This window comes from Sus scrofa, chromosome 1 (genome assembly GCF_000003025.6).
Source record: "Sus scrofa isolate TJ Tabasco breed Duroc chromosome 1, Sscrofa11.1, whole genome shotgun sequence".
Classification (NCBI taxonomy): domain Eukaryota; kingdom Metazoa; phylum Chordata; class Mammalia; order Artiodactyla; family Suidae; genus Sus; species Sus scrofa.
In genome coordinates, this window is record NC_010443.5 from 29,833,420 (window position 1) to 29,977,598 (window position 144,179).

At 41.9% G+C, this 144,179-nt stretch overlaps 3 protein-coding genes across 6 annotated transcripts in view; 1 reads left to right on the plus strand and 2 right to left on the minus strand.

The window, feature by feature from the left end:
• On the plus strand, positions 2,545–68,577 carry SLC2A12 (solute carrier family 2 member 12). Of its 4 annotated transcripts, none has more exons than XM_005652670.3 (5): positions 2,545–2,855; positions 22,523–23,863; positions 45,417–45,539; positions 50,067–50,199; positions 61,568–61,853. In XM_005652670.3, the coding sequence occupies exons 1-5, from the start codon at positions 2,741–2,743 to the stop codon at positions 61,644–61,646; spliced, it is 1,791 nt and encodes a 596-aa protein (XP_005652727.1). In that variant the 5' UTR covers positions 2,545–2,740; the 3' UTR covers positions 61,647–61,853. The 4 variants fall into 4 exon arrangements, with proteins under 4 accessions (XP_005652727.1, XP_003121239.3, XP_020943313.1 ...); XM_003121191.6 differs by lacking the exon at positions 61,568–61,853 and adding an exon at positions 64,439–68,577 and having other exon boundaries at positions 2,582–2,855; XM_021087654.1 differs by lacking the exon at positions 2,545–2,855 and adding an exon at positions 8,374–9,061.
• TBPL1 (TATA-box binding protein like 1) lies at positions 66,537–103,354 on the minus strand. The gene is made up of 7 exons (XM_003121192.5): positions 103,063–103,354; positions 79,097–79,275; positions 74,128–74,210; positions 73,889–73,952; positions 71,867–71,970; positions 71,679–71,773; positions 66,537–68,746 (listed from the first exon to the last, which is right to left on the minus strand). The coding sequence occupies exons 2-7, from the start codon at positions 79,229–79,231 to the stop codon at positions 68,667–68,669; spliced, it is 561 nt and encodes a 186-aa protein (XP_003121240.1). The 5' UTR covers positions 79,232–79,275; positions 103,063–103,354; the 3' UTR covers positions 66,537–68,666.
• TCF21 (transcription factor 21) overlaps positions 141,861–144,179 on the minus strand; it is a 2,994-nt gene continuing 675 nt past the window's right edge. Inside the window, exons 1-2 of the mRNA XM_021087668.1 lie at positions 144,116–144,179; positions 141,861–142,416 (exon numbers count right to left, since the gene is read on the minus strand). The exon at positions 144,116–144,179 is cut by the window's right edge and continues 675 nt beyond it. Of these exons, the coding sequence (XP_020943327.1) occupies positions 142,327–142,416; positions 144,116–144,179 (154 nt within the window). The 3' untranslated portion in view covers positions 141,861–142,326. The remainder of the gene's footprint in view (positions 142,417–144,115) is intronic.

Consider the following 144,179-nt stretch of genomic DNA (forward strand, 5'->3'; position numbering starts at 1 on the left):
GCAGCTTGCTATCTAGTAGAAAAGGCAAATTTAAACAAATCACTGAGTGTAAATATAATAAAACTGCAACATTATATGTGTGCAAATACTGTGAAGAAGTATGGGGTTTTCCAGGAAATTCAGGCGGAGAATATCTCCCTCTACCCTGGACAAAAAGAATTTTTCTCCTTAACTGTTCTACGAGTTAAGAGAGTAAAGGAGCACAGAACAGAGACTGGGAGAGCCAGTGGCCTACATCAGATCAACAATGGACTGAGGGCAGAATGAGGTGAACCAGGAGCCATGTAGGCAATCACGTTGTGTGCTTATTCCTTCAGATTTCTCATTGGTTTATGCCCTAGGAGTTTCTGTGTGGTTCACTACAGAAAGCAATGTGCAAATAGCTGAATGGGTCTTCACCATAGTAAGGAATTCTGGAATTAGGTTTATCTTGTCTGGTCAAAGACTACAAGCAAATACCCCAACATGTCCGTGGTGCCAAGAAGCTGCTGGAGACACAGAGCCTGAGATCATCAAACAAAGCACTGATACAGCAGATCCATGGCAAGAACATGGCCCCCCATGAGGTGCGGATTTTGAGCCAAAAGAAGCCAAGAGAATACAGAGAGCCCGAGAGAAATGAGTGTGTCTCAGGGATAAAACTGTTGCTCCTACAATGATAACACATTCTGAGAACAAAGAAAAACCAAAGCATCATTGTAGCCCACATGCTTTAGTGGGAACAAGCTGATCTGTAGGATTTCATTCACCTTGTATGTAATCAGAAAGGGGCTGGGCGATGCTTAAAGAACGTCCATTTCCCAGAGCTCCTGTTGTGGCTCAGCAGAAACAAACCCAACTAGAATCCATGAGGACTCGCTCAGTTGGTTAAGGATCCAGCGTTGCCGTGAGCTGTGATGTAGGTCACAGACGAGGCTTGAATCTGGCATTGCTGTGGCTGTAGTGTAAGCGGGCGGCTGCAGCTCACCTTCCACCCCTAGCCTGGAAACTTCCATTATGTCAAAAAAAAGAGAGAGAGAGAACTTCTATTTTCCAGCACAAGCTGTAAACATGTGGCAGGTGCATCATAAATACTAGTTGAAATGTTCAGGTTTGTTTCCGTTTGCTATTTTATTATCTGAGGGATAAGAAAGGTACAGAAACATCTAATGATGAGCAAAGGAAATGTACAAATGATGAGTTAACTGAGAGCCGTGTTAGGATCCAGCACGAAATGCAGGAAGTGAGTTCTGCCTGGTTCACCTTCTGCCCATACTAGCACAAGCTCGTTTCTCTGTCCAGAGGAATGACTAGAACGCAAAGCTGTATCTCATGGCATCTTCTTTAGGTCAAGAACGGGTGGCAGGGAAGGAAACAGAGAAAATCAGAGAAGGACAAGGCTGGGAGAGTTAGGCTATGGGAGAATTACTGCATTAGACCACGTGGCTTCGTGGTCTCAGCTCCCTGCCTGACTAGTTGTGATGTTAGAGATAAGTCACTTAGCCTCTATTTTCTGCTCTGTAACATGGGTACCTGCCTCACAAGTTGTCGTTTTGTTTTGTTTTAGGTTTTTTTTTCAAAAGAATCATTTGAGTTAATGCCCTTAGCATAATTTCTGGCACATAATTAGTGCTCCATAAATTTTGGTTTTCACTCTTTAAGCTTTTCTAAAAGGATCCCAATTTCTCTTCTTTTTTCAATAAATATGATTTGCTAAATATATAACTGAAGGTAAAATGTCATAACGCTATAAGGACTTTTCTATAAATATAGTCACAAATCAGGGGGGAAGATATATTCTTCTTCTCCAGCCCTGATTTTGTTTCCGATTGGATGACGATGGGATGATGCCACACCCACACAAAGACCCATTTAGTCTGGTCTCTCTGAGTTGGACATACCCTCCTCCTCCTACTAGAAGGCTATCACACAAGCAACAGAAGACTCTGGGATAGTTCCTCCCTTAAAGACAACTATGCATAAATAAACTGGATTACTTTGCTGTAACAGCAGGCTACAAAAAAGTCCCAACAATCTGTACATTCTGAGTTTCCATACTCTCCGTCTCAGGCCTTGATTTGTTTGACAGGTCTTGGAGAGAGAGAGTGAAGGAGGCATTCACCTAGGGCAAAATCAGGTTGAAACAAAGATACTGTTTCGTGCTTTGTTGAAGCTGTGAAGTGTCAGACGTGCCACGACTCTCTGGGCATAACACTCTTGGCTGAAAATTTGACACACTCTCCCTTCTGGAATGTCTTTGCAGAAACTGTTCCTGCCTCTGCAAGATTAACTAACACCATCTGGGAGTCTCCTGGGCCCTCGCACTGAGCCTGCCGTTTGCATCTGCCTGTTTCTTTTCTCTGCCTCTTTTCAAAGGTGCAGGAATACAAGAGCTAACTACCCCCCAGCTAGTGGCCAAACGCTGTCAGTTCCCAAGCCTGGAAACCCTCGGCTTCCAACTCTGCATCTGAAGGCAAAAACAATCCTCTGAGGTTCGGCCCTCCCACTGCCTGTGATAGGCTGCTTGGAATAGCAACAGCCTGTGTCACCGAAAAGGGCAAAGCTTTCGGAAATAGAAACAAAGTTGGTCACAAATCACATTGGCTTTGCCCGAAGTTTTTTTTTTTTTTTTTTTTTTTTTTTTTTTTTTTTCCTTTCACCTTTCTTTAGCATGCGACCATGGGGAAAGTGACTGCTTCTGTCAGTGGGGGAAGTCGGGGTGGTTTGGTGCCGAGGGAACGGCTGTAACTTCTACGTGACCATGGTACCTGTTGAAAACGCAGAGGGCCCCAGTCTGCTGAAACCGAAGGGGCGAGCAGCCGAGACTGATGGCAGCGACAGAGCCAGCGGCGGCCGGCATCCTCCCTGGGCGAGAGGTAAAGCGAGGCAGCCAGGCGCGGGGAACCGCGAGAGGAGCCAGCTGGATGCGTGTCTCACTGTGTGTGTGTGTGTGTGTGTATGCGTGCGTGTGCGTGTGTGTGTACACGTGAGCTTGCTAGGTGCCTGCAGAAGAGGGGACAGGATCTGGTGGGAGGAATGACAAGGAGCTCTAACGTGAAGATTGAAGTCTCGCTACTCATCAGCCGGGTCTCATCCTCCGTTTTGACCACATGATGTATAAATCTTTTTCATTTGGGGAAATTGTTTGGCAAGAGAATTACACGTGCAAACGCACCCATGTACACATACACACACTTTTCCAGTTATTGTCCCAAACAGATAATCCATAACAACTGGGCTTTACAACCACCATTTTTAAAAAAACATTTTAAGGAGGCTTCATAAAATTATTAGTTACATAATCATCAAACACAACTTTCTTTTTAAGTTCCCAGCATCTGTTTGTAATGAATGTGAGCATTATTTACACCCTAAAATCTCTGCTTCCTTGTGCCTGCTTTCTTTAAAACTGGACTTTCGGATTGAGGTTTATGTCATACTCTTCCTTCCAGAGGTGAAATTTGGAAAAGTTTTAATTCATTTGTTCTCTTTGTTAAATCCACTGCCTTTCTTGGCTTCCACATTTACAATTTTCACAGACACCTGGCACACTTTTAGTCGCCTCTCCCTAGTCGGTTCGTTTGTAATCAAAGCAATAGAAACTCATCATAACACGAAATGAAATCAAACACAAATAAGGTCTCCTTCCCACTGCTTCCCTCCGCTCTGCTCCCTGTAATCAGTAATACTGTCCCAGGCCATATATTGGAATTTCATGAATGGTCCAAAACACTAAACGATACAAAAGGGATTTACCTTTCACCTTGGGAAGGATCTGTATATTTATGTTTGCATCGTGGGTTTGTCTGATCTTGGAATTGACTCCACGACCCCTGTCAGAGAGGCACGAGCTGCCCCCCCCCCCACTCAGCCTGCCTCCGCTTCCGACCTTCTAATCAAGAATCAATATCTAGGGTCACCTTTCTGTGGGCCCAGGCCTCTCTTCTTTGCCTTTCTCTCTAAGTGCGATCTTTGGTTCCTAAGTCTAAGAGCAGACAAAGGCAACTGGCACTGGAGGTAAAGAGAAAGAGCGGCCAAGTTCTTCTCTCTGAATTCCGACAAGATTGAGTTGTAGGGCGAGCTGAGATGGTGATATCAACAAATGGGTTAGGGAGTTCCTGTTGTGGCTCAGTGGGTTAAAAATCCAACTATATCCCTGAGGATGCAGCCTCGCTCAGAGGGTTAAGGATCTGGTGTTGCCATAAGCAGTGGCATAGTTTGCAGAGGCAGCTCAGATCTGGCGTCGCGGTGGCTGTGGTGTAGGCCAATGGATGCAGCTCCGAATCAACCCCTAGCTTGGGAACTTCCATATGCTGCAGGGGCAGCCTAAAAAGAAAAAAAAAGGGGGGTAACTATATAGTCAACGATAAATATCACAAAGAAGATGAAAGAAACTTTGTCCTGTAGAGGCCTCGACAATAACAATTACAAATGGACTATGCAGTCTTGATATGGCTTTGAAAGTACAATACTCTCAATAGGTTAAATTGCCCAAGTTCACAAAGATCCCAAAGGAAGGGAAGATGTATGTGTGCTTGTACAGTTTGAATATACACACGAAATTCAATTTAAAGTGCAACTGTTTATGTTGTTGGAAATAAATGAATAAATACCATAATTTTCTTTTACATGTCATTTTTATTTTTATGGCCGCACCTGTGGCATTTGGAAATTCCCAGGCCAGGGATCAAATGGGCACAGCAGCAGTGACTAGAGCCACTGCAGTGACAACACTGGATCCCTGACCCATGGTGTCACAAGAGAAATCCAAATTTTTAATTTTTTAATTAACTTTTATTATGTAGACGAGGTAACCTAAATCCTTTTCTTAAATCCTAAGTGAATACGGCTTTGATATAGGCTACATGTAGTATATATTTAAACAAATACAAATGTTTTCTTATTACGTTCATAAACTTTCCCAAATTGTCTTAAACATTCTTGACACCCAAACACAATTATACAGACAAATTATAATGAAAGCATAGTTCAGACTTGCTCTATTGTTTTGACGCGTTCCTTCACCTCTCCTCTTGGGATTTTGTTTTAGTCTCACTTACAAAGTTGCTGGAGGTTTAATGAAATATTCGACAAATATTCCTACCAAGTTTTTTATATTTTAAACTTCCATAGTTGCATCCAGGAAATTCCAAGTATGTAAAATATGCTCAACAATTATCCTACTACTCCTGCATTTGAAAGTAGCAAATTGTTCTAGATTCCTAGATGAAAAAACTTAAGTACAAAGAGGAATGAATTATACAACCCAGGAAAAGGTAATTATGTCCTTTGAGATACTGAAAAATGAGACAAAACAAAACCCCTAAGCCTGTAATTGCACCCCCTTGATGCTATTGTGTGTCATGAAAAGTGCTGGCCGTCCTCCTCAGCCAACCCTCTAAACGGAAGGAATGCTTTGTAAATCCAATGGCGAGGAGCTAATGAATTCAGATTTATTTTCAAGAAGTTATAACTCAAAGTGGATACATTTTTAGTCTACCTTTCAGTGTTCACAAACACATTATAACTGCCTTTACAGGGCAGGGTTGAGTTCAGAACTCCTGGTACCTAGAACCAACAACACAGAGAGGTGAGGTGAGAAACAGGGGCAGCTGGGGCACCTTCACACAAGGAGTCCAGAAGATGTGTTTGGCCCAGGCTCACGCAGTGGCGGATCAAAGCTGACTCTTGTGATCTCTGGCCAGGCGGCTCTTCCATCTCAGGAGCTGGGTTTCCCAGGGTCTTCTTCTTCTTCTCTTTTTTAAAAATCTTTTTAGGGCCACACCCTCGCCTATGGAAGTTCCCAGACTAGGGGTCGAATCGGAGCTTCAGCCGCCAGCCTATGCCACAGCCACAGCAATACCAGATTCGAGCCTCGCCTGCAGCCTACGCCACAGCTCATAGCAATGCCAGATCCCCGACCCACTGAGGGAGGCCAGGGATCAAACCCTCATCCTCTGGATACTAATCTGGTTTGTTAGCGCTGAGCCATGATAGAACTCCCTTCCAGGCTCTTCTAATTCATGGTTCAAACAACTGGCTAGGAGCAGGGCTTCCTTAAGCCCCTCATTACCCCACCAGAGCTGCTTTTTCCTCTCATGTCTCTTCAAGAGGTCAGACGCCAAGAACAACATTCATTGTATGAGTGCAGGTTCTCTGCACTGTAGATCCAGCTGCCAAATACACCAGCACACAGATCACTGGAAATGGACTCACTGACCCAGCTGAAAGGGCTGCACTATATCCCCTCTAAGACCCTGCTAAACCCAAAATGCCACAGTCTGGCAATTAAGAAATTCACATCTGACAAGTTCTCAATGTGGCTCAGTGGATTAAGAATCTGACTAATATCCGTGAGGATGCAGTTCAATCCCTGGCCTCACTCACCGGCTTAAGGATCTAGCATTGCCTCAAGCTGCGTCATAGGTTGCAGAGGCAGCTCTGATCTGATGTGGCTGTGGCTGTGGCTGTGGCGTAGGCCCGCAGTGGCAGCTCCGATTCAACCCCTAGCCTGGAAACGTCCATATGCCACAGGAGTGGCCAAAAAAAAAAAAAAAAGAAAAAAAGAAAAAAGAAATGCATACTTAGGCCATCAGGAGAATACCCTAAGGCAGTTCTTCTCAAATGCATTGAAAGATGTGAACTCCTTTTTGTGAGTGGAAGCTGAGTAGGTGCTTGCTAGGCTTGCTGAAGGAGGAACTCGAGGCCAAATCGGTATAGCAAGAAATTTGCTGAGGCATCTGAGAGAGATGGGCTGAGCTCAAGATAGCCTCAGCCCCGACTTGGAGAAGTTAGTTTTATATAGGGTCCAAGGAGGGAACTTGTGGCGAGGACAATGACAGGAAGGTTATACAATTTGGGGGAGGGGGTCGAGTCCCACACCTCGTGATTGTGATGGGGGTAGTTATGGGGGAAGGGCAAAATTACACCACGTGGGAAGGTTGTTGGGGTTGGCGTCTCATGACCAGGTTGTGCCGAAACAGGAATTGACGTACAGAGGGCAGTTAATCTTTACAGGTGGTTAATCTTTGCAGGCAGTTGTTTCCCGTAGGACATTGTTTCTTGCTGTCCAACTCGAAGGGCCACATTCCAAGGGAGAGGGGCTTCTTCCATTCTCCTGGGAACCTGTCAGTGGTCAGTACCTAGAACAGGCAAACATGGTGCCGCTTTAGTGGAAGGAAGGGAGGTGGAAAAAGAAGACCTTCCACCTGGCTTCTTCCTTGCTCCTTCCCGTCCTTTGTGGCCTGGAGCCGGCTCCTGGGTTGGGAGCCCATCACTACTTTGGTTAGGCAGGCTGCTTTTGAGGTTAGGGCATATTACTGTGCTCCTACTATGAGCCTTGGGCTCTCAGGTTTGGGCTAAACTGGGCCTCTTGAATTCAGTCAGGCCTGGCCTTTTTTTTTTTTTTTTTTTTAGGGCCCTACCGTGGCATATGGAAGTTCCCAGGGTGGGGGGGGTGTTGAATCAGAGTTGCAGCTGCAGGCCTTTGCCACAGCCACAGCAATGCCAGATCTGAGCCTCATCTGCGACCCACACCATAGCTCAGAGCAGTGCTGGATCCTTCACCCACTGAGCAAGGTCAGGGATTGAACCTGTATCCTCATGGATACTAGTTAGGTTCTTAACCTCCTGAGTCATGACAGGAACCAGCCACATGCAGAACTTGTTCATTAGCCACTCAGACCCTGTGTTTAGCAACCTCCTTTCTGGAGGCAGGAACTCCAGCCCTGGCCTTCTCAGACTTTCTCAGGCAGACCAAGGGGAAATGTACTTGTAAGACAGACTGAGGAGACTTTGGGGGACAAACTTCTCACCAGGGGAGAGAAGGTCAGGGGACCGGCTTGACCTGACACCAGAGCTTTAGCTGTGAGACCAACCTAGCAGTCATTGTGGGAAGACCCAGGCCTTGGCCATTCCCATTTCCCAGGCTTTCCAATCACTAAAAAGCGACATCTGAAACTAATATGATATTGTAAATCCACTATACTTCAACAGAAAAAGCAGAGAAAAAAATTTTAACAAAATATAAACAGTATGTAAGTATCAAAAGAAAGTGAGAAGACCCTTGACAAAAACTGTGTTTGTAAAAACATGTGTACTTAGGAGTTCCTGTCATGGCGCAGTGGTTAGCGAATCCGACTAGGAACCATGAGGTTGAGGGTTCAGTCCCTGCCCTTGCTCAGTGGGTGAACGATCCGGCGTTGCCGTGAGCTGTGGTGTAGGTTGCAGACACGGCTCGGATCCCGCATTGCTGTGGCTCTGGCGTAGGCCAGTGCTACAGCTCCGATCGGACCCCTAGCTTGGGAACCTCCATATGCCGCGGGAGCGGCCCAAGAAATAGCTAAAAAGACAAAAAAAAAAAAAAAAAAAAAATGTGTACTTAACAAATGAAGGTCAATTACAACGGCAAAAACACAAAACAAACCAAACAAACAAAAAAACGGTGTGAAGATTGATGTTCTCAAGGAAATGACAGAGGAATTTATAGATATTTGAATTTGTAAAGGATTTTAGACTTTTTTGTCTGGAAATAAGACCAGATTTAAAGATAACATCTCCCCTTGTTCTTCAATCAGCTTATCTATCTCTGGAAAGGCATAACAAGAGTCTAAGTTTGAGGCATTTTGTGACACTGGGGCCTGGACAAATGGCTTTTCTGGAAGGGAGAAGGCCCCAAACAAACATGGAGCGGGCTGTTTCTCCACCATCTCTAGGTGGTGTTTGGCTTATATAGCAAGGCTCTTTCCCCTTCTAAGATCACATCATCTAGGGAGGGCTTTTGCACAAACAAATTTATCCAGGCTGCTGCAGCAGTAGCAAAAATGCATCGGTGAGAGCCTGACAAATAAGGCGAAGGCCAAAGGAGCCACCGCTGACCCTGAGGGCCTGAAATTAGCCAGCAAACACCAGCATGCCTGAACAGGTTTTGTAGCCAAGTGCTCTGATAGGTCAGTGCCTCTGTCCAGTCGCTAAATACTTGCAACATTACTCCTCTGGCTGGTGAGATTACCAGCAAGACCCGAGGTGGTGGCATTCATGGCAACAAGACTGGTGGCAGCTGATAGGACCTGTGGGCCCTCAGGTATGTTCTTTATGTATTCTCAAGGGGGTACTTTTGAGTGGTCAAGACCTCGTAATAGCTGGTGAAAACAGAACTGGAAATGCAACGAGTCCATCCCGAGCTACCTGTGGAAAGCTCCACTTGACAAGTATGTATCAGAGTTGAATCAGCCCACTTTAAAGTGCAGCTTTTAACTGCTGTAGATGTGTGGGATGATATTTTTCAGTCAAGAAGAGTGAGATCTTGGAATCCCCTGGCAGCTCAGCAGGTTAAGGATCTAGCGTTGTTGTTACTACTGTGTCAAAAGTTCAGTCCTTGGCCAGGGTACTTATATATGTTGTGTGTGCTGCCAAAAAAAAAAAAAAAAAAAAGAATAGTTAGTTCTTGAATCTGGTTTTATAGGTAGCATCTTCTCACCAGATGGAACTGAAATACTATTTATCCTTAGAGTTCAAAAAGTTCTGTGAGCTCCAAACAGGCCTCCATTGGTGTGGCATTAGCTTCGGTTTTTAAGAATTTGAAGCAGCTATTTATTCAGATTACATGAGCAAGAACTGGTTTTCTGCATTTTTTTTTTTTTTTTTTTTTTTTTTTTTTTCTTTTTGGAGCTGCACCTGGTATGTGGAAATTCCCAGGCTAGGGGTCAAATTGAAGCTGCAGCTGCCTGCCTATGTCACAGCCACAGCAATGCCAGATCCAAGCTGCATCTGCCACCTATACCACCGCTCAGGCCATGCCAGATCCTTTGACCCACTGAGTGAGACCAGGGATAGAATCCACATCCTCCTGGATACCAGTTGGGTTCTCAACCCACTGAGCTGTGACAGGAACCTCCATGGCAGGGTTTTCTTCAATTCTTAAACTGAATGGAGTTGGGACTCCCTAATTCAATTTTTTACTCATGAACAGTCTTCCCCAAGAGGATGAGCTAGTGAATAAAACAGGCGATGAAAGCCACGTAACAGTACACCAAGTCATGGTGGTGAGAAAGGGGAAAAGTTGGAATGAGCTTCTTCCCAAGGGGCTATGGATCAAATACCAATGAGGATAACTGCCCTTCCCATCTTTCCTCAAAAAGTACCCCATCTCAGTTAGAGGCAAGAACCTGAAATTCCCTCTAAGTATTTCCCAGCTGAAACACCAAACCAGATATATTCCCTTTATAGTAAATCATAAAATCACATCTGTTTTCTCCTATTTTGAGGTGGTTTTGTTTGTGTGTTTGTTTGTTTGGCTCTTTGCTATTACTTCTCTTCCCGTGTCATAGCACATTTATTCATGCATTTGCTAAATGGCCATGTCTCGAGGACATACTAATTTTTCTATACAATTTACATAGAGGTAATAAGACTAAAAATAATTTATCACATTTTCTCATTTTCAGAGCTTTCATTCTTTTTGAACAATGACTCACTTGATACTGTTCTTCCAAAATACCAGGGAGAAAAATGAAGTCCTTTGTTTGACTTATAGGAGTATTTTTTTTCCTTAAGTAAATCAAGTGTTATTTACCTTGAAATTGTTAAATTGTGCTTCTCTTGGAAGTAATTGTTTCTCAAAAACATTCATGACTCAGATCTGCCTGGCATTGTCAGGCTCTAGGGCTGTTAGCTACATCCATATCATTTTATTTTTACTATTTATTTTTTAAATGCGCTGCTCCTGCATGCACTTGTTTCCATGCTTTGTGGAAGCTGGAATCAGAAGTCACATGCAATGCTCATTTAGAAATGGCATCTCAGCCTCAGAGGTGCCAGGCTTTTTAAGAATAGGGGGGAAAATGTAATTAGAATCAATTTATTTATTTATTTATTTTTGGTCTTTTTGCCTTTTTTAGGGCCGCTTCTGAGGCACATGGAGTTTCCCAGGCTAGGGGACTAATCGAGCCATAGCCACCGGCCTACACCACAGCCACAGCAATGCGGGATCCGAGCCGCATCTGCAACCTGCACTACAGCTCACAGTAATGCCGGATCCTTAACCCACTGAGCAAGGCCAGGGATCAAACCCTCGACCTCATGGTTCCTAGTCGGATTCGTTAGCCACTGCGCCTCGATGGGAACTCCTAGAATCAATTTATATCAGAGAAACATCCCAAAGCTAATGAATGGTTCATTTCTATTGGGGAAAAAAAAAAAACCAAAACAACAACAACAACAACAAAAAACACTGGGAAAGCTCAAGACAAGATCACAGGGAGAATTTTTCATGTAAGCCCAATTACGTAGGTATTGCCAGAAATAAAGGAATTCAAGAATTTATGAAAAGTCGTAGTTGTTATGCTAGAAACAAGGTATCATTTCACTTCCTTTGCTATCAGTAAGAAACTGTTTCAAAATTTTACTTCCTGGAGTTCCCATTGTGGCTCAGTAGGTTAAGAATCATACTAGTATCCATAAGGACGTGGGTTGAACCCTGGCCTCACTCAGTGGTTAAGGATCGGGCTTTGCTACAAGCTATGGTGTAGGTCGTAGATGAGGCTCAGATCTGGCCTTGCTGTAGCTGTGGCTTAGGCATGCCGCTGAAGCTCTGATTCCACTCCTAGCCAGGAACATCTAGATGCTACAAGTGTGGCCATAAAAAGAAAAAACATTTTGTTAAAGTTTCTGAAGGCAATGATAATGGTGACAGAAGTAGGGAGTCTTAGAAAACCCCAACTGCATGGCTCTAAATGCACTAGCTCTTTGGAATCACCCTTATTTTAATATTTAAACAAAAATAGCTCCAGCTATGTCTTCCTTTGATTGGTGGAAGTCTCTCATTAGGGTATATATAACTGGGTCACTTTGCTATACAGTAGAAGTTGGCACAGCACTGTAAATCAACTGTATTTTAATATATATATATATTTAATGTGTGTGTGTGTATATAGATGTATATAAACGTATTAAAAAAAAAAAAAGAAAATTCTCTCATTAGGGATGCACACACCCCTCAGAGCTACTTTTTTGGAGGGTCAGAAGCTTTTACTCAGTAATCCAATTCTTCCCACCCTATCCTGTCACCATGACTCCTCTCTATCTCTTAGGGATTATAGTTTCCAAAATCTTAGCAACTCTGGGCTAGAAAGGAAAGAGAGTGACTTGTTGCATTCTAGAATATGAAATCAGTGTTAAGAAGAGACAAAGCACAGATGGGCCACTGGAATGGTACATTCTAGAACCAACTTCTAGAAGTTGCATTTTGGCATGTACTGTTTTCGACAAGCAAAAAACCTACAGACTGCTTTAAACAATGCAGGAATGACATCACTTGTTCACAGTCAGGGAACCAAAAAGTGGAAGCAAAAAAAAAAAAAAAATTCCTTTTTCAGTCCAGTGGGGCCACACCAAAAAATAACTTCCAGACATCAGAAATTTGGCCAGCTGTGCACGTCGACTGCTCCTCCAGGTCTAATGAAAAGAGCTTCCAACTGCAGCTGGGTGGCTAGAATAAGGTGTGTCAGGCACTGGAAACCCAATAGCTGTTCCAACTCCTTTCTGATTTTTTTTGCCTTTCCTGTCTGGGGAGCTAGAAGATTCCCATACTCACTTCTCAGTTATCTCTTGCAGCCAAGTCTAACGATGGAACTCACTGGTTCTGGTCAATGAGACGTTAGGGTAGGTCTTTGGAAGGAGGAAAAGAGTTTTCCTCAACCTTTTTAGGGTCTCTGGATGAGTCTGAAAATTAACTGACAAAGACAGATGACCAAAAAAGCATCCGTATTTATTTAAGTATTCTGTGACATGGAAACCTCCGTAAGGAAATAAAGACCTGAAGAAATGACTAAGCTTGAATATTTGTGCTAGATTTGATGAAGAGTGTGTACAGGCATGTAAAATGTGATAAGTCGAGAAGTCTGAGGTCAAGTTCCGCTTGTGGCTCAGTGGTTAATGAACCCGACTAGCATCCATGAGGCCTGGGGTTCGATCCCTGGCCTCGCTCAGTGGGTTAAGGAGCCATGGTGGAGGTCACAGATGCGGCTCGGATCTGGTATTGCTGTGGCTCTGGTGTAAGCCAGCGGCTACAGCTCTGATTTGAACTGGGAACCTCCATATGCTGCAGGTGCAGCCCTAAAGAGACAAAAAAAAAAAAAAGTCTGAGGTGAGTGTGATAAACTAGGGGGAAACTTAACAAGACTGTTCAAATTCTTCTTGGTGTCCCTTTGTCTTCCGAGATAAGGATGTTGCTTTCCTCTGGGCAGAGCAGACAGCGCCTCCCCTCACACGTGGGGGTGTTATGACCTGCCTGCTTTAGGGGGACAGGGCAGCGGAAAGGCTGGAGGGAACTTCCTGCGTGGGCCTTTTCTCAAATTCCTTCAACTTAAAATATTCACTATGCCAAGGTGCCTTGGGGTAGTGTGTTCCCAATCCAATCATTTTCCAAGGTGCTTCTGGAAAGTTGCCTCTGTGATAGAAGGAGAGAGTCATCTGGGGAATAAACACTTGCCCTAGGCCTTCTTCCATTGTCTCCTACCTTTGAGGCTGGTTGTGAAAGCATCGAATGCCTGGAGCTGTGACAGCCACGTTGCACTTGGTGACAAACTGGGAACAAAAGCCAGCCCTCTGAGGAGGCAGGAACAGAAGGATGGACAGAGTGTGAATCCTCAGAGACACTTAACTCAGCTTGGTCGGCTCACGAATTAAAGAGTAAATGCTCTTGTTTTCCAAGTTTTTGGTTTCTTGCAGTCAAACATATAACTGATTTGGGGGCTAGGTAAAGAGAAGGTGACAGTCTGGTTATTGTCAAGTACATTTAAAATGCAAAGGCAAAGCATGCATTTTAAGATTTCTCTTGGAGTTCTCTAGTGGCGCAGAGGGTTAAGGATCTGGCATTGTTACTGCAGCAGTTTAGGTCGCTGCTGTGGCATGGGTTCGATACCTGGCCTGGGGAGTTCCACATGCTATGGGCACAGCCAAAAAAAAAAAAAAAAAAATCTCTTTACAGGAAACAAATACATTTTGGATGGCATCTGATTTCTGTTCTCTGTAATTTTTCTTTTTAATGGACTCTGAAAAAAGCCATGCAGAGTACCTGGTGATAAGAATGAACTGTGGTGAGGATGAAACTAGCTGAGATCAGGATGCAAATAGTCCTTCTGTGAGACATGTACAGTTTGAGAGTCTAAAACTGTAAGAGCAGAATTATTATCTGAAATGTGTGATGTGGAGAATAAGAGTAACTATTCCGCAATGTGCATAAGGACAAGAATATAGAGATGAGAGAGGAAATGAATATAAAAAACTAACACACCAATAATCATTCCAAAACAAATGGAGAGGGGGAAATAAACCAAAATACTAGAGGACATCTTTTCTTTTTTTTTTTTTTAATGTTTATTTTTTTATTTTTTAGGGCCACTTCTGTGGCATGTGAAGGAAGTTCCCAGGCTAGGGGTTGAATCAGAGCTGCAGCTGCCACTCTACGCCACAGCCACAGCAATGTCGGATTGAGCCACATCTGTGCCCAACACTGCAGCCCATGGCAACACCAATCCTTAACCCACTGAGCAGGGTCAGGGATCGAACCCACATCCTCACGGATACTAGTCGGGTTCATCACCCCACTGAGCCACAGTGGGATCTCCTAGAGGACACCTTTTCTGGGTAGAACTCAACCAGTAGGGGAAGAAAAAAAAAAAAAATCTAGAAGAATCAAGTACTCAGACTTGTCCTGGTAAAAATTTCTAACTGAAGGAAAGATGAAAGAAAGGAAAGAATGAGTGAAATTCCTACAAGTGATGGGGCAGAAAAGGAGAGTTAACAGAGTAAAATGTGGGGGGGTGCTCTTATGTGGGCTTAACTGATACCCCCTCTTTACACCTTCCCAGTCAAGAGAATTTGGAGAAGGTTAGTTTCAGGTTAGTTTCTGGTTTTGGAAATATCAAAAGGAGAGAAGGCAAAGTCCCTTATCTTTTGTCCTAGAAAGTTCAAACAATGGAAAGTGGAGGGAGGCCAGGTTTTCTGTTGGTCTGAGTCTCATTGCCTGTTAAAGAGAGGATTGGGGTGCAGGGTAGCAGGGGAGAGGTGGTGGGGGAAGAGGGGAGAATGGTTACATAAAGTCGAGTGCCCAATAATATCTACCATCACAAGGAGCATCACACGTGGTCCAGAGGCAAGAGGCAGCATCCAGGACCTTTGACAGCTGTTGGAAACACCACACACCACATCCTCGGTGCAAGGAAGTTTTCTGATTCATCCAGCCCTCTCCTTCCTGGGCATCCAGTACTCTCTGCTGAGTTCTGGCGTCAGGCCCCGAGAGGGCCCCACAGTAAAGATACCCCTGCTCTCAAGGGCTCCCAAAATAAGGCAGGAGACACACTAATCCAGGATGTTGTGAGGCCCTGGACACAAAGGCAGGAGAGAGAAGAGATTGATTCTAACCACAAATAGAGAGTCTGGAAGGTTGTGGAGAAGCAGGGATATTTGAGCTGTATTTTCCAAGATGAATGAGGTTTTCTTAAGCAGTGAAGGAAAGAGGTGCCTTGAGGGAGAAGAGCATGAAGAGAAGCACAAGTCTGGGAAAATGCAGGCATTTTGCAGAAAGAGTCAGTGGTGGGAGTTCCCATTGTGGCTGTACGAATGTGGGTTTGAACCCTGGCCTCCTCAGTGAGTTAAGGATCCAGCGTTGCCCCAAGCTATGGCTTAGGTCACAGATTGGCTCAGATCCCTAGTTGCTATGGCTGCGATGTAGGCCTGCAGCTGCAGTTCCAATTCAACTCCCAGCCTGGGAACTTCCATATGACACATGTGTGGCCCTGAAAGGAAAAAAAAAAAAGCCAGTGGTGCCGAAGAGCTGGAGTAGTGGCACCTGAAGACCGTTGTTGGGATCTGAAAACCTAGTCCCCAGAAAGGAGATCGCAGGACATGGGGGCTGAGTGGCCAGTGAACAAGTCTGTGTACTTGGCTGGCACCAAAAAAAATATATAAATACACGGAGTTTCCGTTGTGGCTCAGCAGGTTAAGAACCCAACTAGTATCTATGAGGACATGGGTTCAATCCCTGGCCTCGCTCAGTGGGTTAAGGATCAGGCATTGCTGTGAGCTGTGGCGTAGGTCACAGATGTGGCTTGGATCCAGAGTTGCTGTAGGTTGGCAGCTGAAGCTCCAATTGACCCCTAGCCTGGGAACTTCCACATTCTGCAGGTGCTGCCCTAAAATTAAAACATAAATAAAATGAAATGAAATGAAATGAAATAATAAAGTAAATAAAATGAAGTAAAATAAAATAAATAAAATGAAATAAAATATGGCAATGAAACACTTGAGAGTGTCTGCAAAGGTGCTATATTAACTCACTACTACCAGTACTGAAAGTGCTATAGAAATGCTAATATTGTGTGTTCACATGCTAAGCATTTATGCAAATATAAAGTCCCAGGTGTTAATCTCAAAGGAATACTAGGTATTAACCTTAAGCCTGTTGACCAACTGTGGGGAAGAGAGGATGAGGAAGGGCATTTGCAGCACCAATGTTATTCATTCATTTATTCATTCGCTCAGCAAACATTTATTGAGTACTGACCTTGTGCCAAAACTAGAGGTGAGAACACAGATATAGGGAAAGCAGAGTTCTTGCTTTCAAAGTTTTCCTGTGTAAGAGGAGAACAAAGAGGTAAATAAATGAGTGAGTAGTATTGCCATCAAAGATCAGAAAACATGCATTCTGTACTCGCAGAAGCACAGAGGGCCTGGGGGTGGGGGAGCAGAAGGTGGCAAAGCAGGGTGGCCATCCTGGAGGAGGTGATACTTGAGATGACTCTTGAATGATAGGTCGGGATGAAATGTCTTCAAGAAGAAGGCACAGAGAGAGGGAAGAGCACAAATGCAAGGCCATTGGGGCCACTGCAAGTTTTCCTTGAGCAAAACATGAAGGAGGGGGTCTTTCAAGTGTGTGAAGCCTTCGCAGTCAAGCTGTGTGTGCACACACTTCCCAGTCTATTGTAGGAGTCAGTTGGCTGGCAAATGTTTATTGTGTGTCCATTATGTACCCGCACCGTGTAACAGGCATATGAGGAAGAACAAAAGAAGAGAGTGGCAGAAACTCAAATATTGTGAAAAAAGGAGTGTTTCCTGTGCAGGCCAGTTAGTGTTGTGGGAGCACCAGCTGCAGACAATGCAGCTATTGTTGTGGGAGCGACTGCAGCCTCCTAGCCTGAGGCAGGGCGGGGGTGAGGCGGGTGTGCCCTTGTCTCAGTGCTCATTTGCATAAAGCCTCTGGGTTGTGATCACATTTTCAATGGGAACAGTTTTACTCTATTGTCTTATTAAGGAATCGTGGCTGCATCAAAAGGAAGCCTGCTGGCCTAACAAAGCAGCAAGACCCAGAGGGCAGGGGTGACCCAACAGCCTGTGGGTACCAGATGCAACTTTCCGGGTAGTTTCTCCTTCTGTGCTGTCCACAAAAGACTGAGAATTCCCTGTGGCACCTTTGGAGAACGCTGAGATGGAAAGGAAGGGGCCCTGTGAAGCAAAGCCAGGAGTAAAATGGCCCGGAATGCTAAACTTCATCGCAAATCTTAAGTGCAGACTGACTTCAGGACTGGTTTTTTCCTGTGGTTTTTTTGTTTGTTTGTTTTTTGTTTTTTGCTTTTTAGGTCTGCACCCATGCATGGCATATGGAGGTTCCCAGGCTAGGGGTCGAATCAGAGCTACAGCTGCCGGCCTAACGCCACAGCCACATCAACGCTAGATGTGAGTCGTGTCTGTGACCCACACCATAGCTCAGGGCAATGCTGATCCTTAACCCACTGATCAAGGCCCAAGATGGAATTTGCATCCTCATGGATACCAGTCGGGTTAGTTACTGCTGAGCTGCAAAGGGAACTCCCTGGATGTTTGTTTTTCTTTATGAAAAGGCTCTAATTATGATTCCTCACTCTCATCTCTCCTTTAGCACAGGGCTGGCTGCTTCTCCTTGGTTCACCCGGCTGCCCCAGACTCTGCCCTTTGTTTTTAGGCAAACGTCCTCTCTCTTTCCTCCTGCTCTGTCAGGTTTCTTAGGAAAGTCGACTCTACGTTCTGGCATCCATGAGATTACATCTTGCTTCTATCATCATCGGTCAAAAAATAGACACAGAAGAAAGACTCCACTCGACTCCACTCTTTATGTCTTTATTTTTTTTTCTTTATGGCAAAGTAGCACCAGGAAAATTTCCCATGGAGGAAGTCCCAAGGTATCTCAGGATGCAGTCTTAGAAGCCTTAGGGACTCGCCTTCCACATTGAATTAGAATTCTAAATCCTGCATGGCTGGCTTGAGGACCATAATGGGACCTCAACACAATAAGCAACAGTCATGAGATGAATGGAGAAGCTAGTTTGGGGCAGTAGTAGCCCTTAAAGCCTGGGAAAGATACATGCTTCAAATAAACTTTAGATATTCAAGAACTTAACTTAATTCTATAGCACATAATCCATGTTGTTATCTTCCTTCTCCCCATGGAAGCATATGGAAATTCCTGGGCCAGGGATTGAAGGTGAGCCGAAGCTGCAACCTACACCACAGCTGCAGCAACCCTGGATCCTTAACCCACTGTGTCACAGCGGGAACTCCATAGTGCAACTTTTTAAGCTTTTGAAGGCAAAATGCTATGCAGATAAACAAGAGAGGAGGGAGAGGATGTGATACAATTTTTTAAAAATGTGTAATTTTGGGAAAAGAATTTTGAAAATCAATCATATGAAGACAATTTTACTATATCTCAAAAGAATTATTCTCTGCGCTAGCTTTTGGATCTCAAGAGGGACCTTGACACACCGGGATGGTTTCCAGAACTTTTGCACACATCCCAGTCTGTCAGTGTTCATGAATCCTGAATAAAAGAATTAGACATTGGAAGCTAAGTCCAGAAAGCAGAAGGCAAAGCTAGACCTCTCTTCTGTCAGGACATATTTCCCCCTGACCCCAAGAAGCTGGCTTTGGGACTTGTACTGCCCCTTACTCCCTGTCCTCCTTAACCCATGGCCTTGACTTTCTCTAAGACAGGATCATAAAGCATCAAAGGAAGGAAGCCTTGTATCTCAAGGGGTCTTTCTTTTTTGTAGGGAAGCACTATTTCCCATATAACAAAAGGGGGAAAGTAGGAAATGGAAGAAGAAGGATGAGGTGGCAAAGACCATCTTCTGCCACTCACACTCCTCTGGCCTCTCTTCCCCAACTCAGTTATCCCCATGCTGCCTTGTGTCCCTCTAAATGTCCTTCTAGGTGCCTCATGCTACCTCCCAAGCATGTCACTTATTTCTCCAAGCTGAGTATTGGAGACCACTTGCCAAACACACACTCTAATCAACACATCAAGCGTAAATGAAACAAATGACGACAAGAAGAGATACACAGCAATGCAATATTCTTATCCCCATGTGAGAATTTGATCCAGTTCTCTTGGTGGTAGAAGAATTTGTTGTTGAGGATTTTTAAGATCATTTGGGGGAAAAAGAATATGTGGACATGGAGGGCATGTGAGTACTTTAAAATCATTTTGCATGTGAAAATTAAAACTGTAACTAATAAATAATAGAAAATAGAGACATCACCAGAATGTTAAGTTTCTGGGGGGGAAAGAGCCATTATTTGTTTTGTTTCATTATGGCGTATATATAGAGAGAGAGATCTGCATGTGTATATAGACATCTCCCAGTACTTAGGGAAATGCCTGCTGCCATATAGTATTAAAGATTTCTTTTCTGACTAGCTGGATAAATTGCTGATTTAATTTCAGTTTAATGTTTTTCATTTGCAATGCTTATATTTTATTGTGGATTATTGCATTATTTTATTGTGGATTATTGCATTTGTATTTGTTCCTCCATCTAAATATTTGATGCTTTTTTAGTGAAATTTTTTTTGAGTCTTTCATTTCCCATATGCCGCCAGGATCCCAGAGATGTAAAATACCTTGGGTGCTTGTGGTGGGAAGAGATTGCAGATCACCTTCATTTGACCTGCTCCGTTCACCAAAGCAAAACAGCGTTTTTAAACCCCATCTCCTACCCCTGCAGGGGCACAGCTGAGCAGTCTTATCTCAGCTTGTGATAATTGTGCATCCAAGCACACATTTCTAGTCCTTTTCATACACATCTCATTCGGCTTCTGCATCTCCTTTCCTGTGGTCTCCTCCTCTAAATACTGGTGTTCCCTAGGTCCCCGGACTCATCCTGCTTCTCTTTTCTCTCTATTCCATCTGCCTAAGTGATCTCATGCATCCCATGGCTTTCCTTTTTTTGGGGGGGGGGCTCACCCTTGGCATATGGAAGTTCCCAGGCTAAGCATCAAATCGGAGCTACAGCTCCCAGCCTATACCCCAGCCACAGTAATGCCAGATTCAAGCCATGTCTGCAACCTACACCACAGCTCACAGCAATGCCGGATCCTTAACCCACTGAGCAAGGCCAGGGGACCAACCCGCATACTCAGGGATACTAGGCAGGTTCGATTCCGCTGCACTATGACGGGAACTCCCCATCCCAAACACACACTGCCCAATCCCAAATATGAATCTCCAGCCTTGACCTGCCTCCTAAGCTCCAAATCTGTATACTCAATCTCCTACTTGACATTTTTACCTGAACATCTTCCAGGTAAAACTAGTAAAAACATTTATTCTAATGTGGATTTTTTTTCTTTTTTTAAAGTTTTATTGAAGTATAGTTGATTTATAATGCTTTGATAATCCCCATTGCACAACAAGTGATTCAGTTATACACATGCACATATCCACAGGCATGTGCACACAATTGTATATGGAATGGGTGGTCAGTGGGGACCTGCTGTTTAGGGAACTCTACCCAATATTCTGTAACATGGAGTTCCCATTGTGGATCAGCAGGTTAAGAACCCAACTAGTATCTATGAGGATGCAGGTTCAATCCCAAGGCTCGTGAGCTATGATGTAGGTTGCAGATGTGGCTTGGATCCTGAGTGGCTGTGGCTATGGTGTAGGCCTGCAGCTGCAACTCTGATTCGACCCCTAGCCTGGGAACTTACATATGCCATGGGTACCGCCCTAAAAAGAAAAAAAAGAACCATATTACGTAACGTAGACTTGCCGATTTCCACTTCTCCTTTTACCGCTACCCACGGCCAGGTCCCTTCCCCTTCCTCTCTAGGTTAGTCTGTTGCTTTATGTAGTACATAGCCTTGCATACAGGGCACTGAATATCATAAAACTCTCCTGACTGCTCAAACCAGACGGCCGTCATGGGTTCTGACGCACTTCCTGACCCTCCAACGCCAATTCTTGAACAAGGGTCATCGTTTCTGCTTCCAAATGAACTCTTGCATCTGTCTGCTTGTCTTCAGTTCCACTCCCACACCCAAATCTAAGCTGGCACCATCCCCTGTCAAGACGAAGGCGACAAACTCCCCACCTGCTACCAGAACTGCCCCTTGAAGAACTAGGCTTAGACTAGATGGCAGCAAGAAACTCAAAGTGTCCTCCCTTTTACTGGTTAGTGGGCATCCACCCCTGTACAGAGAGTAGAAAAAAAAAAAGTTGTCACTGTGACCTGCCAGGCCCTGTATGAAGTGTGTCCTCTGTACCTACCCATATTCAGGGCTGCCCTGTCCCACCTCCTTCTCAAAGTCACGCTGTGCCACTCCCCCCACCCCGTGACACCATGCTCAGGTCTTGGCAACTAATGCTTCCTCTGCCTGTGATACTCTTCCCTTGGCGTTGTGTTTTGTTTCGTTTCTGTTTTGACACGTTACAAACGTATAACACACACCTACCTACCTACCTACCACTGAAAATGAATGTTCACATTTTGCTCTTTTCCTTCAGATTTTCATGTTAAAAAAATGGAACACTATAAAGTCACTTTGGTTCTTCTTCCCCCAGGTCCCAGGCCCCTTCCTGCTTCCTCGGAGTGAGTGATGGGTGCGTGCGGTTGGCTCCCTGCCCTGCCCCACTTCTCCCTCTTTCTTTCTGAACTCAATCCTGGCTCTGTGAAGGCCCTCTTCACACCCCAGCCTCCCCAACATCCACAAGTGCTTCTGCAAAAGCCAGTGGTGGTGCATTGCAGCCCAGGAGACAGGAGGGCCCTAGAGGCTGTGCTCCGTTTTCCCCCAGGATACACAGTAGGGAGGGACCCGCAGGCCACTTCCCTCTCTGTCCTGCCCTCAAGGGTTTGCCTTAGACAGCGGGACCCAAGAAGCCAGGCTCTCAAATTTCTGACCCAATGCCAAGGCAGGAATTAACTGCATTCTTGTTTGTTCAGTCCTCCTCCTCTGTCATCTGCTCATCTCCCGTATCTGTCTGCTCCAAACAAAAACCAACACCAGCTCACAAATAACAGGAAATAACTTTCTAAATGTCTCCACCTGTCTCCTCCCCAAAAGTGAAAGAAAAAGGATTTTTCCTTTTTATCTAATTGTTTGGGCGAATGTACTATTTGACTCCGATTGTATGTGCCTATACTCAGTGCTGTGCAAAAGACACCCAGGCAAGCTTAAGTCTCCACCAGACACGATTCAGACCTGACCCTTTTCTCCACTCTGCTCGTAGGTTGCGGCATGTTTACTCTCCTATCATCTGTCACGGCTGCTGTCAGCGGCTTCCTGGTGGGATATGAACTTGGGCTCATCTCTGGGGCTCTCCTGCAGATAAGAACCTTGTTGGCCCTGACCTGCCACGAGCAGGAGATGGTGGTGAGCTCCCTCCTCATCGGGGCCTTACTGGCCTCTCTTGTCGGAGGGGTCGTGATTGACAGGTACGGAAGAAGGGCTGCCATCATCCTGTCGTCCTGCCTGCTTGGAGTTGGAAGCCTGGTCTTGATCGTCACTTTGTCTTATGCGGCTCTCATAGTGGGACGCATTGCCATAGGGGTTTCCATTTCACTCTCTTCCATCGCTACCTGCGTCTACATCGCAGAGATTGCTCCCCAACACCGACGAGGGCTTCTCGTGTCACTGAACGAGCTGATGATTGTCATTGGCATTCTTTTCGCCTATGTTTCGAATTACACATTTGCCAACATTTCCCACGGCTGGAAGTACATGTTCGGTCTCGTTATCCCCTTGGGAGTTTTGCAAGCCATTGCCATGTACTTTCTTCCTCCAAGTCCTCGGTTTCTGGTGATGAAGGGACAGGAGGAAGCTGCTAGCAAGGTTCTCGGAAAGTTGAGGGCCGTCTCCGATCCAACGGAAGAGCTCACGGCGATAAAATCTTCCCTGAAAGATGAATATCAGTACAGTTTTTGGGATCTCTTCCGGTCAAAGGACAACATGAGGACTCGAATCATGATAGGCTTGACACTGGTGTTTTTTGTACAAATCACGGGCCAGCCAAACATATTATTTTATGCATCCACTGTTTTAAAGTCTGTTGGCTTCCAGAGCAATGAGGCAGCTAGCCTCGCCTCCACGGGGGTTGGGGTGGTCAAGGTCATTGGCACCATCCCTGCCACCCTTCTTGTAGACCACGTGGGGAGCAAAACCTTCCTCTGTGTTGGCTCCTCTGTGATGGCAGTTTCCTTGGTGACCATGGGCATCGTGAACCTCAACATCCACATGAATGTCACCAATATCTGCAGAAACTATGGTCCTATCAACCAGTCCCTGGATGAGTCTGTGTTTTATGGACCAGGTAACCTGTCAGCCAGCAATGACACTCTTAGAGAATCCTTTAAAGGAATGACTTCCCATGGCAGAAGCTCAGTAATGCCCGTAAGAAACGACATGGATAAGAGAAGAGAAATGACCTCGGCATCCTTACCAAAGGCTGGACCAAGCCAAACTGAATACCAGGTGGTCACAGACCCTGAGGACGTGCCAGCTTTTTTGAAATGGCTGTCCTTGGCCAGCTTGCTTGTTTATGTTGCCGCATTTTCAATCAGCCTAGGACCAAGTAAGTATTTTATTTTTTATTCCTTCCCTCTCTCCCCCAATGAATGTTTCTGCATTGCTTTTGACCAGTCAGAGCACCCTACTGTTATAATACCTCATATGTGGAACTACTAGAAACATGATGGAGATAATATTGGCCATCCGATGTTTCTGCTCATGAGGAGATTATGCTTGCTTATGTTTGCTTTGTGAAATGTGCAGGGCTAGTATTCAACCAAGGATTAATTTCCCATTATCTGTCACATGAGGATACTTTAGCACCAGCTGATTGATTGGGAATGAATCAGACTTTGAAAGGTATTTTCTTCCCAAGAGAATATATTGTTTTATGAAAGCAAAGTTTACTGGGACAATATTTTCCTCTACATCATTCCTGAGTTTCTTCACTGGTAGAAGGAAAAAAAAAAAAATCCCATATTTACATTTTTTTTAAGGACACAGTTGTGGATGCATTGCAGAAATAATGAAGAAGAAGGGAATGGAGAAGGAATGACTATGGGAAGGAAGGTGTATTATTGAAGTGTCTTTGACCCCTGGAGTAACCGCTCAGGGCACTTTCCTCTGTCTGTTAAACAGGAGGATGGAAGTCAAGGTCTTCCCGTTGAACGCAGTGTAGACAGTTGACAGGGAGGTAGTTACAAGGTTGTTTTATTTGACAGCCAGTCTATTCCAATGACAAAATTTCATCACTTCTCTTGAGCAAATTCTCTAGAGTTTGCTAGAATAAGCTGTTGCAGTTCTTTAATCTTTTACCCTCACATCCAAAGTCTAAACCTCTCTGTAGGGAAGATGTGAAGCTTTCTTTTTACATCTCACTAGGAAATAATGTTCTTCAACGTCAAGGGTCGTCTTCCTACCACCCTCCACTCCCCTCTGTCACCTCTGTCTCCCTCCTTCTCATTCGGCTCCATCCCTCTCCCTCTCTTGCTTCTTAGTTCTTCTCTTACAGAGTTGAGGTTGAAACCTCTGTTTACAGTGATCAAGGAGCAGACACATTTGCCCCAATAAAAGGAAGTGATGGAGGTTCAGGGACAACAAAAAGGCATAGGAGGAGAAGGACTCTCATGGACATGTGCATGTTTCTGTTGCCAGGCACTGGACCGTGTTTCTGGAGAGGGCTCGCTCTACTGAGCCACTGTTAACCGTGCATTCAAATGCTACGTACCGAGTGGCTACATTTTTTTTTTTTAATACCCAGAACTATGCGCAATGCTAGGGACATAGTAATGAACAAGACAGGTACTGTCCCTGTCTTCAAGGAGGTTATAGTTGAATGGATTGAGCTATGCTCCCTGTGTCTGCTCCTTGCTGGTCAGTGACCAGCTGGTTCAGCCTGCTTAACCTTAGTTAATTACTAACTGGACATGTACCTGGCTGATGCAGCTTCTCCTCCAACTCCACTTCCTCATCTTTCAGTTTCTATTCCCACCTCTAAATGAGATCAGTCCCTAGATGTTGATTCATTCAAATTCCAGAGGGGGAATCTGATCGGCATCACTCTGTGCTGTGCCAAGTCCTAAGTGGTTGCTGTAGTCTAAGCAGCTGCGGTAAGATTGGACCACATGATCTAAGGCATGGATGCTTGGAAGCTGGCCCTTCCTTTGGCCCTATGGGTAGAGAGATTTCCCCATAAGGGACTGTGCATGGCCAGATAGAGGAAACGCTTCAATACCCTCAGTCTCCGATCTCGATGACTTGTTCCTGGAACCTGACCCTGCTTCCAAGACTGAAAATGATAAATATCTTTACTGAACAGTTTCTTGGAAATAGGTTTCTACCATTATTTCAGGATTCAGTTATTTTGGGTGTGGACCTGTGAGACACTTGTCTTAATCAGTTTAGTTTGCTATGACTTAGAGAATAAGTATCTATTTCTCATAGTCGGAAGCTGGGAAGTTCAAACTCGAGGTCCCAGGAGATTCAGTTCTTGGTGGGGCCGTCTTCCTGGCTTGGCAGACTTTTTGCTGTATAGGAGAGAGAAAGACAAAGGGAGAGAGAGGAAGAGAGTGAGGCAGAGACAGAGAGAGAGGAAGTAACTAGGTCTTTTGTGTCTCTTCTCATGAGGGCACTAATTCCATCAGGGAGGCTTCACCCTCAGGATCTAATTACTCCCAAAGGACCCATGTCTAAATCTTGAGGATTTAGAGATGGGAATCAGGGTTTAGGGTTTACACTGGGGATTAGAGTTTCAACATAGAAATTTTGGAGAAGCCATAAAAATGCAGTCAATAACAGTACTTATGTGGCCACTCATAAATAACGCTAATGAAATATGAGTAAGCACCTCTTAAAAACATTACTGGAATATAGTTGCTTTACAATGTGCTAATTTCACGTGTGTGGCAAGGCGATTCAATTATACATACATTCATTCTTTTTTAGATTCTTTTCCTATATAGGTTATTACAGAATATTGAGTATCATTCCCCGTGTTATCTGTTTTATATAGAGTAATGTATGTGTGTTAATCTCAAGCTCCTAATTTATCCCTCCCCGAGCAAGCACCTTTTTTACATTGCTCTTTTTTCTTTTTTTCTTTTTTTTTTTTTTCATCTTCAGCCACTCTGTGGCATATGGAGCTCCTGGGCCAGGAATCAGGTCAGAGCTACAGTCTCGACCTAAGCCACAGCTGCGGCAATGCCGGATCTTTAACCTACTGTTCTGGGCCGGGAATGAACCCGTGTCCCAGTGCTCCCAAGATGCTGCTGATCCTGATCCCATTGCACCACAGCGGGAGCTCCTACATTATTATTTTGAGCAATTCTTTCTTTCTTTACTTTTTTTGGCCGCACCCATGGCATGCGGAAGTTTGTGGCCCAGGGATCAAACCCTAGCCACAGTTGCAACAACAGCTACAGCAACACCAGATCCTTAGCCCTCTGCGCCACAAGGACACTCCCCAGAAACTCTTTGAAGTCTATTAGAAGAGCAAGATATAAGTGCTAGCTTGTACCAAGGAACAACTTAAACTTATCTGTGAATCTTTCTGTATCAAAAATACAATAAGCTTTGCTCATGTGATAAACTTCAGGTGGTTATTTATAGTTCCATTGATTTTTTTTCTTTCTTTTTTTTTTTTTTTTTGCCTTTTCCAGGGCTACACCTGCAGCATATGTAGGTTCCCAGGCTAGGGGTCTACTCAGAGCTATAGCCGCCAGCCTACGCCAGAACCACAGCAATGTGGGCTCTGAGCCACGTCTGTGACCTGCACCACAGCTCACAGCAATGCCGGATCCTTAACCCACTGAGTGAGGCCAGGGATTGAACCCACAACCTCATGGTTCCTAGTCGGATTCATTAACCACTGCGTGGGAACACCCCCATTGATTTTTTTTTTTTGCCAGTCCCCCCATATATTCATCATAAAACTAAAAATATTTCCTTTTTGCATAAATTTCCTTGAGCCAATCTTCTGAAATATGGAGAATCAATTAAGAATCTAAGAAAAGAATCCCCCCTTTTTTTTTCCTTTTTTTTTTTTTTTTTTTTTTTTTTGGCTGCAGTGTGCAGCTGCCTGATGTGAGAATCTCAGCTCCCAGACCAGACCAGAGATTGAATCTGGGCCACAGTAGTGAAAGCACTGAGTCTTAACCACTAGACCACCAGGGAACTCCCTGTCCTTTTTGTTTTCATTCCGAGAACCTCTCAGGTTGGCAGCTGTTAGGACAGAGCACACATGTGACATAGCCTTAAACTTCAAAGACCAACCTCCCTATGATAAGATTCCTCCCGAGCTCATCCTACTCTCCTCTTTGGTTTTTGGGTAACTTTGAAAAGTGCAATAAATCCTCAGTCACCCACCTATCTTTTAATACATTATTGTATTAGAGTAAGAGTTCCCGTTTTCAGGAAGCTCAATCTGATTTTGAAAAAAAAATTATTAGAAGCTGTTTGTGATTTACCTTTTAGAATTCCTCAAATATTATTCTACACTAATTTTTTAAAAATTATAATTTAAGCTTCAGAGTCAACTAATACTTACTGACATCTATTACGTCAAACACTATGCTTGGCAGTTTTTACATACACACTTTGGAGGACTTCATTTTAACTTCACAACAAGCCTGGGAAGAAAGAGTATTCCGATTTTATCAGTGAAGACATTGCATGTCAAAGAAGTAAAGCGACTTGCTCAAATGAACACAGCTCTTGTCTGCTGAGCTTACCAAGACAAGAATAGGCAGTCCTGTGCTGGTCTTAATTAGTAAAGGCTAATTATTGTTAGTTCAATCCTCTCCTTGAAGATATATTAGAAATGGAATGAATGAAAGCAGTGTATCTTTGTCCATGGCATGAGGCTGTTAAATGGGCTGCTGCCTTTTATACAAGATAGAGACAGTCTCTCTTTTTCTGAAGTTCTCCTGGGACAGCAAGCATGTACATTTATAAGGCTGAACTTCGGGATAAAAGAGAAGGAAAATAATGATAAGAATGCAGCTGTTAATATGCATTGACTTAAATCACTAAACTTGTTTAAGATAATGTTTAATGGGTCAGCTGGTTAGAATGCAAGCTCAGCTAAGACCAAAATAATGGTGGTTTACACAAGATAGGAGTTTCTTTCTCCTCAGTTAACAGGCAGAGCTGGGTAGTTCTGGGTGCTGTGGAGGCTTCCAGACCAGGCATCAGAAGCCTATAAAGAGTGTCCCCAGATCTCACTGTAGCCTGTACTTTAATATTGGTTCTCAGTCTATTATGATGGCTATTTAGAAATATGAAGATGTATTTTAAAATTTCCTCTCCGATTTCTGGGATCTCATGATGCCTTGAGAATAAGGGACCTGCACAAAGTACAGTCATTTAAAAGGCGGCTGGATATAAAAAGGCCTGGATCAGAAGACAGTGTGAGCAATTCTATCAGAAAAGCAGGGAGTTTCCATTGAGGCTCAGTGGAAATGAACCCGACTAGGATCCATGAGGATGCAGGTTCAATCCCTGGCCTCGCTCAGTGGGTTAAAGGATCCAGCGTTGCTGTGAGCTGTGGTGTAGGTCACAGACATGGCTTGGATCTGGCGTGGCTGTGGCTGTGGCGTAGGCTGGCAGCTATAGCTCCAGTTTGACCCCCTAGGCTGAGAACTTCCATTTGCCGAACATGTGGCCCTAAAGAGCAAAAAAAAAAAACCCCAAAACAAAAAACAAAACAAAGGCAGAACCTCTGAGAGTGATATGAGAGAAGGAACTTTCTACAGGGATTAAACATCACATAATTGTGGGAGCTGCTGAGAAAGCAAAGGTCTAAGAGGGGGTGTTTGGGGGAAAGGAGAAAGTCCCTAATCAGGACTACAAAGAAAAGCTGGTGGAGTCCATGAGGCCTGTGGCCTCTGTGTGTGCCTTCAGCCTGAAGCTGGGAGGAAAAGCTGGACTCAGAGCAGGGGGTGCAAAGACAAAAGACCCTGGGAGGACTAACTGGAATCTGTGAGGAGAAACTGGGACCCACATCTGCCTCCCACTGTGTCAACTCCAATGACGCAGGCCACCTACAGATAAACTGGTATCCTCCCCAGAGCCCTGCCCCTGTGTCTGGCCTGGTACCTGAAGAGGTTGGAAGAGGAAGTCTGGGTACACCATCTGCTCTCCCAAGCCAACCAGGAAAGACCACTGATCACAGCCACATGTACAAGCTGCACTAATGTTCAGGGCACCAACCCCACAAGCACAGGGTTGGTGTCACTGCGGCCTTGCGAGTCACATGCAAATTTCTTATCCCACCAACCCTCAGGAATTCTGGGAAAGGTAGTTCCAGCTTAGCTAAATTGACACAGTACAAAAGGGCCCGAGTGATAAACTCTGGACTAAGAGAATCAATGTGAATCTGGAAAGAAATATTTCAGAAGGTCCAAGGCCCTGTATTCTGTTTTCAATTTCTGAAATAGACATTTATTTCTTTTAATTAAAACGTAACCTGTTAAAATATATGACTAGCTTCTATTCCATCCAGTTCTGCAAAGGGGTGAGGTCATTTCAGTACTGTCTCTTGGCTTTTGTTTCTTCAGCTATAAAACTGAAAAATACTCTTTTGCTAATGCGTTGTAAAAGCTTTCATATTTATTTTCTGAGGGATGTTAATTGTCTCCCTTGAGCTGATGACTGTCCCTTATCTCCAATTCCATTGCCTCACATGACTTCTTGTTCCTTTTTTCCCAATGAGTGCTGGACTTTTCCATTTTGATGCTTCCATGTCAGCCAGACACCAAGACGCAGATGCAGAATTGTTATTCCCCTCACCCCAAGGGACTTGCTTTTCTTTTCCATGGCACTTTTCACTCGGGTCTGATGCTCTGGGACTGTTCCCTAATCCAGTCAATGACCAAATGCTCTTGGATTTTCCCCTCACTAAGGGCTCCTGTGTTAATCTTTTCCTTCCTATTTGTGGCATCCTAGTCCACCCCTTACAATCTTACTCTTAGACTCTCGGGAGACCCTTCTTGTGGTTCTCTCCCTTTCCAGGCTTTTCTCACGCCCATCCATCTGTCATACCAGTATTCTTTAAATACTATATTCTTCATGACCCCACAGCTCACGAATCTTCCATGGCTTCCTGCTTTTTTCCATATCAGAGAGGTCAAATGCCTTTCCAGATAAAAAGAAGATTAGAAATTATCTAGTCCAACATTTGCCTTTTATGGAAAAGAAACAAGAAGCTCTGAGAGATCGAGATCACACAAATTTAGGACTTGAACTCTAGGGCATCGGAAGCCTAATTCCATGCTCTTTCTGCTACTATATCACCCATCCTGGAGGGAAAAGCAGTGTGATTTTCAGGGTCCTCCATCATCCCACCCCACACCTCCCAGCTCCATCAGGGCTTCTGCACAGCTCCAGGGGGCACCATTTACACTGTGGTCTATGGAGTTTTCTTCCAGGGTTACTATTCACCTAGAGGTACATACAGATTCCATAGGGGATACAACGAGTAAGGCCACCTGGCATTGTGCAATGAGGCAATACTTGCCTCGCTCTCATTTTTATTTCCTACTGCTCCATACTCAGGTCAAGAGACAGAAAATACATGTGGCCTCTTTTCCTTCTCCCTCTACTCTCTCCAAATCCCTCCTATCTCTGAAAACTCAAAGTCTTATCTTCTCCATGAATTCACTCCATTTCTTCAAGGTCTTTATTTGTAGGAACCACCAGTTATTTCTAGGGTAGAGTAGTTCAGCTCTGTGCTACAAAGATTTTAAACAAAAACCTGGGTTCTAATCTCAGTTCTTCTGCCTACTGGTTATGTGATCTTTACGTCACTTATCTTCTCTCAAGCTTCTCTGAAGCTGAGCGTAATAATACCTAGCCTATCTCAGAGTATGGAGAAGCATCAAAGGAACTAAGGCATGTCCAAATATTTTAGATGCTAGGGAGTATGATGTCAATGGAAGTTATCATGAGATGATACAACTTAGTCCTTGATGATACAGTGTATTGCGTTTATATGTTTACTTTGTTAACCGAAATGTGGCTACTAGATTGTAAGCTCTTTGAGGGAAGACTGGACATCTCATATTTTTTTCCTTCTATTCCTTTAAGTGAGCACAGTATAAATCTGTTTGAAAACCATGCAGGGACATAGGTATGTTTCTAAGGAGGGGAGGGAGAGAAGAATTTTAAAACTAAAATGAAGATACAGGAAAGATCTCAAAGTGTGCTTCTTGAACTGGGTCAAGCTGTCTTCTTGGTAGGCTAAGTACCATGAAAGCTAGGAATGCTAGGCCACCACAGAAACTCCTGTTCCTGAAACCATTGTGTTTTTACAGAACAATCTATCACCTGGGCATGTGTTCTAAAAAAAAATCTCTTTCTATTTTTGCCTTTAAGAAAAGATGCAGGACAGTTAGTTAGCAGTGCTCAGAAACAAATAGCTTGAGACATTTAGGGCATTTCTTTGTCAGGTCATAAAGAGTTATTTGGGAATTTCAGACAGAATTTTTAAAAGCAATCCCCAATGTTTTTTGCACTCCTCTACTTTTTGTTTTCACATGGAGAAGAGAGCCTTTTTGAGCATTTCTTAGAATGAAAGCAACACTAATGAGATGGAGAATCTCAGGTTTGAAGGAGGTTTGGTTTGGGGAAAGGGGAATAACACCTCACTTGCTTTCTTTGAGTAATTGCTATTGCAATGACTGAGCTGGATATTCACACCTGAGACCAAACTCCAAACACTCCCTTTAAGGAAAACAAGAAGTTAATTCATATCCAGGGCTTGGGGCTATTAATTCTAGAGTTTTTAGAAGGGATCTGAATAATTGCCTTTTGGGGGGGTGTCTTTTTTAGGGCCAGACCCGCTACATATGGAGGTTCCCAGGCCAGGGTTCAAATCAGAGCTGTAGCCACTGGCCTACGCCAGAGCCACAGCAACACCAGATCCGAGCCCCATCTGTGACCTACACCACAGCTCACTGCAACACCGCATCCTTAACTCACTGATGGAGGCCAGGGATCGAACTCACCTCCTCATGGATGCTAGTCAGGTTCGTTAATCGATGAGCCATGATGGGAACTCCAATTGTCCTTTTTTTTTTCTTGTTTAAAGTTAGTCATTTATGACCGTATTCATATTATAGTTTACTTCTTTTCTAAAGAAAACATACCATAAGAATTCCAGCTCAATCACCAAAGAGCATTGGCATGAACCAATTTGGAATTTTAAAAGATTTTTATTGAGTGAATTTTCATCCCAGATCTTGAAAGCATTATAAAACTTATTAACCTGATGTAATTATAGCTCAGGTATTTCATTTAGAGAGTTTATTGCTTGTAATAGAGGCAAATACTTTGTGTCAACAGAGACATAAAGGGAAAAGTACTTGCTGTTCCAAAGCTAAATTAAAAGCAAGATTAAATCCTTTATTAAATCTTTAAAAATCTGGGTTGGCTTAGAACAACATTCCATCATTATATTAGATCACAACATAGTTTCTCTTGTCAAGAAGTATTTCTATTTTTAGGTTAAAGTGTATGCCCTACATCATTTCACTTTCTGGTCCTCTTTTTCCTTGACTCTAGAATCCAGAAGGGGACATATATTTGCTACCAAGTCTTCTTCTTCTTCTTCTTCTTCTTCTTCTTCTTTCGTCTTTTTGCCTTTTCTAGGGCTGCACCTGCAGCACATGGAGATTCCCAGGCTGGGGTCTAATCGGAGCTGTAGCCACCGGCCTATACGCCACAGCCACAGCAACACCAGATCCAAGACACGTCTGCGGCCCACACCACAGCTCACGGCAACGCCAGACCCTTAACCCACTGAGCGAGGCCAGGGATCAAAGCCACAACCTCATGGTTCCTAGTCGGATTCTTTAACCATTGAGCCATGATGGGATCTCCTACCAAGTAATCTTATATATTGATTTTATACATTTAAAATATTCTGGAAGTTCCCATGTGACATGGCAGGTTAAGGATCCTGCATTCCCACAGCTGTGGCACAGGCTGCATGTGCAGCATGGGTTCGATCCCCGGCCTGGGAACTTGCACAGGCCACAGGTACAGCCAAAAATAAAATAATAAAATAAAATGAAATATTATTCTATGAAGGAATCTGTAGGCTTCACCAGCCTGCTGAAGGGGTTCCTGAGCCAAAGAGAGTAAGAGCCTCTGCCCTCCATTATTCTGTAACTAATACTAAAACTCTTCCATCGAATAAAATCAGAGTATATACCCTATTGATCTTATTGGAGACTTTTATGACACATGCTGTTTTCCACACTTCATCTTTCATCTTAAAATATATTCAAAATCTCAATTCTACTCTCCAGTCTTTCTGGGAAGATCCTGATCATTTTAGCTCCTTTTAATAACTCAACACTTTTCTATTGTGATTCAAGCTTCAAGGTCAAACCAGAGATTCCTGACATTGTGAGGACACAGAGCCACACAAAGATTTCTCTTCTTCTCAGGCTTCAAAAGCAGACATGAGCCCAAACCAAGGCGTACAGTGATTATTTCATGAGTTCATTTGAGATAATGTCTTGTGTAGCTACCCTCCTTAAAACAGCCTCTGTAACTCAGAAAAATGTGTGCGACTGTTCTTTTCGAAATGATTATTAGGACTTTTTTTAAAATCCAAAAATTCCTGTGTTCCTAAATTAATTAATCCACCTCCTCTTCCATACCATGACTAATATCTTTTCATTGGAGTAGATGGAAGGCATTTGTCCACGGTCACGTATTAAGTTCAGTGATGAGGTTAATGACTGTCATCCCTTAACTGCCTTTGTAGTCACACATTCCAGTGGACCTTTACACTGAAGACCGAATGACAGGTGACACCAAATCACCTCCCCCAATGACCTATACCAAATAAGCAGAGGTTCCAGCAAGAAATCATCTTGGAGAGACCAGGAAAAGAGGAGAGATGGAGAAAATGGTTGAGATTCATCAGTTTACTCACTCATGCAACACGTGAGGATGGCTCACTGATGACCCAACAGCATGTTGCCCCATGCTGGAGACTCAGAGAAGGAGGAGTGAGAGCTACACCATGCACCCTGCCCATGTGGAGCTAGTGGTGGGACAGTCAGTAAGGCAGCAAATGAATGCATGTATAACAACTTCAGCAAGAGAGAAGTGTTAACATTTGGGTGGAGGTAAGAGTGATGAAGAAAAAAAAAAAGACGGATCAGGGGAGTTTCCATAGTGGCTTAAGTGGAAACAAACCCAACTAGTATCCATGAAGATTCAGGTTCAATCCCTGGCCTCGCTCATGGGTTAAGATTACAGCATTGCCTTGAGCCGTGGTGTAATCTCAGATATGGCTTGGATTCTGCATTGCTCTGGCTGTGGCTTAGGCCAGCATCTGCAGTTCCAATTCAAGCCACAGCCTGAGAACCTCCATATGTTGCAGGTGCAGCCCTAAAAAGCAAAAGGAAAAAAAGAAGAAGAAGGATCAGGGCTAACATCAAATGGCCTTAAGGGGTACATGAGTTGATGTTTTAAGAGAAGAGCAGGAAATCCTGTGGAAGCTGCACAGCAGAATGTGTGAATTCAGACCAGGATTTGTGACCTGTGTGACCTTGAATCACAGGTCTACAGTGTAGGACTCTGGGACAATCAATGCATCTCTTTGTGTAACTGCATAAGGTATACCTAGAACAGTGCCTTGTGTGTAACATGGACTCCATACACTCAGTTATTAGTGCTGTGAAATATCTAGCTGTGGTCTAGACATGAGGTGAAAAGTTCTTGTAATGCCAGTGCTGACTTCAGCCATGCCAGGAGACATAGCAAGTGCTCCCTGGCCCCATTCTGAATTATGATGCCACGGTCCTCCTCTTCTCCTGTCCATGCACATTCCAGTTAGGTCAAGACCAAAGAGAACAGATATGTTGCTTGAAGTATGGCTCAATGATGCTTAACCTACAGTCAAGAGTGCTTTCTGGGATATCAGACAGGTTTTATAGGAAATTATGAGGCTTCGGTGAAAGATGATGTGAATTAGGTTGATAAAACTCAACTGTCCACTCTGCTAAGTGGGGGCGACTAATTTGGACTATATGTTCTGTGTGCACACAAATTTTGTCTTCTTCATTGTTGTTTCTTTAAACCTAATCCAGGACCTGGCCTACCGTATTGTCTCAAGAAATATGGTAGATGAGTCAAAAAAAACAAAACAAAAAAAATCTAGAATTCTCTCAGCTTCTGTGATTAAGGGGAGCTCTTTCTCTAGTCTGGGGTTGAAGTATCCTGATCTCCTCTGGTATGAGTCTGTGCCAGTTTGTAGGGAATCTGAAATATAAGTGGTTTGTGAGGAAGCCCATGCACATTTGACCAAAAACTATATCTGAGTAAACTACTCAGTTGAGGATTCAATGCTATTTCTAATTCATTTGATGACTAAAGTTGCATGTTTTAAATTTACTAAAATTAATGCCATATAAAAAAAATTGTACGGTGTTAGACAAAATATCCATTTCCAAATTTCCATTATTTTCTCCAAATACAAGATTGAACCTTTCCCCTGGAGTGGGGAAAAAAAAAATAAAAAAAGATTGAGATTATCCATGTCATGGGTTAATAATTCCTACTTTGGTTTAATAATTGAATGTTTTAAAACCTGACTCTTTCCAAAAAAGATGTGAGGCAATTCCTTCATGCTTTTCCTAAGGGAGATATGTAAATGTCTGAACCTGGAAAACCTGGAATGTGGGAGGTTTTTTTTGCTTATTTAATTAGCATTAGAGTTTATAAAAATATTTCAATGGATTAATCTCAGGCTTAAGAATCACATTAAATCTCTCAGATGTTAGCAGGCATTCCAAAGTTAATAATAGTAATAAAAGATCTTTTTATAAAAATCATACCATAGCCACAAGTATTCAAACCCTCAAGAAGTATAAACTGGGTGATTTTGTGTGTGTGTGTGTGCACATGTTTCCTTTTCTTTTCTTTTTCTTTCTTACTTTTTTTTTAAGGGCTGCACCCATGGCATATGGACGTTCCCAGGCTGGGGGTCGAATTGGAGCTACAGATGCCACCTATGCCACAGCCACAGCAACACCAGATCCAAGCACGTTTTCAACCCACACCAAAGCTCACAGCAATGCCAGATCCTTAACTCTCTTAGCGAGGCCAGGGACTGAAATTTCATCTCAAGGATACTAGTTGGGTTTGTTATCACTGAGCCATGATGGGAACCCCCTAAACTGGCTGATATTTGAGCCCACCTGAAAGCTTACAAGTTATCCTGTCTCAGTTTCAGATTTTGGCAAAAGACATAAGTCTCCTTGGTCAAGAGACAAAGGACAATGTATTATTCATAGGAGAAGAAATAGCCAGAATATCAGCATTTGCACCAGTTCCCCAAACCCCAATACCCACAAGGCACCTGTGTCACCCACAGGTGACACCTACACATAGAATGAGTTATGTTAGAGGAGAGGAACTCCAAGCTTAGGGAACCCGAATCTTTTATAATAGACATAAGCCAACCTGATTTTTCCCCTGGAGTGAGACATTATCTTTAATTTTCTGCATAGTAGATAAACCTTTGTTCCAGGGGAGACACTCCCTCTGTCTTCCAAGGCTGTTTGCTATATGACCATCCTCAGTGTGGAAAAAAGCCAGTGCCTTTCTTACAAGACCGTGCAGACATGCAAGACCCATGAAAAATTGTCTTTAAACTCAGATTTCTAAAAAGGCCACTTTTCTGTTTAAAATAAGAAACTGGAAATTTTGAAGGTATAAAGATTGCAGAGCCTAGTTTTTTATTTGGTTTTATTTGATGGAGTTTAATCAGCCTTTTGGAGGATAGGTATTAGTGGGAAGCATATGACTCATCTGTCGTAACACTTAAATTTGGATTTTACACCTAAATAACTCTAACTCTTCCAAGAGAAGAGTTCATGTGATGTTTGCAAAGCTAAAGATTATGAAAATTCCAGGGATGCAGAACAGCAGGTTCTAATTTGGAAGTTTACTTAATTCTTTCACTCCAAGATATACAGGTTTAGAACAAAGAGGCTTACAGACTAGAAGTACATTAAATGTTTCTAAAGAGTCTTTGATATTTTTCATTTTCCTCCTACACTCCCAGCCTCTAATATTCAGAACCAACACAGTCAAAGGCTTTTTTAACACTCATTTTCTTTTTCTATTATTCTTATGGGACAATCACATATTTTTAGAGAAAAAGCATATTATTCTTTAAACAGGAGAATTTTATTTTCAAATGTAGCTGTTACACAATCATATTCGCATAATGGGTTTTTGTTAGGTGCGTCTACCAAGATCTTTCAAATCTTCCCCCCCCCTTTTAAATCCTAGGTTTCAGCTATCACCAATATTCACACCAATACTGTTCCTTTTTTCCAATTAATTGTGCTAAAAGTTATTTTGATTGAGCAAAGTGGTGATTTATTTGGTTCTTTGGTGTTAGTCCTTGCAATAATGAAAAGTAAACAAAGGATAGTATCTGAATGGTTTACACTACATTTGCATCCAAGAAAAAGGAAAAACTTAAATTTGTGCCCTTAGCTAATTAAATCTCACTTTGGAGTTAGATATTGCATGGTAGTACCTAACAGAACCAAAAAGAGTCTGAAATTAATTTTTCTAGCCTGGGTACGGCTAAATAGAGAGAAACAACACCATTTATTGCATTGACATCAGCAATTCTTCACATAATACATCAGCATTTAAGTTTCCTCACTGTCCTGCATACAATCACAGTGCCATACCCTTGAAAATTATGAATATTGGACAGTTAAGACATTAAAAAAAAAAAAGACTAAGGTTTTAACACTATCTAAATAAGCATAGCATTCAGTTGTTACTTTATTGTTTTTTCAGAACACAATGTTAAGAATTTTCAGAGGAACACTTGTAACATTAAAAACTATGATACTTTTCTGATTGAAGTCCAAAGCATCATTCATGAAAAAAGCACAACATAAAATGTTACATCTGAAGCGTGACATTCAAGTTAGAGTTTAAACCAGAAAAGACTAACTTCTTGTAGCTCCTTCCCTTTTTTGTTTTGCAATTTTGAACTCTAGTTCAGCAATCTGCAAATTGGGATAAGCATACTCCTGGGGGTAAATTTCTGTAGTATTCCTTCAATGATACATGAAAGGAAATTAATTTCTTTTTTTTTTCTTTTTGTCTTTTTGTCTTTTCTAGGGCCGCTCCCAAGGCATATGGAGGTTCCCAGGCTAGGGGTCTAATGGGAGCTGTAGCCACTGGCCTACACCAGAGCCACAGCAATGTCAGATCCGAGCTATGTCTTCGACCTACACCGCAGCTCACGGCAACACCAGATCCTTACCCCACTGAGCAAGGCCAGGGATGGAACCCACAACCTCATGGTTCCTAGTCGGATTTGTTAACCACTGAACCACAGCAGGAACTCCAGGAAATTAATTTCTTGATTTATTTTTTATTTTTATTTTTTTATTTTTGGCCACGCTCGTGGCATGCAGAAGTTCCCAGGCCAGGAATGGAACCCAAGCCACAACAGTGACCCTAGCCAGATCTTTAACCTGCTGTGCCACCAGGGGAACTCCAATTTCTTGATTTTTACGAAGAATCTGTTTCCTTAGACTTCTTCTTCCTAATCTTCCCAGTAATAACTGTTCTTCCACGTTAAAGAAAGCACAGCTATTATCCACTAGAAATCTTATTATGATATATTTACCAAATTATTAAAGCCTTAGGAACATTAATGAAAAGGACAGTTGGAAATGTTGGTATAGGTGTGGTATCGAAAGGTGACTCTAATTATTGGAAATATTTAGGCTTTCTTTCATAAGCCTAAATATTTCCAGTAATTTGCTTTCAACAAAGCTATAGGTTGATCTAATCAAGTTATCAGCTGATATAGCATTACAACAAACTTTTATTGTTAATTTAAAGAATGTAGTGACACTGCCATTATAAAATTTATTCAATTCCCCATCTATTTTTATTATTCTTGAGAACAATGCATTTCATCTATTTAAAAACAATGTGGAGTTTGTCCTATTGTGGCTCAACAGGTAAGGACTTAACATTGTCTCTGTGAGGATGTGGGTTCTATCCCTGGCTTTCCTCAGTAGATTAAGGATCAGGTGTTGCTGCAAGCTGCAGCCTGGGTAGCAGATGCAGCTTGAACCTGGTATTGCCATGGCTGTGGCATAGGTCTGCAGCTGCAGTTCCTCTGGCCGAGGAACTTCCGTAGGACACAGGTGCAGCCATATAAAAACCAAACCAAACCAAACAAAAAACCCATAAAAACAATAAAAACTTCATATTAGTTTCTTTTGGCTGTATTTTTTAAATGGCTAGAGATAAATATCAAATAGGTATGGTATGTAAATACCACTGGAAATATTTGTTATATTAATTTTCTTTATTTTAAATATAGAGTTTAAAATACCATAGAAATTGCATCATTTGCTGTCATTTAAATTTATGGTAAACCTCCATATGCCACGGGAGCGGCCCTAGAAAAGGCAAAAAGACATACATAAATAAACAAATTTATGGTTAAAAAAATGTTAGCTGTTGACTTATAAATGAAGGAATATACTTAATTTTTAAAATTATTTTAGGAGCTCCTGTCGTGGCGCAGCAGAAATGAATCTGACTGGGAGCCATGAGGTTTCGGGTTCGATCCCTGGCCTTGCTCAGTGGGTTAAGGATCCGGCGTTGCGGTGAGCTGTGCTGCAGGTCACAGAAGCAGCTTGAATCCCATGTTGTTGTGGCTGTGGTGTAGGCCAGCATCTACAGCTCTGATTAGACCCCTAGACTTGGAACCTCCATATGCCGTGGGTGCAGCCCCAAAAAAGAAAAAAAAAATTATTTTAAAGGCTACACAAGCAAGAAAATTTGGAGATCACTGCCACAGTTCTTATTCCCAAAATATCTGCCCACAAAAGGATTCCTTTTTTTAACTCTGGCTTTAATTTTTTTTTTAATTGAGTTACTCCATTTAATCCAATTTTCCCTAGAATAGTTTTTAAAAATCCTTTCAATTGGTTTTGACTAGAAATCATTTAGATAGAAAGATTGGGGAACACTGAGACTTCATTGCATAGCTTTTCTTAGTTTGTTATTTAAGTAATCCAAGATAATATTCTTGAATATTTATTTCAAAGAGACCAGGAGTGAACAAAACTCAGAGAGACTGAGTGAAGGGAGAATTTAGAAAATAAAAATAAATGAAAGCTATAATATCACTGCTAATGTTGGAGAAGGTGGCCTAGGGTGGAGTATATTTTTTGTTTTTGTTTTGTTTTGTTTTTGGCTATGGCATGTGGAAGTTCCCAGGCCAGGGATCGAACCCGTGCCACAGCAGTGACCGAAGCTGCCACAGTGACAACACTGGATCCCGAACCCACTGTGGCACAGTGGGAACTCCGTGGTGGAGGATGTTTTTAAAGAACCAGATTTTCCCACTCACAGAACTTATAAGGCTATAATTTGAACATCCAGTTGAAAGGAAATGGGCACATTCCCTTTCGAATTCACATTCTTAAGTACCCCTTGGCAGCCAGAGGAGAGCTAGGTCTGCTGCATGCAAAGTCAATAAAAACCAATAAAAGTCAATAAAAGCCATCGGATTTGGCTTCACTCCTACCAAGGATAGGACACCAGCTCAATCAGGATGTTGAGAACTCTGCAGCCTGAGTGTAGCGCTTTCTCCAAAGTTGCTAGGAGTTCCCTGGTGAGAGTTTCAGGACTTCCTTGAGGCTTTCAAACCCGAGGCTGGCGTGTCAGGTGGTTCAGGAAATGCTCAAGCCAAATGGAACCATGGCCAAAGAGCTGCAGGGTTTAAATCTGAAAGCACAGGGAGTGAAATGACAGCTCCAGGGAAAAAAAATGTCAGCAGTGGCAGAAACATGCAGGACGGAGGAGATGAGCATGGCTGTTCCCATGTAACAAAGCTCAGCCATTTCCACGCATCGCCCCTGTGGATCCAAATTCATGTTCTCCGTAGCACACAGAGACACTGCAACGTATTTGTCCTTCATGGCCTTTTTAATGACACTCCGTGCAGCGTAAACACTGTCTGCAGATTTCATCTGGATCAGACAAGTTCTGACAGGAAGCCTTGGTGGCTTAATACCACGTAAAATATGAGCTTCCATGTCTGTGGACAATTATCTCCCAGCAAGGCCAAAATTCCCTCAATTCTGCAACCTAGAGAAGTCCTTAAATACACGTGCAGACTCTTGACATTTGTAGAAGCCCATATTGCTGAGGTCGTCCTGGGGTGATGAGGGTCAAAGTGAAATAATAGGTGTCAAGGAGAATTGCAGCAGAGCCTGCAAAACTGCAGTGAGTTGCGGGCACTTGCTGCAGGAGCGTTCCCATATCTCTTAGTGCTCCGTGGATTCCTCACAAGCAGATGGCACCAAGCACTTGCTTTGGGCCTATCGTCAGGGTAGGGGATCATGAGGACAAGCACAGAGAGATACCACTTTACTGTGGCATGTGACAATAGCTTGATTTTCAGTTGAGAGAAATTAGGCCATCTTATTGAAAAACATTAGAGATTAAAAAAAAAAAAACCTTCTACTTGTTATTATAAATATCAACATATTAAATCCCCATATGATGGGTTATATCCCTGTGTTCTTTACCTGGGAACTGAAACAGCTTTTCTATTCCTTCTTGGACTTGGGTACACACAGCCCTTTTCCAGGGAACTTGGAGATAGATAAGATTATGACACCACCTTGCTCCTAAGTCTGCAAGGAAATACTTTACCCTTGTAGTAAGTTCTATCTTTTTGGGGGAGGGGGTCCTCTTTTTAGGGCTGCACCCTCGGCATATGGAAATTCCTAGGCTAGGGGTTGAATCAGAGCTACAGGAGCTGGCCTATGCCACAGCCACAGCAACGCCAGATCCGAGCCGAGTCTTCGACCTACGCCACAGCTCACAGCAACACTAGATCCTTAACCCATTGAATGAGGCCATGGATCAAACCTGCATCCTCATGAATACTAGTCGGGTTCATTACCACTAAACCACCATGGGAACTCCCAGTAAGTTCTATCTTGCTGCAAGTACCACCTTCAGATTTTTTTTTTCTTTTGTGGTTGCTCCTCAACATGTGGAATTCTGAGCCAGGGATCAGATCCGAGCTGCAGTTGCAACCTACACCAAAGCTGCTACAATGCCAGATTCTTAACTTCTGTGCCAGCTGGGGATTAAGCCTTTGTCCCAGCGTTCCAGAGATGCTGCCGATCTCATTGCACCACAGTGGGAACTCCACCACTTTCAGATTTCGCTCTCTCTCTCTGTGGATCTGAAAAACTATGGTTTTATGGCTCTGAGATCATTGATAAAGTGATATCCTCCTTATTTTTGACCTGATAGGTTCCATATTGGGGGCGTTGACCCATTTTTTGTCAAAACCTTTGTCAATAGCTGCACCATCCAGTTTATCAATATTACATGAACCAAGGCATCAATTCTTGAATTCTTTCCACTAAATCAAAAAAGAAGTAGATGCTTTGAGTAATCATAGGTTACTTTTGGAAACATCAGGTATAAGTTTTGCCCAATAGCAAGGGACCATCAGAGACCCTGATGGAAGTCTCTTTTTCAATATTCAGTTCATTGCCCAAGAATTGGCTCAGCTGAGGCACTGAACACATGCCTGAGACAGGCATCATTGTGGATATTGGATTTTTTTAGGTGCGCTCTTGACAGTTCAGACTGAGCACTTAACCTAGTGCTTTGTGCAGCTGTGCCATCTTCTTCTTGGCAAGATCTACCACCCTCTGTAACAGCGGGATCAGCTCATTCTCATCTGAAGACAACGTGGAAATAATTTTCCCCAAGTCCCACCAAATCATTCCAAGAGGCCATCATAAGGATGCCAGGTGGGGAGGGGAAGAAAGGGGTTTCAGAGGTGATGAAGTGGAGATGGAAGCAGATCAAGAAGGCCGCTGCTAAGGCATACCCTCAAAGACAATGAACGTGTCCCTTCTCCCACCTCCTCCTCACGGCTGCTAGAGCAAAAGACCATAAGGAACCCTGGGCTTCACCCCTGCCCACATCAAACATCCAGAGCAGGAAGGGTCCTGGGAATTGGCCTGCAGCACAGGTTATTTATCTTCAGCAGAGTAGACGTACCCACTTTTATCTTGTATTTGCCCAAGGGCAGGTCATTACAAAGGCTGCACCAGAATTATGCAGCTGTCATTCTACTCAGAGCCAGATACCCCGTCTTGCAAAGCCCAAGGCATGGTTATCTGAGCTTTGCCCTGGTCTCCAAGGATATAATCTTTAAGAACCTGAAGGTCTTTGGAGGCACAGAGTGAAAGGGAGGGACCTGGAATATTACTTTAGAATTCCCTGTTAGTTAGAACAATAATAACCATGTTCCTTGGTTATAGTTACTTCCACGCCCTAAAGTAACCCTGGAGAAAGTAATTAAGAAAAAAAAATGTGTTTCTAGCCTTCTCCTATCATTTAATTATTTTTCTTACTTTGCAAATGTACTCTGAGCAGGTGATTTCTCCACAGAGCGTGATCTTATCCTGAGAGGTACCTTTTCAGAGACACAGATGACTGCTCTGTGATTCTGGCACAGGCAGCCCACGGGGTTGCTGCCCCCCTATCCCCCTCCCCCAGGCCTCCTCTGGGGTGGGGTGAGGCAGCTGGTCTGTATCTAAACACTGGTTTTGCAACACAAAAGTAGCAGCTAGCAGTGCACCAGGGCTGGAGCAGCCCCTAAGCCCTTCCCCCAGAATCACAGGTGCTTATACTCTACAGAGACATTCATTCATTAACAAATATTTATTGAGCCACCACCAAGAGAGCGCCGACATGAAAAAGCATGAGTTCCTGAGGCTGCCTGGGCTCAGTGCCACCTCCGCTGCCACTTAGGAAATTTGGGATCTTGGCAGATCATGAAAGCCTTAAGTCTCAGTTTCCTCTTCTATAAAAGAGGGAGAGCGGAGTTCCTATTGTGGCTCAGTGGGTAAAGAGCCCAGCAAGTATCTGTGAGGATGCAGGTTTGATCCCTGGCCTCAGTGGGCTAAGGATCTGGCGTTGCCAAGAGCTGCAGTGTAGGGCGGGGATGCGGCTTGGATCTAGCATTGCTGTGGCTGTGGTGTAGGCCAGCAGCTGCAGCTCCAATTCAACCCCTAGCCTGGGAACCTCCCTATGCCATGGGTACGGCCCTAAAAAGACAAAAATAATCATAATAATAGAAATAAAAGAGGGAGAGTGATATTAGTTCCTATCTGGTAGGAATTTAGTGCGGATCAATTGAGATAAGGTTTGTAAAGGGCTCAGCCGCTTTTGAGAACTCGGAGCTATGAGGCAAACTGGACTTGATAGGCTGTGAGCAGGAGAGACGTTAATTGACTTCTCTCCTGCCCTTTCTCATCCCATCAGGCAGGTCCTATGATGTTCTGTGTCACTCTTGGATAATAAATGGCTCTCTGATCAGTTGTGCCAAGAAGAGTCTCCTCTCAGAAAGTCAAAGGTTTGGTCTGGTATAATAATCAAATCTGGAGCTCCATTTAATTTAGAGCTTTTCTTTGCTCAGCTTGCCGCAGGCCAGGGAGTCTGAGTGGGAAGGGGGGGGAGCCAGCCTCCTTCCTCCCTTCTCCTCCCCACCCCCCCGCTTGGTAGCCTGCTGCTCAGTAGCTCTGATGTTGGATTTCTACAAGGTCAGGAGCAAAGGCAATTGCAGGAAAGGAACCCAGAGGGAAGCAGGTAGAGCCAGGCTCCGGCACTAAGGTTCTGTGTTTGGCAGAGCCCCAAAGCTGCCTCTCTTGTTCTGGGCAGCTGGTCCCAGCCACTGCTCCTCCCGTATGTATTTCTCAGGCCAGTGTCACCTGCTGGCCCTCAAGGTCCCTCCCCCTACTTCCTCGGACCACTGGCAAGCTCTCTCCGTGTTTCTCCCGAATCTGAATCTTTTGTCACTTGGTTGGAGGTGAGGAGAAACACAGCCCTCTTCCCTCCTCGGGTAAGAAGACGAGACCCTGCTCTCCAGCCCCCAGTCATGCAGAGGGCAGTGAGCTGGGCCTCAGCTTCACCGGGGGTGTGTGTGTGTGTGTGTGTGTGTGTGTGTGTGTGTGTGTGATCATTTTGCTGCCCCCCACCCACTCTTCCCTTTCTTCCAGTGCCCTGGCTGGTGTTGAGCGAGATCTTTCCCGCTGGAATTCGAGGACGAGCCATGGCTCTAACTTCCAGCATGAACTGGGCTATCAATCTCCTCATCTCTCTGACGTTTTTGACCGTGACTGGTAAGAACTTGTTTTCCTCTAACACCTTTTGTGCTCTTAGGACAAATGCTAGGGAAGCCTTCACACTCCCCTGAAAAACATATTTGGTATTTCCTTTTTTTTTTTTTTCTGCAGCATGTGGAGGTTCCCAGGCTAGGGGTCGAATCGGAGCTGCAGCCACCGGCCTATGCCAGAGCCACAGCAATGTGGGATTCGAGCCACGTCTGCGACCTACACCACAGCTCAGGGCAACGCCAGATCCTTAACCCACTGAGCAAGGCCAGGGATCGAACCCAAAACCTCATGGTTCCTAGTCAGATTCATCAACCACTGAGCCACGACGAGAACTCCCATATTTGGGATTTTCAAACACACTCGAAAGTAAAGAGAATGGCCATGAACCTGATGGACTGACCCCCCAGTTTAAGCAGTTATCAGTCCTAATTTACGTATGACCCCCACCTGCCCTGCCCCCCAAATTATTTTGAGTTATATCCCAGACATGTCATTTTATTTTTCAAATTTTGTCACTGACCACTAAAAGATAAGACATTTAAACATGTAAGAACAATATAGTTGTCACACTTAAAAACACTGAATAATAATCCTGTCACTTTTTTTTTCTTTAAAATTTCATCAGTGACCACTAAAAGATAAGACATTTAAACACTATAATGACAGTATCACTGTCACACCTAAAAACACTGAGTGATAATCCCACGGTATCAAGTATCTGGTCTGTGTCCACATCTTTCCCATTGTCTTACAATTAGTTTTTACTTCATTTGAATCACAATCCAAATACCTAATGTACAATTGATTGATATGTCCTGTAATTTGTAGGTTTCATCCTCATTACTCCTCTCCTCACACTTGATATATTTTTTTTATTTTAGGCTTTTTTTTTTTCTCTTTTTTTTGGCCGGCCTGCGGCCTATGGAATTCCAGGGCCAGATCTGAGCCACAGCTGCGACCTACAGTGCCACCAAATCCTTAACCTTAACTTAAGGCAATGGTGCCAGACCAGGGATAGAACCTGCATCCCAGCGCTCCAGAGACGCCGCCAATCCCGTTGCGCCACAGCAGGAACTCCCACACTTTATATTTTTAATGAAGAAACTCAGTCATTTGTCTCATAGAGTTTTCCCTGGGGTGGATTTGCCGATTGTAGTCACTTCGTATGACCCTCTATCCTTTATGTTTTCTATAAACTGCTGGTTAGATGTAGAAGCTGGAAAAGATGAAGATGTTCTTGTTTGTTTGGTTGCAAACTCCTTCCCAGTTGGACGTGTGTCCTGCCACTCAGAGGGTGGGGCTAGGGGTGTTCTGTCTGTCTGGCTCCCACTTCATCAAGCCTGCATCCTTTGAGGATCAGAGCCCCAATCCATTATTTTCATGTCATCATTTCTGCTAAATTTTTATCAGCAATACTTCTCTAAGGAGAAATTTGTTCTCAGTTATTTGCCTGCCCTGAAGTAGGAATCATATAGGAAACCAAGATTGATATTTGAAACTTTCTCTTTATTTTTTAGTTTTCAAACTAGTGAAGCGGTTCCCTAGCATCCTCCAAAACTGACCATTGAGTTTTCTTCCATAAATATATATATATATAAGTATATATATATATGGAAGTTTATATAATGTAAAGATAAGATACACATTTTCAGAAGTGGATGTATACTCAAAAAACTATCTATCTATCTATAGTACTTCTGAATCTTGTTGACCACTTTTTTTTGAGTACATACTTTGGAAATTAACTTTTAGAGTTATTAAGCATGGTTTGGGCTTCTACATAAAATTTTCAAATGTTTATGTACCATATTTTGGAAATAGCCCAAGATGAAAGGAAACAAAGAAACTGGTCATTTGCACCAACCACACCTCTCTCAGATCATACTTACAGACCTATTCTCTTCACTTTTACACACACACACACACACACACACATGCGTGCGTGTGCGCACACACATACACGCCCTTACCTGCTATTTGTGTAGAGAAAGAGAAAGATAAAAGAGAGAATGGAAAAGATGAGGGAAGAATAAAGATGGCAAAAATCTCTAGGAACGGAGTTCCCATTGTGGTTTAGTGGTAATGAACTCGACTAGTATCCATGAGGATTCAGGTTCCATCCCTGGCCTTGCCCAGTGGGTTAAGGATCTGGCGTTGCTGTGAGCTGTGGTGTGGGTTGCAGACATGGCTCATATCCCTCATTGTTTTGGCTGTGGTGTAGGCTGGCTGCTACAACTCCAATTTGACACCTTGCCTGGAAACTTCCATATGCTGCAGGTATGGCCCTTAAAAAAAAAAAAAAAAAAAAAAAAAAAAACAAAAAAACTCCAGGAAGCATAGCCCATATAGCAGCTGAGCTGATAATTCAGAAGTGCTGCATGAGCTTTTACAGCAAATGGGGGGAACGTCTATGCAATAAAACAAATCCTGAGTGATCTAAAACCTTTAGCTGATATTTCCTTGGACTGTGTTTGAACTTCTCTGCTTTTTTTCAAAAATCAATTTTCCAAGTAAAAGATATAAGGATTCTGCTTGGCAATAAGCCCTTGGACACCAACTTTTAGCACAGTCTCAGCCGTGTCCATAAAAGCAGAGTATTCTGGAGATACAGACATACTCTGCCATGGTCATAATAGAGCTGCAGTCCTGCGCTCAGCTCTGAGTGAAGTGTGTTAAGAGGGTTGCAGTGTGTCCACCGACGGAGAACAACCTGGATGACGCGGGCATGTGACCTCCCATCTCTGAAGCATTGTTTCGGGAGCTGGGGGTGCTTGACTTGGACAAGACGATGCTCAGGAAGGGATGGAGGAGGCTTCATATGTTTGTGCGGCTGTTGTGAAGGGAGGGGGAGGACTGATCCAGAGGACAAAGATGAACCTCTGAACCCAAGCTCCCAGAAGGTAGACGTGGGCTTAGGAACAAGTGAGGACTACATCTTAGACAGGGCTGGCTCACAGAGCAGTAGCCATCTTTGTTTTTGGGGGTTTGGGGTGGGGGGTTTAGGGCCACACCCACAGCATATGGAAGTTCCCAGGCTAGCAGTCGAATTGGAGCTGCAGCTGACAGCCTACACCACAGACAGCCACAGCAACACCAGATAGAACCACATCAGTGACCTACGCCATAGCTCTTGGCCGTACTGGATCCTTAACCCACTGAACGAGTCCAGGGATCAAGCCTGCATCCTCAGGCTAGTGCAGTGCTAGTTGGGTTCTAAACCCACTGTGCCGCAACGGGAACTCCCACAGTGCCTGTCTTTGAAAAGTCATGAGCTCCCTGTTACTGAAAATGCTCAAAGAGCACAGGGGATGAGTACAATAAGATGATGTTTTGATTCTCTTCATTTTTGTTTTCTGGTTGTATGTCCTAGAGAGGGAAGACGACCAATTTTATAAACACTTTAGTAAGCACTCACTTGGGCAAAACCCCGTGCCAGCAGCAAGAGTGGCACAGAGTGAGCTGACTTTAATTAAAATTGCCAGAAAGACTGCAGGGCTGTTCCTTCTTCCTGCTTCTCCCCACTTCAGCACAGCTGACCTACGAATGGTTAATATGCATGGATCCTTCCACTCTGCCTGACTGCCTAACTGCTCCATGCGTGTTCCCAACAGATCAGTCGTGATGTGTGGCTGCTACTGGCTATTTGCACTGTTTTTGTCTGTGGCTGGTCTGACCCTGTGTTTAAAAAAGGCCTCCTCACTGTTCCAGGCCATTCTGGACTTTCTGATGGGCCCAGGGTAGCACATTACAAGGGCAGACGCAAGTGCCCTGGGGGCCACCTCTCACCAGCTAGCATACCTTGACCTTGGTCAGTAACTACAAAGGGGCTGGACCTCTGACCTGAAACTGAGCTGGCAGATGAGATCCACCAAAACCTGGAGGATCCTGCTTCTTGCCGATGCCTCTTAGCAAGTTAATGCCTTTTATTCAAACCACTATCACTGTTTTTTCCCTCTGAATCTAAGAAACAGCATTACAGATACAATGCCAGCTACTAAAATGATGAAAAACTGCCAACATGAAATGATTTATTCAAATCTGAGTAGAGAAGGGGAAGCTCATTCCAGGAAGAGTCCATCTGTATAAAGATGTCTTTAAAAATATCTACCAAATAGAAACCAAATGACTACAGCCGTGATTCCCAAGAGAGGAACGTGGAGCGTGAGGAGAGAGAAGGTGGTTGACCTTCCGATTTCTGAGTTTCTGTATTGTGTGAGGTTCTTAACTCCCACCCCAACCAATGAGCATGTCAGTTACCATTTTGAACACAAAAAGCATGTCCATCAAGAAGAGAGCTTGGTGTTTAAATGGTGATACTTATAAGACCGTTATTTATTTTGCCAGAGGAAGCTAGGGTAGTTTGGGAAAATCACACTTTCAGGGCTGGCTATATTTTTAATTTGTGATTGTAATTTCAAAATTAACATGTTTGAAAATGTGTATAGCTTCATATATGCTCTAAGAAGAAGCTGTCCATAAATGGAATCAAAGTAACACGAAACATCTCTAACCAATTTCCTTTGTCCTCTCTAGATCTCATTGGCCTGCCATGGGTGTGCTTTATTTATACAATCATGAGTCTAGCAGCTCTGGTTTTTGTGCTCGTGTTTATTCCCGAGACAAAGGGATGCTCTTTGGAACAAATATCAATGGAACTAGCAAAAGAGTGAGTATTTTCTTCATTGCTCTCTGAGCAGTACTCTTGGGTCAAAAATTCAGCTTCTATCTACAATGAAATAATAGTAATATCTGAAATTATTTTAAGATATTCCCTTTGGTAGGGAACCATGTCTCCAAGCATAATTCCAGTTTCTCTGCTGTGGGTTAATAAGTGGGACAAGATGATGGAGTAGAAGGACTTAAGCTCACCCTCTCTTATGAAAACACCAAATTACAACCGACAAACAACCATCAGTAAAACAGCCTGGAAACTACCAGGTTCTTTGCTGTGCATTTAAGTTGGGTGACTCAGCGAAGGAATTAGAATAACCAGTGCTTTCCAACAAGGGAACCCTTCAGAGATCTTTTCAGTGATGATTGAAGAACCCCTCCCATCTCCCTGGCTCTCTTACACAGAAAGAATTTTTTTTTATATATAATTTATTTTTTTTTCCCACTGTACAGCAAGGGGATCAAGTTATCCTTACATGTATACATTTCCCCCCCCCCTTTGTTCTGTTGCAATATGAGTATCTAGACATAGTTCTCAATGCTACTCAGTAGGATCTCCTTGTAAATCTATTCTAAGTTGTGTCTGATAAGCCCAAGCTCCTGATCCCTCCCACTCCCTCCCTCTCCCATCCTGGCAGCCACAGTCTATTTTCCAAGTCCATGATTTTCTTTTCTGTGGAGATGTTCATTTGGGCTGGACATTAGATTCCAGTTACAAGTGATATCATATGGTATTTGTCTTTGTCTTTCTGACTCATTTCAAATTTTTATTTGGGGTTTCAGGTTGGGCCTGGCCCACCATGCTTGCCCTATGCTAGAGCCATGGGCTTCAGCCTTCCACCTCTTCTACATTTTGTAGGTCTTTTTAAGCCCCAAACATATAAGGTTCAGATAATCCGGATAACTCTTGGGCTTACATGTCTACAATTCTTCCAAATACGGCACAAAGTACATTAAGATGGAGCGTTTCTTATGTGAATAGCTAATTAAAATAATGGTTAAATAAAATTCACATGGAGGTGTTCCCATTGTGGCTCAGTGGTAATGAACCCCACTAGTATCCAGAAGGGTGAGGGTTCAACCCCTGGCCCCGATCAGTGGGTTAAGGATCCAGTGTTGCCGAGAGCTGTGGTGTAGGTCACTGATGTGGTTCTATCTGGCATGGCTGTAGCTGTGGTGTAGGCTGGCGGCTGCAGCTTCAATTAGACCCCTAGCCTGGGATCTTCCATATGCCATGGGAGCGGCCCTAAAAGGCCAAAAAAAAAAACAAAAAAACAAAAAAAAAAAAACCCCAAAAAACAAAAAACAAAACAAAACAAAAAATTCACATGGAGAGATGGCTACAACAGTTTAACTTAGCAGTAAGTGGGTTACAGAAAACTCCCCTTTTCCTTTAGTAGCAGAACTCGCAGCTCTGACTTGAAACTGGCTGGGGGAGGAGACCAGGTATGTGGCCAGGAATGAATTTATTACTCTGCCTAGGATTAAAGCATCCCACTAGACAATGTAGAGATAACTTGTTCTTGGGTTTTAATATAAGGGACAGAAACAACATATTTACAGTTTGTGACTTTCTTCTAAAAATACTTTCACTAGAGGAGTTCCTATCATGGCAGAGAAGAAACCAATCCGACCAGGAACCATGAGGTTGCAGGTTTGATCCCTGGCCTTGCTCACTGGGTTGAGGATCTGGTGTTGCTGTGAGCTGTGGTGTAGATCGCAGACACCACTTGGATCCTGCATTGCCGTGGCTGTGGCGTAGGCCAGTGGCTACAGCTCCGATTCGACCCCTAGCCTGGGAACCTCCTTATGCCACGGGTGCGGCCCTCAAAAGACAAAAAGACAAAAAAATTAAAAAAAAAAATACTTTCCTAGAGAGAAACGTATGAGGTCACAGAAATAGTGGGCACAGTGATTCTTCAGCTTTTGATTGAAGGAAGAAGAAACTTGACAGGTAAATTGATGGTAGGTATATGTGCACAAATACACAGACGGCGCTGTTAATCCTGGTTTTATCAGGGTATAGAGTACGCAGGAGTGTGGAAAAGTTTTACTTTGTCCCTTATATACTTTAAAATGGTTTGCATTGTAAAGATATTTCACGTTAGCAGAAAACACTTTTCTCTTAATTCAAGGTAAGTATCACCCAGAGGGCTAATTTTTGACACAGATGAGGCCCTATTTTTAAAACCTTCAATGAAAATGAATATTATGTATTTACAAAGAAAAATATAATCCTCATGAAAGCTGGCTCCCTCCCTTTGGCCCGCACAAGTTGAAGTCAAATAATAGGATTTCTTGGCGAGCACAGAATCTAAACAAGACAATTAATTGCACACGCACGATTCAAATAACGGATAGCCTCAGACCTTGATAACTCAGCGCCATTCAAATAGCGGATAGCCTCAGACCTTGATAATTCATCTTTAACTAGAAACCTGTCTGACCAACTCATGCTTCTTCCAGATTTGAGATGCCAGGACATGAGGGTGCCACATCTGTGGGTGACCCTTCATTTCTCATCCTTCCCTAGAGCTTGTTTCACATCAGTGGTCTATTTAGGTATAAAACAGGCTCCCCCAGAGTAGTGGCTTGGAATACACTGTTTACTATTTTCTGTGATTCTTTGGTTTGGTTGGCTGGTGCCTCTGCTCCTTTCACCTGGGCTCACTCATGTGCCTACAACATCAGCGTGAGATGTAGCAGGACCGGAAGCTCCAAGGGAGCCTCACAGAGATGGATGACAGTAGGTGATACAGCGGGGAACTTCAGTTCCCTTCAGGTGGCCTCTTCCTCCAGGAGGCCATGGTGGCTTCACCCCCTGTCAGACCTGGTAGCGGAGGCTGACACTGCATTCAGCTCTTTGAGAGGTTTCCACACTGGAAGTCACACGTCCACATCGTTTCCATCCCTTTCTATCGTCGGTACAAGTCCTAAGGCCAGCCCAGATTCAAGGAGTTTAGAGATTGACCTAATGCCTTTATTTGATTTTATTTTTTGTCTTTTTTTTTAAAGGGCCACACCTGCAGCACATGAAAGTTCAGAGCCATAGCCACCGGCCTATGCCACCGCCACAGCAACACAAAATCTGAGCCGCATTTGCAACCTACACCACCACTTGTGGCAACACCAAATCCTTAACCCACTGAGCAAGGTCAGAGATAGAACCCACATCCTCATGGATACTAGTCAGGTTTGTAACCCACTGAGCCACAGCCAGAACTCCCAAAGGTTTTTTTAAACCCATTTAATCTACCATACTTACTCTTTCTTGAAATTCTTTTACCTCCTAAGGAACGTTTTTTCCCCTGGGTTTTCTCCTACCTCTTACTTCCTTATTTCTCCTTCTCTTCCTACATGATAGTTATCTCTGCAGATTTAGTTCTACCTCCTTATGCCCAAGGATCTTCAAAGCCTTGAGTCACCCTAGCTCCAGATAGTGTTCCTTTCTCCTAAATCTTTAATAATTTCTAGTCCCATTTTTTTCTTTTCTATTGCCTCAGCTAAAACTCTTGCAGTTTCACTTCCTTAAGGAGGTTATAGAGTTTTAGTTTCCAGGAATGGTCTCTGCCCATTCTCCTTCTTATGTAATCTCTACAGTGCCTAGCCTTAAAACTGATTCCTAGCAGAAGATTAAAAAATATTCACCGTTCAGTTGCGGTCAGTCCAGTGCTGAATTCATTGTGTGTGGGGATTAGATCATGAATAACCGTATAAATCACAATAGGTTTTGATCTTTATGGATCATAGGATGTGATTTAATCTGTGATCTAACAATCTGTGCAATGGGAGGAGGAAGGGGTATGTGTTCAGAAAAGGGAGACATGTTGGCTCTACCATCATACCACTCCCTTTTCCCCCCTCTCACTTCACGAATTATTCATTCCACTCTTTGTTGACCATCTACTGTGGACCAGACACTGTACTGGGGAGGAACCGAAGATACAAGGAACAGAGGACCCATACTTTCTTTGCTTTAAGAGGCAGGAGAGAAAACAGAGCATTGCAATGCACTGTGTTGGCAAGTACAAAGGAAGGTCACATGTGTTAGAGGAGTTCATCTATGAAATTTTCCTGAAGGAGGTTATCTCCAAGCTGAATTTTGAAGCAGTTATCTAGGCAAAGAGAACTGCATGGGGGTCAGAAGAGGAATCACACAGCAGAGGTCAGTTGCCTAAATAGTGTGGTATGAAGAGGACAGGTTCTGGGTCGGGGATCAAGAGATCAAAGGGAGGGAGAGAGTAGTCAAGAGGAGTTTTGTCCATCCTGGCCCTTAAGGCAGTAGGGCATTTTTTTTTTTAATCAAAAAAAAATTTTTTTTTTCCTTTTTATGGATGCACCTGCAGCATATGGAAGTTCCCGAGCCAGGGGTCAAATAGGAGCTGCAACTGCAAGCCTACACCACAGCCACAGCTACACGGGAGCTGCATCTGTGCTGTCCCTTGCAGCCACATCTATGAGGGAGCATGTGGCAACACTGGATCCTTAACCCACTGAACAGGGCCAGGGACGAAACCCACATCCTTATGGATACTACCTGGGTTCTTAATCCACTGAGCCACAACAGGAACTCCAGTAGGTCATGTTTAAAACAACAGAGTGGGGTGGGGTCGGGGGGGGGGAAGTGACCAGATTTTTGAAGGAGGAGCTGGCAAAATATGGCAAATGGAGAGCGTAGACACAGAGTTATAGAAACCTAGGAAGAGCCTGTGGGGGAATTGGATGGGAAACCTGGGGCTGGTGGGGTGTAGGGATGCAACCTGCACAACTGGGAGCTAAGACTGGAAGAAACAGTTCTCTAGCTTGGAGAACTAATCCAGTAGACAATGGGGACAGTCAATGAAGTAAGACCTGGAGGAGGGGAAAGTGCAGGTTTGGGAAGCGGGAGTCTGGTGGAAGGTTGGATTGGGACAACACTGAGTTCACTGAGTTAGTTTGTACAGATGGAATGTGAGGCACCTGTGGAGCGTGCAAATGAAGAAGAAAGGAGGCAAATGTACATTGGAAGCTGGGGTTAAGGGGAAATATCTATATTGGGGATAATTTGGTCCTCAACGTGGAGGTACATAAGCAGATCCATCTTGCAGAGCCTAAGCTTTTTGAAAGTCCTGCTTAAGAAAAATAATACAAACCATGAATGCAAGGTGAGGCATGCGTATATGGGTCTTGGAAGGGGCTGTGCAGGTGAGGGGCCCTGGGTCTTAAGTTTCACTGGCTTTTTGGAAATCCACCTTCGGTATATGCACTTTTGAGCTGCCCATATCCTAGCTGTGGGAAAGAATTCCTTTAAAAATAAAGGTTTGTTAAAAATTTTGTGAGTTGTACTAACTAAGAAATTGAAGCAGGGAAAAAGAGTCATGAATTAATTGAACAAAACTAAGGGCCTCTCCTATTATCACTCCTTTTGCACTTTTTCAAAAAAGTCTAACCTGAAAGCAGAATGTTCTCAATGAGTTAAGGTTAAGAAAATTTTTGATTTTTTTTTTTTTTCATATGGAGCTGTCAGGATGCATTAAATTTCAGGGCAAATGAAAATCTGAAGACAAAACTTACGAAAAGCCTATCTTCCCATCTGGTGGACCTCCAGAATAAGACATTTTCTAAGAGCGTAATTATTCGGAGGGGGAGTATGTAAAACTCCTTATAGTATGTATTCATTCAGAATTCAAGGAGTTCCCGTCGTGGCTCAGTGGTTAACGAATCCGACTAGGAACCATGAGGTTTCGGGTTCGATCCCTGGCCTTGCTCAGTGGATTAAGGATCCAGCGTTGCCATGAGCTGTGGTGTAGGTTGAAGACGCAGCTTGGATCGTGCGTTGCTGTGGCTCTGGAGTAGGCTGGCAGCTACAGCTCCAATTAGACCCCAGCCTGGGAATCTCCATATGCTGCGGGAGCGGCCCAAGAAATGGCAAAAAGACAAAAAAAAAAAAAAAAAAAAAAAAAAAAAGAATTCAAGGTGGGGAAGGAATCTGTCTAAATTAGCAAACTCTGAATTATGAAATGTTTTCGAAAGAATCACATTCCTGTTACTTTTGAGTCATACAATTACTTAAACTTAAATCTAGACCCGTTCCAAGTTTTTTTTTTTAAGTTTTATTGAAGTATAGTTGATTTTCAATGTTGTGGTAATTTCTGCTATACAACAAAGAGATGCAGTTATACATATACCCACATCCATTCTTTTTCAGATTCTCCAAGGAAGTTTTAAATTGCAAATTAGGAGAGAGCCACAAACCAAATACTACTCACCCCTAGATAGACTCCACAAGTCAACACGAGGCTGGTGGAGGAGAATAAGTATAGATAAGGGCATTGGTGCAAATTATGAAAGATGAGATGGCAAAACAATTCTGCATTTTAAATTTATTTGTAGTAGCAGCAGCAGCAGTATGGGCTAAGGATACATTCTTGCCAGGAAGCCCAGTACCTGAGGGCAGAAAGGAAACAGTTGCCTTCAGAAATCTTGGCTCCCTCTGATTTCTGAAACACCAAAGAGCCAGGGACATGTCTTAGCTTGAAGCGGCAGGTTGGTGAATGCTTTTCAAATGAAAATGTAAGCAGCCCGAAGTGTGTACGTTGATCAAAGTGAGTATGAAGTATGTGTGTTAAACAAGTTTCCCTGGAGGGAAATGTCAAAGACAAGAACAGAAATCAAATCCATCAAGGCACTGAAAACTTACAGAATTGGCTAAGTGAACCCGGGATGGTCGAAAGCCCCAGGGAACAAAAGTGAGGAAACGAAAGTGAGGTGAGCTTTAAGACGCAGAAAGGCTATTGCTGAGTTAAGGGAGTCTTCCTGGATTTAGGAGTTAATGAAACAATGAATCAACTTTTGTCACCAGAGGAACAGAGAGTCCAGATGTGTATGTCCTCGTGATTTTCTAAGAAAGGAAACTATTTATAATATCAAATTAACTTCACATTTGATACTCCACACCTCCTAGCATTTTCCCTTCTCACACTTGGAGTTGGCTTCTTTTTCTCCTATTTCTAGGAGGCTGAGAAAACAAATATTCTTCCAAAGTTGTTAAGTTTCTTGTAAGATAAACAATGACTCAGTGGGGAGGTCAGAAAAGAGTGCAGCAATAATGTAATTTGAAAGGATTTCATTTTGAACTTCTGCCCTGCCAGCTACAAACACAAAATGGGACATTTGCCATATTTGCTATTTCAGCTGTGACTTTCATTCTTTTCCCCAGTTTAAGTGGAGACAATTAATGAAACCCAACCAGTTAATGTTTGGTAAATATTTCAGTTCAGAGGCTTAGATTATTTTTCACTTTTAGCAGTTAATCTTACATGGTCATTCCTTCTTTCATTCACCCAAATTCATTTATTCAATAAATATTTACTGAGTACCTGTTACGTGCCAGGCACTGTTCTAGGTGCTATAACATATTCACCAGCAGGCAAAAACGCATCAGAATTAAAATGTGCTGATAAGATACTAAGTGTGTGCAGGGGGAGGGGGTTACCTTTGATTGGTGATCTGAGAAGATTATCCTGAGAGGTGACATGAAAGATAAAATCTGAGTGGTAATAAAGAGCCAACTCTGCAAAGATAGGGTGGAAAGAGAACTCAGGTAGAGAGAATAGCTAGTGCAAAGGGTGAATCAGAAACACACTTGCCCTGTTCCATGATTCAAAAGAAGCCCAGGAGGATTCGATCTTTGAGATCCAGTGAGAAGGCTGGTGGAGACTGATGTGTGGGGCTTTACAGACTGGATTTGGATTTCATTCTAAGTGCAATGGGAACCTACTAAAGTATTTTAAGCAGAGGCGTGACGGGATCTGGTTTACCTTAAGGTGTGACAAACAAGTGTCTACAGGCTCATAGCTGAACATGGCTTAGAAAGCACAGGAGCCCAGGGCTGGGTCTCATTTTATTTTTTAATTTAATTTAATTAATTAAAAATTTTTTTTTTTTTGGTCTTTTTGTCTTTTCTAGGGCTGCACCCATGGCATATGGAGGGTCCCAGGCTAGGGGTCTAATCGGAGCTGTCGCTGACGGCGTATGCCAAAGCCACAGCAATGCAGGATCTGGGCTGCATCTGCGACCTACACCACAGCTTACGGCAATGCTGGATCCTTAACCCAATGAGCAAGGCCAGGGATTGAACCCCCAATCTTATGGTTCCTAGTAGGATTCGATACCCACTGAGCCATGGTGGGAACTCCCAGGTCTCATTTTAAATCATCCCCACTGACTCCAAGTGGCCCTCCGTGCTGCCTGGCAGTCATCTGTCTCTCGTCCATGAACTGCCTCTCTCCTAGACAACTGCTCAATACCAACTTCTCTCTCTGGAAACCTCTCTCCTCATTTGCCCTCCTCACTTGCTTATCCAGAACATTCCCCCACAGCCCTCCCTGCTCACACCTGCAATCATCTAGCTCATACCTCTCTCCTGGATCTCTCTTCCCATTAGCACAGAAACCTTGCATGATTTTTTTCTCCATTGTTTTGTTTTATTTTATTGTTATTATTATCATTTTAGGGCTGCACCTGCAGCATATGGAGTTTCCAGGCTATGGGGTGGAGTCAGAGCTGCAGCTGCTGTCCTAGGCCACAGCCACAGCCATGCCAGATCGAGCCTCTGTGACCTACACCACAGCTCACGGCAACGCTGGATCCTTAACCCACTGAGCGAGGCCAGGAATCGAACCTGAATCCTCATGGATACTAGTCAGGTTTGTTACCACTAAGCCACAACGGGATCTCCTTTTCTCCATCTTAAAAAAAAAAAAAAAAAAAGAAAGTCTTTTGGCCCCACTTTCCTTCCTAGGTTTTACTCTCTCATTTCTTTTCACTTGTTTTCTTTGCCATCATGATAGCCTAGTTCTTCCAGAGTTGTCTGTCTTCATTGTCCTCAATTCCTCTCTTCCTAGTCTCTCGTGAACCTGCTCCAATAAGACTTGCATGGCCACCACTCTACTGCAAGTGTTCTTTTCAACATCCTGGTAATCTCCCAGTCACAAAACCCAGGGGTCAGTTCTCACCTGTCACTTAGTGGCAGCACAGCGACTACCCCGAGCACTGACTGCGGATGCTCGCCCTCTTCCCCGAAACACTTGCCTCTCTGCCTTCAGGGACCAACCTCCTGGTTATCCCCTACCAGTCTTTCCTCAACATCCATCCTCTGCTGGTTCCAGCTCATCTTACCTTTTTTTTTTTTTTTTTTTTTTTTTTTCTTTTTAGGACCTCACCCGAGGCACATGGAAGTTCCCAGGCTAGAGGTCGAATCAGAGCTGCAGCTGCTGGCCTGTGCCACAGCCACAGCCACACCAGATCAGGTCACATCAGTGACCTGCACCACAACTCACAGCAATGCTGGATCCTTCACCCACTGAGCAAGGCCAGGGATCCAACCCACATCTTCATGGATGTTCATGTTCCTAACCTGCTGAGCCACAGTGGGAACTCCTTTATCTTAAAGTTGACGTGTCCTAGGGCTTCATCCTCTCTGGCTGGTTGATCTCAGATAAAGCTAATGCCTTTATACCATCCATATGCTGCTGAATCCAAAATTTACCTCTCCAGCCTCAATATCTCTCCTGAATTCAGGGCTTATCTATTCAACAGTTTGTTGTACATCGCTTTTCAAATGTCTACAAATATTTCTAAATTGAACTCTGATGTCCCCCAGACTTATTCCACTCTCAGACTTACCCACCTTAGTTGATGGCAAACTTATCCTACTTGCTCTGGCCACAAACTTTGGACTGAGTGTTCCCTGACTCTCTTGCCCTCCCACCCCATGTTCAGTCATTCAGAAGATAATATTGGCTTTTATTTCAAAATAGATCCAGAGCCTGGCCCCCTTCCCTGCTCCTCCCTGACCCGAGTGGCCAAGCTCTCTCTGGTGCTGCTGTAGTAGCCACCAGCCTGGTCCTGTTTTCAGCCTTCATCCCCTCCAGCCTGTTCTCAACCCAGCATCCAGTGATCCCTTTATTTTTATTTTTGTCTTTTTGCCATTTTCTTGGGCCGCTTCCGTGGCATGTGGAGGTTCCCAGGTCAAATCGGAGCTGTAGCCGCCAGCCTACGCCAGAGCCACAGCAACGCGGGATCTGAGCTGCGTCTGCAACCTACACCACAGCTCACGGCAATGCCAGATCCTTAACCCACTGAGCAAGGCCAGGGATCGAACCCGCAACCTCATGGTTTCTAGTTGGATTCGTTAACCACTGCACCACAACGGGAATTCCCAGTGATCCCTTTAAATGTGACCAAGCCTTTGCTCAAATCCACCAGTTTTGATGGCTCACACAGCCCCACGTACCACACTACTCTCCCCCTCTTCTATTCTAATTGGCTTCACTGGCCTTTTTGCTGCACCCTAAGCACACCAGGCATGCTCACATGTCAGAGCTTCTGCCCCGGTTTCCTCTGTTAAGAATTCCCTTCCCCTAGATATCTGTCCGTTTCACTGCTTGATCGCCTTCCAAATTTTCCTATCACTCTATTTAAAATCACAACCATGTCACAACTCTGCATCCACTCTCCTCTTTCAGTTTTTTTTCCCAAAGCTGGAACCCTCTATACTTTTCTTAGTTTCTTGTCTATCTGCTCTCACTGCATGAAGTTCCTTGAGGGTAGGTACTTTCATATGCTCTGTTCACTGTTGTTTCCTGGCACCTGGAACAGTTTCTTAATATATAACTGAAGCTCGTTATTGAAAATGAAGAAATGAAAAAAATGAATGCATGAACTGATTATAGGCGTAGGGCAGTGAAGCAGTCAGGGTGACACCTAAATGGCAAAATAGGGAGCCTGGAAGAGGAGTAGGTTTCAGGGCTGGAAGGATTACAGAAACGTGCATTCGAGATCAGCTGGCTATAGAATTCACTGGCAGCTGGATGTGTAAATAGGAAATTCTGGAGACATTCAGGGTCAGGGTCAGATTTGGGAGTCAGATTTCCGTATTTAGGTTACGGAACCAGATGAGGTCACCCAGGAAAAGAGCAGAGAGAAGAGAATGAAGTCGAGGACCAAGCCCTGGATCAGGCCAATATTTAGAGAGTAGGTGGAAGAGAGTATCAGGACTGAAGAGGAGACAACTGTGAGCTTGGAGAGGAGCCAGAGAATATGGTCTCAGTGAAGCCGAGGGGAGTGTTATAACAAGGCGGGACTGGATGATGCTGAGTGCTGTTGAGCAGTCAGGCGCAAGGTGGAGGGTGACCGCAGGTTGTCAGGCACAGTCTCAGCAGAGTGCGAGGACAGAGGTGACTGAGGAGGCTGGAGGAGAGAGCGATACTCATGAAGTGAAGACGACTACAGTCCAGTTTGGCTGGGAAGAGGACTGTCTTTCCCCATCACTGCTCCTTTCACAAACAGCCCACTCACCCATGGACCACTCTGTGTTTCAGCTCACTCTCAAGCACCTGCATTTCAACCGCATCAGGAGGCACTAGGACCCGGAATCCACAGAAGACTCATCACCCGTGACCACACTTACTTTCTTACCTGCTTAGATCCTGTGCATCGCCCCCCAACCCCGCGACCCCCCGCCTTTACCTTGCCTCTTTCCCGCCATCATTCAGGCAAACCTTAATTCTGATTAAGCCGGTTTTTAGCTTGCTTTTTCCCTGCATCCGAGGAACTACCCCATGGCTGGAGAAAATAAACAGTGATGCTGATGAGCCCAGTTTTAAACTGCTGTACATAAATCTCAAGTAGGTCTTCAGGAATGTCCTCCAACTTCCTTTGTTGATTTTCCTACTGTCCACAATTGTTACCTCACACCCTGTCCTCGCTCCTCAAGCCTCCAGCACTTCTTCCCCCTTCCTCACCTTTTGCTGATCTTTCAGATCCGAGCTGCAGTTGCGACCTACACAGCAGCTACAGCAACGCCAGATCCTTTAACCCCTTGTGCAAGGCGAGGGATTGAACCTGCATCCTGGTGCTGCAGAGACACCATCAATCCTGTTGCATCACAGTGGGAACTCCTCCCATTCCTTCTTGAACTTTCTCCACTTAGGCTTTCTTTCCTGCTTCCTTATTCCTCAGGCTACCTATGACTTCTGCTGAGTTATCAAACTGTCCCACCCCCGTGTTAAGGGGACGTCCCAATAGCACATGCCCTGTTCCTCCAACACCCTTTTTTTTTGTTTTCGGTTTTTTTTTTGTTTTTTTTTTTTTTTTTTTTTGCTTTTTAGGGCCACACCTGTGGCATATGGAGGTTCCCAGGCTAGGGGTCGAATCGGAGCCATAGCCACCGGCCTATGCCAGAGCCACAGCAACGCGGGATCCGAGCTGCGTCTGCAACCTACACCACAGCTCACGGCAACGCTGGATCCGTTAACCCACTGAGCAAGGGCAGGGACCGAACCAGCAACCTCATGGTTCCTAGTCGGATTCGTTAACCACTGCACCACGACGGGAACTCCTAGTGCCCTATCTTTAAACACTTTCTTCCCCCCACATATATTCCGGAATATTACACTTTCCTGGTTTTCCTTCTGCCTCACTAATCACTCCTTGGTCTCCTTTGCTTTCTCTTCTTTTAAATGCAGTAGTGCCCCAGGCTCAATCCTTACCTCTCTATCTATATTCACCTCTTCTGTGTATTCCCCTGGCTTTATAAGCCATCCATAAATTGATGACTCCAAAACGTGGATCTCTAGGCTCTGGCCTTTTGCCTGATTTTTTTTTTTTTTTTCTTCTTAGGGCTGCACCCCAGCATATGGAGGTTCCCAGGCTAGGGGTCTAATTGGAGCTGTAGCCACCAGCCTAAGCCAGAGCTACAGCAACACAGAATCCGAGCCGAGTCTGCGACCTACACCACAGCTCAAGGCAACGCCAGATCCTCAACCCACTATGCAAGGCCAGGGATCAAACCTGCAATCTCATGGTTCCTAGTCAGATTCATTTCCACTGCGCCGATGGGAGCTTTTTTTTTTTTTTTTTTTTTTGATTTTCAAATCTCCACTTAAGATTTTTGGTTGAAATGTCCAATAGGCATCTCTAGCTTTTAACGTGGCCTACATGGAACTCCTGGCTTCCAGTCCCATTGACTCCCTATCCCACTCCCACCCTATTCCTCCACAAGCCTTTTTGCTTGAGGGAATGGGGCAGGGGTGCTCCTCAGGCCAGAAGTTTAGGATTCACCCCTGCTATTCCTTACACCCCACAGCTACACTATCAGTAAGTCTTGTCAGCTCCTAAAACATACGAATATATATTTTCTGCTCTTACTCTTCTAAATCTAAGCCACCATCCTTCATCTGGACTTATTAACCTCCAAACTAGTCTTCCTCTTTCAACTCCTGCCCTCTACAGTCTATTAGCCATGCAACAGTCGACATTTCAAATAAAAGTCAAGCTTCTAAACTATGGCTGCTACTCACCCCTTCACCCTCATCTCTGTCACTCATGTACTTGCCAAGCTCTAGCCATACTGGATTTTTCGTAACACAGCACTTGGTTGCAATTCTTCGCATGGTTCTCTAACTTCACTCGAGTTTCTGATCAGATGTCACCTAGCCTTTAGAGAAGCCAACAGTATGATACAGTCTGCCACCCTCCCCAAGTCATTCTTTTTCTCTTTCCTGGTTTACTTTTCTCCCTAGCACTCTTACTACTTGCAATTATATACCTGTGTCCTTGTTCCCTCTGTTAAAATGTAAGCTCCTTGAAAGCAAGTCTTTGTTCCATCCATGGCACCTACTATATATAGCACCTGGCACATCGTGGCCACTTGATGAATTGGTTAAATTAAAGGGAAAGGTATTTGGAAGGTGAAAGAGAGGTTCGAAGGTCTTTTAAAAAATGGACATAAAATACTAGACCATGTTTTTATGCTGTTGGGAATAATCCTTTAGAAATGGATTTGTTAATGGCAGGAGCAAGGGGATAATGCAGAAAGAATCTGCAGCTATAAATATAGGCATATTGATAGTGTTTGAGAAAAGGGAAAAATCAGAGAGGATCTGGGATGGAATCTCCATTAGTTTTAGGTAAGTCTGTCCTTGGAGTCCTTTGCTCCCTGCAGACGGGAATGTTGCGATTTTGCCCTGAGAAGACACCCCACCCTGCCCTTTGCGTGAGATTGACCAAAGGTCTGGTGTGCTGAATTTCATGACACATCGAGGTTTTGCAGTGTGCTTTGGTCTTTTTTTGCACAGCCAATACATTAAAGCCCCATGGTGATTTAAAAAATAATAGCCTGCATTTTTTTTTCTTTCAAAATACTGTAAACTCTGGAATGACATTTTCATTAGTGCCTCTTTCTCTTTCAGGAACTATGTGAAAAACAACATTTGTTTTATGAGTCATCACCAAGAGGAATTAGTGCCAAAACAGCTTCAAAAAAGAAAACCCCAAGAACAGTTCTTGGAGTCTAAGAAGCTGCGGGGTAGGGGACAACCAAGGCAGCTTTCTCCGGAGACCTAGCAGCTGCAAAACCTCACAGATGTTGATACAGTGTACGAACACTTAGAGTGTCTTCCCACCATACACAGTTGCCACTCGTTCTACCCCCCAAAAGGTAGATGAGGTACAAGGTCCCAAGTGATCTCTTTCCTACTGAGCAGAATACCAGGTTAAAAATATTAGCTGGTTCACCATCTACCACCTTTTTCACAGAGGAGCCTTTGAAAGACCATGAACTAGTGATGCCATCAACTTTTACCTTAAGGCATGTATGCACAGAGGCCAGTGGCGGCTTTGTTTTTCAGACACAGAAGTGGTCTGATCACAGGCTTACAGTTTTTGGCCTACTGAGACACACCTTGCACTGGGTCATGTGCAAAAAAGAACCCAAGACATAATGTGGATGACTGCACACATATTCTAGGTTAGGACAGGGTTCTGGTTAGGATTCTAGTGATAATTTCTAACTACAAACAAGTATAAAGATTATATGACGTATTTTATGAATTATAAACTACAATGTAATGCAAAAGATCCTTTTTGATGTTAGTATTATAAAATAAACAATTATGCAATAGGAGAAAAGTAAGCATTTTTTCCATCCATTTTTAAGTATGAACAGAGAGGACAATTTGAAAATCCTGGGACCATATTTGTTTAGAAATAGCTGTTAGGCAAACATGAGCAAAGGAGTCAGGCCATTAGGGTATTATTTAGCCAAATCTGTATGTAATTAGGTTCAAGTTACTAAGCTTATACAATTCTCTCTTTGTAAGGTTTTCATGATAACCTCACAGTGGTCCATAGTTTCTTACAATTCTTTGCAGTCCTCAGGGATATCACTACCTCAGGTTAAGGCATACAGGCTATATATAATCTATGCTGACCTTCAGATGCCTGCAGACATAATAAATGACATCCAGACATCGGGCCAGTTCCCTCACTATGCTCTTCTCTATGATGAAACACAGATCACCAACTGCGCCAGACATTTGGGTTTCACCTACACAATGGATTGCTCTCTTCTGCATTTCTCCAGTTGAGTTTTGAGACTTGGGGAGGCATTTTACCAGTAGAATTTGGATGCAATGATAGAAAATCTACAATAAAGGATCTCAAACCACTTATGTAGTAACCCATTAAATTACAGTATTATTAGCTATGGGAGACACACACAAAAAAAGGATTGAGCAACCGAACTTTAAAAAGAATACAAAAATGATTACCTTAAAGAAGAGAATCCTAAGAGTCAAAAACTTTTTGTTTGACTTGAAATCTTTCTATTGGCCTTTAACAGTGTCCTAGTTTGATATGATCTACTGCATTCCCTGAAAATGAAGAGGTTTCAAGACTACAGTCTATGTAAGTGATAGTAAAACTGTATTATCAGAAACTCAGGAGACTAGACGACCAGGTTCTGAGACATACTATCTAAATTAAAATTGGCAGGGCAAGTTTTAAGGAGCTTTGTCATCTGCACTCTGTATGATTCATTTCAGATGCAAGTCAGAGCACGCACTGCTTTGTTCATGTGTTTTAGAGGGAGTAGGCAAAGTATGCTCTGTAGAGGATCAATTTAAGAAATTTATTATACCACTTTCAGTGGAATTATATGCTGAGATTTTAAAAAGGCAGGACAGGTAATCATATGAATTTTCTTCTTTGTCAAGCATCACGGATTGAGAGATGTTTAACAAAACTGTTACATGTTTCGCTGTGTGGTTCAAACACAGTATATACTTTAGTTATTTCTTGGTTTAGTCATGCATGTGAATGAGCAGGAAATTGTTTAGGAACCTGGTAGGTTTATCACTAAGTGATTTCAACTTCGGTATCTTAAACGCTCTCATGATTTTCTTATTATCCAGCCTTTAATGAAACAAATATATTTTCAAGCTAATTTTTACCCGACACGCCCAATTAGAGCTTTTTGACTTTCAAAAATAAGAAAGGGGGAATACATAGTTTGTATGTACATATTCACAGTTTTTATTTGTTAAAAAATGTACAGCACTTGGGAAAAGCCAGAAGACATCAGACACGCTCATTTCTTACCAGCTTTGTTAAATGTAAAAGGTCACCCAAGACACTGTGCCAGGCGATACTTGAGCAGCAGCCCTGAAACCAGACCTGCTCTGATTGTCTTTCTTCCTCTTTTCTGAGAAAGCATTTTGATGAGCTACTGACCTACCTAGTATTCAAGTCACTCAATACTGAAAAATGTTACAATACCTGGATCTGCACCTTGGCTATATAATCATGTTTTTTTCCTCCCTTTTTCAACTTCTTTTTTTTGTGTGTGAATATTGCAAATCAGGAGATCAGTTATCACTGTTAATTAAATCTAAGTGGAAAACCTCAAGTTTTTGAAAAACGCCTGCCCAGAACCGTAACTTTCATCAAATTTTATTCTGTATATTTTAGGAGGGTGCCTAGCCTACTGGATCTTAAAATGAAACAAATAAACAACAATGTAAAAAATGAGAACGGAAGTCTGAAAATCACAATTAAGTCTTTCCCAAGAAATAATATAAAAGTTAGCCTTTGCCCCCCACTTATGAAAGCAGGGGAAGGCATCGAGAAGAAAAAAGATAAAATAAACATAAAATAATTTTTACTGTTCAGTGCAGTTTTCAGGATTTTAGAATAGGGTAAGGAAAATGTACTGGAATATGGGAAGTTAAGATGTTCCAATTGTTCACAACGGTTTCAAAACACTTTGGAAGTTCAAAGTTTTAGTGGAAGATTATGTTGTAGTATTACCTCTATTAATTTTAACTGAAGCTAATATGATTCCACTCAGCCTTAGTTCTAGGTAAAATCCTTGTTAGTTATACTAAACTCCTAAAGGCAAATGGCAGAGCGCTAATGCAGCTTGAGCCTGTGTTACTACTCCTGGGCTCATGGGTGAGCCAGAGAGCCACTTTTTCAATAATGCATATTTATTACAGCTTTAAGAGTAGCCATTCCATATACTGAGTAGTTGCTCTTTAGCTTCATTAAATAAGACACAACAAGGGGAAAGACTTTTATCTCACAAAATGGCTTTCAAGTTCAAGTTGAACTACAGGATAATTATACTGTGGCACAGGGGCAGCTTTTGGGCACTTCTTGCTACAACAGCACAATGCTTCAACTTCTGACAAGACTCTTAGCATAGCCTTGAGTACCAACCGAAGATGTTGACTTTCCTGCAACCAGCGTTGTCTTTCCAGAATAACAAAGGTACAAATGAGGTACAACCCATCACAGCTTCCTTCTCATATTCATCTTGTAAGTAAGAGGATTCTCTTTTAAAAACTACAATTCTGCAACTTTTAAAAGATTGTTAACGTCTTCTATCATGTTAAATTAGCAACATAAAACATTACACTTAAACTATAAAGTTCTACTCTGGTTCTCTAGGATTTATATACATGTTTTTACTTCTAATCTGCAAGAAAAAAAATTCCTATTTGATATTTGGTAACAGAGAATTAAAAGATACTTTACACATGTGGCATATATATATTTACAAAATACACTTCAAAAAGAAGCCAACACACTTTAGCAAAAGTCTAAGCTTGCATAGATTAAAAAAAAATTATGAATACAATTTTTGTTAAAATAGAAAATGGGGAATAAAAGTTATAGAATGGATATGAAGAGAGATCTTTTCCAAACTTTTATTTGTGCACATTCAATTGAAAAAGATAACTTTTACAGGTTCTTTGGTGCCCATATTAGCATACAAAAATGTAAAAGACTATTCACAAATAAAACACGTTAGCTCAAACTGGAAAAAAAATAATGACAACAAAACAATTTAAGGTAGTGCACACTGTGACAGCTCTGCTTATGGGGACATGAAAATTACTGCGAAAATAAATAGAATGTCCTTTTGTAAAAGCAGCAATGTCATGTCTTGTAAACTTCCTCTTTATATTACAGCAAGGTTTGAAATAAAATCCGAAGGGACTGGAGCTTACTGTAGCCGTGAATGAATAAAAGAGTCTATTTCCTCGATTACTGTTGGTCCAGTTTTCCTTTTGAGTCCAATGTGCAGCAGGTTTTAAAAGGTGCTCAGTTAGGGATTCTAACCAATTAAGCGATGAATTATAAAATTTCTTTCCTGCTTTCAAACACAAATGGGTAAATCTGTTCCACAGCAGTAGCAACAGCCTTTACATTGGGCCCTGTAATGAGCACAAAGGAGGAAGGAGTGAGAAGAGGCCAAAGACAACACTAGGAAAAACTGATTTCCCACAATTAAAAATATCCAAACACTTCAAAATATTAGCTGCCTCTTTTTTTAAATCTATGCGTGAAATTCTTTTGTGGCTCAGCAGGTTAAAAAAGTGGCTTGGGTCGCTGCTGTCATGCAGGTTCAGTCCCTGGCCCAGGCACTTCTACATGATGTGGGCATGGCCAAAAAAGGGAAAAACAAAACGAAACAAAACCCCACTACACTTACATAATTACACACATAGTCATAGTAAGGATCAAGAGAATAAAATTTTTTTTATGGCCCATTAAAGACAATTGAACATAAAAGGATGATATTCCTCATTTTAGGGTACCACTGTGAAAAGAGAATATATTAAAAAAAAAAAACACACAGATATCAAGAAGGAGATTACAAAGTGCTATACTACGCTTTTTAAAGGAAAGAATAACAAGTGGGACTAGATAACTATTATCCTTTTGGTCACTGCAGACTGGCTTTTGTTTAGGCTACAACTGAAGCTCACCGGCGTATTGAGGAACCCAGCAGGGCTACACAGTGCTGCGACCAGAGTGCTGGGAAACCAGAGCGCTGTTATAAACTGCAAGGTCTAAACATCCTCACAAATTTACTAATCTGGCCTTTAAAGCTTACTCTGTTAATTGAAAAAAAAAAAAAAAAAAAAAGGCAAGGGATGGTTGACAATATATACATGTAATGCTAGAAGCTAGAAGTAACTTTTAAAACTTACTTTGAAAAAAAAAAAAAAGAAAGTTTTTTCACAGATGTACGCTTACCTTGTGAAAGATCCTAGAAGTGGACATGCACACCCACTGTGAACCCTTGGAAGGTACTGACTACGTTTTATCCGGGTCCGCTCCTCCCCAACCCACCTCAGCCCGTCCACAGAGTCTAGAGCTTTGCCCACAGGAACCACTCAGTATGTGTCCACTGAATTGTTAACACTTCACAGGATATACTGGATGCTAATATATAATAATGTGTACTAACTAACCAGGTCAATGCTCTTCAGTTTGCTATTGTTAATTCTCTACTAAGTTAATCTATATTGTACACAGGCACTATTGTATTCCATCCTTTGTAGGGATGTATCAACAGCTTTGGGGGCCTCTGTGAAGTCTGAGCTCCAAAGTACAGAGACAGTGAGTTGAAAGAAGAGAACAAATAGACTTGCTCCTCATCACTCCATGTTTAAGATTCAGGCATGACTCCGCAAGAGCCTTTAAAAACCTCTGGGAAGATGTGAAAATCCATGGGTAAATCAAAACTTAAGATTTTTGTTTCAGGTTAACAGGTGTCAGTTAATCATTTTAATTTTCCTCTAAGGGTTGCATGGGTAAAAAGAACACTCAAGGACACTAAAGAAATCTTCCTTAACTCAATTTTGCCAAAGGTTGGGCCTCACTCCCAAGTAATGTCTCTGTAAAATTTATAACTACGATAATATTAAAAAATTCAGCCTGTGTGCTAATGCTACCCGTTGACATCTATGCTTCGTTTTCTGAAACTATCCCTTCCAAATAATTAAAAAGACTCAACAGAGACAACAAAATACACATAAAACATAACAGGTACCAATTATAGTTGCTCATGTAAAACTTCCATGAAGTTCATAAAATGGGTTTCTCTCAAGTTTTTTTTGTTGTTGTTGTTTTTAGGTTTTTTTGGCTGCACCTGAGGCATACAGGAGTTCTCAGACCAGGGACTGAACCATAGCAATTACAATGCTGAATCCTCAACCTGCTGAGCCATGAGGGATTCTCCTTGAGTATTTTATGTATTTATTTATTTTTTGCCTTTTGTCTTTCTAGGCCTGCACCCATGGCATATGGAGGTTCCCAGGCTAGGGGTCTAATTGGAGCTGTAGCTGATGGCCTACACCACAGCCACAGCAATGCCAGATCCGAGCCTCGTCTGTGACCTACACCACAGCTCACGGCAACAATGGATCCTTAACCCACTGAGCAAGGCCAAGGACTGAACCCACAACCTCATGGTTCTTAGTCGGATTCACTTCTGCTGTGCCATGACGGGAATTCCTCCTTGAGTATTTTAAACACAAAATATCATAAACTTATACCAAATATGAAAATATATACTTGAATAGGCTTTATTTTTTGGCTGTGCTCACAACATGTGAAAGTTCTGGTGACAGGGATCAAACTTGTGCCACAGCAGTGACCAGAGCCACAGCAGTGACAATGCCAGATTCTTAACCTGCTGAGCTACCATGGAACACCAATATTAGAATATTCTTAATTCCGAACTGGAAACTACTATCTAAATGCTCATAGACAATATAGCCATGTACTGGGTACTATATGGCAGTAAGAATAACTAAGCTAGGAGTTCCCATCGTGGCTCAATGGAAACGAATCTGACTAGTATCCATGAGGACGCAGGTTTGATCCCTGGCCTTGCTCAGTGGGTTAAGGATCCGGCAATGCCGTGAACTGTGGTGTAGGTTGCAGACACGGCTCAGATCCCGAGTTGCAGTGTTTGTGGTGTAGGCCAGTGGCTACAGCTCTTACTCAACCTCTAGCCAGGGAACCTCCATATGCCACAGGTGCAGCCTTGAAAAAGACAAAAAAAAAAAAACCAAAAAAAACACAACTAATCTACAGCTACATGGAACAATACAGATGAATCTCGCTAAGGTAATGATGAAGATAAAGAGGAGAGACATAAAATATTATACGTAAGATTTCAAAATTGTATAGAAAAGCAGGGAAACCTAAGCTACATGTTCAAAGTGAGGAGACTGGTTCTCCCAGAAGGGCAGAAATGACTACAAGGGACAACGCAGACATTATTTTGGAATGAACACCTCTTATCTCATTCGATCCATAATTGACAAGCTTAGTTTCAATATCATAAAATACCTGTTACTGTGATACTTCCTGTTGAAAAAATCTGTAATGTAGCTCTTAGAGATTTTATCCGATAGCACACAGCAGGATGAAGCTCAGGTTCATAACTATAACAAAAAAAGTCACAATTAATATAAATACTTATAGCCTGATAGGTAATTTCAAATTTGATAAGTTATCTTAATTCTTCAAAGACCTACCTGGCATGAGGTCTATTGTTCTTTGTGAATTCCGGCAAACGGATTTCAAACGGCATGTTACAAACTGCCAAAACGTTAACAACCTTAAAATCTGTAAATATTACCTTTAGGAGAGGAGTAAAACCAATAAATTACTACAAAACAAACAAAAAATCTGCTCGTCAGAGTATTCTTAATCATTAAATTTCAATCCTTAAAAATAAGAGCAAATGAGATATACATTTAAAGCATGGATTCAGGATTTTAAGTAATCAAGGACTCTTTAATGTTGTAATTAAAAGGGGAAAAAAAAGCTCAAAAAGTCATTAAAAAATAAATTAAATAAAGCTGGAGATAATTACACTAGTAAAACAGTACATCTGGGGTCTTCCGAATTTTATTTCAGTTTAATTTTTTAATACTTTATTTTTTAATTTATTATCATTATTATTTTTTAACGGCTGCACTTGCAGCACATGGAGGGTCTCAAGCTAGGGGTTGAATCAAAGCTACAGCTGCTGGCCTATGCCACAGCCACGTGGAATCCAAGCCACATCTGCAACCTACACCACAGCTCATGGCAACACCAGATCCTGACCCACTGAGCAAGGCCAGGGATCGAACCTGCATCCTTATGGATACCAGTCGGATTCGTTTCTGCTGCATCACAACGGGAACTCCCTAATTTCTTAATACTTTAAATGGGATTATTAATCTCCTGGGATAGGAGGGAGAACAGTAAGGAAAAGATTAAAGCAGAGAGTAAGGAAAAGATTAAAGCAGAGTCCTCCTTGAAGAGTCAAAATGGAAAAGCTGTCATTCAATATTAAGTGAAAATAGTAAACACTGAACTCCAAAAGCCAGGATTTTTTTTTTTTTTTCTTTCTTTTCTTTCCTGATAGGTGAGAAGCAGATGTCTTGAGAAACAAACACACTTCACAGAAAAAGAGTGGGCCATCTAAGAGGGTGGGAGAGGCCCAGACTTTTTCCTATATGCAATAAGGTAAAATGACATTTCTTGAGTTTAGTCAGATGTTTGTTTCTCTTGGGACATACCGTGGGGAAAAGAGTGATAAAACTGTGTTTTTAACTCTGAGATTTCCCTCAACATTTCTAATATTATGCCCAGAAAAGAGGCTCCAAGGTTGAAAATAATGTTCTCTCAATATTAACACCTTCGGCTACTTGTACTAATATTTTAATGGTTTTACCTTGTTAACGTTTCAACTGTTCTTAGTACAACCACAAATCTGGATGAACTGACCATCCTCCAGCTCAGTACTGGTACAAGGCAGTGGGACAAAGTCAGAAAGCCTGCAAAGCAGCCCACCGTCTCCTGCAGGTCTTGACCCTGCACTCCCGTCCAGTACCAACACCCCTGCTCCCCACTGGCACCCAGTGCTCTCCTAGCACCTTTCACCTCAAAGGAGACTGAAGTCATCGGAGAGGAACTCAACCTCGCACTCAAACCCCAAACAGCCCCGGCCCACTTCTCCAGGAACCACAGCTCATCTTTTTCATTTCCTCATCATTTCCAAGTACTGGGCAAGTCCACGATATGGACTCATTTTATTCAGATGCATGCCTCTATAAAATTACACTTCATAAGGCTGACCTGCTAGCACAGTCACTTTCTAAGTGTGAGGGCCTGTCAACCAGGGTGTACAAGTCAACAGGCCCCTGCAGCTCTCTACTCGTCATCCTGACACAGCATTCTTGTGACGATCAAAAACATGACTTTTTCTTTTTTTGGTGAGAAGTGAAAAACTTAAAGGGTTGAAAAGGCAGCTAATTTTTAAGGAAACACGTCTCTCTCTACAGGAAAGGGATTGGAGGAAAAGCTAGGATCCCTTACAAATACCCACACAACCAGTTCTGCTACTAAATTTTTGTGCTGAAGGACAGTATAATAAAATGTAGAAAAGGGTCAATCAAAGGAGGACTTTCTGTGGGGATTTCTTTAGTCCACTAAATGAAAAATATTAACTGTACAAAAATAAATCCTTGAATATTTACAGTTTGGGTATCTTTTGAGAACATTACCTGAAATCCTAGTTTCTGGAGACTGCGGGCTAAACGTCTGGCACCAAATTTAGCTTCTTCTTCACTATGGTTTGAAGAAAAGAAAAAGATTTTCATTTACACGGGAAATAAATTTTACACTGAGCAACACGAAAAACTGTACATGTGATTTCATTTTTAAGTCTAGAAAAATGCCCCTTCCATGAGGAGAAAGTTAAAAAATAAAAATTAAAAATAAAAATTGAAGCCCAGACATTTACCTTGTTGCTCCAGTGCAAATAATTTTTCCTGAGGACCAAATTGTAGCTGTAATTCTAGGTTTTCTAAGCTTCATTAATACTTTCTGCAAAAAAAGAAAAAACAAACTAAAATCCCAACAAACTGATTACATAATAAGTGTTAATTTGTACACATAGTTCTACTCTGTGTGGCCATTTTAATGTTGAAATACCCCCTCAAGCTTACCCAAGACTGAAATAACTGTTCACTACATCACCCATTCTGAAATCAAGGACCACACTGAACACAACATAATAATCCAAAAGGCACTTAATTAGTTAAAAATTCAAGGTCTGTGTAAATCTCTTACTATATACTTGAAATCAATGTATTACAAATAGGTACACATTCCAACTCTCATACCACCGTTCCCATAACTGGAATCTACAATTTGCATGGATCCTCAAATATGCAAACTTGTTCACACCTCAGGAGATTTGCGTAGCTGTTACTTTTTTTTGTCTTTTTACCTTTTCTAGGGCCATTCCCACAGCATATGGAGGTTCCCAGGCTAGGGGTCGAATCGGAGCTGTAGCTACGGGCCTACGCCAGAGCTACAGCAACTCAGGATCCGAGCCGCGTCTGTGAGCTACACCACAGCTCACGGCAACACCGGATCCTTAACCCACTGAGCAAGGCCAGGGATCCACCCCGTAACCTCATGATTCCTAGTGGGATTTGTTAACCACTGAGCCACTTCAGGAACTCCGAGTAGCTGTTATTTTGTCTGGAATATTCTTCTCTTGATATTCTCACTTAAGGTCTCTCAGCAGATGTCACCTCCACAGAGAGGCCCTCCCTGACCTTTCCCGCGAAAAACCCAGCCCTTCATCCCTCTTTGACGTCTAACCCTGCTTTACTCTGTTTCATGGTGCCCATCACTCCTTCAGACCATGTCTTAGAGCTGAGGTGCCTGTTACATAGTCAAGGTCAATGTGCAAATATTCAATGTGGGAGGAATGTTGGAGCTGGAGATGTAATTTTAGATGCCTTAGAAATGAAAGGCACTTAAAGCTACTGGTTTGAATAAAATTACCCACAGCATGAGTATAAACAGGTCAAAGACTAAGGTCCAAGATAACATTTAAATTTTCATTGTGACTTTTCATTATGTGGCCATTTTGTATAAGAGGGAGAAATGTTTACTGAATACATAACAGATAAATGAATCAGACGTTTCTCTGTAAAACTCGTTACGTTTTGAGTTCCTCCCTTTTCCTGTCATATGCCATATTATCAAACTAGAAAGCTATCAAATCTAGGGAGACAAAATTTATCACACATCCAAAATAAAATCTGAGCTAAAACACATTACAAAATGTCATATATAAGTGGCTAAGAAACTATGAGTTTATTCTATGTTTAACTGTCTTCACTACTGGCCTGTCTATCAACTCAGATTTCTGAGTTAACCTTCCTAGGAAAAAATGACTTCTCTCCCACATGGCACGCCAAAGTTCCAAAGCAACATTACGCTCTTCCTTCTTTTTAGCAGATGCATCTACTCTTTTTCTAAAGTGATGATGACATTATTGATGAACCTGACAATCTTTAATTGTGACTCACTGAAATTTTTTTTTTTTTTTTTTTTTGGTCTTTTTAGGGCTGCACCTGCAGCATATGGGTGTTCCCAGGCTAGGGGCTGAATTGGAGCTGTAGCTACAGGCCTACACCACAGCCACAGCAACACCGGATCTGAGCCTTGTCTGCAACCTACACCACAGCTCACAATAATGCCGAACCCTTAACCCACTGAACGAGGGGCCAGGGATCAAACCTGCGTCCTCAGGGATACTAGTCAGATTTGTTTCCGCTGAACCACAATGGGAACTCCTTTTTTTAAAAATTAAAAAAAATTTTTTTAAAATTTTTTAATTTTTTGAAATTTTTAATTGAATTTAATTCATCTTAGTTTCCAGCACTAAGAACTGGTGAAAATTTACTAAAATTTACTGGAATCTAATTTTTAGAGCTAAAATAGAGCTTTCAACCCACAGCAAATATAATACTCAATGGAGAAAAGCTGAAAGCCTTCCCAGTAAAATATGGAATAAGACAAGGATGCCCACTCTCACCACTTCTATTCAACATAGTATTGGAAGTCCTAGCCACAGCAAACAGAAAAACAAAAGAAATAAAAGGTATCTAAACTGGAAGAGAAAAGGTAAAATTGTCACTGTATGCAGATGATATGATACTATACATAGAAGACCCTAAGAACTCAACCCCAAAACTACTTGAACTGATCAACAAATTCAGCAAAGTAGTAGGATATAAGATTAACATTCAGAAATCAGTCACATTTCTGTATACTAACAATGAAGTATTAGAAAAGGAATACAAAAATATAATACCTTTGAAAATTGCACCCCAAAAAATCAAATACCTGGGAATAAACCTGACCAAGGAGGTGAAAGAGTTACATGCTGAGAACTACAGAACATTCATCAAGGAAATTAAGGAAGGTGTAAAGAAATGGAAAGATATCCCATGTTCCTGGGTTGGAAAAATTAATATTGTAAAAATGGCCATCCTACCCAAAGGAATCTACAGATTCAATGCAATCCCCATCAAATTACCCCTGACATTTTTCACAGAACTAGAACAAACAATCCAAAAATCTATATGGAACCACAAAAGACCCAGAATTGCCAAAGCAATCCTGAGGAACAAAAACCAAGCAGGAGGTATAACTCTCCCAGACTTCAGGCAATATTACAAAGCCACAGTCATCAAGACAGAGTGGTACTGGTACCAAAACAGACATACGGATCAAAGGAACAGAATAGAGAACCCACCAGAAATAAACCCAGACACCTACAGTCAATTAATCTTTGACAAAGGAAGCAAGAATATAAAATGGGAAAAAGTCTTTTCAGCAAGAGGTGCTGCGAAAACTGGACAGCCGCATGTAAATCAATCAAACTGGAAGATACCCTCATACCATGCACATAAATAAACTCAAAATGGCTTAAAGACTTAAATGTAAGACAAGACACCATCAAACTCCTGGAAGAGAACATAGGCAAAACATTCTCTGACATTAACCTTATAAATGCTTTCTCAGGTCTCCCAAGGTTAACAGAAATAAAAGCAAAAATAAACCAATGGGACCTAATCAAACTAACAAACTTTTGCACAGCAAAGGAAACCACTAAAAAAAAAACCCAAAAAAGACAATTTACATAGTGGGAGAAAATAGTTTCAAACAATGCAACTGACAAGGGCTTAATATCTAAAATATACAAACAACTTAGACAACGCAATAGCAAAAATAGCAATTGAAAAATGGGCAAAAGACCTGAATAGACATTTCTCCAAAGAAGATATACAGATGGCCAACAAGCACATGAAAAAATGCTCAACATCACTAATTATAAGAGAAATGCAAATGAAAACTATTATGAGGTACCATCTCACACCAGTCAGAATGGCCATCATTAATAAGTTCACAAATAATAAATGCTGGAGAAGGTGTGGAGAAAAGGGAACCCTCCTACACTGTTGGTGGGAATGTAAATTGGTACAACCCCTATGGAAAACAGTATGGCGGTACCTCAGAAAACTATATACAGAACTACCATGACCCAGCAATCCCACTCTTGGGCATATACCCGGACAAAACTTTCTTTGAAAAAGATATATGCGCCGTTGAGTTCACTGCAGCACTATTCACAATAGCTAAAACATGGAAACAGCCTAAATGTCCACTGACAGATGAATGGATTAAGAAGATGTGATATATATACACAATGAAATACTACTCAGCCATAAAAAGGAACAAAATGATGCCATTTGCAGCAACATGGATGGGACCAGAGACTCTCGTACTAAGTGAAGTAAGTCAGAAAGAGAACAACAAATACCATGTGATATCACTTATATCTGGAATATAATATATGGCACACATGAACCTTTCCACAGAAAAGAAAATCATGGACATGGAGAACAGACTTGTGTTTGCGAAGGGGGAGGAGGAAGGAGTGGGATGGACTGGGAATTTGGGGGTAACAGATGCAAACTATTGCCTTTGGAATGGATAAGCAATGAGATCCTGCTATATAGCAGTGGGAACTATATCTAGTCACTTATGATGGACCATGATAATGTGAGAAAACAGAATGTATATATACATATATGTATATATGTGTACATATGTGTGTGACTGAGCCACCTTGCTGTACAGTAGAAAACTGATAGAACACTGTAAACCAGCTATAATGGAAAAAATAAAAATCATTATAAATGACAAAAACAAAAATAAAAATAAAATAAAGCCTTCATAGGCATTCTTTTTAAATATTTTTTTTAAGAAACATTAATTTATTTTTTAATTTTTTGGGGTCCATGTCTGCAGCATGAGGAAGTTCCTATACCAGGCACTGAACCTGTGCCACTGCAGCGACCTGAGCCACTGCAGTGACCAGATCCTTAAGCCACTGCACCACAAGAGAACTTCCATATACATTCTTAATTTTTATAATAAACGTTTAAAACACTGTCATCATTCCTTAGTTTATAAAAGCCAAATGAACAGCCACTATATTTTATAATGTTATTCTCAAAACGCTAAGGTCAAAAGCAAGTTAACAGCTTTTATTTCAAATATTATAGATTTAACAAAAACTAAAATTTAAAATGTACAGGTTAGGATATGAACCATACTGTCTTCTGCAATTTGTTAGTAAAGAATTACGACTACCTTGGTTAATTAAAGAGGGACAGGACAACACACTACCAAATTAATATACATTGATTCTACATTAAAATTAAGTATATTAATAAATTTAATAAACATATTAAAATTAGTATATACAAACACATATCAGGGCATCATTCAAATGTAAGGTGTTCATAAACTGTAGTAGAAAGAACACATTTTAGTGTATCATTCACTGCACTATAAAATTAGGCTGCATATAGCACAAATACCAAAATTTAGATACTTACTCCAACATCACGCTTATAAATGACATTTGCTCCCTCCAAAGCAATCTTCCTTAAGTTCAAATGGCATCTTGTTCTAAAAACACAGACTACATTTGTAATTAGAATGTCCAATGCAACATCACTGTCTGCATCCATTGGGGTAGTTTAAAAACTTAGCTTCCCACCACGAAGATCACATCCTGAGAAATGAAACAAAATAAGATAGTTAAACTCCAATGTTTCGTAAATATATTGTTCTCAAGTAATCTTGAAAACTAAAATGTAAGAAGTGAATCTCTATTATTTATTTTCAAATGTTACTCAAGTCAAACCATGTCTTTTCTTTTCCCTGTATAAAACGTCAGTTTTTAAAAGATAACATGTCATGAAACCCTTCAAAATCTGGACCTTTCTTTTTTTTTTTTTTTTTTTTTTGCCTTTTCTTGGGCCACTCCTTTGGCATATGGAGGTTCCCAGGCTAGGGGTCGAATTGGAGCTGTAGCCACCGGCCTACGCCAGAGCCACAGCAACGCGGGATCCGAGCCGTGTCTGCAACCTACACCGCAGTTCACGGCAACGCCGGATCCTTAACCCACTGAGCAAGGCCAGGGATCGAACCCGCAACCTCGTGGTTCCTAGTTGGATTCGTTAACCACTGCGCCACGACGGGAACTCCTGGACCTAACTTTCATTCCTTAAAATTAATTGGTAACTTGTACATGCCAGGAGCTTGCTAACCTTCTCTCCTGTGACTCGCCTTTACAGCCACCATATTCCAGCTGTATCGCAGTTACGATGATTCTCTAAACAAACCATGTTCAAGGCTAGACTTTGTGATCCCAATGTCCAACCATTAATGATACTATGACCCACTTCATACAACTTGCAAGGGCTATAAAAAGAATGACCTACTTTTCCTCTATTTCAGGTAGAGCCACTGACTTAAGTTTAAAGAGGCAGCAATGTTAATTATAACATTTATTAACAGACTTTTCTCATTTACTAGTCATTCACTCACTACCTGCTTACTGAACGCCTCTATACGCTGAGGACACTGGAGGAGAAAAGGACTATGGCAAAGTCTTTTGTCCTGAAGGAGTTCACAAACGTGTGTACATGGGGGAGAACTAACAAATAGTTACTGAGCACAATGCTATCAAGACTCCAAACTTCCGAAATGTATCTTTTCAAAACTATGACAGAAGTATTTCTATAAACAAACAAAAACAAGTCCTTGTTTTTTTTTTGTCTTTTGTCTTTTTAGGGCCACACCTGCAGCACATGGAGGTTCCCAGGCCAGGGGTTGAATAGGAGCTGTTGCTGCCAGCCTATGCCACAGCCACAGCAATGCAGGGTCCGAGCCACGTCTGTGACCTACACCACAGCTCACGGCAATGCCGGATCCTTAACCCACTGAGCGAGGCCAGGGCTTGAACCTGCAACCTCATGGTTCCTAGTCGGATTCGTTCCCGCTGGGCCACAGTGGGAACTCCACAAGTCCTTGTTTTTACTAAGCACACAATCCATGTCCTGCTAAAAATATTCTCTTTGACTGGGTTTCCACATCTTAAAAATAATTAATGGTAATTCAGCTTACCTACAGCATGAAGAGAAAATCAGAAAACGGTAACAATATTATAATTATCTTTATGATTCCCTGAAGCCACAATATGAAAAAGAACTGGTATTCTTTATATGGATTCAAATTATTATATGCCTAACAAATGAAGATGAATCCAAATAAAACAATTCAAACTTGTTCTCCAGCCTTTTAGTTTCTGATAGGATACAATGAGAAGTCAGACCAAGACTTTTAGCACCTCTATAGCATCATACAGCGTTTGACTCTGTATCAATAGAACTTCATTATATTTTCTCACTTTTTTTTTTTTTTTTTTGCTCTTTAGGGCCACACTTGCAGCATACGGAGGTTCCCAGGCTAGGGGTCTAAGCTGCAGCTGCTGGCCTATACCACAGCCACAGCAATGCCAGATCTGAGCCATGTCTGCGACCTACACCACAGCTCATGGTAACAGGATCCTTAATCCACTGAGTGAGGCCACAGATCGAACCTGCATCCTCATGTGTTCAAGTCAGGTTCACCACCACTGAGCCACGATGGGAACTTCATATTTTCTCACTCTTATATTCCCTTCAATCTGTTTATCTTTTTGTTTTTCTGTTCTTTATGTATGTGTGAGCAACCTCGGGTGATCTTTACGTATAAGAGATGGGACAGGAGTGGCAGTGGGTCAGAGGGAGAGATATACAGGCAGGCAGATTAATAAGCAGAGGACAGAAGCAGTTATCAAGGCTGATCTTAAGCAGCGGATGCAATGTCTGCCTCCCCACCTACTAGCTCAGAGGACTTAGGCAAGTTGTGCAATCTATCTGTGTCTCGGTTTCCTCATCTGTGACAGGTAATGGACAGTGCCTACCAGTTAGTGTTATGGGAATTATGTAAAATGTATGAAAAATACTTAGCACATATACCTGGAAAATAATAACACAATAATGACAGTGATAAACATAAGTTTAAGTCAACAGGCAGAGCAGAGGTTTCTTAGCATCACTTCCCAGGATTATATCATAAACCAAATATTGAGCCATCTGCTATTTTCCTAATAAAATTGGGAAAAACTGTGAGATAGAGGTTCCTACGTGCTCACCCCAACATCCAATCCACCCTTCCTTCACAATGAATAGAACTCAGATGTCTAGCTGGGGACACTATGACAGAAAGAAAACACCTTACATTTTAGCTTCCCTGGCAACAGATACCGTCAAGAGGACACATGACTCTGTCCTGGTCAAGAGATGTCAAATGAAATGGTTTTGGATCTTTTAGGAAGTCTGCTTAGAGGGACTAAGCCAGCGAAAACTCTTTTGCCGTCCTGTTCTTCATTCTTGCTGCCTGGAGTCTGGACATGAGAGCTGGAGCTCCGGAAGCCACTTGGGATCACGCGATTATGAGACAAGTATGGGAAGATCAGCAAGACAAAAGCTGCCCGAATCCCTGATGTTGTGAAACCCCTGCCCCTTCTAATTCTTGACTTCATGAATGTGAGAGAAAAATCAATTTCTACCTGAAGCCCCATAGTGGACTTTTGTTATATGTGTATATTGTGTATACTCTACATATTTATCACAACAGTTTATACATTAGAACTTTTAAACCCATTTGTACAGTTCCAAGGGAAATGTTTTTAACCAACTCCACACAAAACAATAGTATTTTAAAGTGGCATTTGAGCTTACAAAGCTTGCTAACACTATAGCATGAAATATTTGAGATAGATAAAATAGCAAAAACAAACATCTATGTACCCAACACCCAGCTTAAAAAATAAAATTTACACTACAACTGATGCCTTCCCAAGTACTTCTCCCAAGTTACATCCTCACCCCTTCCCTCTGGAGAAAACCTTCACCTCTCTGAATTGGTGCTTTATCATTCCCATACATTCCCCTTAAAATTATAACATATATATCATATCCCTGAACCCAGGAAGTCCTGATTTAAAAAAATACATTGATGGATTTGGTTTGCTAATATTTCATTTAGGATCGCTACATCTATGCTTGTTGGCAGAATCAGCCTATAATATTTCTTTTTTTGAATTGTCCTTATCTGGTTTGAGTATCACGATTATACTAGTAGACTTAGACAAGTTAGGCTGGTTTCCTTTAAAAAAAAAAAATTCTTGGTTTTTTTTTAGAGTTTTTCCCCCCAGCTTTTTAAAATTGAGGTATAGTTTGATTTACAATATTGTATTAATTTTAGGTGTACACACAGTGATTCACAGTTTTGGAACGTTATACTCCATGTATAGTAGCTGTAAAATACTGGCTACATTCTCTGTGCTATATACTATTTATATACTTGTAGCTTATTTACCTTACACATAGTAGTCTGGACCTCCTAATCCCCTACTCCTATCTTGTCCCCCTCTTTCTCCCCACTAGTAGGTAACCACTACTTTGTTCTCTGTATCTCTGAGTTTGTTTCTTTTTTGTTATATTCACTATTTTATCTTATCTTCCATATATGTGATATCACACAGTACTGCCTTTCTTTGTCTGACTCATTCACTAAGGATAATATTTTCCAAGTCCATCCATGTTGTAGCAAATGGCAAAATTCCATTCTTTTGTATGACTGAGTAGTATTCCATGGTGCAGTGTAGTGTGGTGTGGTGTGTGTGTGTTAAGTCATCAGAGTGACTTCTGAAAACAACTATTCTTCTGTTATTTTGTAGAATCTAGATTTTTTAAAACAAATACATATCAGTAATTTCCCCAGTGCCCAAGGCCTAAAATTAAGACCTGGATTAATAAGATGTTTTGTTCTTTTTCTCAAATAAATGCCTGATGAGTCTGCCAAATACTTTCTTCTAATAAAAGGCAAGGTTGAAAACTGAAGCTGTCCTACTTCAGGAAATAACATATTTCTAGTAATTTGCATTAAAATACATTCTAGAATTTGAAGCGGCTTCTTCCTTGCTCAATGATTTTTATGGGCAAGTTAGGTCTTTTTTTTTTTTAATAACAGCTTTATTGAGATATAAATCACATACCACACAGTTTATTCATTTAAAGTATATATTCAGTGTTTTACATATATTCAGAGTTGTACAACCGGCACTGTTAATTCTAGAACATTTTCATTGCTCCCAAAAGAACTCTATGCCCTTTAGCTATCATCCTCCCTATTTTCCCCACCCGCTGCCCCGTGTCAGGCAACCAACCACAATCTTTCAGTCTCTATAAGTGTTCCTGTTCTGAATATTCCACATACATGGAATCATAAAATAAGTAATATTTTGTGACGACTTCTTTCACTTAGCATGTTTTCAAGGCGCCCCTATGGTGTAGCATGACACACATATGGTAGTTCTTTCCTTTTTATGGGCAAATAACATTCTATCACATAGATATGCCACATTTTGGTTGTACATTCATCGTTTGAAAGTAGGGTCCTTCAAGAACTTGAAATTCCCTACCCGAGAACTTTCTTAGTATTAAGTATGGATATGGGAAGATTTGTCCATAATCATCCTTCAAAAGAGATAATCAGTGAATAGAAAGAGTGTCCTGACCCTTTTCTAAAACTCTTCTTGGAACAGAGGGTGCAGGGCAAAAATTAAATCCATTCAGAATCAACCCCAAACAGAATCCCCCTTGGGCCATCAGGATGGTGGGAAGGGGAGCAGGGAACATGGGGCTTTATCATAGGATACTCAACCAGGTGTAAGCACCATAGATCTTAAGTAAAGATGTAGGATCTCAACCAGGTGTAAGCACCATAGATCTTGAGTAAAGATGTAGGATCACCACCTAGATCTTTAAGTAAAGATGTAAGTCACCACCCATGACTTACATGAATGAAAAAAATAGCCGTATTTTAAAACAAAGCACAGATATACGTAGAGTGTATAGAGAAATAAATAGCTGTATTACTAAAATTTCATTGGGGGGGTGGAATTAGGAGGGAAATGTCTAAAAAAGCTCCTCTGAAGGGACAATAATGGAAAACATGTTAAGAAATACTGCCATAAGGAGTTCTCTGGTGGCTCAGTGGGTTAAGGGTCAAGCATTTTCACTACTGCGGCTCAGGTCACTGCTATGGTGTGGGTTCTACCCTTGGCTTAGGAACTTCTGCATTTGGAGCCTGAAGTTTCCCAGGTTCCTCTAGAATAATGATTTTCCTTCTTATGGCAGTTAGGTCCTCTTTCTAGTGGTAGTCAAATGGCAACCTTTTAAAGTATCACCTGGAAAATATCGCCACCTCCTGGTTTTTAGGTTAAATTACATCCAAGACTACTACATTGAAAATTTTCCACAACAGGAAAGATATTTTAAACTAAAAGGACACAATAAGCACCATTATAAAATCACAGCAAAAATAACCCTAAATCTAATTAAAAGCCCAAAGAATGAAACTGTATCAACCTGAGAATACAGAAAAGTGCATTCTAGCTAATGTTAAGTGTATTCAAGTTGAGGATATTGTGGGAGTCCTGCAAGGTTTAACCACGGAATTACTATCTATACAAGAGTTGAGGAGTTCCCGTCGTGGCACAGTGGTTAACAAATCCAACTAGGAACCATGAGGTTACGGGTTTGATCCCTGGCCTTGCTCAGTGGGTTAAGGATCTGGTGTTGCCGTGAGCTGTGGGGTAGGTTGCAGACATGGCTCAGATCCGGCGTTGCTGTGGCTCTGGCATGGGCCAGTGGCTATAGCTCCGATTCGACCCCTAGCCTGGGAACCTCCATATGCTGAGGGAGCAGCCCTAGAAATGGCAAAAAAAACAAACAAAAAAAAAACAAAAAAAACAAAAAAAAAAAAAAAAGAATTGAGGAATGGCAGAGGGAGGGAGAGACTGGATATAGTTTAATTTGAAAACACAGCATGAACTCAGGTGATCTCCTAGAGATCATTCTTCTCTACAAATAAGATATGCCATGCAAACTAAACTCATATTCTTTATAAACCTCCCAAAACAGCAGCTTAGGAAACAGACATTTTGAGTTGCTGATCCCAACAGATTACCTGACAGTCTCTGAACACATGCCTGTGACCAAGATGGAGAAAAGCACATCTTAAAAATTTAATTTAATTTTTTTCTTTTTTTGTCTTTTGTCTTTTTAGGGTCGCACTCATGGCATATGGAGGTTCCCAGGCTAGGGGTCCAATCGGAGCTACAGCTGCTGGCCCACACCACAGCCACAGCAACATGGGATCTGAGCTGAGTCTTCAACCCATACCACAGCTCACAGCAATGCCGGATCCTTAACCCTCTGAGCGGGGCCAGGGATCGAACCCACAACCTCATGGTTACTAGTCTGGTTCATTAACAACTGAGCCACTATGGGAACTCCTTATTTTATTTTATTTTTTGCTTTTTAGGGCCATACCCACAGCATATGGGGTCGAATTGGAGCTACAGTTGCTGGCCTATGCAACAGCCACAGCAACGCAGGATCCAAGCCGCAATCTGCGACCTACACCACAGCTCACGGCAACGCCACGGATGGAAACTGCATCCTCATGGATACTAGGCGGATTCGTTTCCACTGGGCCATGATGGGATCTCCGAAAAGCAGATATTTTGCCTTTTATTTATTTATTTATTTTTTGTCTTTTTGCTATTTCTTTGGGCAGCACCCGAGGCATATGGAGGTTCCCAGGCTAGGGGTCGAATCGGAGTTGTAGCCCCTGGCCTACGCCAGAGCCACAGCAACGCGGGATCCGAGCTGCGTCTGCAACCTACACCACAGCTCACGGCAACGCCGGATCGTTAACCCACTGAACAAGGGCAGGGACCGAACCCGCAACCTCATGGTTCCTAAGTTGGATTCGTTAACCACTGCACCACGACGGGAACTCCTATTTTGCCTTTTAGAAAGAGGGTGTTCTTTCACATCTGTGTAATAGTACAGCATAAACCTTACAGAAGGGGCCACTGACCTACTGTTTGCAATTAGGCATGTGACAGAGTAAGCTATCTAACCTCTCTTTCATTCTTAATTTTCTCTTCTGAAAACTGGTGAGGACATTACTGCATCTCCCAGGGTGCCTTGAAGGATTAAATATGATATATGATTATCTATGTCGAGTACACAGCATACAACATGTGTTCACGAAACAATAGCTACTACAGTTTAATGGACTCACAGGGAGTAGACCATCATAACCAGATAGTATTATTTAATGAGTTGACACAAAACTTGAGAACCAACACACTAACAGTTAAAACAAACAAACACAGAGATCATAATAGGTTAGGTAGGGGTCAAAACTATAAGCAATGGGCCAACGTCTGTTTTGCAAAAAAGAAAGAGAAAAATCTTACTGGAACATAGCCATGCCTCATATCTTAAAAATTATTATTAAATCTAGGCGATATATGGGTTTTTGTTACATGGCCCCCCTTACATTTCTGTCAAAAAATGTCAACTTTAAAAAGGTATTTAAAAACAAAAGAAAATTTCTTCACAATAGGTTACACTATTAAGATAACATGGGTTTTAATTATATTACTTAAAAAACAAAACTAGCTTAGATAGGAGTATTCAGAGCAAAGGAAGTGTAAGCCTCTTTGCCGTTAAAAGACCCAGAATATTCTGACCTCACCATTTCAAGGGGCACTGATGTCCAGATATCCAGAGGAAAGTAGGATGGCATGAGCTATAAAAATAGTTGTATGAGGAAAGTGTCAGGACACTTAGCACAAGGAAGGAAATACAGTAGCTGTTCTCAAATGTCTGAAAAAAAGAAAGTGAAAGATCCAACTAAAGCCACACGGACGCAGACCTCATAAAGCCACACCAAAAACAAACACTTGCAAAGCAGAAGGCTCCACAGAACTCAAGTCCACAAAAAAGGGGAGGCAGGGCAAGATAATTACCCAAGTTAGGGATGTTATAGAATGAGTCTTTCACTGGGTGGAAGAGGAGACTAGATGGTTTCTAAGATCTAATTCTCAAACCCCAGGATTCCAGCGTCTTAGATGAAGACATGCTATAGACAAATTTGGGAATTATATACTAAATTTCAATTCTAGAGCTATCATGTCAGTTTAGTTAAATTAACATTCCAATTCTGAACTTCCCACTTTCCCTTCAACAGGCACTGTGTTCAAATGGACAGTAAAGGGAGAAAGTTAGATGCACTGGAGGCAACAGCACAGGCAGAGGACCAAAGCACAAAATCTGTTTGGCCCATTGACGTTACATCATAAATATGTTTCTGTGTATGGCCCAAGAGCTTATGCTTTAGGAGCCAGTTCTTGGTGTTGGCAATTTTGTGTTCTAGCACATCAAGAAAACTATTTAATAGTATGCCTGGCCACAAAAACCCTTGTGTATGCCAAAGGAAAGGATTCTACAGCATACCACTCATAATACACAAACAGTTAATAAAAACATTAGTAAAAGCAAAAGTATTTGATGTGTAAAACCATCATGCCATTAAGTTAAACGGAAAGCTAAACTGTCTTCGTTACATGTCTCCACCTTGTATTTCTGACTCAATCTAAATACCAATTCTGAAGAATGGCATCAAAATGGTTATTACAATGTTTAAAAATCTACTTTAGGAAAACTACAAACTGTTGTTTTTTTTTTTTTTAGCAGTAACAACTACTACTCTGAGGGTAGACAGCAACTATTAAAAAAACAGTGGAATTCCCATTGTGGTTCAGCAGGTTAAGAATCTGACTAGTATCCATGAGGATGCGGGTTTGATCCCAGGCCTTGCTCAGTGGGTTAAGGATCTGGCATTGCCACAAGATGCGGTGTAGGTGGCAGGTGCAGCTTGATCTGGCGTGGCTGTGGCTGTGGCATAGGCCAGTAGATGCAGCTCCAATTTGACCTCTAGCCTGAGAACTTCCATATGCTGCAGGTGCAGCCCTAAAACGAAAATAATAATGATAATAAAAAATAGTAAGGAGGAGTATATTTTATGTTTCAGTCAATACAAATATTTGCAATGATGCCTAAAAAGTGGTGGAGGAAGACTTAAATGAGGGTGATTTTCTGAAGAAGTGCTTATGGAAAGATAAGTCAATAGTAAAAAAAGTTCCAATATAAAAAACTAAAGTATTTTGTAATTTAAGAATACACAATCTAATACTTATCGCATATTGATAATGTTTAAATATGTACTAAAATGTATCTGTAAAGTAAGAAAACTTGGATGTCAAGATATGGACCCTAAGGGATACTATGTGACAGGGGCTAGCTCTGAACTCTTCCTACACTTACTTGCAAAACGCAAACAACACTGTTTACTCACTATATGATTAATTTGAGGGATTAATGAGCACCTTACAAATTATAATATGCTCTATTAAAGTTATATTAGTCAATGCTAATGTTAATTTTAAATATATTTTACTGAATACAACTTGGAATCCTGGGATGCAAACCCAAAGAAGATTCCTTATTATGTAAAAATAAAATTTATTCTGGATAGATTTCATAGTATTTTAAGTAAATTTTTTTTTTTTTTTTTTTTTTTTGTCTTTTTAGGGCTGCACCAGCAGCATGGCATATGGAAGTTCCCCAGGCTAGGGGTCAGACTGGAGCTGCAGCTGCTGGCCTATACCACAGCCAGAGCAATGCAGGATCCGGGCCACATCTGTGAACTACATCGTAGCTCATGGCAAGGCCGGTTTCTTAACCCACTGAGCAAGGCCAGGGATCAAACCTGTGTCCTCATGATACTAGTTGGGTTCATTACCACTGAGCTATAATAGGAACTCCACTAAATGGTTTTAATATATGATTTTTAAAGATGGGATGTCATATTCTGATTAGATACTTAAAGAAAAAAAAGTCACCCATAATCCCACCACAGTGATAATTACTGTTGTTTTCTATGCTCTTATAGTCACATGTTTTGAGGCTGCTAAATCCATATATTTATCTGCACATATTAAATAAGACTGAGATAATATGCATATGCTGTTGTATCTGTCAACAAAGGATACTGTGAAAACCTTTGACGACCTGAGATTTGAAAAACAGCAATACTGAATTGATTTTCCTTGAAAACCAATGAAGGTAAACTTTTAAAATTTGACTAAATACTTGTATTTATTCTATGTTAACTGCCTCATATCCTCTGCTCATTTTTGAGATATCCTACTCATTTACAAAAGCTCTTGTATGTAAAAGGATTATTAGCCTTTTGCCTGCTTACGCTATTCCTTCTGCTAAAAATGATCAATCCCATTTCCATACCTGGCTCGTTCCTATTTGTTCTACAACTGAGCAGCACCTTCATTCAATCAATTCTATAACAATGAAATGGAAATCCAAGCATCAGGCCCCGTCCCCGGGGATGGGGATCCAGCAGTGACCAAGATGTGGTAGGAGGAACAGCAGGTGTTCGCTGCTCGGGGTGAGTTAGCAGTGGGAACTGGAAGACTGGCCAGCCTGGCTAGTGTGGGGGGAGGGAAAGTAAGGAAAGTGGCACAAGACCAGGCTGGAGCTGCAGGAAGGGCTCCCATCATGACTTCTAGGCCATGTTAAAGATTTTCACCTTTATCCCAAGAGCAATGTGAGTTAAGACAAACAAGAAATGACATAATGTACGTCTTTTCATAAAATCTATGGCTGCCATTTCTGTAACAGGACAATGGACTGCAAGGGAAGAACAGCCAGAAAACTCAGTCAGGGTCTAGTGTGGCAGCCATGGTGAAAGAGGACAGTGGTGGGACCAGGCTGGAAGATGGAAGATGTAGATGGAAGAGGGACATTTTTAGGAGACAAAGAGAGCAGGGCTTTGTGTCTGATACGGGGAAGAGGAAAAGGGAGGTGGATGGTGATTCCAGACGCTACTTACTGAGACAGGGACATTGGAAGGAGAGCTGGTCTACGGGGGAGATGGGAACGGAGGAGGAGTAAGGAATATATTTTGGACACATTGGCTTGAAGGAACTTGTGAGACACCCAAGAAGAGATACAGAGTAGATGATCAAGTAAGAGTCCATGGCTCAGGACAAACCTAGGTCTGTCTAGATTGGAAGTGAAAACTGGGAAATCTTCATACAGAAGGGAATTAAAACCATGATGGGTAAAATAAGAAATCAAAGAACTGAGACACCTGACCTCCAAGCCTGAGCCAGAGCGTCCATTACCACGAGGAGCACTCTGAGTCCCATCCACCATACAGCACCTTCCCCCTCTGTAGTGAAATTTCCTAGCTATACACAGCTCCTTGGGAGACAACAAGCTCATCAGACGCATCATCAGTTCTTACTTACTTCTGTACCCAAGTCTTGGCATAGTTCCCACGGCATAAAACACCCTCAATAAAATGTCTGTAAGAACCTGTTAGCCTGAGATTATTTAAAAAGCAATATCTACACGAACATAAGTTTAAGAGCTCAGGTTCTGGAGCAGATTACTTGGGTTAAATTCAGATTCTACTACTTATCAGCCGTGTGACCTTGGGTAGCTTATTTAACTCCTTTGTGTCTCAATGTCTACATCTGTAAAATAAGGCAGACAACAGCATTTAGCGCAGAGTGTTCGGAAAACTAAAATTTCAGGCAAAGCATTTAGCACAGTACTTGTATACATGCTAAGCATTCAGATTTAGCTATCCTCTTTGTTACTATTATTATCTCCTTTCTTCATCTTCTACGGATAGAGAAATGTCCAAAAATGGAAAGGATTTCCAGTTATTCATTATGGTTCTCCAGCTTTGGAACACAAAAACAGATTATGCTGCTTCAAGTCTAAAAGGGTAAAAATAAATAATACAATGTAGATGTATCTGGTAAATGAATCAGCATTAAAAAAAAACTAAATTTAACAGTGAATTAAAAAAAAAAAACCCAGTAATAATAAAACCGTTTTTAACTGAAACAAGAAACAGTTGTTGACTGTGTGGGTTTTTCTTTTTCGGGGGGTGGAGCAGGGGATGGGGGCAGAAAGGAGAAAGGGACAGGTAGGGGCAGGGAGAAAAAAAAGAGACTGACCATTTTGCTAACTTGCTAATGTTTTCTTTGCTAGTTACTTGCAAAACCAGGAAAACAATATTAAATTTCAACAAAACTGTTTATCACATTCATTTCACTTACAGTATAAATGTATCCTGTTCATTTCAAGGGTAAGACCTCAGTTTTCCCCAGCAGGTCTTACATGTGTCCCTATTTTCACATATTATGAACTATCATTTAAAAAACTAGGAAATTGGAGTTCCCATCATGGTTAATGAACCCGAGTAGTACCCATTAGGTTGTGGATCCGACCCCTGGCCTTGCTCAGTGGGTTAAGGATCCAGAGTTGCTGTGAGCTGCGATGTAGGTTGGCTCAATCCCATGTTGCTGTGGCTGTGGTGGAGGCCTGTAGCTGTAGCTCTATTTGACCCCTAGCCTGGGAACTTCCATGTGCCACGGGTGACAAAAAAGCAAAAAAATAAGATAAAATACATTTTTTAAAAACTAGGAAATTCATCTCCTTTTAGAAAATCTTGATATTTGTCTTAAGTTACTGCAATTTGTGTGGCTAATTTAGCCATTAAGTTGATGCTAATAACACAGCAGAATTTTTTTTTCCTCTCGCCCATGGCACATGGAAGATCCCGGGCCAGGGATTGAATCTGCACCACAGCAGCGACCCAAGCTGCTGTAGTGAAAATACCAGATGCTTAACCTGCTGCACCACAGGGAACTCTGAACACGGCAGAATTTTTTAAAGATTATCATTTTCTTGATAAGGTTAAATGTTAATTCATTAGGTTGCTAACAAACTGAATAAACACTCTTTCAGTTGTGGTTAGTGTCAGGGCTAGCATGCATAAAGTTCAATTTTCTCTATACACTGATTTTTATTTCAAGGGGGTGAATGCAGGGTTCAAATTGAACTGCTGACAGCTCATCATGAATTTACTCAAGAGAAAGCACTGCAAGGTGAAAACACAACAGGTGGACTTTCCTATTTCACAGTTTCCTTTCAACTGCTTTTATAGGTTTACCCTACTTATAAAATATCTGCTTTAATGTAAACAACCTGCTTAAGGTCTAGGCCATGTAGGTAGGTAAGACTATGAGATTAGCTATCTGGAAAACAGTGTACAGAGTTCACTTTTCTAGTTAAAAAATGTTTTTGTTTTGTTTTACTATTTAGCAAAAAATGTAACACTTAAATAAAAGCAAACAGTACTGCAGAATGAATACTCTTCCCATGTGTAAGCGTCATTAAAAATTTTCTTTTACTCAGAAATGGGTCACTGATTGAGGGCTGTTTCACTCAAAAAAGATAAATATGCAGAACTTGGCTAAAGATCAGAAGAAAGCCATAAAACTTTTTAAACTGGAAATTAAGGTCTGTGAGAAGGACTAAAGGACCCTGACTCAAAACTAGCGCAATAGTAAGCTGAGTTATTGATAATCACATACAAGTAAAAGAAAGTATTCTTACAGAGAACACATAACCAGGGTGATAAGGAAGTTTTCTGATTAGAACATTGGTTCTTAACTTTGAAGAAAAGCCAAAGCAAAACAAATAAAATAAAAACTTATGAAGAGGCACAAACCCCAAAGATAGGGATTAACTAACCTTTGTAGGGACCTGGTTTTAAAAACATTTCTAAGTTATTTCTAATGGGCCAGTCAGCTGAGAACCACTGGGCTGAAACACCGCAACAGACCATGAAAATAATGGAATCTCCCTTTCAGTAGGTCCTTAACATGGGTTATATTCTCTTATCAGGACTTTATCAGAGAAAACATCAAGATTTCTGCACTCCGTATACCATGCGTTGTTTCCTAAACTTGGATTCATGCATTAAACTGTCGCGATCTGCCTTCTGCCTCTGCATGGGATGAAATGTCACAAAGGAACTGCTCAGGAACTGCTGAATCCCATGTCACAGCTGACACTCCCCCCTACTGGGCCTCTCCCGAGCATAAAGCCCTGGGAACCCCTGATTCCCCAATTCTTCCTTGCCATCCCCTATCCTTGGCTTCGGAGGCACCTTCCCTAGGTTCTCCTGCCATCTCAAACACTGCTCTGTCTGCCCCTTAAATTATACATTCTTTGAGGAAGTCCATGAAAGTCCCTGAAAAGCTCAACAATTGGTTCCAGAGGCCCAAACCCTCTTGAAATCATATCCACACAAATTTGGACATGGACCTGAGGAGGTCATTGCTTTCTTCATATTCTCAAATGAATTTAAGATCCCTGAAGGTTACAAATTACTGCCTTAAATTCTTTTCTTCTTCTCTTTTGTGGCTGCACCTGCAGCATGTAGAAATTCCTGGACCAGGGACTGAATCCACGCCACAGAGGTGACCTGAATCATAGCTGTGACAATGCTGCATCCTTAACCCACTGAGCCAGAAGGGAACTCCAAATCCTTTTCTTCTTTAAGCTTTCAAGCTTCGATTGCTATCCATAAGTTTATGGCTCTTATTTCAATCCTGACCTATCAGAGATTTGAAACCATATTCCTGTTAGGCATACTCATTAAATTAAACCAACACATTTGAAACTAATAATTAGGAGTTCCCACTGTGGCTCAGCGGGTTAAGAACCTGACATGGTATCCATGAGCATGAGGGTTTGATCCTTGGCCTCACTCAGTGGGTTAAGGATCCTGCATTGCAGCAAACTGTGGCAGAGGTCACAGATGTGGCTTGGATCCAGCATTGCTGTCGCTGTGGTGTAGGCTGGCAGCTTCAGCTCCAATTCAACCCCTAGCTTGGTAACTTCCATATGCTGCAGGTACAACCCTAAAAAGAAAAAGAAAAAACAAACAAATAATTAACCCCTTATAAATACTTGCTGCCTCTATATTCTTAATTTTAGTTTGGAGCCACTACCCAACACTCCCAACCTGAATCAGAAATTTCAAATCATTCTTTGTCTCTTGTTTTTCACCCATGCCCAGTTAACTTCTCATCTAACTTCTTTGCTGCCTCCCCAGTATCAGTGTTGGATTTTAGGCTTTCATGTGTCATTGAGGCTACAGCTTTCTAGTGAACTCTCTGCAGCCTCCAGAATTTAGGCCGTCTACCAAATAAGCTACAAGAACCATCTTCCTAACTGCGCCCCATCTCTGCTTAAAGAACTACCTCTTGCCTCTCTTATAGGGACAGAATAGAATCTAACATGCTTGGCCTGGAATGCAATGAGTTTCATGTCTCCAAATTATCTTTTGTAACCTAACCTGCCACTTCCAAAATGGTTTCAACATTTTACTATTCCTCTTGCTACAGCAGACCCTTTCCTGACTTTATATCTGCTTAGGATGCCCTTTCCCCACTCCTTCAACTAACAAATTGTTGCTCATAATTGCATCCGTTAGTATACACCTGATGTGAACCAGGCACTGTGGCCAGACACTGGGAAGACAGCTCAGAACAACACGGTCAGGTAAGGAACCCTCATGGCTGTTGCGCTCCAGTGGATGAAGCAGATGACAAGCAACGAAAATAATTAGAGAATGTGATCTATGTTATAAAGGAAAGAAGATGACACAAGAGAAATTTTCCAGTGATCCAGGAAGGCCTCTTTACTTTCTCAGAGAAAAGAAATTATTCTAAAAGACATTGTGAAAGCTAAGAAGGAGCCAGTGAGGTGAAATACTGGAAAAGAGACCCCAAGCAGAGGGCAGAGCAAATGCAAAGGTCCTGACTGTACTGCAACTGCCTACTAGACGGTGCAGGCACCATGCTCCTTGAAGAGAACAGTTTAATAGAAATGTGGTTGGCACCTGGTCATTAACTCAATAAACAGATGTTGAATTAAATGCATAAGGATAAATGAAGGAAAGAATCGTGGGGCTGGAGAATAAACGGGAAGAGAAGACATTTTCCACTATAACAATAAGAATCTTAGTAGCCCCAACCACTCAGATTCTCCAGCGTAGCCTATTATTTCCTTACTTCACTTTCTGGTATGTTCCACTTAGTGTTCCTACACCTAACTTGTTACTATTGGTTTTAGTTCAGACCCCCAAATCCTAAAGAACAGCTATGTTCCAGGAGCTTTCACAAAGAGGTGATATAAGGAAAGAACATTTTAATTAAAACACACATATAGACCCTAAGCAATTTTGATATATATTCCTTTCCCCTCCTAAGTTACACTCTCCATTTCACCCTCAAGGGTCCTAACTCATCCATATCCTAAGTTCATCCCATGAGAGTTGGTTATAGACTGACTACCCTGTCAGTAGTTGCAGTCAGTTACTTTCAGCACAGCAACCATCCTTTAAACAGGGTTTGATAATAAAGCCACCATTCCTCTCCTTACATAGTGAGAATGAGGATACAACACAAGACAAATTAAGAAACTCTTCCAATTAACAGGCCTCAAATGAAAAGCCTAGAAAGAGTAAATTAAAAGGCACATATTCTTAATGTACACACAAATTAAACAACTACCCAAGTAGGTTTACACTATGCCTTGAAGCAGAATTTTCAAGACTGGTCAGCCAAAGGTTTCTCTAAAGATTTACGTTAACAATATGCTGCTGAAAAGATGATAGAAGTATTATCCACAGAGCTTTTAATCAGTTGTGAACTGCTCAGCCCTGTCACATTGCTTCCCTCAGGTCTTCTCCACCAACAAAAAAGAGTAGAGAACTGAGTTAAGCTATCTGGTGGACTTTTGAGAATAGCACACCAAGTTTGTGTTGGAGAAGGTCTAATGAACTGGGGACTGTGCCCCCTGCCACCTCTCTAACCTGCCACCAGCAGAGATCCTGCGATATGATCAACCCACAAGCAGTTAAGGGATGCTGCTCATTAGAACTTCACTAGGCTGCACATGCAGACAAGAAACTGGAAACACACAAGATGCTCACTGTAGCCATAAGCAGGTAAGAGAAAAAAGTCTTTGTGGTTCAACAAAAGTATTTGGCAAGTTAAAAAGAATGGGGAGGTTTTTGTTTCACAAAAGCTTCTGGTTCATCAGGAATCTTAACAGAGGTTCAAACAATGATAGGGTTTAGAAGTGTTGGCCACAGTCATAAGCTGAATGCCAATCTTCAGATTTGCACTTTTGGGTTACACATGGCTTTATTATCTTCATATGTGAAGGACCGAAACACCTGTCCCTGAAAAAGGTGTTGTCAAGAACACCAGGGAAACATTAACAATGTGTTAGAATAAAACATGCATGCTTTATGCTGGACAACATTGACACCTTGGAGACCTTTTGTCCTAAAAACCTCCCAATACAGTCCCCAGAATATCTACAATTAAAGGATATGTAAGTGTGTGTGTGTGTGTGTGTGTGTGTGTGTGTGTATGAAATAGCCACGACCATTTCCCTGCTTATCTCAGTATTTTTTTAGACCCAGAATCCACGACGGCTACAGGAATTATGTTAACAATATTATATCAATATTAAAACTATTCTGGCCAATGTAATTATCTGTACTCAATGAAATCAACAGTATCAACTAGATGTTGCTCTCTTTAAACAGGAAAACAAAAGCCACACCTTTAAATACAAGTGTATTTGCCAGTCTTTTGGTGGTGGTGGGGTTACAAAAACCAATTAAAACAAACAAAAACAGCACCATATGGAAGAAATATTAGCCCCGTACCTTTAGAGCAAAACATAGTTTTAATAATACTTTTATATGATGTTCTTTATGTTTTATAAAATTATTATTTTGACTAAAAACCAAGACCTAGATTTTATCCAAAATAGGAAAGAGCAGTTTGTGATTCACTGGACTTAAGAAGAAATATTTATTTTCTAGTCTACAGTTTCAAAGGTCCATACAACTAAACTAAAACATTTGGACTTAACATTAAAAAGTTAGCCAATTCAATTGCAGCCTAATGAACAAAAATATAATTATCAGGTCATTCCTGGTCAGTATTTGGTGTTAGCTTTACCATAAACAAATAATCTTGCAATGTTAAGCAGTCATTCCTGAGCCACGTGAATTACTGGAGCAGAACAGCAGTTTCAGCTACCTCTAAAATTACAAAAAAGCTACTATGTAGAGGATATTTATAATGACATAAAAATCTCAAGTTAGGAGTTCCCGTTGTGGCGCAGTGGTTAACGAATCCGACTAGGAACCATGAGGTTGCGGGTTTGGTCCCTGCCCTTGCTCAGTGGGTTAAGGATCTGGCATTGCCGTGAGCTGCGGTGTAGGTTGCAGACGTGGCTCGGACCCCGCGTTGCTGTGGCTCTGGCGTGGGCCGGTGGCTACAGCTCTGATTCGACCCCTAGCCTGGGAACCTCCATATGCCATGGGAGCGGCCCAAGAAATAGCAAAAAGACAAAAAAAAAAAAAAAAAAAAAAAAAAAAAATCAAAATCTCAAGTTAAATGGCTTGACAATGACATTCGAAAGAAGTTTCAAGTTTACCATCACCTAAGGTTATACAAGTGAAAAACAGTGTCTTCTAAAGAATGACTAATTCTGCTAAATGAAATGACTGGGGTCTATTCCTTTTATTCAGAAGTACCATACAGCTAAACAAGCAGTCCAGTCCACAGGGAAACAGTGTTTCAATAGCCGCAACATGGAGCCAGGGCCAGGCTTTGTTGGCCTTCCTTTTCCAAGAAACAGAGATGTCTCTTTTTACTGAGTCCATCTGTCATAAGTGATAACCAGATGCCTGTGTGACAATTCAAAATTAAAACAAAAGCGCTTCTTCCCCCTCCCAAGACCTAAGAGCAGAGACGAGCCCAAGAGGCAGCAATCACAAAGAGTTTCAATGTTTTAACAGCCTCCAAATGAAACAAACAAAGCATTGAAATGGGCTAATGTTCACCTTTAATGCACTACCTCAGACCAGTATTTTTTCAACTAACTGCAGAGTATTGTTTTAAGTGCTTGACCCTTCTCAGAGCAACCTTAGGAGGTGGTGCAAATATTAACCCTATTTTGCAGCTGAGGAAACTGGGGAATAAAGGCAAAGAAAAAACCCGCTCAAGGCCGTATCCCCAAGAAGCAGAACAGTCACCATGCTGAACAAAGGCAGCCTGTATCCAGAACCCACCCTCTTAAGCGCTATACTAATTCTAATCCCAAGAAAGCATACCTGATTTAGATCAAAATTGTTCTGACAGTGAAAGTACTTCTAATTCATCAGGAGGAGGAAGGTTAATGCCTGATTCTTTGGAACCATTTATTTATTTTTTTTTTCTGGTCACACCTGCAGCATATGGAAGTTCTCAGGTCAGGGGTTGAATCCAAGCTGCAGCTGTGGCCTATGCTGCAGCTTGTGGCAATGCCTCCTTAACCCACTGAGTGAGGCCAGGGATCAAACCTGCATCCTCAAGGAGCCACAATGAGAACTGCCTTTTGGAACCACTTACTTAATAACAACAAATTCTGACTTCTTTTAAAATGTTGTGAGGAGTTCCTGATGTGCACAGTGGGTTAAGAATTTGATTGCAGTGGCTCAGGTCAATGAGGCTCAAGTTCGATCTCCACCCAGGGCAGCGTTGCTGCAGCTGCAGCGTGGCAGTTGAGGCTCGGAGTGAGTTAAAAGACAAAAATTTATCATGGGCCAATGTCTACGGACAGAAGTCTATGCTGGTAAACACAATTACAGTACTGAGTCATCCACACATGTCCTAAGAAAATTGTCATGAACATGCAATCTGATTTTCAGTATTCTTTTTTCTTGATAGATGAATACTGCATGGTGAAAGTTGCCGGCCAAAGTTTTGTGCTGCATGTTTTTTTGGTGAAATTTTAAAGAGTTTCATTATGGACTCACACATGAAGGCTGATTTGAACTGTTCCAGAATAACATTTAACAGGATCCCCAGCAACATGCTTCCCTGGACAAAATAAGCCATTTCAACCTTTTAATCACAGGATAAGACCACATGAGGGCAATTTTTGATATGACCTGACTCCGTTCCACTAATGACATTCTTCTAGAATCTTGCTTTTCCACAACTATACAAACATACACACTCCAATTCTCTCCTAAATAAAAGGTTGATTGTGCCACACAATACAGAAATCAAATCTGTCTATGTGGCTTGGAAAGACCTCAAAAACATATACACTCTTTTACTCTTTTGAATTATACAAAGTTGTAATCACGTGGCAAGAACAAATACTGTATCAACTCAAAGCAGTAAATCATTGTTTTTATTATTTGAATTAATTTTTTTAAAGCCCTAATCATGCTTGAGAAATTTTGCTTAGAATTTGCAGCCAGTATAAAAAGTTAATTTTAGGCATCAGTGATTAGATTCTTAATTATATCAGATGCCTAAAGATTCCTCTCATCCACTAGATAAGTCCCTGAAGTGAAAGAAATTATGTATGTACATATATCCTTTCAGTAACATGTTAATCTTCAAAATACACACACACACAACACATGAACATAGGATACGATGGCAACTTACAGCTCTGATCCCCAAGAAACTTTTAATTTAACAGGCATGATGAAATCCACTCACCAACACCTATAGCACCAAGCAGTATGTAATAAAGGATTTAAAATTCAAATTTGTGTTTGTCATGTCTTGGTATCCATGTATGTCATTTCTCTGCTATCTACAAGTGCACAAAAAGCACCTGAAGAGAAACACCTTTCATCCAGCTTTGGGTACCTGCTGTGGCATCAGACATGTTAAAGGTGCAACAACATGGGTGTAAATTTCAGGAAATCTTTATTTATTAATTCAAATGCCACAATACAGCTAAATTCTTAAAGCACTACAGGTTTTCAGCCAGTCTGGAACCATTCCACTATCAACTGTAAAGTCGATTTAAACTTCATTTTTCAAGCAATAATAATTGATCACATGGTCTGTGATATGATGCAACAGAAGGAAATCAATCACCAGGTAATTATAGGCCTTCATCACATAAAAACAGCACTGACACCCACTCAGCTAGATTATACAATAGGTGCTGATTTTTAAATAATGTGCCACATCCATGATAAGGAAGAACACTCCAAAAATATTCAGCTGTAGATTTCATATGTACTGTCCCCCCTAATTTGGCAAAATGTAACTTCAGCCAAATAGTCAGATGCAAAATGATAAGAAAAGATGGATGTTATGAAAAGGTTTTTAGAATACAAAGTATGAAAATCTAAGGTTCAATTAAAAACACAAAGTAGGCTCTACAGTACTCTTACTCTAAAAAACTCACTGCATCTCCAAATACAGTGTTACCACTTAGACTTCTGAAACACCTTGTATTTCTAAAAGTTCAAATATTTGTATAGGTTTTATTTCAATACAGACTTGATTCTTGGCATAAAGCTCTTACCTGTTGTACTGTTTAACCAACAGTTATTCAGAATGAATACAGAACATCTGACATGACCACTCCATTCTCCAAATAAAGGGAAAAAAAAAAAACGCAGAAGACAGAGAAATAAAATGCAACAGACAAAGTAACATTAATGAAAACAATATGCAGGCCAAGGACATTATGTTGAAAACTCCCTAAGAAACAGAAATAATACAAATAGCATAAAAAAGTCATTTTTGATTGGGATGTGGTTAAGGAGAGGAATTAAGACTACACAAAATGTTGGGAGTGTTGGAGCAGAGATCAGGGAAAGAAGTGATCCGATGGTTAATAAAGGTGAAAGGGCGAAACACAGAAGGGGTAAGGGAAGAGGAAACCGCAAATCAGATCTAGGTGAAGTGAGTGTGATGGCAGCCCTAAGAGGTAAGGAACTCACTAAGTCTCATATTCACTATGAAAATCCTGGGATTCAACAGCCTCAAGTGTGGTCGTTTCCAGCACCACCTTCACAGAGGTACAGCTACATGAAGAGATTAAGCAAAAGTCCTTGACTCATTAACCTAAAGATGACACCATTAGGTTTTTCTTTTAAGAGCTCAAAATGAAATTCTAAGTTTCCCAATGCTTATACTTCCACTCTTTGTTAAAGGAACTGCCCACACTCTTTTGCACATATGTGACATTCCTTTAACAAGAGATGCTCAACCTCAATTCTGTGAAAATGCCCGAGTCAAAACTCTGTTCTGGCATCAACCAATCAAGAGCACAAAGCAACACATCATTTCTGTTTCTGAGACTGATTTTGAGGGCAGAGCACAAAAAGTGGGGGCTGGGGAAATGAAAGCTTTTTGTTTAAGACAAACCAGGCTTAGGGGAAAAGGTAAGGGACAAGCGGAAACTATGGTTGACATAACCCCCGTGATTTATCAATTTTATGTTCATCTTTAATCTTCAACTTTATATACACTTTATATAGAAAGCTTTGTTCCCACTGGATACAAAAATGGCATTACTGTAGTATGTATAAATGGCCACTTCATTATGCCACAGGAAAACCTCATTTACTGACCTAGAATGGTTTTGGAAAGCATAAAAACCATTAAGTAGTTAGAGATGCAAGGCTGAAAGAGATAGCATAAACTGGTGAGTATTTAACCAGACATATCAACTGTGAATAATTCTTTAAATCACATACTGATAAAAGTCCTTTCTGTATTTGAATGAACTACCATATTCTCAAACTTGCAAAGAGACTGCAGATTATGCTAGAATAGCTGAACCTTCTCATATTTCTCTTTTTCAATTTCCCCAGGGAATCTGTCATTGTTTCTTCACACAAAAAATCACACCAAGCTTGTTTCCTTTTCTTTCCTTGAGCCAATTTTAAAGCACTGTTCTTAACCCTATATACACAAGCCCACGCTGGTTAACTGCCAGTGTTGCTTTGGAACTGCAGGTGACAGATGCAGTCAGAGAGCTCACAGATGTGGATTGGCTGCAGCCTGAATCCTATTGCAACGAGAACACTGGCAGCGCCCGCAGATGCACATCGCGGCAGAAGGAGTTTAAAAACCATCATTCCCAATTAAATTTACTTTAGGGCTCTTACTGGCAATCATTATGCGCTAAATCCCGACTCTCAACCCTGCTTAGCCCTACCTACTCTTCATTTTACCTTGCTCAGTTCCGGATCCTTCTTCATCAAGCCTAATTTTGGTTAATACTACCACTAATAATAACAATAATAATAAAATTAAACGGGGCTGTTGCATTGCCAAAACCAGGAACCGACAAAGATGTAATTTGGGAGCCTTCCCGCCGCGGGAGAGGCCGCTGGAAGTTTTCTGGGAAGCAACGGACCCCTAGCATCTTTGCCCGATTTCTGTGCTCCTGGGTGAGGGCTCCACAGATGGGGAATCTCCCTTCTCCTATCTTTCCCAGTGGTGGCTTAAGAGGAAAAACAAAACCCCTCTTTTCTTATCCTCTACTCCGCTGGATAACGCTCCTAGGCAGTGACGCCCCACCCCCACCCCGTTATCCCTGATGAGATCCCCAAATATCACCCTGTCTTCCTAAGTACTGGAGCCTCCCTCGTACCCCAGACTGATTTCCCGCATCTGAGCTCCTCTCCTCCAGGCATCCGCCCCCGCACACCCCACCCGCAGCACTGCCTCCGGTTCCGCACACACCCGCCCCGCAACCGGCACTCAGGCCGCCCGGTCGCCCGCGCTCCCCCCGCCCAGAGTCGCCGACTGGGTTACCGTGGGAAGAGCGGGCGGCGGCAGAGGACGCGGCGGCAGCGCTGCTGCCGGTTTCGGCGGACGCGAAGGATAAGCTGGAGGACAAGGATGATGATGAGGCGGGCGCGCTCCCCAGTCTCCATGGAACTCCCGCCCCGGCCCGTTGCTAGGAGCCCCCAAGGCTCGGGCTCCGTCTTTCTCGCTTTGTTGTTCCGGGTACGGGGCGGCCGCCGCTTCCCCGCGACAATAAATAGACTAGACGCGGGGGAGCATAGAGACACCGCGCGGAGGCTAGAGCGCCGCCGGACAGGGCGCCCCTAGATGCCTCGCTAGCCGCTCACTTCCGGCTTTCACTGCTCCCAGCACTTTCCCCCCCGCCCCTTCCCCCACTTTCCCTTCCTCCTTCCTGGTGCCCAGATCTGACTCCGCCTGCCTACGAGCTTGGCGAAGTAGGGTAATGAGGGGGAAGGTGTGATTAGGCTAGACTTTTTCTTTTTTTGCTTGAGAACTGCTTAAAAGATTTCCGAAGAACTATGTATCCCTTGTACATTTTTAGCTGGTAGGTAAACATGAGTACGTGATTTCTGGCGTACAGTGTAATATGAACGATTTTTTTTTTTTTGGCCAAAACCTTAGAACTTTCTCGTTAGCTCATTCAATTTCTAGAAAAGGTCCACCGTTCAACATTGTTAGCGAAGCTAGACCTTAGCAACTAAATCTGTCTTATTATTTCTAGCAAAGATACTGTCTTATCTGAAAAGGGTCCTACTTAGCTTTTTCAGTTAAACGCGTTTCCGGCACCGCGATCACGCTCTCATTACGGAATTATAATCTTAGCGTTGGGATGTGAAAGGGTGGATATACGGATGGACTGATAGAATGGATGGATATAGATAGATAGATAACGCAGGGAGTTTAGGTCACACTTCTGTCGCCTGTCCCTATGATATTCCTTACTCGGGCTTTGCAGTCAAGACTCTGCCTTGGGAGCGGGGAGGCACTTCAGAGGCTTTTACCCGTAGCCGGATCCAAGAAGGATGGGAGGTGGCAGAGGGCAGCTGCAGGCTGGGACTGAGATGCTGCGCAGGAGTCGCGGCGGCTCGGCTCACGAGGAAGCTGGCCGCCTGGGAGTGAGACCCTTCTCGGCTCTGCGCCGAAGTAGCCTTGGAATGATCCGGGCGAACCCCGAGGGGCGTGCAGTCGCTAGTTTGAACCGCCAAGCTGGGGCCCTCGGGGCCCTTCGGGGGGTGACTTGAAAGGCACTGCCTGCGGGAGCGAGACCGAAGTAACGGCCCCCGGAGCTCCAGGCAGCTTGGAACCCCGAGCCCCCGCAGCTGCCTTCCTAGGCCGGCGCAGGCCTATGCTCCATAGCTGGCCTGCAGTCAGAAGAAGCCTCTGGCCCTAGATGAGACTAATGGGCAGTTCTGATTTTATAAAAGGCCGTGAAGCGGGCTCAGGTGTACCTGGTCTCTGTTTGGTGTGAATCTGAATTGAGCGTGAAAAATGGTAACACCACAGCCCTTTTGAAAGAGAAGACCTGGGTCGATTTCTGGGGGATTTGGGAGTAGACAACAATTTGTTATTTCACTTAACCAAAAGATCTACCTAAGGTCTACTTATATGATCTTCAAGGATAACTTTAGCTCTTTTGCTTCCCACTCAGTGTTCAGTAAATATCTGAGCTTTTAAAAGCACTGTAGAGTTACGGAATTTCCATTTTCTTTCAATTTCTGTACTAATTAATATTAAATTATTGTAGCCTTTATTAGGTGTAATGAAGAAAATGAACAAGAGACTGGGTTAGAAAGTAATGTCAGTGTGGTAGGGGCCGATCACTTTCAGGAGTAACATTTCACGTGTTAGCTGAGAGGGATGGGAGTAGAAGGGATGCACATAGTGTTCCAAGCAGAGGGAACAGGCTAGGCTGAGTTTGCTGTGCTGGAATACAAGCGTGAATGGGGCATCACTATCAGAACAAGGGCAAGAGGACGTGAGATGAGGTTGGAGAGAAACGAAGGCATTGAACCGTGTAGAAGGGAGTTTGGATTTTCTTTCAAGTGCTAGGGAAAATGTAGAGTTTTCAGCTGTAGAGTGACATGGTCTGACTTACCAAGGAAATGGCAGGGGGAAGACTCTGTTCCAATGCTTACTGCCACTAGTGAAAAGTCACTTTTGCTCAATGATGACTAAGGTCTTTGTGAAGCCCCTCCTGCAGGAGGCCTGGTATCAAGCATGTCAGTTACTTTGGACTCCCCATTTGTCACAGATCAGTCAATAGTTTGTCTCATTACTATCTTTCCCCATTCTGGACCTGGGTTTGATTTTACTGCAGGCGTGATTCTCCATAGGCTTATTGAATGTTTGTATACTGTCCCATTAGCTCAAACACTGTTCCTCTGACGAAGGAATTCATTTCGAGGTGAAAGAAGTAAGACAATGAGGTAAAGCCCATGGGCTTCACAGGCCTTCTAATGTGCTCCATTATTCAAGATCCAGGTAAGGATATGATATTATTCGGGTGTGAGGTAAGGTTAGAATATACAGTGTATGTTCTGAACCAAGACTTTTGATTAATATAGAAATTGATACTTAGGTTGGGAAAATAGTGAGCTTTATCAGATCAGTACTACTTAAAATATGATGTACAGACCAAAGCCAGTGTGTAAGCTGTACTGATAAGCAATGAAATAGGTAGATAAATCAAAAGGAACATTTTGAAATTTGCAGTACTGTGACATTACTGTGACATCTAAGCATGCAGTTTTGATTTATGAAAGCATTTGTCTGTGTTGGCTTGGTAACTAAAATAAAAAAAAAATTGGTCCTTCACTAAGGTTATGCCCACTGAGGCTCAAGCTTTATGAACTTGGTTAAAAAAACTAGGCTATTGGAAAAATCAAGCAGTTGACTACTGCTTGCTTCGCTTGGGGCTTTGAGAGAGACAAACTGTGGTTCGGCATGGCCCTTCTGAAGAGACAGGCAGCGGGGCGGTACTTAAACAGCATCACTACGAGGAGTGCTTTCTGCCAGTGGTTTGTTATCCCTATACTGGTAGGGATCAGATAATATCTACTCTGCCAATTGAGAAAACCACCTGCCCCAGGTAAAGTTAACACTAACTAGGAATGCAGTCTCCCAATAGAGCAGTAGAGTCAGGGATTCTCAGTTCCCAGGATTCTTCTCAAATATCTCCTGCTGTGCACTCTTACGAATTGAAAAAGTAATTCCTCCCATTATGGCAGGTGAGTTGTATGCAGCTCAAAGGAGAGAGTCTGATTCTATGACCTGGCTTTATGACCCCAGCTGTTCCCTCCCTCTGTCCTCAGATAGAGTCTATATAGGACAAAGATAGTGAGCTAAGATCTAGGGAGAGTGATAAAGTTGCCAGGCCAGTTTCCAAGAGATAGAAGCAGGAAGGGCAAAGTCTGTATTCAAAGCTTATGTCTCAGTGAGATTTCTGATAACAAGCTAATGGGTTTCCCCCAAATGACATTGATTGGTATCCAAATGAGCTTTAAGGTATTGCCAGAAAGTCCTCAGCCTGGCAAAAGGCATCCACTGGTGTCCGTCTCAAAGATGATGTCCTGGTCTTCATATCTGTAGAAAGATGAATTTGATTGCTGAGCCAGTCCCAGGAGATTCCTTCTTACTACTCCTCTAAGGCAGGGTCTTTAAGGATAAGAGACAAAGGAAATCTTGGCACTTTATTGGCGGACCAAAAATCTCAGTTCTCTGCTGGAGAAGCGAGGTCCTTCTTACTTACCCTTATTACTCTTGGCTGACATGGTGTGGTTACATGCATTTGGCGTCTCCTTTTTGCCGTTTCTCATCATTTTGGTTATCCCATCCCCCACTCCTTTACTGTGTATTTGTGCATTGGGGGAAAATTTGTTATTCATCACTTAGCTACATCTGGACTTGATCGAGACTGACTATATAAAAGACATAGAATTTGGGTGGGATATGATTTTGAATTTTCATCTGGGTACGGATTGAGTACATTTTCAATTGCATATGGGATCATTGCTTTATGTTAACAGAAACTATAGATACGGAGAAAATTGTGCGTTGTGGGGGGGGGCGGGGGCGCATGCATGCACTGAATAGCCAAAGCTGATGTGAAGGGAACATTTGTTGTTTTGTCCACCTGGAACTCCTTTCTTCTTTGGGAAGAGTACTCTTGCTTCCCATGTGGAGAAACTACTTCTACTCTTTACTTACCTCCAATCTAATGTGGGTCCCAATGGGAGGTGCAAGAGCCGCAGTGATCAATAGAGCAGGGGGTTTCTGAGCTAAGCGAGGGCAACTATATAGTATCTGTACTGTAATTGAGTTATGGCTCTTCGTTGCAAATTCACTCTTTTTGCCTCTTCTATGAAGGTGACTCTTGACCCTTGGAATAGTCTTTTGTGAACTATTACAGTGCTAAGGTTTGTCATTAGAAAAAGTGCTGGAGTGACATTGAAAGAGGAAAAGGTTTTGCTTCCTGGTTACAGTGTTCTTCCCTGATGCGCACCTGAGGCATGGAAGGCTTTTCTAGGATCCACCTCCTGTGGCACAGGCAGCTTCCCCAGCCTTACTCAGGTGTCTGAAGAACAGTGGTGAGGGAAAATCTAAGCAGACATAATTCAAACAGTGTATTTGTTGCCATGTCTGGAGTGAGGGATGACCGGAATGGGAAGTTGCTGATGGTTTTTCTCGATGGAATGGAATTGGAATTTTGGTGACAAGGAAGTGTGGGGATATGTTACTCAGAATGGGCACTGACTCTGAAGATATTAATAGGATAAGATATTTTTGTCCTATTTGAATGCACACTGAAGGTACACACTGTAGAGAGACTTTTAATAGTCAGAAGGACAAAATAGCACACTCTGTGGATGTCAGCAAGCCTCTTTGCCCAGCCACCCCACTGCTTGCTCATTGGGCACATGAACAAAGTGGTCAGGGTGGTAGGGAGGCAGGCTAGGCATGTGCTCAACAACCTGGATTTTCTCATACTAAGGCTCACCTTGCTGATGCTATGGCTAAGCGCCTAATTTGTCAAGAGCAGAAAACAACATTGAGTCCCTGATATGGCTCCAGTCCCCAGGGTGATGAACGAACCATCTGGCAGGTTGATTACATTGGACCTCTTCCATCACTGAGGGAGCAAAGATTCATCCTCATTGTAATAATTACATGTTCTGGAAATGGATTGGCCTTGACTGCTCATGATGTTTCTGCCAACACCACTATCTGCGAACTCACAAAATGGTTTATCTACCACCAGTGCATTACACACAACACTGCATCTGAGCCGACTGTTCATTTCACAGCACAGGAAGTGTACCAGTGGGTCCATATCTATAGAATTAACTGATCTCCCACATACATCATCACCTGGAAGCAGCTGGCTTAACTGAACAGTGAAATGACTTACTGAAGAGCCAGTTCTGGTCCATTTGGGAAGCAACACTCTGGAAAAATGGGTTTCTGTTTTACAGGATATGTTTTGAATCAGAACCCATTATGTGGTACTTTCTCTTCCACAGTCAGAATACATTTGAGTCAAAGTATGGCAGTGGGAGTATCTCTTTTCACAATTTCCCCTAACAATCCACTTTCAGGATTTTTCTTCCTTTACTTAAAAACTTTGACTGCTGCTAGTGTAGGGTCTTAGTCCCCAAGGGGAGAATGCTTCCTTCAGGAGATGCAATGGTTCCTGGAAGATAAGGCTACCAACTGGGCAGTCAGGGTTCCTTATAGCACTGAAACCAAAAGCAAAGAAATGGTTACTCTTCTGGCTGGAGTGATCGATCCTAAGTACCAATGGGGAAATTGGCTTATTCACAGTGGAGGCAAGGAAGACAGTCTGGAACCCAGGAGATTCCCTGGGCATCCTCTTAGTACTTCCAGGTCTAATATTAAGTTTATTGAAAAATTAAAGCAACCAAGAATAAAAAGTAGGGTTCTGAAGACTTCGAACCTTTGGAAATGAAGATCTTGGTCATTTCACCAAGCAAAGCTTCCCAACAGGCCGAGGTTCTGGCTGAGGGCAGGGGAAATGCAGAGTGGGTAAGGGAAATGAAAGTCAGAGATACTCATTACGGTCTTCTGAACCATACGAAATAAAGACTACAGTATTTTTGTGTATTACCTATTAGTATGTTAGATCCATGTGTTTGTGTTCACGAATCATTTTCTTCCTTTCACTTCTTTCCATTTTTGTATTCATGTTTTCAGAAGGGTATTAGTTTTCTTTTCTTTTTTACTATTTTATTTTATTTTTATTTCTTCAATACCTTATTTTTTTTCCTACTGTGCAGCGTGGTGACCCAGTTATACATACATGTATACATTCTTTTTTCTCACATTATCATGCTCCGTTATAAGTGACTAGACATAGTTCCCAGTGAGAAGCTGTATTAGTTTTCTAGGGCTGCTGTAACAAAGTATCACAACCTTGGTGGCTTAAAGCAACAGAAGTTCATTCTCCCGCAGTTCTGGGAGACAGAATTTTGAAATCAAGTAATTGGCAGCGTTGGTTTCTTTGGGAGGTTCTGAGGTTCCGTGTCTTTCTCACAATTTCTGGTGGCTGGCCGCCTGGTAATCCTTGGCATTCTTTGGGTTATGACATATTCCAGTCTCTGCCTCCATCTTCACATCGTCCTCTCCTCTGTGTGTCTCTGTGTCTTAGACCACTTCTTTTCTTTCACTTTTTTTTTTTTTTTTGGCTGTGCCCATAGTATGTGGAAGTTCCGAGGCCAGGTATTGAACCAGTGCCACAGCAGAGAGCTGAGTGAAAATTCTGGACCCTTACCCTGCTGTGACACAGGGGAACTCCACAATTTCCTTTCTTGGTGATGAAACTGGGAGGGCGTGAACTGAGGGCAGCAGGCTAACGTATCCCGCTTGTACAGGCAGAGAAGGATAATCACTAGGAGATAAAGCTGACTTGGAGACAGAAGATGGAGAGAAAAGAGAAGAAAGAGCTTGGCTAGAAAGCTTAGTGATATAAAGAAGTCAATTCTCCTCAAATGTATCTATAAAATTAATGTTATCCCAATCAATAGGCAGTGATCATTTTTTGATGAAATTAAGGACTCTGAATTTCATCTGGAAAAGAAAAAAACAGCCAATTTTTCCAAAAAACAAGAATGTTAGACTGCCAGATATAAAAACACATTAACAAGCAACAATAATTGGAGTTTCTGCTGTAGCACAGGGATTAAGGATCCAGCATCATCTCTGCAGTGGCCTGCAGCTCTGCAGTTACAGGTTTAACCTCCAGCTCTGCACAGAAGGTTAAGGATCAGGCATTGCCAGAGCTACAGCTTGGATTCGATCCCTGGCCTGGGACTTACCATATGCCACAGGTGTGGCCAAAAAAAAGTATCAGTAATTATACTGGGCTCATATAGTATATGATTGAGCAGGAATGGACAAAAATATGAGTGGAAAAAGAATATAAAATACAGATCCATGTATTTAAGGAAACCTAAAGGTGACATTTCAAATCTGTTGGAAAAGGATAAACTGTCAATAAATGGTGTTGAGACAGTTGGCTATCCACTTGAAAAAAAAATATATATGTTCATATTTTTAAAAGTAAAAAAAATTGTTTGGCCACCCTATAGCATATGGCATTCCAAGACCGGGGAGGGGGGGAATATGTGTGTATGTACATACATATATGTATAGTTGAATTTTTTAATCAGTTATATATTGTCTGCGTTTTTTGGCATATGAGCTTTTTCCATTTACATGTATTATGTTTCCTGGAAATCTAGAACTTGTTTCCACTACCTTACTTTATGCTCTCTTTTGTTCACTATTTCTATGGGTTTTTTTTCCCCTTGACTTTCTTTATATCCATTAATTATCTAATTTTTGCCTTCTACTAGATGAGAATTTATACAATTTATTTTGTACTCTTTATGATAGTAGTAGTTTTCTAGCAATCTTATTTAACAACTCAACAATATCTAATGTTAAGCAACCTTAACTCCTCTTTTAAACATTACAAGTCTAAGGACACTCTTTTTTCAGCAGCCTCCACTTTGCTCCCCCAAATTGTCTGAATTGCTAAATAAAATGATAAAATTTCGAGCAGACAGCTTTCCCACCACTAGAGGGCAAGAGATGTTTTCAAAATAATTTTCTGTTTTATATATTTCAAGTAATGTCATTATTTATCTTATTTGTGAATTGAATTATCAAGTGACCAAGTAAATTTTGTTTCATGAAAGAGGCCTAAAAAGACCTATTTGCCTCCTTAGTCTTTCAGAATTCAATTAAATTAACAGAAGAAATATAAATAAAAATGAATTCAGAGAACAAAAAAGGAGTCTAGAATGCCAGAAAACTAGAGCAGTGGAGAACTTCTGAACCCTATAAAGGAGAGGCACACTATACTGTTAATTCTGAGAAGGGGCGGGATGGCAGGAGGTGGGGGATTAAAGGAAACTTCACTTTGTGTATATGTTCGTGCTGTCTGAATTTCTACTGAGAAGTGTAGTCGTGTATTACTTGTGGAGAACAAAAGATTACATAGTTGAGGAATTGCCATTGTGGCTCAGCGGAAACGAGCCTGACTAATATCGGTGAAGATGTGGGTTCAATCCCTGGCCTCACTCAGTGGGTTGAGAATACAGCATTGCTGTGAGCTATGGTGTAGGTCGCAGACTCCATTTGGATCCCATGTTGCGGTGGCTGTGGCGTAGGCCAGCAGCTGTAGCTCCGATTAGACCCCTAGCCTGGGAACTTCCATATGCCTCACCTGCAAAAAACCACGCACACACACACACACAAAAGATTACATAGTTGAAATAAACTATAGAGATAGAGAATTGATGATTAAACCCAACAGAACTGAGGATCTTTGAAACCTATGCATTTGACAGATAAGAACTCCTCCAAAGGGCTAAAATCAGAGACAGTGGAGATCTTTAAGTCATGTGGCATTAATTTTTGTCACTAAGTAATGATCTAAATGGAAGTTCCCACTGTGGTGCACCAAGATCAGTGGCATCGCTGCAGCACCAGGATGCAGGTTAGATCCCCTGCCCAGCACAGTGAGTTAAAGGATCCAAATAAATAAATAAATAAATAAATAAATAAATAAATAAAATAAAATCCAGAAAAAACACAAACCATTAAAATCTAGTAGCCATTTTAATATTGGCAAAACGAAAAATAAAATGAATAGATATATGATGAGAAATTGGCAAACTTAGAGCATATATGCCAATGAATCTCTCTGAATTATTGATAGGTGAAGCAGAAAAAAATTAATAGAGCTATAGAAGTTTTAACTAACACAATTGAAAAGCCTCTTATTTTAAAGAAGAAAGCCTGAAAATTCATAAGGGAAGTATCAAGTTAGAGAAATAAAAGAAGAAACTCCAAGAAAGCTGAAAAAAATACATTCACCTCAAATGGGCCAAATATATATATATGTAATATGATCAAGACTTTCTTTCCTAAACAATGCTGCAGAAGATGCTTTAAATTCTTTTCTGTCTCCCCATTTTTAGATGCCATGCAGACTGCTATCTTTCTATTAACTTATTTTTTTCATCAGAGGAGTTAGAATATTACTGACCAGGGCTTGGTTTTCCGCCTGAAACTATGCCTTAATTGGATTGGAGTGTTTTTGTATTTCTCCTAGAAGCAGCAGTTAGAGTTAGTTTCACTAGGAACTGATTTTTCCTGGTTTTCCTCCGAGATGGTAGTTTTATACAGGATTGATTTTAGCACATTTTCTGGGGTATGGAAATTAAACCCTTATAACCAGTGTTTTCTAGCTCATTTATAACTTTCATTACAATCTTCCTTAATTCCTTCTGCCCAAGAGCTTGTTTTCCTACCTTCCGTTTGGAAAATGCTGGGAACGCCTCATCTCTAGCTTTCTGTCCTTCCTTGCACTTTGCCCGTGCTCATTAAACTTGCTCCTCAAGGCTTTGTCCCATCGTCATCTTCTTGCAATTCAAGTGTTGTGTCCAGTCAGCTTTGGAATCATAAATCCAAGCTTGCAGCTTTTCATAAATATGGAAACAAAGGCCCACACCTTTTTTTCCTACTAATTTCCTTCAGAAATATGGTTCTGAATCTGTTGGTTTCTTCCCAAACCCACCACTCATTTGGTTACAATGAGGATCTCTGCCATGAAAATACAGAAGAAACAAGAAACAAGGCTGCCACCGTGTGGTGTGATACTTGAACAGAAAGGAGGGGTTTGTACAGGGAAGTGTGAGAATTGGGGAAATTAAGCAAGGTGAATGTCCATGAATTATAACAGTAATCACCACTGTTTAGTAATTACAAACTTTAGACCTAGCCATGGAGCTAGCTAAAGTCCCAGGAAGATGTTATAACTGATGCATGTCCACAGATTGAGAGGTCTATAGAAGGCCCTTAGAAATTTGTATTTTTGTATTTAAAAAAAAAATGGTTCTAGATATGCACGATTTTATTTTATAAAACCAAGTTAAGTAAAATAAGATATTACATTATTAAAATTCTCTTTGTTCCCACTTGTTTTCACAATAAGATGCTTTTGGCGTGATAGACCTTAAATAAATGAGATAATTTAAACACAATTTAGTGAAGCAGAGGGAAGCAAATTTTTAGATTTGCTGTCAGTGGTTACTTATGTTCTGCTCTAGTTTCAGTGTCACAGAAATGTGCACTGAGATCCATTTTTGGCTAAAAATAAAGTAGTACCCAAGGGGAATCACTGCTTGAGTTGCACAGAGGCCCCCTCTGGGGCGGGGAGGCTCCTAACAGGCAGGTGCAGGGTGAGAAGAAAGGCAGTGACAAATAAGCTTTACAATAATATTTGCTCTATCAGCTGATATCTTCATCCTAGGCAATTGCAAATTACTCATGTCAGGTACGCATGGCTCTGCCCTACCCCACGGAATTGATGAAAATGGGCAAGGGGCACCATATCAGAAACTCTTCCCTTGTTAATCTAACAGGGTTAGAAATGGGCTGTCCCCCCTGTAGGAACATTCCTAAAGAAGCCTAACAATCTCAAAGGAGCAATCTCTTTTATTCATTGTAAGCAACCAAAAAATATATAGTAAGCCTATTTTATCACTTATATGTGATCTAAAATCCGACACAAAAGGCACAGATCTAGAATCTGGCATAAATGAACCTATCTACAAAACAGAAACAGACTCACAGACACGGAGAATAGACTGTGGTTGCCAAAGGGAGAGGAGGAGGGAGTAGGATGGATGGGGAGTTTGGGGTTAGTATGTACAAACTATTACATTTAGAATGGATAAGCAATGAGGTCCTACTCTATAGCACAGGGAACTATATCCCGTCTCTTGGGATAGAACATGACGGAAAATAATATGGGAAAAAGAATGTATGTATATGTTTGTACAGCAGAAGTTGGCACAGCACTTTGCTGTACAGCAGCAATTGGCACAACATTGTAAATCAACTATACTTTAATAAAAAAAAAGCCTATTTTGTATTTTTAAAACTTAGAAATCTAGAATTTTTGAAATAAAGTGTAGAACACAGGGAAACTAGATGGGCCCTGGTCTCACTGTCATGAACTTGAGTTCTAAAGTCAGACTTGTTTTGGTTTCAAATTCCAGTGCCACCACTTTTGTGATAACTTGGTCAATATATTACAACTTCTCCAATCTTCAGTTTTCTTATCTGAAAAATGGGCCTAGTAGTACTTCCCCACTGGGCAGCAGCAAAGATTACCCCGGAAAAAGCATACACAGCCCATGGTGCAATGCCTAGCCCTCACTCAGTGCTCCATAAATGCTAGGCTGATAGAATCTCCTAGCAGCAGAGATGTGTGTACAACTAGACTCTACAGAAAAGATGTCATTCTCAAAAGTTACACATTCTTGCCAGCAGGATTTCTCAAAGGTAGGACCTTAGTTTTTGCCTAGACTATGGAATTTCTCAGCACATCATTAAAAAATTAGTCTCTTGGTGAGAAAGTCAGGCTGAGTTGGTGGACAAAGCAGCAATTTTTAGTCACATGGTCCCAGGTTCACATTTTTAGATCCATTACTTACTGTGTATTTATTTTTATTTTTATTTTTTGTCTTTTTAGGGCCACACGCAGGGTCTGTGGAGGAGCCCAGGCTAGGGGTCAAATCGGAGCTACAGCTGCTGGCCTACCACAGCCGCAGTAACTCGGGATCTGAGCCGTGTCTGTGACCTACACTACAGCTCATGGCGAGCCCAGATCCTTAACCCACTGAGCAAGGCCAGGGATCAAACCCGTGTCCTCGTGGATACTAGTTGGGTTTGTTACCACTGAGCCCCAGTGGGAACTCCTTACTCTGTATTCTTAAACTTCGGTTCCCTCAGGTTTGTTAAAATAAAAAGAAGGGTAGCATGTACTTATGAACTGCTTACTATGTAACATAGTGCAGAGTGTGTTATCCTGCATCAGGGAGATAACATAGGCAAGATTTATCCTAAAGCTAGTCCAAAGAAATGTCTTTGTTCCCCTGGAATTTATTGATGGTGGTGGTGGTGGTGGTGGTGGTATCTAGAGAAATCTTGGGATTTAGATACCTAAGAAGTTGATTTAAGAATCCATTTTTGGGAGTTCCTGTCATGGCGCAGTGGTTAACGAATCCGACTGGGAACCATGACGTTGCGGGTTCGGTCCCTGCCCTTGCTCAGTGGGTTAACGATCTGGCGTTGCCGTGAGCTGTGGTGTAGGTCGCAGACGCGGCTCGGATCCCGCGTTGCTGTGGCTCTGGCGTAGGCTGGTGACTACAGCTCCGATTCGACCCCTAGCCTGGGAACCTCCATGTGCCGCAGGAGCGGCCCAAAGAAATAGCAAAAAGACCAAGAAAAAAAGAATCCATTTTTTTTTTTTCTGACGAGTAGTCAAAGTAAAGCATAGGAAGAAAATGGTTGGCAGTGTTCCATTTATCAAGGTGCTGCCTCTAACTCTTCTGCAACTGGATTTTATAAGCATCTCTCCTTTGCAGCTGGTGGGATGTTAAGCTTTGTCAGTAGAGGGCGCTGGAAGGACACTGCAGGAGAAAGGGGTGCCCCTTTCTGTTCCACCCCTTTGAAAGCCTTCTAGCGGCGTCCTTCTCCGGGTCAGCTTCTGCAGACCAGACCTCTGGCAGCACGTGTGGCAGCCTGCTGCATCTGGTGACTAAGAGAACACAGCACCCCCTTGCGGGAGCCCCACGCAGCATCTCCTTGGGTGGCTTTACAGAAACTTCCCAAGTGTGGCACCTCTGGCAGATTGCTTTCCCTGGTAGAATTCCCAGAGGGCAAATTCCCAGTGAGTCCCAGCCAAAGTTACCAGTCTGCCAGCCTCTGTTTGCCTCCTCGGCAGAAGAGTGTTCCCTGAATGCTGGTCCCAGCTGAAATCCTTTGCTTGCCAGTTCCTCCTCCTAGCAGCTGTGGGGCGGCTCTGGTCCAGAACAATTCTGGGATCTTCTGTGTCTGGGGGACATCTGCAAAACCTGAATCCTAGCCTTGGGAAGGGGGCCTCTTTTCCAAGTTTGTTCCCTCTGTGGGGATACCCCCTCAGCCCCAGCGTTCTTCCTTTCTAATTACTCCTCTGCTGTAGTGAGTATCTTTTTAAATTAAAATTTCCCTGTTCAGATCACTATATGTTTTCTGCCCTCTGACCAGACACTGACTATAAAGGTGTGTCTTTAATCCAACCTCTGTAGAAACCCAGTGAACTCTATTCTGTCATAAAAGTACCTTCTTTGTGACAAAATTTCCTCTGTTTCATGTCTTGCTGGGAATTTCTGAATAGAATAGTTATTTTGCTTTATGTCAATCTCATCCCTTTTGTCAATCTACCCTTGGCTCAGCTATATCTATGTATCCATATCTATATATCTCCACATTTTACTAAATGGGCAAATCAATATGAATGGGAACCTGCAAATGTTCTGCCTGTTCCAGTTATTAGTTGATTTAGTTAGGCTGATTTGTACCATTCTAGAACTCATCTTACCCAGACTACAGCTTATACCTTCCAGCTGAGGTGATTGGGAAAGACTTCATGGAGGAGGTGGCATTTGAATTGGACTTTGAAGGAAGGATAGGATTTTACAAAACTGAAATAGAGCCACAACATGGGGAAATTTCAAGCATAAGGAAAACATGCAGAGGCATAACTATTTACCTTGAACCAACATATTGGATAGGGAAGAACTGGGCATAGACTTGGGAAGAAAGTAGTCAGGTCATTGAAGGCTTTGAATGTTAGGCAAAGAAATATGGAGAGATATGATGTTTTCATGAAGAATTAGCTTCTATGTGGAATAGACTGAATTGGAAAGTGATCCTAAGACCTAATCAAAGACGCTAATGAATATATAGTAGAAAACTATTACAATACCCAAGATATGAGGCAATCTGAACCTACAGTAGAGCAATGGAGGGCAGGAAAGGAGAGAATAGATAAATAAAATGTTGTAAAGGCAGAGTACATTAGACTGAATGGGTGGATACAGGAGAGGAAATCTTGATGATTCTAGGTGTCCAGTTTGTCTTTTTTTTTTTTTTTTTTTGCTATTTCTTGGTCCGCTCCCACGGCATATGGAGGTTCCCAGGCTAGGGGTTGAATCGGAGCTGCAGCCACCGGCCTACACCAGAGCCACAGCAACGCGGGATCCGAGCTGTGTCTGCAACCTACACCACAGCTCATGGCAACGCCAGATCGTTAACCCACTGAGTGAGGTCAGAGATCAAACTTGTAACCTCATGGTTCCTAGTCGGATTCATTAACCACTGCGCCACGACGGGAACTCCCTAGGTGTCCAGTTTGTATGTGAAAACAGAAACAGGGGATCATAGGGAGAAAGAGTTAGTGTTGAGTTTCCAACCCAGCTGGAAAATGGGTTGGAAGGAATAGAAAGTCCCCATGATACACTCGAACTGTTAACGTTGATGAAATCCAAACATTTTTGTCTATTAATTGGTTTGTCCATTCTCCTTTTACCCATGGAAAAAGTGTTAAGTGAGGCAAGCTCTTATTCTCCTGAATGAAATGTGGCAAGTCCTATAACTTTTGTGCTAATCCTTAGTAGACAGTTCTAAATGTCACAGAGTCTCAGTCCAGTAGTTGAGATATCCAACCCAAGATATTACTAGATATTCTGAACGGTACTCTGTGTTAAACCTCAACCCCTCAGCTCAGGTCTACTAGAGTGGAAAAGGGGCCTATACTTGACTTCATCTCAGTCTCTTCTTCCCTTTTTTTCTCTTCCTTTAAACCCCCTAACCCTGCCAGTTTCTGACCCCCCCCCCCAAAGATGAAACAGGAAAGACAGGGTCTGGAGACTGGTCAAGGAAAGAAAAGATATAACAGTGACAGAGCATCATTATAACCTGACACCACCTGCTCTGGACTTGGTAGCTGTTTAGAGTCAACCTTCCTGTTATGGGTGCTGCCCAATGCATCTCCACATCAGATAGCCACTTCCGGCTCTACCTGTGGGCGTTAACTTCTTCTTGGGTCTCTCTGCCTCTCCAGTGGTCTGCTGGGACAGGACCCATGGCGACTTTGTGTCTGCTCTCTCTCTTTCGGGGGGTCAGGCTCTGGGTATGTAGGTCCCAGTGCAGTGTCCCCACTCTTGGATCGGACACAGGGGAAATTAACATCTATGGCCTCAGAGGGAGCCAATCCTATCCTCTCCCCACAGGAATAACACCTAAATCTCTCTGGGAAACCTCCCCCATGCCATAAAATGGCAGTGTCCTCCTTTCTGCCTTGGTTGGGGTGGGTTGGGGCTCACAGCCCAGCCCTACACCACACACAATATCTTCTTCCAGAGTGTCTTCACCTAACAGTCTCTTTTCTGTTCACACTTTCCCATCCCACTCACAGTCTTGATTTGGTTGAGGGATTCAAGGATCACAAAACTATTTTTTTCTGGATGATTTTCTTTTTTATTCTTCATAAAGGCTCTGCTGTGAACTGTAACATCTATTGTCTTGTACTGCATCGTGAAAACTTCTATTTGAACATTCTCATACATAAAACTAATTCTAATAGTATTTTTCCCCCAGAATTTCTTTTAGAAAGAATAATTTTTTAATATATTATATATGTATTTATTTATTTTTACATGTACACATTCTATTTTTGCACATTATCACGCTCCATCATAAGTGACTAGACATGGTTCCCAGTGCTACACAGCAGGGTCTTATTGCTAATCCATTCCAAAGGCAATAGTTTGTATCTATTAACCCCAAGCTCCCCAACCACCCCACTCCCTCCCCCTCCCCCTTGGCAACGTCTGTTCTCCAAGTCCATGATTTTCTTTTCTGTGGAGAGGTTCATTTGTGCCTTATATTAGATTCCAGATATAAGTGATATCATATGGTATTTGTCTTTCTCTTTCTGACTTACTTCATTCAGTCTGAGAGTCTCTAGTTCCATCATGTTGCTGCAGATGGCATTATTTTGTTCTTTTTTTATGGCTGAGTAGTATTCCATTGTGTATATATACCAAATCTTCCTAATCCAATCATCTGTCAATGGACATTTGGGTTGTTTCCATGTCTTGGCTATTGTGAATAGTGCTGCAATGAACATGTGGGTGCATGTGTCTTTTTTAAGGAAAGTTTTGTTTGGATATATGCCCAAGAGTGGGATTGCTGGGTCATATGGTAGTTCTATGTATAGATTTCTAAGGTATCTCCACACTGATCTCCATAGTGGTTGTACCAGCTTACATTCCCACAACAGTGTAGGAGGGTTCCCTTTTCTCCACACCCCCTCTAGCATTTGTTATTTGTGGACTTATTAATGATGGCCATTCTGACTGGTGTGAGGTGGTATCTCATGGTAGTTTTGATTTGCATTTCTCTAATAATCAGTGATGTTGAGAATAAATTAAGTCAATGCAACAATTTTTATATCAAAATGTATATAAATAAATTTATATATGTATAATCTAAGTTATATGTATTTATACATATACACTACATATTTCTAAGTGATATAAATATATATCTCTCTTAGTCTAAGGAAACTTTTAAGATACCTTTTGTAAGTTTGGTATATTAATTTCTAATTGTTGCTATAACAAATTAGCAAACAAACAGTGGCTTAAGACAACAAATTTATTGTCTTACAGTTTGGGTGGCCAGAAGTTTGAAGTTAGTTTCACTGGCTAAAATCAAGATGTCAGCAGGGCTGCATTCCTTCTGGCAGCTTAGGGGAGAATCAGTTTCCTTACTGATGCCAGCTTCTAAAGGCTGCCACCATTTTGGATTGTGGTTTCTTTCAATCTTCAAAGCCAGCAGAGGCCGTGCAATCTTCCTCATGCTGCATCACACTGATAGTGACCCTTCTTCCTCCCGCTTCTGCATTTACCTACCCTCACAATTGCATTGGGCTCACTTGAATAATATAGGCTAATCCCCCCCATCTTTTTTTTTTTCTCACATTTTTTTATTTGAGTATAGTTGATTTGCAGTGTTGTGCCGGTTTCTGCTATACAGCAAATTTTGACCCAGTTATATGTGTACACACACATTCCTTTTCTTATGTTATCTTCCATCATGGTCTATCTCAAGGGATTAGATATAGTTCCCTGTGCTATATATAGTAGGACTTCAATGCCCATCCATTCTAAATGCAGTAGTTTGCATCTACTAACCCCAAACTCCCAGTTTATCCCACTTCCTCCCCCCCCCCCCGGCAACCATAAGTCTGTTCTCTATGTCTGTGAGTCTGTTTCTGTTTTGTAGATAGGTTCATTTGTGCCATGTTTTAGATGCCACATATAAATGATATTATATGGTATTTGTCCTTCTCTTTGTAACTTACTTGACTTAGTATGAGAACCTCTAGTTGCATCCATGTTGCTGCAAATGGCACTATTTTGTTCTTTCTGTGGCTGAGTAGTATTCCATTGTATGTACACCACATCTTCTTAATCCATTCATCTGTCAGTGGACATTTAGGCTGTTGTGAATAGTGAATAATGGCTATTGTGAATAGTGCTGCTATGAAGATATGGGTGCATGTATCTTTTTGAATTGTAGTTTTGTCTGGTTATATGCCCAGGAGTGGGATCGCTGGATTATATGGTAGTTCTATATTTAGTTTTCTGAGGAAAGTCCATACTTTTTCCTACAGTGATTTTACTAATTTACATTCCCAGCAACAGTATAGGAGTGTTCCCTTTTCTCCACACTCTCTCCAGCATTTGCTATTTGTAGACTTATTAATGATGGCCATTCTGACTGATGTGAGGTGTTACCTCATAGTGGTTTTGGTTTGCATTTCTCTAATAATTAGTGATGTTGAGCATCTTTTCATGTGCCTACTGGCCATCCATATGTCTTTGGAGGAATGTTGATTTAAGTCTTCCCATTTCTCGATGGAGTTGTTTTAATCCCTCTCCACTCCCCCAATCTTAAAGTCAGTTGCAGCCGATTTGCAAGCTGAATTCTATCTGCAGCCTGAATTCTCTTTTGGCATGTATATCAGAGAAGGAGAAGCAGTAGTAGATATATATATTAAGAGATTTATTGCAAGGAGTTGGCTTATGCAATAGTGGGGGCTGTACAGGAAGGTCTAAAATACACAGGGCAGGCTGTCCATTGGAACCCAGGCAGATGCTGAAATTGTTATCCACAGGTGGAATTTCTTTTTCTTTAGAGAAGCCTTCTACTTTACAATTTTCAGTTGATGGAGTTCATCCAAATTATCCAGGACAATTGTCCTTACTTAAAGACAGCTTTAATTGATTATGGATTTTTTATTTAGTAACTGGAGACTATAGCCTAGGCAAACTGACATTTCAAAAAGACCATTATAGGAGTTCTCTGGCAGCTCAGCAGGTTAAGGATCCTGTGTTATCACTATTGTGTTTCCAGATGAGATTAGCATTCAGATTGGTAAAATGAGTAAAGCAGATTACCCTCCCCCAAATGGATGGGCATCATCCAACCCGTGAAGGGCCTGAATAGAAAGAGAATTGCGAGTTCCCGTCGTGGCACAGTGGTTAACGAATCGGACTAGGAACCATGAGGTTTCGGGTTCGATCCCTGGCCTTGCTCAGTGGGTTAAGGATCTGGTGTTGCTGTGGCTCTGGTGTAGGCCGGCGGCTACAGCTCCAATTAAACCCCTAGCCTGGGAACCTCCGTATGCTTCCGGAAGCGGCTCAAGAAAAGGCAAAAAGGCAAAAAGGCAAAAAGGCAAAAAAAAAAAAAAAAAAAAAAGAAAGAAAGAAATAGGAGAGACAAAGAGAATTCACTTTCTCTGCCTTACTGTTGAACTGGAATAAAGTCTTCTCCTGCCCTTGAATTAGGACTAACACCATTAGCTCCCCTGGTCCTCATTCCTTTGGAATTGGACTAGAACTTACACCATTGACTGCTGGTTCTCAGGTCTTCAGACTCAGACTGCAGCTATACCACTGGCCTTCCTGGTTTCTAGCTTGCAGATGGCAGATCATGGAACTTTTAATCTCCATAATTGCATGGGCCAATTTCTTTAATAAATTATATATACATATAATTTATATTTATACATATTTATATAATCCAATACATTCCATTTCTCTAGACCCTCATTACTAAGTAATCCTGTGTTTTTTTTAATTCACTTAGAATAAAATGCCTTCATAATCCTCAAATCAATACTCGCAGGATTTTGTTGTCATTTGCATGCATAAAGAGACCAGAGAAAAATTTGAATTTCTTGCTGGGCAAGTTCCCAAGTTAGGTTACACACAAGGCTACACTCTGCCCTCATGTAAAGATAACCAGAAGGTAGAGTCAGTAGGGAAGTGCAATGTAGTGCAAGGAGTTCCTGATCTGGGGCTGGTTGGACAGGGTTTGGATTCCAGCTCTGGTACCCCAAGGAGGGGGGCCTCAGGCAAGTTACTTACTTTTGTATATCATTTTTAGTTTTTTGTTTTTTCTTTTTATGTCCATACCTGAGGCCATGAAGTTCTTGGGCCAGGGGTCAAATCAGAGCTTCGGCTGCTGGCCTACACCACAGCTGCAGCAATACCAGATCCAAGCTGATCTGCGACTTACATCACAGCTTATGGCAACACTGGATCCTTTTTAGAATTTATGATTGTAATCTGAGAAACGTTGTGTATATGGGAAATATATACATTTTTCTCTTCGTAAATCTTCCTGTCTCTCAGTTAGTGGAATTGAAAGTTTCTTTTTTTTCTTTTTTTTTTGTGGCGGGGGGGTGGGGGCACACCCTTGGCATGTGGAAGTTCCCAGGCCAGGGACTGACCCTGCACCACAGCAGTGACAATGCTGGATCCTTAACTCATTGAACCACCTGGGAACGCCTGAAATATATTCAGATTTCCCCTAGAAATGATGGTTCAATATTTACTAACTCAATGTTTACATCAACTTTATAGAGCATAAGTACCACAATTACAGAGAGCTGACTGTTCTAACAGGTGCCCTAGGGTATCTCCTGTATATTCTTTCTTTTCACTGTATAGTAACAACTCAGTTTCCCTTGTTAATCAGGATTAATCACTCCAGCCACTGCACTAACCCCTTATTTGTCTGTGTATTTAGAGGCCTCAGGACCCCAAAGTGGCCAGGTGTCAGTCTCACCTTCCAGTTCAGTGGAGTCATTGTTATGTCTCCCAGTAAAAACATCCCGCCTTTTGGAACCAAGACCTCTAGACCAGCAGAATCTAAGTCTGTATGGACAGGTAGCAAAACCTTTGATAGTGAGTCATCAGGGGTAACTGTGAGTGAAGCCATTCCCATTTCCACTCTTTGGTTCCTGGCCTGGTGAATCTGGAGGCACAGCATGTGTTGGATGCTGATTTAGAGCATATACAACCTCTAGGAAGACACTGCTCTAACCCAGCAAGCTAAGGCCACTTAGCCAGTGCTACCACTGAATCTTCAAAAGGCCATCCCGCTCTTCCATCAGACTGACTGCTTCACAGTGGTGGAGAACATTGTAACACCAGTGACTTCCATGAGTGTGGGTCTGTTGTTCCACTTGATTTGCTGTGAAGTGAGTTCCTTTATCAGAAGCATGGGGTGGAATCCCATGACCGTGGGTAAGGCATTCATTCCACAGGTCTATCTTGGGCACAGACTGAAGCTGCTGTATACAGATGGAATTTCTTCTTTACACAGAAGGAAAACCTTAGCTCTGCTTTTAAGGCCTTTCAACTGATTCAGTCAGGCCCACCCAGGTTGTCCAGATAATCTCTCTTACTTGAAGTTAACTGATTATGGACTTTAATTACATTTTCAAAATACATTCACAGCAACTTGAACTTTTGATATATGTCTCTTGACAAACTTGGGAACTTTTCAGTTATTACATGAGTACTTTTTCAGTTCTGCTCTCTTTTTCCTTTACTTCCAGGACTCTGATGATATAGTCCCATAGGACACTGAGTACTCGATCAACTTTTTTCAGTGTATTTTCTCTCCAGTTTAAGTGACTTCTCTTCTTTTTCTTTTCTTTTTTTTTTCTTTTGGCCTTACCTGTAGCATGTGGAAGTTCCTGGGCCAGGGATTAAACTCATGCCACAGCAGTGACCCCAGCTGCTGCAGTGACAACAATGGATCCTTAACCCTTGAGCCACAAGGGAATTTCCAGATTAAGTAATTTCTGTTGTTCTATCTTCCAGTTCATTGATTTTTTTCCCTCTGTGCTCTCCATTCTGCCATTGGGCCCGACCGCTGCAGGTTATTATCTTTCTCAGTTTTAAAATTTCCATTTAGTTCTTTATACCTACGACTTCATCCTTTTCTTGTGCTCCCTTTTCTTCTTCCTCTTTCCCTTTCTTTTCTCCTCCTCCTTCTAAAAGAATATGGTTAGTTTTGTAAGAAGCTGACAAACAGTCTTCCAAAGTGACTCTACATTTTGTATTCACACCAATGATGTATGAGAGTTCTGGCTGCTCCACATCCTCATTAGCACTTGATGTTATTGTTCTGGATTTTGGCCATTTTATTATAGTATATCATTTTTTTTTTTGTCTTTTTGTCTTTTTAGGGCGACACCTGTGGCATATGGAGGTTCCCAGGCTAGGGGTCTAAACGGAGCTGTAGCCAAAGGCCTACACCACAGCCACAGCAATGCCAGATCCGAGCCACGTCTTCGACCTACACCACAGCTCCAGAGTGAGGACAGGGATTGAACCCGAAACCTCATGGTTCCTAGTCGGATTCGTTTCTGCTGCGCCAAGAAGGGAACTCCCCATGGTTGTTTTAATTTGCTTCTCCTGATGACATATAACTTGGAGCTTTATTTGTTTATTCATTTATTTATTTATTTTTCTTTTTAGGGGCGCACCTGCGGCATATGGAAGTTGCCAGGCTAGGGGTTGAATAAGAACTGCACCTGCAGGCCTACACCATAGCCACAGCAACGCAGGATCCAAGCCATGTCTGCGACTTATACCACAGCTCATGGCAACACCGGATCCTTAACCCACTGAGTGAGGCCAGGGATGGAACCTGAAACCTCATGGTTACTAGTTGGATTCATTTCTGCTGTGCCACCAGGGGAACTCCTGGAGCATTTTTTGTATGCTTGGTTGCCATCTGTATATCTTCTTTTGTGAGGTGTCTATTAGATCTTTGGCCTTCGTTTTGATTATTTGTTTATTTTTTTCCCCTTCCAGCCCTCTTGTTGCCCTCTCCATTGACAAATGGGTTCCCCTGAGGCAGCAGAGCTCTGAGCTGCAGGCAGCCTGTCATCTGAAAAATTGTGGTGTGTGGAGGCAATTAAGATGGCAAATATACCTACCTAGGCCTGTTACACATCTTACTATTATCCCCTCTTTGGCCTGTTTCTTAATTTTTTTTTTTATTGTTGAGTTTTAAGTGTTTTGTTTTGTTTTTTGTTTTTTTTTTGTTTTTTTTTGGTATATTTTAGATAACAGTCCTGCATCACATATATCCTTTTCAAATATTTTCTCCTAGTCTATGGGTTTTTTGGTTTTTTGTTTTATCTATCTTGACAGTGTTGGGAGTTCCCATCTTGGTGCAGTGGAAACGAAAATGGCTAGGAACCATGAGGTTGGGGGTTCCATCCCTGGCCTCGCTCAGTGGGTTAAGGATTAGGTGTTGCTGTGAGCAGTGGTGTAGGTCCCAGACTCGGCTTGGATCTGGCATTGCTGTGGCTGTGGTATAGGCTGGCAGCAACAGCTATGATTAGACCCCTAGCCTGGGAACCTCCATATGCCATGGGTGTAGCCCTAAAAATATATATATATATATATATATATATATATATATATATAAAAGACAGTGTCTTTTGCAGAGCAGAAGTTTTTAATTTTAATGAAGCTCAGCTTGTCAATTCTTCCTTTCATAGATTCTGCCTTTGGCACTGTATTTAAAAAGTCATCATCAAACCCAAGGTCATCTAGATTTTTCCCTATGTTATCTTCCAGGAGTTTTATAGTTTTACATTTTGATATAGATAGGTGATCTATTTAGTTAATTTTTGTGAAGGGTGTAAAGTCTGTGTTTAGACTTTTTTTTTTTTTTTTTTTTTTGCATGTGAATGTCCAGTTGTTCCAGCACCATTGGTTAAAGTTTATTGTTGCTCTCTTGCATTGCCTTTGCTTTTTTTTTTTTTTTTTTTTGTCAAAGGTAAGTTAACTATATTTATGTGGGTCTATTTCAGATCTGTTCCATAGATCTGTCTATTCTTTCACCGTTGCATAGTGCCTTGATTATGAAAGCTCTTTTTTGTTCTTCAATATTGTGTTAGCTATTCTGAATCTTTTGCCTCTCCATATAAATTTTAGAATCAGTTTGTTGATTGCCACAAAATAACTTGCTGGAATTTCAGTTGGGATTGCATTGAATCTAGAGACCATGTGGCAAGAACTTTACAATATGAGTTTTCCTATCTATGCACATGGGGTAGCTCCCCATTTCTTTAGTTCTTTAATTTCTTTCATCAGAGGTTTGCAATTTCTCTCTCATAGATCTTGAACATTAGATTTATTTATACCTAAGTATTTCATTTTAGGGGTGATAATAAAATGGTATTGTGTTTTTAATTTCAAATTCCACTTGTTCATTGTATAGGAAAGTAATTGACTCTCATGTATTAACCTTGTATCCTGCAACCTTACCTGTAATCATTTATTAGCTCCAGAATTTTTTTTTGTCAATTCCTTTGAATGTTCTGCATAGATAATCACATCATCAAGAACAAACAGCTTTATTTCTTCCTTACCAGTCAGAATACCCTTTATTTTCTTTTTTTGTCTTATTGCATTAGTTAAAACTGCCATACTGATTGTCTTTTTAAATTAGTTTGATATCTTCCTGCTTCTTAGTATAAGTAAACCCTCAGGAGAACTTACTCTTGTCCAAATGAGAAGATATATTTGTACCCTTGTTACATAGAAGGCAGCCAGAGAAAGTGAAGAGCAAAAACCAATAGAGGACCAAAAGAGTAGGCAGTCAATAAAGACACATCCTCATTCATCCTCCCTTTCAACTCCCACCACCAGAGAAATATGTTCTTAAATAGGTAGGAAGAGACAAGCCAGACCCCCTCCCTTGACTCCAACCTGTTAATGACCAAACCCACTGCTGGTCTCTGGAGCCATGGGCCATGTCTAATGGAGATGAGATTTGCACAAATATGCGATTTGAGTTTTAAACTGAACAATACTAAATTTGTCTTATAATTATAAAGTGTTGGAAATGCTATGGTTTCTGCCCAAGATTGCATTAGGTATCTGCTCCCCACTTAGAGGAGGAGATTCAACATATTATAATAATAGGAGGGAAATGAAACTGGTTTCATTTTTATCCCTGTGAATTTCAAACCGTTCATCAACATGTTACCTGCTCATGTGTATATGCATGTATATATGTGTGCATATATATTTGTTAGTCTGTATATATATTTTTTCAAAGCAAAAAAGAACTGTTTGGCAGGATTTCTGCTCCATTATTATCAGTGGCCACAAATTGGTATATGTAAAGATGGAATTTATAACAACCAATAGGTTTTTAATTTGAGAAATTAAAAAGGTTTTCTTAATCAATAATGGATGCACACACTATGTTCCAGCCAGATAACAACATATCCATAAGTGTCACAAAGTTGAAAGGGGCTTCACCTGATGAGAATGGATCAGGACTTCAGCTGATGAGAACGAATCTTTCAGATTTGTACCCCACACATCCTGATGGGCTAAGCCCCACTAACTTGGCTAGCAAGCTGTAGTCTTTTTTCTTAATGATTTTCTGGGTGTTTGCCCTTGTTTACTGTCATTTTCAATGTCGGAATCTCTGGAGGACTGGTTGGACAGAGGCAGGAGCTGGACCGAAGCATCAGGGCTGTCCTTTCAAGGTAATAGAAACAGTGGTTTGTGGCTCCCTTGAGCCAGTGTTAGCACCTCCAACTTCCTGTTCATTTGAGATTGAGAGCTGTCACTCTTCTCTTTGAACCTGTTACTGTGGGAGAGCAGACTCTCTCTCCTCCCATGGGAGGGGTTTCTGCCCCCTCTGCTGATCTTGGGATTGTTACCTGGTATTCTTTTTACACTAACTATTGGAAGTCTCCTACTTATGGTGACATCTTCTTTAAAGAGGGCATTCCCACAGCATTGTAATTTGCTCATCTGGAGTACTGTTTTTTCAGCCCTCAGTGGCTATTTCAGAGGATGGTTGAGCCTAGTTTTTTATTCTCCTAGAAAAAATGCTCTCTTCAATATCCATGTGCTGCTGTACAGTTTGGCTCACTCTACTCCATTGCTTTTCACTCAGTCTTCACTGTCCTTCCTCCACTCCAGATTATTTTGGGGACCTGCAAGTTAACAGGTCTGTACAGCTCTTAACTCCAACTTTTTTATATTTTATCTTTTAAATTTATTTTTTTTTTTGTCTTTTTTGGGGCCACTTCTGTAGCATATGGAAGTTCCCAGGCTAGGAGTTGAATTGGAGCTGTAGCTGCCAGCCTGCACCACAGCCACAGCAATGTAGGATCTGAGCCACGTCTGTGACCTACACCACAGCTCACGGCAACACCAGATTCTTAACCCACTTAGCGAGGCCAGGAATAGAACCTGCATCCTCATGGATTCTAGTCAGGTTCCTTACCGCTGAGCCATGGTAACTCCCACTTTAAAGAGAGTTCAGGTTACCTCTCATAGGACTTCTGAGCTCCATGCTAACCAAGAGGTATGACTGGCATCTGTCCTGCACATCCTTCACTATTTCATAACAGTGAGGCTAATCATGAAACAAACGTGACCAGACCACTTAGGGAAACTCCAGTGGGTGGTGGTGACTAACTCCACCAGTTGACCGTGTAACTCAGCAGCTACCCAACTCAGATGCTACCAAGGCAAATAACTTGCCTTTCATAGCAGTCTGAACAATTTGGGGAGCAGAAACTCATATCTCTCTTAATAAAAGCTGTGTAAGTAAATAAGAGAAGTTACCCTGACCTGGTTTGGAAACAACTTGTAAAAACAATGAGAATCTTTGATAAAAACTTAGAATAATATTACGCATTCATAAAGCTTCATTGTAATGGATATTCTTATACACTGCTGGTGAGAGTTTGAATGAGTATGAGCTTTCTGTAAAGCAATTTTGCGATATTTATAAAAAATCATTCTTGGAATCTTCTAAAGTGATAATTTGAGAGTTAATCAAAGATATAAGGATGCGTGAGAATGTTCCGTGCAGAGTTATTTATCATAGAAAAAAAATAGAAACAAATGTCCATAAATAAAGTATAGTTGATACGTTAAGGGGAAAATTGCCCAGTTTTTAAATATTATGTTTCCAAAAATAACTGTATGATGTGACAAAAAGCCCTGCTTTATAGTATTAGGTGGCAAATAGTAGAATATGACCTGCATACATAATATTAAACTAATTTTTATTATGTTTATCACTTATCTCTCTGGAAGTAAACTTTTTTTTCCAAATATTTTAAAGAATCATACGTTGTTTTTATTATTAGAAAAATTTATTTAAGAGCATTTGTTTTAATTTGGCAACATCCGTTTTGAGGATTTCTGGTTTGGGGGTAAAAGTCTTTTATGTGAGGCATACAAGGTAAAATTTTGTTTCTAAAGATTCCTGGGGATGTAATAGAAAAGCAAAATTTTGAAACAAGGTTACTCCCTCCCCCAGTGGCTGCACAGTTACAGTAGTTTTAATTTTTTCATGTTCTCCTTCAGCCCTTGCCCCCAAATGAATATTATTTCTTTTTAAGTTGTAAGTTAATCTGAAAGGGGGTGATGGTATAAATTAGCAGAGGAGAGAAACTCATTCATCTTAATCCCTCATTCTCTTTCCCTGCTCTGAAGAGGTTAGACTTCTTCATGTGGGCAAGAGAAAAAAACAGTTAAATTCAAAATGCAGTTCAAGCAGTTCAATTAGGTAGTTGCTGATGGGATGTAAAATGAGAAGAAATTTAGCAATATGTATGATGAGCCTCAAACTGGTCATGCACTTTGGCCCAGAATTCTACTTCTGGAAAATGCAAACAAAGATCCAAAATGTGTATTTCAGCCTAAAGTGAAAGACCATCTAAATATCTGAAAATTATGGAATGGTTGGCTAAACTGTGGATGGGATAAATAAAATTTGATTTGATTAAATCTTTTGAGGGTTTAATAAGTCTTCGAGTGCCATACCTTGAAGCCTTCATCCTTCTTTCAGCCCTATTTTGCTTATCTAGCCCTTGGTGGAGATAAGCCCAGACCAGGGTGAGAATGGTAACTAAATAGATGTGAAGCTATCATTCATTTTTGAAATTTATCTAAATATTATGCAACATATAAAATTTTTAAAATTACTCAATGAATTTTATTGCATTTACAGTTGTACAACAATCATCACAACCAAATTTTACAGCCTTTCCATCCCAAACCCTCAGTGCATCCCTCCACCCCCCAACCTGTCTCATTTGGAAACCATAAGTTTTTCAAAGTCTGTGAGTCAGTATCTGTTCTGCAAAAAGGTTCATTGTGTCAAAAGGAAATCTTTCTAATTAGAGAGAGTCTTAGAAGAAATCTCATATTATTCTTGGTTCTAATAGGACCAGCAGAAGTTCTAAAACTAGTCATGGTACCAATAGTTTCTAGGTCTTTCTATATTTAGTTAAGAGTGAGTGGGTATTTTCCTGATCAAATATCAGAAGTCTGGCTCAAAAACCACATGAAGTGCTTTCTAGAGTTAAGACTTTTTAATGTTGAAGGGAATTTTTAAAATCTTGCTGGTGAAGAAGTCAAGGCACAGGGAGATTAAATGATTGGCTTGGAGCTAGAGTAACTTAGTGGCAGAGCCCCTGAAGATTAGATTTGTCTATGAGCTTTTGAAAATATCACTTAAAAATATTTATTCTAATAAATTAAAATATAGTTGATAATGCAGTATTGAGAAAGTGGAATTCAATGTCATATAATTTTGTGAGTTGATTTATAAGATTCAGAAGAAAAGAAAAAGCAAAAGACAGGTTTGGGGGACAGAAATTTCAGAATGTTCATAACTGTTTGGAAGGGAAGGCCCCTGAGATGATGCAAAAGGCTTTGCAGGTAAGGCATGAAGAGTTAAGCTCAGCTATCACAGGGCACAACTGACTCTTATGGTCTGTCATTCATAGTTTTGTTGATTTCCTGGTAGTTTTTGTTGATTTCTGCTAATGCACCTATCATATTCTGAAAATGTTTTGCTTTGGACCAAGAGAGCGTATTTGCAAAATTACTCCCTAATTAGTGTCTCAGAAAAATGGCTCACCATGTAAGATGCAACTCCAAATGGTCTGAGATCCAGTTTTAGCCTGAGGAAAATAAAAGCCTCCAGGACAACCACCCTGGATGTAGAAAGGACATTTTGAAATCACTTCCCCAGATATTTCCCCACTACTAGGAGGCTGATTAGTCTAGGTAGAGATTGTGCTCCATGTTGGGCCAGCTTCGTGAGTGACAGACTGAGCTGTCTGTAGCACTAGCTTAGAGTGTGACAGAAGCAGCCAGTATGTCCTGGTAGCCCAGCCTTCTGGAAGCTGGCACACTAGGTGCTTTATATAACACAAGCCCGCCTTGCTCTTTCAGGTCCTTGCAGAGAAGAGATTCTGCAAGTATTGGAGAGAAAGAGCTAAGCTGGAGATCAGGAAGGTGCTGTCTTAGCCTCTTTCCAGTCTGTAACACAGGGCTTGCATAGCGTGAACACTTAGTGATGATGCATGGGATGAAATGAACTACATATATCATCACTCTAAGATACTTTCTTTTTTGTATTTCTGAAATTGAGATGCGTCTTAACATTGGTCCATTCGTCTGAATTTTCTGTATTGTTAATACTACCCATGCTGGGTTTAATTGCCGTTGAAAATGCCTTAAAAAGAATATACAACATCAGAAAAAATGTTATTCTGATATATAAATAATAAATATAATTTTGTTATATGTAATAGAGCATGGAAATAGACAGCTACTGTGCAGGAAAAAAGCATTTTTCATTGAAGGATTATCCATAATTCTGTACTTTCTTGCAAAGTCACATCAAATGCTTTAGAGAACTTAAGAAAGGAAATAAACCATAAGTAGATGGCTCTCTTACATTTTGTTACTGAGATACATGCAACAAATTGCCTGTCACATGCTTTATTCACTTCCCATGGCTGCTGTAACAAATGATCACAAACTTATCCTTTTTTGTTGACAGAAGTTCAACATCAGATTCACTAGGTCAAAATCAAGGTGTAGGTACGGCCCTGCTCACTCTGTAGATTCTAAGGGAGAAATCATTTCTTGTCTCTTCCAGACTCTGGTGGTTTTATCCTCTAATCTCTACCTCTGTCTTCACATCACCTTTTCCTCCTCGGTGCATTGAATCTCCCTCTCCTTTTCTCTTATAAGGACACTCGTAATGACACTTAGGGCCTATGCAAATAATCAAATACAGTCTTTCCATCTCAACATCCTTAACTTAATTGCATCTGCAAAGACTTTTGCCCCCTAATTATGTAACATTTACAGTTTTCAGGGATTAGTATCTGATATCTTTGGGACCACTATTCTTCCCCTTTACACATGTCAAGCAATGCAACTAGAGTCAGAAAAACCTCCAAATTTCTAAGAATAGGTAAAAGAAAGGTTGGTGTGTTAATTTCTATTGGTATTTTCTTTATTCTCCTTTCTGACAAAATCAAGAAAAGGTAAGCCCTGAAATTTGCAGAATGGGTATCAGTGGCTTGGAAGAAAATCACAGTAGTGATAGAGGAAAACTCTTCTAAGAAATGTTTTTAGTAACCCAGAGGACAAAATTCAGTGGTAAACCATTAGATATTGACACATTCAAAGGGGAAAATAATTCAGAAGGGCTAGATTATGAAGAAAATGAAGAAGGCTTAGGAAAACCTTAATATCATAGATAAATCATAAAAGTGGTCCCAAGTCTCATTTTTCTCTGTATTTATGCTTTATGCAATGTGACTGCAGCTTTTCCCATCAAGAGGTAGAATCTATTTGCCCATCCCTTGAACCTAGGATGCTCTGTGACTGGCTTTAGGCAATTGAATGCAACCAAAGTGACGTTAGTAAGTTTTGAACCCAGGTCCAAGAAGTCATCATGAAAGCAAGTACAAGCTGGTCCACTGGGTGATAAAAGACATGTAGCTCTGTCACCCTCATTGTCTCTGCCATGGTGGTGAGCCTGCCATCAGACAGGTGAGTGAGGCCATCCTTGACCAGCTAGTTTTCAGCCAAATTGCAGTCCAACCACAGACAGAAGAGTGAGTTCAATTTCTGTCCAAATTGGCAGAACTGCCCAACTGACCTGCAGACGCATAAGCAATAACAAGTGCTTACAGTATTAAGCCTTTGGGGTCTAGGGTAGTTTATTATATGACAAAAACCAATACATGATAGATAGAAAATCAGCAGATTTTAATGACTGAGTGAATAAATAATTCAAAATGAATTGGACTCTGAGTACAAAACAGTTTTAGACTATTTTAACTAACTTATTTTGCTTATAATTTCCTTTTTTTCATATCCGTAATGGTGATAGAGAATAACACGTATGCTTATAAGTCTAAAAGAGATCTTTATATAAGTGTAAGACAACCATTCTAGTTTAGAAAAGCATCATGGAGTTCCCTTGTGGCTCAGCAGGTTAAGAACCTAACTAGTATCCATGAGATCATGGGTTTGATCCCTAGCCTGGCTCAGTAGGTTAAATATCCAGCCTTTTGGTGACCTGTGGTATAGGTCACAGATGTGGCTTGGATCTGCTGTTGTTGTGGCTGTGGTGTATTCCACCCCTAGCCTGGGAACTTCCACACACTATGGGTGCAGCCCTAAAAAAAAAAAAAAAAGAAAAAGAAAAAGTGAAAAAGCATCATGTCATGCTTTTATTGCAAGTATTTCTTTTTTAGGGTTATAACCATCCTTAATTTCTTTTATCCTGGGGAGTGTCCTATGTTCAAGGCAAAAGCTCATTTCAGTTTAATTAAATAAGAAAATTCTATCCTCTGCCACTTATCTACCATGTAACTTTGGTGATTTACTTCCCCATTCTGTGTTTCAGTTGCCTTAAATGAAAACAAGAGATGATAAGATCTCTTGGTTAGGGTTATTTTGAAGGTGAAATATGATAGTTCATATAAACAAGCTCTCTGTAATGCAAATGGATAAAGAAAATTAGTAAAGCTGAATCTATGTGAGTTAGCATTTTCCTAAATATGTCCAATAGTAGCATTGCTATACAAGTGGAGGTGATTTTTATCAATAAAATTTTGTGCTGTAAAGCAGATCATTTGGATGTATGAATCCGTGTTTTCTTGATGTTGGTATCTCTACCCTTTCCCCTCATCACAGATACAATATGACCTGTAAACTTGACCTTTTCCCAAACACATATTGGTCACCATTGGTATAGCAGAATAAAACCAAGTGGCCCGTATGCAGACACCTCAGCCCTGATCCATTAGATTACATTTGTAGCAAACATATATGAGATTCTCGTCTCACTCTGAGCCTCCATCTCAAAAACATCTCTCCCAGTCATCAGCCAACCTGTCCATCCATCCCCAGCCAGTCATAGCCGACGGGACAAGAGGGGTACGTCTGACCTGGGGGATTTAATCAGAGTCCCTTAGGACAAGACTGTGGCAGTCCATACGGATATATGCTTTTTTTTTTTTTTTTTCTCAAGAATTCGAATTGGAGTTCCTGTTGTGGCTCAGTGGGTTAAGAACCCGACTAGTATCCATGAGGATGCAGGTTTCATCTCTGGCCTCACTCAGTGGATTAAAGGATCCGGGGTTGCTGTGAGCTGCCGTGTAGATTGCAGATGTGGCTTGAATCTGGCATTGCTGTTGCTGTGGTGCAGGCTGGCAGCTGCAGCTCTCATTTGACCCCTAGCCTGGGAACTTCCATATGCCCCAGGTGTGGCCTTAAAAAAAAAAAAATTAAGAAGTGTTGAGACTAGAATTTTGGATAGAAGAACCTGTGGCTGCATGTTCTTATAGAATTGGGGCCATCTGTCAGGAACCTAACAAACCAGTTCCATCTGAAATAGAAAGTTCAGGAGGAGTAGAAAGTCAGCACAGAAAATCAGAGGAGAAAACGCAGAAAACTGGCAAAGAAAGCAGAGATAAGAACTCAGCTCCAGGGAGAGACAGAAAGGGAGTTTTATCCTTGACTTTCAGTTTCCCAATAGATTTCCCCTACTGTTTATTTTCTGCCTGGAGATGTCAGCCAGATTCCTTGGACTATCTTTACAACGCCTCATTCCCCTCTTTATTTGAGCCAGTTTGAAGGGATTTTTGTTCCTTGTAACCAAATGACCCCTTTTGGTTTAAAAAATTCCCTGCTTTTGGAGATGTCTTAGGTTTCTTTTTAGTCCTTGGTGGGGAGAGAAAGAATGCTTGTTAAGAAAAAAGAAAAAAGATAGTTGAAGGAGCTATTGAGGGGGTAACAGATGCCAGAAAGTAAGAGATTAGAGGGCAACAGAAGATGGTGGTATTCTCACAAAGTGCAAAGAAGAAGAAGAAAAAATTTCATGAGATTCGCCAGTGAATAATCCCAGGAACCAAGCAGAAAAGTCTAGAGCTGACTGGTCCCCAGGGACAATAAGGGTACTGAAGGGAGGTATGCACTGTTTTGAAAGACACAGTACTTCATGTAGACACTTTCTTGAGATTTAGTGCTAAAGGGAGAATCCACATGTGATGAGGACCAATGTTTCAGATTAATTCCCTTCAACAGAATTGATGTCTTCATTGTAGATTGATTTTTATTATAGAATAAATCTTCATTACCACATTCTAAAATTAAATGATGTATATATTTAAACCAACCCTTGGTTATAGGAATACAACATGAACTTATGTAGAAGATGTCGTATCTCTAATACGCTTATTATTAAGCCTTATACATTCATTCCTCTTCACGCACATAACGCGTTCCTGGCACTGTGCTGGGGGCTGGGAAACCAAAGTGAATTGCTCTCATGGAGCTGGTGAAGATAAATGTAAACTAAATAGAGAAAGAGAGAAAATAAGGATTGCCTGTTATTGACAAGGTTCTAAGTGCTGAAATCCAGAATGAGGAGCAGGATACACTGTGAATAAGGTAGCAAGGTCTGTTTTAGTCATCTTCAGGATGACCTGAAGTGACTGGACTAGCATAAGAATTTAGTAATTCTTTATAATTATTACTATTCTATTCAGTAATTACTAGTGGTTAGATAACTCTTTAGAGGAAATGCGTAGCATTCTTTTAGGCACTTTTATAACTTAATGACCAGAGAAGAGAGGAAGAAAACCAGTATCAATCAGTGCCTGTCATGTGCCAGACATTGCTCACATATCTTATCACAGTCCTTATTATACTCTTATACTCATTTTTCAGATGGAAGAGCCAAGGTCCTAAATAGTCATTTCTTGCCCAAGAGCTCAGTCAAAAGCTCCTTCCACTATACCATCCATTAGACATAGATCTGAACTGCATCTGTAAAAGGCAATAACTTACTTCCTTATCACCAAATGGATTAACTTTAAAACAAGACCTTTTTAGGAGTTCCCGTTGTGGCTCAGCGGAAACTAACCTAACTAGGATCCCATGAGGATACAGATTCAATCCTTGGCCTTGCTCAGTAGAGTAATGATCCAGCGTTGCCCTGAGCTGGGGCATAGGCTGGCAGCTGTAGCAAAAAAGCAAGATAAATAAATAAATAAATAAATAAATAGACCTTTTTAGTCTTACAGTTTACATTTTAGTCTCAAAAGTATCTCAAATTATTTCCATTATTCAAAGCATCTTTTAAGGTAATGATTCTGACCCAAGGGCCATGTGAATTCAAAACTAATAATGCCATCTTCTACTGAAAAGGGAGAGAACAGACTTCATCTGATCGTGTGTGTGTGTGTGTGTGTGTGTGTGTGTGTGTGGAGAGAGGGGAGGGCAGTTCAAACATCCTATCCCTATTTGATGCCATCTGGTCCCAGCATGTCTGCTTGCTTTATTCTTTCCTCACATATGCACCCTGACTTCAGCTGAGAGGCTCAGTTTCAATTTAACCACAGCAAGAGCCCCACTGTCTATTTCTTTGCTCCAAGTGCCCTTTATCTTATCTTATTCCTTCACCATAGCCACAGAGAGTTAATGATTTGCTCGTGATCAACATTTATTGAGGTGTCAGACAGGACGCTGGGTGCTGGGTACAAACGATGAGCTGATGTTGCCTCGAGGAGTCTGGTCTCATAACTGAATGACATTCTAAACTGTTCTCTCCGCCCTTTCCATCCCTTTCTCCTCCCTCTGTCCTGGGAAGGGATCTTTAGCCTAGTCCTCCGGGGTGGTTAATCTTTCCATGAACTGGCCGAGGTGGACCAGTTGAGCCTGCCAGATCGAAAGATCAAAGGCACCTGGAGCCTTGACGCCTGGAGGAAGCCAGCCGGGCTTTCAAGAATGCCGTTGGCACCACATGAGTTTCCAAGGGCATCGCCAGAATTTGGAGAAAAGGATGCAAAGCTAAGAAAGGAAGTTCGGCTTGCCAGCTGGTTTGGGCCAGTGCTTCTGTTGGTCGAGCTGGGTTGTTACTTTAAGAACCCTTCCTGGGCGGTTTCCCTGCGCGGGGTTGGTCCCCACTGGCACACGCACCTGGTGGTCTTCGAGGCGGCACCTGGAAAGGGATGTGGACCCAGGATGCTGTGTAGGCTGAGGCTTGGAACTCGGTGTCTCCATAGTCTCCTTCCGCCCACTTCCAGAAACTCATCTCCGGGTCAAAAAGCCTTGGAGGAGCCGTTCCCTATGAACGCTTTTGGCTTGGGTCCCTCCCTGGTCCTCGAGCTCCACCTGGCGTGCACTCTGCGTTCCCCTGAACCCCTGCACCCCATCCTAGGCAGACTTCTCACCAGCCAGAATCACAGAGCCAGAGCCCAGAGCAAACCCAACTACTCCTCCTGGAGCGAAGGGGTTCCAGGCGCCCAGATCTCTCTCCCCCAGTAAGGGCTGCAACCAAGCCAGTAGCAGTGGAGGCCCTAATCCATCCGGGTCTTTAATCCATCAGCTGATGGCTGAAATCTCTTTGAGCACGCAAGACAAATACCCACACAGATCCATACACCAGGGTCGTACAAATCTTTTATTTTCTGAGGAAGACTGGTTTGATGTCGTAACTGGCATTTAACCCATTCAGAATAATACACTGAATGCCACCGTGGAGTGAGTAGAAAAGTAAATGAAACTGGAGCCCAGAACATGCAGACTCTAAAGGAAAAACAAAAACCAAAAAACTTCCCCAATATTTCCCTTCCCTCTGCATTAACTTCTTTTGTTTCTCTAGTGACGCACATCCCCAGAGATCCTCAGAGTCTGCTTCCTGGACCAGCAACTTTTGGGATCTTGTTAGAAGTAGAAATTCTGGAGCCCCACCTCAGACCTTTTGAATCTGAAACTCAGCTGGGGGAGCACAAACATCTGCTTCCAGCAATCTTCTGGGTGATTCTCATACACACTGAAGAACCAACCGTAGGCTTCAAGCCTCCCCTGGACAGTACTTCCCACAGATCACGAAATACAACCAGCAGGTACTACCTTGTTTAGCACTGTTTTTAGAAAGAGGTCTCCGATGTGACTGGCGGAAAAGCTGCTGGAAGCACAATGAGTTGCCTTTAAAACGTCATAAAAGGAATCAGAGAGGGAGAGGAGAGGGACTTCCCCGGCTGCCGTCCACTTTCAGTATCTGTCTACTTCTGAGAACTCACAGACGGTGATTTGAAATACTTCATTTTCCTCTCAGGCTTCTACAACCTGCTTTGGTCATTCCCCTGGTTCTCTCTGAAAGCATCTTCTAGGACAATTTTTATAACGAAGAGGCCACGGACAGGACAGTCTCCCTCACCCCTATCTGGCTTGTAGTAAAAGGGATCCCCCACTCTTCCAGTTGCCCATTGCTTCCAGTTTAAATCAAGACACACACTGAGCACCTAGACTGGCAGTCACATCCTGCTGGGACAGGTTTGTGACACAGGGAAGTAGGGCATGGTGGGTGAGGGAGTGCTGATGATCTGGCAGAAGAGAAGGGCACTTGGGAATGATGGACGTTTAGACTGTGGATGTGTGTGTGGAGGGGTGTGGGGCAGTCACATTACCCTGTGCCAAGGCTAGTGCTGGCCACAACCCGTCATTCGCTTTCAGTGCACAACCCTTGGGTCCCCAAGTGAGCCCAGGCCTGAAGGCTGTGACCTCTTTGCTCTGGGCTTCCTGACAGCCAGGCACTATTTGCTGGTCCCAGACCCTATCTTTGCTCTCTAAATATTTCTGAATTCCTGACTTCTAGAGGATCATTACATTGCTGTAAGTCTCTGGACAAATTTGGAGAACATTGAGGAAGGGTAAAGGTGTGTGTGTGTGTGTGTGTGTGTGTGTGTGCGCGTGTGTGTGCGCCTGAGAGAGACAGAGAGAGAGGGAGGGAGAAAGAGAGAGGGAGAGAGTTGTAACCTTTAACATTGCAACGACGACGAGGTGTTTTGGTTCTAGCAATAAAAGGACCTTAGCCTGTGTGGTATAAACTCACCCCTTTAAGCTTCCTGCCTGAAGCTCAGGTCTATTATAGACTGCTCGCTGCCAGCCACTTCGTACAAATGACTAATATTTGCATGGATCTTTTCCTCTACAAAGCAACTGCAAAAATGTAATTTCATTTGAGTGCCACGAATGCTTTGTGAGGTGAAAGAGGAAAAGAATGTATGTGATCATTATTATCTCATAATCACCTTTATCCCCACTTTCGGAGATGAGGAAACTGAGGATCCAAACCCTTTCAGGAAACAAAAACAAAAACAAAAATAAAACTAAAGCTGGAGCCCAAACTAGGGCTTAACCTGTGTGTCTTGTATACATAGATTCAGGCATTATGCGGTGGGAGGCATGAGAACTTTTTAACAAATCCGTTTGCAATTAGGGGTCTTCACAGAATGAATGAACCAGCCAAAGTTACTTCTCTGGGGGGCTGCCTTTGTGGGGTGCTCAGAATTTTAAGCATCTGTTTGTAAAAACATGAGTGGGAGCTTGGAAATTTTGCTGAACGTGAAGTACAAACTGAATCTCGTTGGAACTCATCTCTGACTTGAACTCTGGATCAGGGAGCCCTGGAGCCTAAGGCGGACTGTCCCTGTAGCAGAAGCGAATGAAAGTAGTGGTGGCCAGAGCTTAAAATGCTCTCCTGAAGGTCAAGTCGGGGTAGGGGGTTGGGGGAGTGGTAGGGAAGCCTGACGCCTTAATAGTCCTCCGACGACGTGCAGTTGACAGGCACGTGGATGAGGAGTCAGCCTTTGGAAAATGGAGGTGTGGACTTGGTAACGTGGGAACTACCACCGACAGGGACCATCCCTCCAGCCCAGCGATTCCCCGGTCAAGAGGAGGAGTTGGTTGGAGGTAAGGGCAGCTCTTACTCCAGGTACCAAACTGAACCTAGAAAAAGGAGAAAAAAAAAAAGAAAATCCGAAAAGAAAGCACATGAAGCGGAAGTTTCAAGGCCCTCTGCGAGGAATAACAGTATAAATAACCGAAGACGTCTTGTAAACACTGCGGTCATAACCCCGAACATTAAACAGCCCCGGTGGCATCTGGCGCATCGGCCGCCGCGGGCTGCTCTGGGGCAGCGAGGGAACCGGGTCCCAGGCTCCTCGGACTTGCCTCTCTGTTTATCTCAACTTAATCTTCCCCAACGAGCTGTTCCGTAGCCTGGAAGATGTTTAAATTAAAGCCCAGTCCGCCGGAAGTCGTGGAGGGGAGCTGACCGCACTGGCTAACCCAACCGAAAGGCAGGCATGCGCCATTGTTCGAAGTAATTCATTAGTTATTAATAAGAAATATCCAATGCATGTTGCAGCCCTTTGAAAATCGTAAAACACATTCCTGAGGTATGGCATTTACATTTTTATAGTTCCATTATTTCTTCTCTGGTTTGCAGCTATAGGTTGCTTGGGTTTGTGTCCGCGTCTGGAAAGTTATAGTAGAATGTGGAGTTTACCTTCCCGCTACTGTCAGCAATTATACTGTGAAATACCTGAAAATCAGATTTTCCTTTTCTGGTGTGTTTATCTCTTGAATTGTGTAACTTTTAATTATTTTAATCGTGACCTTTCTTTGTTTACAGTCACATTATTTCTAATTGTCTTAAAAGTAACTTGCAAATCCGAGAGATCAATTATTTGCTAAGGTTTCAGTGCAAATATCTGCACCTTTATAGCGGAAATGGTATTGAATCGTTTCTTATCTCTAGAAGTTTGGGTTGAGGTTCAAAAGAACCGCTTTTATTATCTAGCTCCCACCTTTCTGTTCCGAATATATTACAAGAAAAACACACACACACCAATGTCAGGGCTTTTAGCAATATAAAGAAAGATTTATTTTTGAAAGTAGCAAAACTTGTTTGAAAAAAATATATATCTTTAAGTGAATTACTTTATAAATGTGACTGTCAAAGTCAGCTATTCTATGATCTACATTTTACAACATATTGTACAAAAGATACACATTGATAGGCTCTTATTATCTATTTATATATTTATAATTACGTATTGCACTTGGACCAGCAAGGCTCGCAGAGTCATTCACGGTAGAAGTTAATAAAGTTAAATAGATGGGAATCGTTGTAAGTACAATTGATGTCCTCTGGTTTGGAAACGAATCTCCTCGTCGCTGTAAAGTGTTCCGAGGGGTGGGACAGGGAGAGGAGCATTGCGAGGGGGAAGCAGAGACAGAGAACAGGGAGGGCAAGGGTCGCCTTCCCGGGGCCCGCTCCCCCCGGGAGCGCGCCTTTCCCAGACTCGCACCTCCAAGGTCAGGACGCCGTGGTTCCGCATAAACGGCTCGCAGTTACCACTTCTTTCAGGTCACTTTCGGGTTTCCCGGCCACCATAAAGGGCCACGTCTGCAGGAGAGAAGAGGGTGGAGGAGGTAAGTGGCCATGGAGGAGGGGTAGGATGGGGTGGGAGTCAGAGACCGAAGAAGACGGCGCGGTGGGGGCAGGCAGTGCGTGGGAGAGACGGTTCTCTGCAGTGTACTCGGGGTCCTAGTGCGCCTTGTGGCAGAATGCAACTGTGGCACCAAGTCACAGCTCGGGATGGGGAGCAAAGAGGGGCTCACCCTGGGTTCAAAGTGAAACCCAAGACAGGAGAACCTTGGAAAGCCCAAGGTGGCTTCCACCGTGGCATAACGGTAAGCCTGAGCACGGAAGCCGAGAAGGACCTCGCGCTACTGGGTACCGGGTTCAAGGTGAGGCGCCTTTCTGGCTCCTCTTCCGAGGCCAGTGTTCAGGCTTCCCAGCCCTCTCGCTTTTACCCTTATCGATTTCCCTACTTCTAACTTTCGTTTCCTTCTTCACAAACACGGGCTTTAACCAACTGTTTCTAGATGAATTGCTAGCCCTTAAAAACAAATAACCTTAATGAAAGAACTTTAGGATCCACGTATTTTAGGATCATCTTCCTACTGGAATGAGCAAACATAGCTTGGCTTTCTTTTCCCTTCCCTGTGATGATTATAATAAAGCTCACTTAAGTTTCTTATTCAAAGCTGAAATCAGCAGCAACTGTATATGAAGGCACTGCTTTCATTTTGGTTTCAGATTTTAAAAGGCTGTTTACTCATTGAAAAAAAATTGATTCTTAATCGGAGGGGAAAATATTCCTCGTAGCAAAATGTGGTTTTGCATCCCCTCCGGCCTCTAATTCTTGAAACCAATTTAGTAAGAAGACAATTCAAACCTTCAAATCTCTGTAGCAGTGCTGGCCGATAAGGGGACTTTTAAGAGGAAAACCCGCTCCTTATCATATATAAACAGAGGTGCTAGTTAGTTGTTTTGTCTTTAGAGCCTGGACGTTAAGTCAAATGAAAAAGGAATGAAAATATACTTCTTAAACAGCAAAATATTTGAGAAAAATATTAGGCTCAAAACTTTTCAAGATAAAAAGTAACATGTTCTGAAATCTTTGACCGCTTTTAATATTATTTATTACACTAATATCCTGAGAATGTACTGATTCTGCTGATCGTTGCTAGAGCTTCTGGGATTCGAAAACTTAATCCTCCTCTGGAAGAAGCCAGCATATTTAAGTAGCTGAAGCTTTATGTGATAATTATGGGGGGGCATGAATGTGTTCATATCTAATGGTTCCACATATACTTGGGAAACAAATAGAGTTGGATGTTTTTATTTGCAATAAGTGGGGTGGGAAACCAAGTTCTATTCTTCAACTAAAGGAAGAATAAAGGGATTAATAACATGCCTCCTCAGCGCGCAGCATCTCTTCCGAGTTCTCTGTCCCGCAACAGCCCCGAAGGCGCTGGCGTGAGTGCGGGGGATCCCCTCCTCTTTGCCAGCTCAGTGTGCTTGCAAGCTCCTAATTGGGTTGCCACGTCAAACACTAGCATAAATCACCGCGTTCTGGCGGCTTGGAACTCAGAGTGAGGGCCCTGTGGGGATCGCCTGCACTGGTCCCCTAGAGGCTCTAGCTGGAGGTGGCCGAGAAGCGGGCGTCCTAGCGCGGGCGCACACACTCACGCCGGGAACCACTGAGGGCGCGATGGGCTGGGGCCCAGGGACGCCGCTGCCACATAGGAGAACTTACCAGGTTGACCGGGTGAATATAACCATTCTCGTACTTGTCGTTGGCCAGGATCTGCCTTAAGTGG

What these genes read in the sequence shown, in the direction of transcription:
- SLC2A12 (XM_003121191.6), top strand. Translation starts at nt 2,741, where the DNA reads ATGGTACCTGTTGAAAACGCAGAGGGCCCCAGTCTGCTGAAACCGAAG. An exon ending in TTCAATCAGCCTAGGACCAA is followed by an intron (nt 23,864 to 45,416) that starts GTAAGTATTTTA and finishes CCTTTCTTCCAG; the next exon opens with TGCCCTGGCTGGTGTTGAGC. An exon ending in TCAATGGAACTAGCAAAAGA is followed by an intron (nt 50,200 to 64,438) that starts GTGAGTATTTTC and finishes TTTCTCTTTCAG; the next exon opens with GAACTATGTGAAAAACAACA.
- TBPL1 (XM_003121192.5), bottom strand. Translation starts at nt 79,231, where the DNA reads ATGGATGCAGACAGTGATGTTGCATTGGACATTCTAATTACAAATGTA. An exon ending in TTTATAAGCGTGATGTTGGA is followed by an intron (nt 74,211 to 79,096) that starts GTAAGTATCTAA and finishes CTTTTTTTGCAG; the next exon opens with AAAGTATTAATGAAGCTTAG. An exon ending in AACAATAGACCTCATGCCAG is followed by an intron (nt 71,774 to 71,866) that starts GTAGGTCTTTGA and finishes TTTTTGTTATAG; the next exon opens with TTATGAACCTGAGCTTCATC.